Source organism: Myxine glutinosa, chromosome 1 (genome assembly GCF_964187855.1).
Source record: "Myxine glutinosa chromosome 1, kmMyxGlut1.1, whole genome shotgun sequence".
Classification (NCBI taxonomy): domain Eukaryota; kingdom Metazoa; phylum Chordata; class Myxini; order Myxiniformes; family Myxinidae; genus Myxine; species Myxine glutinosa.
In genome coordinates, this window is record NC_136261.1 from 254,413,616 (window position 1) to 254,557,794 (window position 144,179).

At 48.8% G+C, this 144,179-nt stretch overlaps 2 protein-coding genes across 2 annotated transcripts; both read left to right on the forward strand.

Moving 5' to 3' along the window:
- Window positions 1–25,585: 25,585 nt before the first annotated feature.
- On the forward strand, window positions 25,586–48,809 carry LOC144889888 (protein NYNRIN-like). The gene is made up of 7 exons (XM_078771091.1): window positions 25,586–25,617; window positions 25,886–25,889; window positions 26,029–26,055; window positions 32,365–32,582; window positions 33,422–33,541; window positions 43,885–48,301; window positions 48,447–48,809. Exons 1-6 carry the CDS (start codon window positions 25,586–25,588, stop codon window positions 46,571–46,573), a joined length of 3,090 nt encoding a protein of 1,029 aa, XP_078627217.1. The 3' UTR covers window positions 46,574–48,301; window positions 48,447–48,809.
- Window positions 48,810–58,700: 9,891 nt separating this feature from the next.
- Window positions 58,701–82,763, forward strand: LOC144889889 (protein NYNRIN-like). Its single transcript, XM_078771092.1, has 7 exons — window positions 58,701–58,732; window positions 59,001–59,004; window positions 59,144–59,170; window positions 65,478–65,695; window positions 66,535–66,654; window positions 78,112–82,528; window positions 82,674–82,763. Exons 1-6 carry the CDS (start codon window positions 58,701–58,703, stop codon window positions 80,798–80,800), a joined length of 3,090 nt encoding a protein of 1,029 aa, XP_078627218.1. The 3' UTR covers window positions 80,801–82,528; window positions 82,674–82,763.
- Window positions 82,764–144,179: the final 61,416 nt, after the last annotated feature.

Sequence of the window (144,179 nt, forward strand, 5' to 3'; positions counted from 1 at the left end):
ACTTGCATCTCCTGCCCAGATGCCACCCTCATCTGCTCCATTTCCTCCCTGTGAGCATCCAGTTTGGTTTCTACCCCCATTCTGACCCCCTCTATCTGCTGCCCCATTTGTTTAACTTCCCTTTCCGCTTGGTCCCTCATGTCCCTCAATTTGCCTTCCATCCTGTTTTCTAACCCCTCTAACCCCTTTTAAATCCCTTCTATTTGATTCTCTTGAGCGGCCATTCTGTTTTCTACCCCCATTAACCCATTTTTCACCTCTTTTATTCCGTTGTCTAACCCCTCACCGGTACCCCTCGCTTCGTCCCTCATTGCCCCCATTTGGCCCTCCAATCGCTCACCCTGAGCATCCATCCGGTTCCCCATTACCCCCATTTGGTTTCCCATTACCCCCATTTGGCCCTCCAATCGCTCACTCAATCGCTCAATTTGGCTCCCCATACTCATCTGTACAGCTGCCTGTAGCTGCGCAATGAGGGCCTGCATGTCAATCGGCTGCATGTTAAAGCCCGTTGATACAGCGGGCTCGGCTACCGCGCGCTCTTGCGAGGCGCCATTTTGTGCGCCCGCAACGTCGGGCGCAACGACGCTATTTTGTGCGTCTGCTACCCTCACTGCTTCGCTCTCCTCTTGTCCCTCATTTTGGTCCTGGATCGACCCTGCCTCACTCTCCTCTACCGGACCCCAGCCGACTTGGTCTGCCATAGCGCGACTTTCAAAATTCGGGTTTTTATATTTTGTAAAACACAATCAAATTTCGCCGTTATAATTTCGAGCGCGTAAAACGCGCTCCGGATCGAATCTCACTCCTCGACACCAATTGTTACCCTAATGGTACAATTGGTGTTCCAAAATTTGGGCTAAATGAATTTAGTCCCAGGTCCGAATCCGACACTCCTGACACCAATTGTTACGGACACGACTTAGATGTTATGATGGGCCGAGCGGAATGGCCGCCGTGTTCGCACAAGTTACCCGATTATACTCGAACGTTGGCCGAGTCGCGCTACGCTAGATCAATTGAGGAAAGGACACAGCGGCTGGGTTAAAATGACACGACACCAGGGGTACGGTTCTCAAGACCTCCGGAGGAGGTTATAATATTGCGGAAGGTTAGATTACAAGGATGAGAGAGACAGCATAGAAAGATAGGCACTTAGACACACTTATCTTATTCCCGACAGACCACAGATAAACGGGACAAAACTGACTCACACGGGGATTGATGGCAAGGAGGGGCAGGTATTCGATGGCTCAAGGTGCACCTTGGCTCAGGGGCAAATCGACCCGGTCCGGTCCAAAGATGCGGGGAGGTCGCTCAGCGCTCGGAGGTCGCGACTTGTCTTTCCAAGCTGGGGGCGCATCTGACGTCACGTCCGGTCAGTCGCTGCGTATATCCGGCGGGGAGTGACACGCCCTCGGCTCGTTAGCTCCGCCCCAGATGGAATCGGCCCGCCGCTTCTTATTGGCTGCGGGGGGTTACCGGGCTCCGCCCTTGACGAGGAGCTGACAGCCAGCCCCTTCGTGGTAACCCCGTAACCTGGAGCACATGGGCCATGGCGGCTAACCGAGCCGGAGTGAGGACGCCCACTCCCCGCACCGCGGCCGCGCCGCCCCCGCTGTGGTTGTAGTTGTTGTTGTTCCTTGAGATGATGGGAGGATGCGGAGATGAGGTTGGGGGGAGGTATTGGGAGGTCCGAAACTCACTACTGGTGCCATACAATCACATTCTGGTGCAACGAAGAGTCAGAATTAATGGAAACGAGTCCTTAACTGACATAGACTAAGAATAACTAGCAAGATGTCCGAAAGTTGTCTACGTGGGATGCGGTGGACCTGGGCACGACATTTAATGGGGGAAGAAGGGGAAGGTCGGTTCTACAGAGTGTTGTTTACAGACAATGGGACTAGGGAATGGGGGATTGGGGATAGTTGGGGAGTATTGGGGAAATAGGGGAATATTTACAAGCGGATATGGAGGCCAAATCCCATATCTGCAACAATATATATATATATATATATATATATATATATATATATATATATATGTTGGAACCCATCTGTGGATCGGTCCCATTGGCCGATGGGTCTGACCCATCTGTGGATGCACGAGAAATGACAATGCAGACCCATCGGCCGATGGGTCTCCGCCATCTGCGGATGTGTTGTTCACCTTGAAGGAATGTGTTGACAGAATGGTGCTCTTCAATCAGGTACACAGTCATTGGAATTACATGTGGTAGGAATTTAACAGAGATGATTTTTAAATGTTTAACAGATTAAACCACATGTCAGGGACTGCTTTATAAACATTTATGACATCAATTGCTTATTTTTAGGTTCAAATAAACATACTCATCCACCATTGATGCATAGGAAACACAGATGGGTTCACCTTCAAGGTGAACAACACATCCGCAGATGGCGCAGACCCATCGGCCGATGGGTCTGCATTGTCATTTCTCGTGCATCCACAGATGGGTCAGACCCATCGGCCGATGGGACCGATCCACAGATGGGTTCCAACATATATACTGAAACGCAAAAGAAACTTACCACCTTTGAAACCTTTAAATATCAACAATAACACTGCGTGTAGTAAATGTGTGAACTTATTTGTGGACAATAGTGTCCTCACTGTCAGACAAAACGGTCACGGATGGTCACTTGAACCTTCAATGGTCACTTCATAGCACAGCTGTTGAACAGCCGTTTTGACTGTCAGTGATTAGCCAAGGGGTACGGGATGATTTTAATGAGCTGCACGTGATGTCTTGATATTGGCTTTAAAAAGGCCAGTGCAAAATGGGCATTTCGATCAACATGCCACGATTGTCAAGGGATAAACGGCAGCGTGCCCTGGGCATGCTGCAAGGCGGACTGAGCTACCGTGAGGTGGCACGTCGCCTTGGCTGTTCACACCAGACGATATCGGCCCTGGTGGACAGAGACACCCTCCACAACTCTGCAGATGACAGACCTCGATCAGGGAGGCCAAGAGTCACCACTGCAAGGCAGGACAGGCAGATGGTCCGAAGTCACCTGCGGGATCGATTCCGTCCAGCATCCCGCACTGCGGCAGAAACTCCGGGGCATGCAAACCATGGATCTCCAATGATACTGCACGAAGACGACTGCATGACTATGGTCTGACTGCCAGAAGACCATACAGAGGCCCCGTGATGATGGCTGCCCATCGCTGCAACCGACAGAGATGGTGCCAGCAGCATCAGCCGTGGACCTTGGCGCAGTGGAACGAGGTCGCTTTCAGCGATGAGTCAAGGTTCTGTGTGGACAGTCCTGATGGGCGTGAGCGTGTCTGGAGAAGAACTGGCGAGCGATATGCCGATTGTTGCGTGCTTCAAGCCAACAGGTGGGGTGGCCCAAGTGTGATGGTGTGGGCTGCCATATCAGGCCGGTACAGGACGCCACTGGTGGTTGTGGATGGGAATCTCAACACCCAGCGGTATGTGGATAACATCCTGCGACCTCATCTGCTGCCATTCCTGCTAGACCACCCAGAACTGAGAACCCTTCAGCATGACAACGCTCGTCCCCATGCTGCTCGCTTTACCACTGCATTTCTCCAAGGCGAGAACATCAACACCATGCAGTGGCCTGCGTTCTCCCCTGACCTGAATCCCATAGAGCACCTGTGGGATGAGCTTGGGAGACGCGTAGTTGGCAGGGTCAGGACATGGGCAGAGCTGCTTCAGACATTGAGGACTGAGTGGGACAGAATCCAGCAGCAATCCATCCAAAGACTGGTAGGCAGTATACGCCGACGATGCACTGCCTGTATCCAAAACAATGGTGGCCACACACGCTATTGAAAGGGGACTGACATTGCACCCTGTGCTGTTCTGTACTGTAGAACAAACTGATGAGATGGTGTATCTTGGTCAAAAACTTGACATGTCATCAATAAAATGCCAATGTTTCAATTATCAATTGTTGGTTTGTTTTATTTTGAACTGTTACAATTTTATTACATTTCAAACAAGTGATGTTTCTTTTGCGTTTTCGGTCTTTTTGAAGTTGGTCAAAATGGTCAAATTTTTTGGTCAAAATGCCCATTTTGCACTGGCCTTTTTAAAGCCAATATCAAGACATCACGTGCAGCTCATTAAAATCATCCCGTACCCCTTGGCTAATCACTGACAGTCAAAACGGCTGTTCAACAGCTGTGCTATGAAGTGACCATTGAAGGTTCAAGTGACCATCCATGACCGTTTTGTCTGACAGTGAGGACACTATTGTCCACAAATAAGTTCACACATTTACTACACGCAGTGTTATTGTTGATATTTAAAGGTTTCAAAGGTGGTAAGTTTCTTTTGCGTTTCAGTATATATATATATATATATATATATATATATATATATATATATATATATATATATATATATATATATATATATATATATATAAGCAAAGGTTTGCGGTTGGGAGTATATCCAAATGACTCCATGGTAAGATCTCCAACCTTTAATTGAACAAACAATGACTCAACGTTACGATTAACAACATGTGAAGCCACACGCCTCCGTTAATCTTCCTCAAGAGTGATAAAATCATCTCAACATCCCCTTACATGCACAGTGGGCGTGGTATATGCAAAGTGGGGTGGGCAATGCTGGACAGCCAATGAAACCGTATCACACCGCTCTCGTGAACAGAGACGTTACCGACCAAATTCAAAAATCAACCGCATATTAACAGTTCAAAATAATCCTGTAAGCAATGCTGGATTATAACGCAAGTGTTGAGAAAATCCGGAACAATCATTACATTTAATCAAAAGTTAAACTTGCAAACAATTAAATTGTAAATTAAATTAAAACTGTAAATATATTAAAGCCAAAAATTTTTAAGACAAAATAAAATTGTCACATTATCAAGATCATCACATGTGGCCCTATGCGGTAAAGGTGAATGCGGGAAGGAGGTTGGTTTTAGGGGGGATAAAATGGGGGGGGGAACCAGAGGGGGTTGGAAGTGGATGGGGGGGGGTGTGGGAGAGGGGTGGTTTGGAGGGATTGGAGGTGGGAGGGGGCAATTGTCCGAATAAAAACCTTGTGTGATATATTATGTGGACTCGTTGTTCAAAGTACGGAATGCCTGCTTCGTTTACACAAGAGTGGGTCAAAAGCTACCGGTAAGTCAACGACCTCTTGTGTGATCGAGGTAACAGTTTCTTCTGTGTGCCAAGCCTCCAAAACACGTCTTCTGTTTCTGTTGGGTGTGGAGCCCAAAATATCAACCCTGTCCCATAAAGGTGTGTGGCCTTCCTTAAGGCCATGTTTGGCAATAGCAGATCTGCTAGGATAATTACATTCAAATGCTTTTTGGTGTTCAGTAATACGTTGACTTAAGGTCTTCCCGGTTTCACCCACATACTCAGCTCCACAACCACAGGGCACCACGTATACCACCCCTGACCTATCCTTCCTCGGAAGCATGTCCTTGACCCTCATAAGGGCTTGGCGAAGGGTGAAAACCGGTGTGAAACTCACCCTCACTCCTGCCGATTTCAAAATTCTGCCGACCCTCTGTGAAACCCCCGGTACAAAAGGGAGAACACACCAACCCTTTGGTTGTTCTCGCGGTCTCAACCTGTTGTGTGGGGAAGCCCTTATCGTTTTCCTGTTGGGTAGCAAGCTGTCAGGATAGCCATTTGCCCTTAACACATTTTGAAGATGGTCCACCTCACTCATCTTGTCTTCAAAGGTAGATGGTAAATCACGTGCTCTTTTTGAGAGGGTGTGCACCACCGATCTTTTGTGTTCCATTGGATGGCAAGACTTGAAATCAAGGTAGCGATCAGTGTGTGTAGGTTTTCTGTACACCGTTACCTTTAAGGCTCCTTTGGGATCCCTTGCTACGAGTGTATCCAGGAAGGGAAGGGCTCCATTTTTCTCCTCTTCAATGGTGAAATTAATGGAGGAAAAAGTTTTATTTATGGTCTCATGGATGATGCCCACCTCATCAGAATGACAGATGACAAATGTGTCATCCACGTACCGGAACCAAACACGTGGTTGTGTTAGCCATTAGGGTTTAAACCCCATGACTCAATTCTGCATAACATCTGAAATTATATATCGTGCTTCTGAAAACTGATTTGAACTCAGCTGCAGGCAGAGGCGGGGGGACAAAATGTGGTTTCGAGACTCGAGGTACAGGGTGGATCCTTAGCCCAGTAAACAAGTCCTTGAATGTATGTGCCAGACAGTAGATAAAATGCTCGCGACCCACGTACAGGGAAAACATGTTGCCAAACGCCTTCTTCACAAAGGGAATAATTAATTATATATCTTTGTAGTTTCTAGTATGTCTCCTAAATCAAGGATGTAACCAACCTTGGAAAGAAATATAGACATTACACATCCTTTGATAGTTGTGTATTCAGCATGTGTATCCAATCATTCATCTACCATTTAGCCTAGTGTATGAGAATATTTTCTTCGGCCTGCACTCGGGTCTGATATGTTTAGATAAAGAGCCAAAAAGGCTCAGCCTATCCTATGCTTACATCTTTTTGTCTAAGTTTGGCCTTCTTCAGGAAGGGACGAGGGAAGGTGGGTCTTTATGGCCCAGGTTTTGCTATGTCTTTAGCGCAGATTCTTGTCTGATATTTTGCTATAAATGAAATGCCTTTTTACTTATATTTGAGCGAGTGTCTTGAGGAATTGCCCGCTGCGTGTTAGGCGGTGCATTCTCGAGCCTTGCTCCACACTGTGTGTTTGTAATCGATTTTATTAAACATTGTTGCTCTGATTCTTCTTCTTCTTCCTTCCCTTGAGGTCTTCGACCGACAATTTTGGTGTCAGGAGTGGGATCATCCAAGTGTGCAGACGAGGTGGACCCTCACGTTCCAGGTCGGGAAGGAGGCCTGCCGGCATCAAATTTGGGTAAGCATTTTTGCACATCGAAATTGAAGTCTCCTGCCTTGCTTTGGACGTGTGGACCTCTGTCGGCTGTACTACCTGGCTTGTATTCCGAACCATATTTAGTTTAAACCAGAGCAGCAGTGGGTAACGAATCGATTATACAGGGCGCCCGAGATAAGGAGGGATATCCCTCAGGTAAGCTTCCTGCGTGGGAAGCAGGTAGACCCATATGTGGGAGATAGATAATAGGTGTTAAGTTACTCCGGCGTGAGAACTGCGTTTAAGGCTAGAGATCGGGGGGCGACCCGATCTTAGGACTACCAGGAGGGATTAACCCAAGAAGGTAGGAAGAATGGGTAATAAGGTAGGAAAGGAGGGAGAGCCGTTGAAGAACACTCCAGCGTTTTACATGAAAAGAGATTATGGGTATGCTGCTTTGCAACCGAGCAAGGCATGGACTATATTGACCGAGGGTTTGAATACGCCTTGGCCAGAGGAAGGGTCATTTGCAATAGACAGGTTAGATGTGCTATATGGGGCTTTAGATGCCCTAGAGAAGAAGAAGAAGAGACTCCCACCTGATTCATGGAAGGTCTATAGTTGGTGGAAGGTGGAGGCCTTGAAGAGACAGGCAGCCTCCAGACAAGCGAGTTTGCGAGGAGAGTTGGGCAAATACCAGAATGAGCGCAAACAGGGTCCAAAAAAGCAGGGTAAACAGATGAAGGCGCTCGCAGCGCAGACAAGTCAGAGGCTAATGGTAGCCCGGATTAATTCCGATGAGAAGGAACAGGATGAGGAAGATGAAATCCCTGTTTCCTACCCCCCCCCCCCCATGGTCCAGTCCCAGGATCTAAGGCACGTACCCGACACCAGGGCGCTATAGGGGAAACAAATGGGAGACCCCCTAAAGTTCATAAGACCCCACAACCATCAGCCCCTCAAGTCGAGGACGATAGAGATAGCGGCACAGACACCCCGGGGTTTCCACCCCCGATAGGTCCAGGTCAGAAAGTTTACCCTTCACTAGTGGAGTATCGGGCACCAGTGCAACGTGCGATAGAAACAAAGGGAGTGTTCCCCATGCGATGCGTGGGAATAGACGCAAACGGCGTGGCAGTAAGGGAACGTGTGCCTTGGAAAGAATCTGATTTAACGGCCATGCAAAAGAGGGTTCAGGAAATGTTGATCGACCAACCTTTGGATATAGTAATATTGCTCCGTCACTGGATTACAGAGGATGCCCCAGATTGGAGAGATATTTGTCATTTGGGAGCATCTATATTGCCACCAAAGGTATGGGTAAAGGCTAAAACCCTTTCATTATGGCCAATAGATGACCCCATGGCTCGGGTGCCACCCATGACCGGAAACGATTGGGACATTTTGAAAAATCATCTCCTGACCAACATTGGCAATGCGCTCGCGCCACCTGGAGGGCCAGATTGGGGAAAAATTGGGAACATAAAACAGAAAGCAGGAGAGACTATCGGCGATTACCGAGAGAGGATAGAAAAAGCGATAGCTCGATGGGGCGGGTTAGGATTAATCCAAGTCGAGGACCTACCCGCTCCCCTGGTGAACAATTACCTAGTAGAAGGGCTTCGGCCCGCATTAAAAAAACAAGTGCATGCCGTCCTTTTCGGTTGGAAAGGAATGGGGACCAATGAATTATGTACAAAACTCGAACAATGTCCGGGCTCCTCTTCGGAGGAAAAAAAGGAAATTAAAGAAGAAATGTTGCAGATGTTAGTAAGGGAAAAATTGGCCCAGCAACAAACAACAAGAACAATGGGGAGCAAGAAGAAACAAAAGGGGGCAAAAATAATGGGAAGTGACAGTGAGAGTGAGTCAAGTGATGACGAGACACTCGGTCCGGCACTGCAGGCAGCTGTGATGCAAGTACCCCGGGGACCACAACAAGGGCCTAGTGGGCCAGGGAATCAGACGTGGAGACAACCCCAACAACCCCAGTGGGCTGCTCCACCATGTTCTGTGCTAGGTCCCCCGCCGGCCTATTGGCCACCACAAACACCCATGCCAGGATGGGCACCGCAATGGGGACCCTCCAATATGGGCCCCACCCCATGGGTTACCCCCAATTCGGGCATGCCATACGGGCCTTGTGCCCCAGTCCAACAAATGCCGAGGGGAGGGCAAGGGCGCCCACCTCCCTACAAAGGGGGGCGAAGGCCAAACCAACAGGGGGGTCCAGGACAGGGACCCCCAGGGAGAGGGGCATGTTTTGAATGTGGACAGATGGGCCACTGGAGACGGGATTGTCCAAATTATCCAAGGGGACCACGAGGACCCCAGGGACAGCAAGGGCCGTCATATGGAAACGCCTATTGACGGGACGAATGCGGGCCGCCAAAGGAATGTCCATTGATAACAATGACCCCAGATGAGGAACCGACCTTGACGTTAGATGTAAATGGACAACCACTAAAATTCTTAGTGGATACCGGTGCGACTCGCAGTTGTATCAATAAGGGACAACTACCTACTTTGAAACCGACACACAAAAGCGTCCAAATCCAGGGCGTTTCAGGAAAATTAGAAGCTCTCCCCGTATCAAAGGAGACCCGAGTAATGCTCGGACCGCTAGAAGCTAAGCATGCATTTCTCATGACCACTACTGCCCCAACTAATTTACTAGGACGGGATTTGCTGTGTCGATTAGGTTGTAACATTGCGTGCACCAAAGAAGGTGTATACGTCGACGTCGGAGAATCGAACCGCGATTTGTTAATGATGGCATTGCAGCGCGCCAGCCCCACCGTGTATTGGTGGCGGTTGGAGGAAGGGGCTTTAGCAACATGGACTCATGTGATCGACACGATTGGCGCGCAAACGCAAGAAATTCGTGATTGGCTAGAAGAACACCACATAGCCACAAAATTGAAATATAATCCGCCGCATTGCACCGCATGTTATGACGCGACTGGAAGCGATGATTATTATTTAGACATGGTTGCGGCAGCTTTAGGGGAAACCTCTGATCTTCAATTATCACACATATGGATTGGCCGAGAGGGCATTGGGATTACGGTAACCTTGTCGCCACGCCAGAGATCAAAGGCTAAGTACCCCGAGGGGATGGTAGCGCATGTTACCCTTAGCACCGCCAGAGGATGGCCACCCGAGAGCATTGGATGGATGATGGACCGACTGCGGAAAACGCCAGTAAGGCGTCGATACAATGTTGAACACCGAACGGTCCATGTGTTGGACAACAATGAAGGGTTCATAATTAATTTGGCACCTCAAGACAGACGAGTTCGATTTGAGATGGTGGAACTGCCACCCAAAGCGGCACATATGGTCAGGGCGGTCCCCACGACTCCAGGGGACTCCGATGGATTGCTCGATACCGTCACCCCATCACTATGGGCGCAACACGAGAATGAAGTAGGGCGCATTAGGAATGCACCTCCGTTGGTGATTCCAATTAAAGAAGGGTTACCTTTACCACACATTCGGCAGTACCCACTTCGGCACGAGGCCGACGCAGGCATTTTTCCGGTGATAGAATCGCTCGTGCAGCAAGGAATAATAATCGAAACCAACAGCCCATGTAACTCCCCCATTTTCCCAGTGCCAAAACCAATGACAGGAAAGTGGCGATTTGTGCAGGATTTGCGAGAGATTAATAAAATAATTCAGGGTATTCATCCAGTTGTACCAAATGCAGAAGTTTTGATGACTTCCATTCCGCCAGATGCTACACATTTTACAGTCATAGACTTGTGTTCCGCCTTCTTTTCAGTGCCAATAGCTCCAGAGTCCCAGTATCTCTTCGCTTTCACCTTCCGGGGGAGACAATTCACCTGGACAGTGCTTCCGTAGGGTTTCGCAAATAGCCCCACCTTGTTTTCAAGAGCGCTGCACCGCGATCTCGCAGATGTCCAATTGGAAGGCGGCTCGGTGCTGTTGCAGTACATCGACGACTTATTAATCTGCTCTCCATCCCAGGCAGCCTGCGAGACGGATTCACTAGCGCTGTTAAATGCGCTAGTCGAGAAAGGCCACAAAGTAGGCCGGGAAAAATTGCAATTTGTGCGGGAGATAGTTACATACTTGGGACACGCGATTTCGCATGGGAGACGCGAGCTCAACGCGAGCCGGGTCACGGCCATCATGGAAACCCCGTTGCCTCGTACACAAAGGGAGGTGTTGCGATTTTTGGGAATGGCAGGGTATTGTCGTACATGGATAATTGACTATGCGTTACTAGCAAAACCTCTATATGAGGCGACGAAAAACGACCAGCCACGGATGGTGAACTGGACGGACAATCGAATACGCTGCTACGAAGGACTCAAACGAGCCCTGGTAACGGCCCCAACCTTGGGCCTTCCCGACTATAAAAAGGCCTTCACACTTTTCACCCATGCAGTAGGGGGATTCGCGCAATCCGTGCTAACTCAGACTCATGGAGATAGGGAACGTCCGGTAGCCTATTTCAGCAAAAAGCTTGATGCGGTAGAACAAGGCTTTCCGCTGTGCTTACAAGCCGTGGCGGCTGCCCGATACGCAGTTGAGCGGACGGCCGACATAGTAATGGGACATGCTGTCCTTTTACAGGTACCGCATTGCGTCCATACACTACTACAACAGCGAAACACAGCATTTCACAGCCACTCGACTGATGCAATACGAAACGGCATTAATTATGGCACCCAACATGACGGTGATGCGGTGTACCGTTCTTAACCCAGCGACACTTTTGCCAACAAAGGAGGAGGGAATCCCGCACGTTTGTACGGACGTGGTCCAATTAATATCCACGGTAAGGCCCGACTTACAGGACACACCGCTACAGGAAGCCGATCACACCTATTACGTCGATGGTTCAGCCAAACGGGCTTGGGACGGATCCCTGTTATCTGGGTACGCAGTATGCTCGGATACGGAGATGGTCGAAAGCGGCCGCCTCCCGCCCACCTGGTCAGCACAACAAGCTGAACTGTACGCACTCACGAGAGCGTGCGAAGTAAGCGAGGAAAAGGCAGTGACAATTTATACTGACTCGGCATACGCACACGGAGTGGTCCACGACAAAGGGGCCATATGGAAAATGAGAGGGTTCCTCACTTCAGCGGGAGCACTCATTAAAAATGGGGACTTAGTGCGAAATCTGCTTCATAGTATTATGCTTCCACGTGAAATAGCTGTAGTTAAATGCCGAGGTCACCAGCGTACAGACGACGCTGTGGCCCGTGGAAACGCCCGAGCCGACGAAGCAGCAGCACAAGCGGCAAACCAACAGATTGGGTATAATATGCCAGTAGTTACGCGTAAACAGGGCGCTAAAGCGACCGCCCAGACAGACGTTCCGACATCCGCACCTACAGAGTTCGATGTAATACAATTACAAGCCGCGGCCTCAAACGTAGAACATCAAGATTGGATTAAATTGGGAGCTCAGCGCCCCGCAGAAGGACAAATGTGGACGATTAATGACAAACCCGTGGCACCGCGAGCTTTATTGCCATGGTTGGCACGCATGGCGCATCAAAATGGCCATGTGTGCCATAGGGGGGTGATGAGGCAGGTCACTTCCACCTGGGCAGCACCAGGCCTTTCGGCTGCGGTTACCATGGTCTGTCGCTCGTGCGCTATATGTCAACGGCATAATAGGGGGGCACCCCCCAGACGCCGCCACAACGCGGGTCACCCGGCTCCCGTCGGGCCGTTCTGTCATATCCAGTTCGATTTTTTCAATTTACCGCCTTGTATGTCCTTTAAGCATGTATTGGTAGTGGTGGACATGTTCACCAAGTGGGTGGAGGCCTACCCATGCGTCAGGGCTGACGCTATAACGGTGGCCAAGTGCCTTTTGCGGCACTTTATATGTCGATTCGGTGTCCCGCAGAAAGTGTCATCCGATCAGGGCGGGCACTTCACAGGTGACGTCATTAAAGCCGTGTTAAAGGCCTTGGGAGTGATACAGTCGTTCCACTGTGTTTACTACCCGCAATCGGCGGGACTTGTAGAACGAACGAATGGCACACTGAAAGGTAAGTTGGCAAAGATTTGCGACGAGACAGGCCTCAAGTGGCCGGAGGCCCTTCCGCTAGCGTTAATGAGCGTGCGCTCCACTCCAGGGCGCACCACTGGTCTCTCTCCGCACGAGATATTAATGGGTCGGCCCATGAGTTTGCCGGTATCGGCGCCAGTGGATATGGCAGCCCTTGAATTACCTATCATGGATGACATGCTTTTAAAGTTTTGCATAGGTCTCTCCCATGTGGCGCGCAGCATACATGAACGCGTTCGGGAGGCCCTGCCGGAGCCAGCAAGCAAGCCTATCCACACCTTCGAGGCAGGAGATTACGTGCTGGTGAAGCATTTCACCCGTAAGACTGCGCTCGAACCAAGGTGGACGGGGCCATACCAAGTTCTTCTGATCACACCAACAGCGGTGTTTTGTGAGGGCAAGTCGTCCTGGGTACATGCCACACATTGTAAGTTGGCCATACCCACAAACACAGACACCTCAAACGCACCACCACAGATCGAGGATGCTGCACCACCGCCTGTTAGGGGTGGCAATCACACTTAGTTTAATATACCGCTTTGCCAGCACTGGGGACATGAGGGCATGGGCGAACACGGAGACATATGCATATGGCGACCAAACCATTAAGGTCTACCGGCAGAGAGTTATCTGGGGCCAGAGGCTAAAACAGGTGTCTGCAACAGGTGCATGGGATGCTAAGAGAGGTATTAGAGGACATTGGATTGACTTTAAATTGAAATGAAAATTGAAAGGGTGGATTAGGAAAATGAATTTGTTCAAATAATCGTGGCATCTGTGGGATGCAACAATTTTGTGCCAGAATAGTGTATGGGAGCCGTCATCTGGGAAGCGTCGTTAAATGGCAGTAGGTTTAGACAGATATTGAAAGGGTTCGTGCAATGTCATTTTGGGGCTTATGGCTCGCCATTGTCTGTCTGCCAGTTATGGTGGGCAGAGGGAAGAGGGAGTGATACTGCTCTGGCCTCTTGCTCGGCAGAATTGAGTATTGCTGGTTTTACCCCTGTTCAAAATTGAGCTCTCGAGAGCTGATTAACATTAGGATGCATCTCTCAAGGGACCCCTGGGTGGTCTCGAGAGCTGAGGTGTGAAATATGATGACGTTGTCTTATGGACACTTTGTGAGTGGCTAGACACGTGCCTGAAAGGGGAAATTGTATTCATAACTCATGTGGGTTGTGTCTGAAGAAAAGGTTTAAAAGGAAGTGTGAAGAAGGTCATGGAAAGTGCAAAGATGATTGGAGTGGAAAGTCGAATCAGATGGATTATTTGTCAATGACAGGTGACTGCAGGAATTGATGAGAAAGTGGAGGAAAAGGTTATAAAAGTTAATGGAAAAGACAGGAAATAAAGGAAAGTGGTTAGTTATGGACTGTTGTTTCGTGATAAGAAGGTGATACAAGGGGTTGGCTTGCACTGGGGGGGAAATGGTTGGTAAATCATGTATTATTAGATGTAGGGAAGATGATTAAAAGGAAGGTATTTTCGGAAATTGGTGAAAGTAAATATGGCATTCGAATTTCCAGACACGACACAGGAAATGCGGCTATGAATAAGCCAACCATCTGAGAGATAAGGTAACTAAATGCCAATTGGTGGGACGGGGGGCTAGGAATTTGATCATGGTGTGTGTAAGAAAGTATTTTTCAGGATGGACAATGAAGAAACCGCCGTCGGAAGACCATGATCTTGACCATAGAGGCCGTCGACCTGAATGGGTCCTTCAACAAGGCAGATGTGACCGGCGCTTCAGAATTTTGTATTGATTTTTGTGATGACTGTGATACTTGTGTTGAAAAATCCCTTGTGGGAACTGGCTGATGCCTGTATTGATTTTTGTGATGACTGTGATACTTGTGTGGTAAACCCCTTGCGTGTACTGGCTAACGCCTCTTATGTATTATGAATGATTGGCGAATAGATAGTCTCGCATTAGTAATGGAACGAATTGGAAACGAAACCCGAATCGCAGAACTACAATTGGAAAACGAATTAGTGCATATGCGAACGATGGTGATGCAGAATCAAGTGGCTTTGGATATGTTGTTGGCAGAAAAGGAAGGAGTATGTGGGGTAATCGATGAACCTATTGATGCTTGGGATTCTGATAATGATTATTTTAGTTGGGACGATTATACCTGTGATTTAGAAAGTGTAGGTTCTTTTAAAGGTTATTGCTATTATGCCAGCAGTAAGGAGCGGATGGCAAACATGTATCCGGGAGAACCACCCTCACCACCACTTACACCACCCGTAACAACCACTTTGGGATCGTCTCAGCTTAGAACACCCAACACTTTGAATACTGACGTTGACACAAACTATGTGGAGATGGAGATTTGTGATTATGAGGAGATGGATATTGGTGATGACGAATGTGCATCCTTTCCTTCCACAGAGCAATCACATGTACAAGGCTTGATGGCATTGGACGTCGATTGTTTGCCCTAATTCGCGAGGACCACGCCTGCATAAGGAGGGCCCTAAATCTGGCTGGCAACCGGATCGCACCTACGCCGCTGCGAGGGTGGATTCGGAATCCGGCCGGGCGGCAGCAATCTCTTAACCAGGCGCCGTCGTCGCGAATTATGGCTAACAATTTATGCGTTGAATGTTAGACGGCCAGTTAGGGCCGATATCTTTCTTGAGCATGCGTGACGCTGTGTCGCGCCTGGCATGTGACTAATTGGGATGCTAACCACTAGGTATACGGTGTCTTTCCAAGGAGTTGTCTTGTAAAGACAAAGGAAGGAACTGTTAGCCATTAGGGTTTAAACCCCATGACTCAATTCTGCATAACATCTGAAATTATATATCGTGCTTCTGAAAACTGATTTGAACTCAGCTGCAGGCAGAGGCGGGGGGACAAAATGTGGTTTCGAGACTCGAGGTACAGGGTGGATCCTTAGCCCAGTAAACAAGTCCTTGAATGTATGTGCCAGACAGTAGATAAAATGCTCGCGACCCACGTACAGGGAAAACATGTTGCCAAACGCCTTCTTCACAAAGGGAATAATTAATTATATATCTTTGTAGTTTCTAGTATGTCTCCTAAATCAAGGATGTAACCAACCTTGGAAAGAAATATAGACATTACACATCCTTTGATAGTTGTGTATTCAGCATGTGTATCCAATCATTCATCTACCATTTAGCCTAGTGTATGAGAATATTTTCTTCGGCCTGCACTCGGGTCTGATATGTTTAGATAAAGAGCCAAAAAGGCTCAGCCTATCCTATGCTTACATCTTTTTGTCTAAGTTTGGCCTTCTTCAGGAAGGGACGAGGGAAGGTGGGTCTTTATGGCCCAGGTTTTGCTATGTCTTTAGCGCAGATTCTTGTCTGATATTTTGCTATAAATGAAATGCCTTTTTACTTATATTTGAGCGAGTGTCTTGAGGAATTGCCCGCTGCGTGTTAGGCGGTGCATTCTCGAGCCTTGCTCCACACTGTGTGTTTGTAATCGATTTTATTAAACATTGTTGCTCTGATTCTTCTTCTTCTTCCTTCCCTTGAGGTCTTCGACCGACAGTTGCACTAACAGGGCTGGAATGGTGCGGTGCGTTCCTCCAAATCCTCCATCACCATGTTGGCAATCACAGCCGATACCGGGGAACCCATGGCTGTGCCATAAACCTGCTTGTAATATACCTCATTAAATACAAAGTAGGTGGAAGAGAGGCAGGTAGAAAGCATGTCACAGACGTCCATCGGGCTTAAAGCTCCCGCAGTCTCTTTCCATCGATCATCCTCCATCAAACGCCGGTCTGCCACCTCAATCGCCAGGGCTATGGGCACGTTGGTAAATAAAGACACAACATCAAACGAAACCATGGTCTCGTGTGCCTCGATGGTGAGCTGCTTCACTCTTTCAGCAAATGCTGTGCTATTGTGTACAGTTCGCTCTGTCGTCCCCACCAAATGCTTCAAAATGTTTGCCAAAAACTTGGATAGCGCATATGATGGACCATTAATACAGGAAACGATTAACCGGAGCGGAAATCCCTCTTTGTGCACTTTCGGTAGCCCGTAGGCCCTGGGAGCCACGCCCTTACTGCTGTACAGACGTTTGTATGCCGCAGCTGATAATCTCCCAGTCGCTTTTAATCTGGCAAGCATTGAGTTTAACCTTCGTTCCTCCTTCTTCGTTGGATCTGCGTTTAACCGTTCATAAGTACTTTGGTCCGCCAACATATCCTGCATTTTGTTCGTGTATACAAGACGATCCATGAGCACCGTTGCCCGTCCTTTGTCCGCAGGCAACAGGACGGAGGTTTCTTCGTTTGCGCATTTCAAACTGCCACCATCGCCTCGCTAAACGGTATGACCAGGTGCAACGGTTGGCTCGTACTATTGCGCCAAGACTACCTGTCGAGTTATGGGACCGAATACAACGGAGAGCTCACACTTTCGCGGAGCACACTCGGACATCGATGGGGAAACGACATCAACGAAAGTTCACAGCATTGGTTGATGAAACCACACATCGCATGACTCCCGTCGTTGACGTGAACATTCTTCGGAACCGGTGGGTGGTTAACCGGTCGAGTACGCAGCTCTCGGAGGCACAAACCAGCTTATTGCAGAAGGGCCTTAATTTTGCCATCACTCCCCGATTTGTTCCGAAAGACAATACATCTGGACAAATTTACCACAGCTTTTACAACATTACTGTCCTGCAGCAAACGACATGAATAATATGCCCATAAGCACATAGTGGAAATCGACTTGCTGACCATCAAGAGCCTGTATATCGCACTTATTATGACAATGTGCAGCAGTGTATCCATATGGTCGGCGTGCCGTCGCACCTGCTCCGTGCCAACATTAAGTGGGTCTGCGACATAATGTGGTTTACATATTGCTCGTTTCCAATTTTGTTGTTGTTGCTGCATAAAGATGTTTGTTTTGCCAGTCATGAATAAGAAAAATATCACACCGGCATCAACGCTTCCATCAAATTAAAGTTAGGCTATTTTTTTTTTTTTCACGATGGATGTTTTAGAAGGATTTTAAAGATTTTTCTGGCCAAAGAAGGTAAGAAATTAGTACATGTGGAGGAGGCCAAGAGAAAGATATTGTGGCAAGGGCAAAAAACAAAGATGGTGATGGGTAAGACATATTAGAAAGCAAGAGGGACATTTGACTAAAGAAGCCATGTTTTGGACACCAATGGGGGAAAGGAGGAGGAAGAGACCAAGAAAAACTTCGAGGGGGATTACTGAAAATGAACTTTGTTTAGAAAGGGGAATTGCCCTTAAGCTTAAAGGGACACGATCATTAACTTTTTTTGAAGATATATGCTTTAGAGGATGCTATTAGCACAAAACAACTTGTGAGTGCACGTGGGTCCCGGCGGTCCCACTGGCCTAGCGCTACCATGTTTAGACAGCGACCTCCGTCCCCGGGCACCACGTCTGACTCTCTTATTCAGGGAGCATGGCGACGTGGGCACGGTAGGACACCCGCGGAGCCCCGGCGGACCGGGGACGCGCGAGCCTACGCGTTAGCGTGCTATGGCGGAATCAACGGCTTCGGCCACGGCCGAGCCGATACTCGGCCCGGTCGCCCGGAAATGAACTGGTCCGACGCCCGCGCTAGAGAGGTCGCGGGCGACTGAGATGTATTAACAAATTAGTTAATTAATTTGAGACGTCCGATTTCTAGTGTTTGGAAATTTGGAAGAGCTTGACCCTAGCCTTTCCCTTGCGAGGGCAAGGAGGAACTTAACACTTGACACTTAAGCTTAGTTTGAAGTACACCCTGCCAGCGCTCCCGGTGGGACGGCAGGGCAACCAGAAGGGACGAGGTTCTCCTGACCACGTGGCCCTCGATCTGGGAAGCGAGAGGCGTTCCATTAGTGGACGCGCCCCTCACGCCCGACTTTTGGGCGGCCCCGGCAGGCCGTTTGTTTTGACGTTCCGTGACAGGCCCCGCACCCCCACCTCCGGGCCGACCGGGTGACCGGAATGAATCCCGGTGTCCCGATCCGAACCTTCAGAGCGGGCCGGCTGGGGAGTGCCAAGCACCCCGTACCTGCACTTTCCGTCCCTGCGGTCCCAAATACCGGAACCACCCGAATACCACTTTATTTGACAAAATGAGGTGCGGCCTACAGCCTTAGAAAACCAACCCTAAATAAGTCAATACCTCCAACGATACAGGCGCGCATTCGTGCCGCGTGACGTGGTGACGTCATCGCGCTTTCACCTTAAAAGACTTATTTGATATAAGTTAATATCTTGATATAATCCTTAGAAAACCAACCCTATAGAAGTCAAATGGTCCAATAAAGGGTGATGGGAGGGTGATGGGAGGGTGATGGCAGGGTGATGGCAGGGTGATGGGGGAGGGTGATGGGGCCTCCCTATAGAAGTCAGTACCTCCAACGACACACCCAGGCCCCGCTGGCACCTTTCACCGTGCCCGAACGACGTTTCGACCACGTCAACGTGGATCTGGTGGGCCCCCTCCCCCCGTCACGGGGGTTCACACACCTGCTCACCATGGTGGACAGGACCACCAGGTGGCCGGAGGCCGTTCCCCTCGTCTCCATCACCACCGCCGACATGGCGCAGGCTTTCATCGCCACCTGGGTCGCCCGCTTCGGCGCACCGGCGGACATCTCGTCAGACCGCGGACCACAGTTCACCTCCGAGCTGTGGGGCGCAGTCGCCCGCAACCTGGGGGTCAAGCTCCACCGTACTACCACCCCCAAGCAAACGGGTTGTGCGAGCGATTCCTCCGCTCCATGAAGGCCGCGCTCATGGCCGGCCTTCAAGACAGCGGTTGGGCCGACCGGCTGCCGTGGGTCCTTTTGGGCCTCCGCACGGCCCTCAAGGAGGACCTCCAGGCATCCACCGCCGAGCTTGTCTACGGCCAGGCGCTACGCGTCCCGGGCGAATTCGTGCCCGACGCTACCAGTCCCTGGTCCGCAGCTCACCAGCGCTCGGACCTCCAGGAGGCCGCCCGACGGTTTGCCCCCGTGCCAACATCCCACCATGGTGACCCCCAGTCCTACATCCCCCCAGCACTTCGCACAGCGGAGTATGTTTTTGTGTGTCACGACGCACATCGGGGGCCACTCCGGCCGCCGTACGACGGGCCCTTCCGGGTCCTGCGACGGGACGACAAGTCGTTCGTCATCGACATCGGCGGCAGGTCGGACCGGATTGCGGTGGACCGCCTCAAGCCGACGCACGTGGACGTCGACCAACCACCACGGGTGGCCCTTCCGCCGCGGCGAGGCCGCCCCCCGTCCACGGTGCCCCCCACTCGACCACCCACCACCACACTGGACCCCCCCCCCCACGACCAGCCAGGGGTCGCTTCGGCCGGGTCATCAGGACCCCCCTCAAATTGACCCTGCCGGTGCAAGTCGATTCTGGGGGGACGTGTGTAGCAGCTACCGCTGGGTTTTCACAATCGCCTTGCACCTATCAAGGACGCGGAGCGATCACCATGCCGGGCTCGTCCAGGACGCCCGGGCAGGCCCGCGCTCAACTTGCCAGGCCTCGGTCGGGACGCCCGAGCATGCCCGGGCAGGCTCGCCCTCAACTTGCCAGGCCGCAGCCAGGACGCTCGGCCACGCCCCCTCTCGCATTTCCTGGGCAAACGCTCCGGGATAATGTGTGTATATATATTGCTGCCCGATAAACGGGCTTTTCAGAGTACCTGAGTGTTTTGTTTGAATAAAGCAACTCGGACGAATTCCAGCTTTTTGTCGCGTCCATTCTTCCGATCGACGTGGGAGCCCGAGCTCCTTCAATAGCCTATTTTACTCCAGGAGATCCCAGGATTACCCACCCAAAATATTGTTGCGATCGGTTCAGCCATTTATGCGGTACCTGCGAACGGACGGACAGATGGACGGACAGACAGACGGACGTCACTTCGTCCGTCTCATGCAGGAGCACGGGCTCCTTCAATATTAATATTATGCTGTGCGAGTCGTGTTTGTGCAAAAGTCAAACGCTGTATATGTCTTGCCTCCGGTCCTAATAGTAATACTATTGCATATGGTCCAATGAAGCACGAAAATAAAAATGGTACTTTTGTAAAGTCGTTCCCCAAGAAATTATTGCTAAGCTGCCTAACTAGATCAATCACATGGGGGTTAAATGCATGTTACAAGTGAGCTCCAATCGGTGGAGGCGTCGTGGTACACCGGGCTAAGGCGGGCCACGATGACGTATCAACGATGAGACTCGAGAGCTGCAAACTGCAAAGGTTCGAATCCTCGAGCCTGGGCCCCCGCAAGTGTTGCGCTGCGGAAAATGAGCCTTCAAGCTAAAGACGTCTGGACAGACGCCCCGGTCCACCCGGGCCTCCACCCTTTTGAATCTAAACCAATTAATCAATAACTAATCACTGAAAAGCTAATTAATGCATTTGAAATCGTCCACCGTTCGTTGTCGTGACGTCACATTCAACCGATCGTAAATCTAAATGTTGTCTTTTTTTTGAAGGATATTTATATAAAACTTTTCGGTTTATAATTATATATATATAAAATCGATGGACATGACGCGGGGTAACATCATGAAAGAATAAAAGAAAATATAACTTCCCTTTCCAGGAACTTGACGCCAAGAAGAAGAAGAAGAGGCAGACGAAGACGCCGACGTCGAGTACGAGGAAGAAGAAGAATATAAAGCAACACCCTCCGGCTCCTCGGGCACACTGTAACTGTAAGTGGGTCGAAGCTCACAGTCACATAAATGTACAATTGCACAATAGAGTATCTGCTTTCTTACCACGATTCGTATAGTATACACTGAATTGCAAAAAAGATGTCGAACATGTCGTCACGTTTGTGGGCAAACGAAAGTCGGTCATTTCGGGAAATGTGTTGCATCGCCTCGTCAATGTCATACTCATAGTCAGGCAGATAGGTGTAACAATTGTGGGTTTATACGTACAAGCATGAAATTTGGCACAGTCATAGATAATAGTCTAATGAATAATTCCAGATATGGATCCACCGCGAAAACGTCCTATGGTAGCCGTGGCGGCCATTTCAAAATGGCCGCTTTTAGTCGAGTGGCTAGATACGGGTCTCGTGCACCCCCCAAAATATACTTCTCATTGGTGTCTATAGATAGGAAAAAATGTGTAGAAAATGATTTGCTATGTTAAATAGTTGAAAAAATGTCCCACGTATCATTTTAATGCAAATTAGTGCAAATTAGCAAATTAAATAAAGTGCAAATTAAATAAAGTTTTTATTTATTTATTGCAACTTGTTATCGTATCTTATCTTTTTTTTCAGTTGGTGTTTCGAACAGCGAAATGTCTAAGAGTTATCAGCTAGTGGATCCACTGCAACCTGGACAATCAAAGGCGCAGGTACAGACGGATTGGAACAAGTGCGTTTTGTGCCAAAAAATCACACGAGAAAGTTTGCAATGCCCAGCAGAATCAAAACGGCACGATGTTGGAGTTGGTTATTCTACCATTGCCTTCAACATCAGACGTTTCAATGAACTTCACGAATTACCGATGCCACTAGAATTAGGACGCCTTGATGACGGGAATGGCAGGCTGATACACGAATGATGATACATCTCGCGGATGCAGTCCGTGATGGATTTCAGAAAATTCGTCTGCGTACGGTGGATACAGATATAGTGGTATTGGCTGTGGCAGCAACAACCAAACTCAAATTCCAGGAGCTTTGGGTGGCCTTTGGGACAGGCCAGCACTTCAGGTATATTCCAGCACATGAAATTGCAGCATTCCTCGGACCAGATAAGTCACAGGCCCTCCCGATGTTCCATGCATACACAGGGTGTGACACAGTCTCGTCATTTAATACACGGGGCAAGAATACAGCCTGGGATAACTGGAAAGTATTTGACGAATTGACGCCAGCGTTAGTTCATCTCTCCACGGGGACAGCAGACATCTCTGATGACGTTGTGGCAGTGCTCGAGCGGTTCACCATTCTTCTCTACGATCGCACCAGCAATCTCGTCAACATAGACGAAGCTCGACAGGCACTCTTCACGAAGAAAGGACGAGCCATGCAAGCTATTCCCCCTACCAGAGGAGCCCTGGTACAACAAATCAAGAGGGCTGTGTACACGGGTGGCCACTGCTGGGGAAACATGCTCACGGTTGTTATGGATCTGCCCTCACCTGGGGATTGGGGATGGATCGATCCCCACAACTGGAAACCCCTGTTGTCCATGCTTCCTGAAGCCAGCATTTCATCAAGGGAGCTGATTTGTTGTAAATGCAAAAAGGGTTGCAAGGGACGATGCAAGTGCAAACAAGCTAGTTTGAAATGTACCGCTTTGTGCCAGTGTGGTGGAGAAAATTGTGACGTATAAACAAGATCAAACTGGAACTATCTAGTAATATAAGTTACCGTTACAGTGCTTGGTGGGTTAATTGACATTGCTGGCAACACAAATGCAAATTGTGGTCATTTGGAGAATGCAATTATGGCATATATGTGTATCGAGAGTCATTTCATTAGAACATAAAGAAGCATTTGTGTCGTCCGGTAAAAAATAATCGCGGTAAAAACGGCCATTTTGTAAAATGGCCGCCATGGCTACCATCGGACGTTTTCGCGGTGGGTCCATATCTGGAATTATTCATTAGATTATTATCTATGACTGTGCCAAATTTCATGCTTGTACGTCTAAACCCACAATTCTTATGATGGATACACCTATCTGCCTGACTATATCAATGACAATGACAATATTGACAATGTCAATGTCAGTTCGGCTGTGATTTGCCAAATACCAAATAGGACCTTTCTTTTGTTTATTTTTCCTTTTTCTTAAAGTCTACAGAACACCGACGCCCTTTTGCTGTTAATGTTATGAGGCCACGTGATGTTCATTGTTGGTGGTGTGCAGGTGTGGTGTTGCAAAAAAAAAAGGCAAATACCTGCACATCAAGGTAGAGGTAAGGCCTTGATGTGTACTGTCCCAGGCTTCAGGACTTGCTTATGTAAATTAGGACATGGAATTTGGTATAGGAGGCGGGTGAGAGTGATTGCATGGCCGGTGGGGTGGGGGTGGTGGGGGGGGGAGGGAGGGAGGGATCGAATGTGTGCCACAGAGTCTAGTGTGTGGCATTTGTTTATGTGCCGAGGTTTTGTGTTTTCATGTGGTCGTGAGGTTGGAAATTGAGAATGAGTGATTAATGTGTTTAGAAAAGTGGTTTTAAAATGTGAATGGGGATTTCACATAATGGCAGGCCATGGCAGCAACGTTTGGAAACATTTTTGTGACATCTTCTCTGGAAATATGTGGTTGAGAATTCAATGGCAGTGGGGAGGAAATGTTTTTGTGGATTTTGTGGGTGGGGAGGGCGTGCGTGTCCGCAGGTATGGATCAAGCTCTGGAGGAGCGATGACCGCGGTCCCCTCTGCGGTAATTACCCCTGGCAGCCAGTGGTGTCTGGAAATTGGAGCTCGTCGGTGGTGGGGGTCTGTTTGGGCGCCCTGGGGTATGGGACTTCCGGCGACCAGTGAGGCTGTATGGAAGCCTGAAGCGACAGAGCCTGGTGTGTGGAGACCCCCTCCGGCGGGACGACAGCATAAGGAGCTGTTTGGCTGTCACGAGGCCAAGAGGTGTACGGGGGGGGGGGGGGGAGGTGGGGGGGGGAAGTCGTAAGTCGGGCGACTTGTTTGTAGGACTGCCGGCACCACAGCCTGAAGCGCCCCCACCATCTTGCTTGTATGGTACCTCCCCGCTACCTAGTAAAAACGCACACACATGTGTATGACATCTATGCCATGATCCTGCAGTGGGGTGAAATACGTTCTTCCTATCCTGCAGGGGGGTGGGGGGGCTGGGGGGGCTGGGGGAGGGGAAGGGGAGCCTGTGTTATGTTTGTGGGGGTAGTGATATGTAGAGTCAGGTAGCTTTGTGTAGATATCATGCTCCGATTGTTGTGTAGAAGAACCATTTAGATGTACAATAAGTAGAGGACCTGTGTAAACAGTGTTCGGATTAAGTTGTTATATTTGTCCCTGCCACGAGGAGGCGGGGCATGTTAACGAGCCTCAGGCATAAGGGTAGATTATCCCTGTTCGTCTTACCCTATGTGATTTATCCGTTGTCCCTTTTGGCACCACACCATAGACACTAGTTAGAATCCCACATTTAAATGCCCATTAATTAAACCAAATAAACAATAAAACCCAACCGGAAGTCAGGCATGGCAAGCACACACAGTTAAGCAGGCCGAAGACACGCCCCTGAGACTCGTGATTGGCCGGGGCGGAGCAAGAAGCGACTCGCTATTGGGTGGGAGTTGACCAATGGGAAGGATTGAGTAAGGAAGGACTCACGATTGGCCAAGGGCGGGGCAAGAAGCTTCCCGCGGATTGGTGGAAGGAAGGCCGAGAAGTAAGGAGTGCGCCGATTGGTGAAGACCACCGCTGATGTCAGAGGCAGACTGCATGCTGATAGGTGGATAACTGGACATGGTCGTGTTGGACTGCGCTGAGTGGAAGAGAAGCACCGGTGACGTCCCTAGACGGCCGATAAAAGCACTCAAGCACTGACATTTTCTCTCTTCTTCTTGCCCTCCGCCCTTGCTCGCTTGCCCTCATCTATTGCCTTTGCTTTCGCCTTCCTCTCTCTTGTTCCTTTGTCCTTCCTTGCGCTCTCGTGCTTGGACCGACCATGTCGAGTACGCCACCGGGAAACCAGGAGAGGTAATGGGAACTGCAGTTCTCTGAGCGTACGACGTGTGGACGGGCGCGGCTTGCTGCAGCATGACGAGGCCTGATGTGAGCGCTGCGGCGCGAACGGGCGCAACAAGGCCTAGTTCCCGCCAACGCGCGCGTTTCGCGCGGTCACCCCGGCCGGACCCATTCACAGACCCTGTTGAGACACTGACGAAGCCCTCGAGCTATTCAGAGCTAAGTGCACACAAACACATGGTTATTTTTTTATGTATCTTCCCTTCGTCTGTGTTATCAGTCTGGTATGGGAGCGCTCCATGTGGGAACAATATTTTTTTATCATCGCGCTCTTCTTGTCCTGACCTCCATTGTAATAAATCTTCTCATTATTTTCTCTGTATATTTCTAAATCTGTGTTTGTGTGAGTTATTTTCTTTGCAGGCTTTGGAACTGCCGGCGATCGTGAAGGTAAACTCTTCAGCCTACTCCCCTCCTCTTTCTTTCTCCGTGCATATACATAAAATCTGCTATTTGAACTGAACGCCTTTGGAGTTAAAGCTGGCTTTCGCTGTGTGTGATTTCCCCGGGATTAACCGAGGGGAGTCACTCGACAATGTATATATATATTTAATTTTAATTTAGATTCAAAATAAAAGTTCATTTTTACTTCTGCTCCATGAACCAGCTTTGCTGATCGGTGCAAGACTTATACCATATTACATAGGGGAAAGAGTTAGACATTAATCATGTGCAGACTGAAGGAATCACGAGACTTAAAACTAAAGAATAGATTATATCATGAAATAATCACTGGCGGTTCCTGATCAAAAATGAATGATAAAATAATTATGTAAAAAATCAAGCAACCCCATTCCACACGTCATATCCCATCTATAATCTTTTTCCCTCTTCCTTTCCTCCCTGTGCGGAGAGTTTGCGATTGTCTCTGTGAACCAGTCTTTTTTCCTTAAACAGAAAATACTGTTATGTCGGGGGGAGAAAAGGAATATCTAGAGCCAGGTAGATCTGTATGGGTAACATGCTTCGACTGTCGCGATAGGGAATCTACCCCGTAATAAGTTATATGTTAGTCCGGTTTGTCGGGATAAGCTGTATTGGTGTCCCAGCTACGAGGGAGCAGGGCGTGCTAAATTGTGCAGGGATTATGGATGACCATTGGATGAGATTCCTTTGTTCGTCGTCGTCCCCTGTCACCAAACCTTTGTCCCTTATGGCAATGCATACTCATATAAACACTTAGATAGGCCCTTAGTGCAACAGTAATTAAATTCCCTTCCCTTACAAAGACTGTGGAAGACAAGCAGGCAAGGGCCACGTACAACACCGGCGTGGGCGTCAGACATCGAGCAAGGCTGGGAGGCCACGCACAGGAGGACTGTTGATTGGCCAGGGGGAGGGGCGAGCAACACCACAGTGCGGGAGGCACTCGGCCAATGACAGGGCACCAGCGAAAGAGAACATTGGAGAAGATTTGAGAGGTCGGGAAGCTACGAAGCTCCGGTTGGTGGCGCACCAAGGCTGACGTCACATGCGAGGCTACAAAAGAACAGGCAAAGTTATAAAAGGACGCGCTGGCTGACATTGGCTCACTTGGCGCTGCACGGTCTCTCTTTGCTCTTTGTCTTTTTGTCTCTCTTCGCGCTGGACCTCGTGTTGGAGATCGGCCCCTTCGGGTTGGAGATTGGCTTTGTGTGGGGATCGCTGGCCCTGCGTTGGACGCGTGGTGCTTTTGATTCCGCGTGGTGCTTTTGGTTCCTGGTGGTGCATTGATACTGGAGCGAGGGACCTCGTGGCGTGCCGCAGAGCGAGTCGCATCGAGGCCTGGCGTAGCGCATGAGCGAGGCGGACTGAGGGGGCCGCGTTGGACGACGGACGCACCACTACTGACAGATAGGGCCGCACCCCACATTTCACAAATACATAACGAACGTTTTATTTTCCTTAATTCATTTTCCCTTGTCTCGTATCCGAAATCAGTGTGTGGGGACGTCCCGATTTGGACATTTATTACCGGCGCGTATTTTCCTGTCCCGCTATCTTTGTAAATAAATCCTTGTATTATTTTCTGTATATACCTGAATGCAGTTTTCCGTGTGGTTTATTTAATTTGCAGCGGCATTGGAGACGCCCCGAGAACAGGTAAGACTGCAGGGGTCTTGCGCCGCCCCTCCACCCTGCGCAATTTTGTATAGCTTTCTGTCTTTGAGTCCGCCATTGAGTTTTCGCCTCGAGAGCTAAGGCCTTCGCAATCGGCTTCCGTGACCGCCTGATTTTCATCAGAGGCGGCCGCATGACAATACTAATGATATTAATTTGAGATCCCTTCCCACAGGTGAAATGGGGTAATTAACCAAATACCAATTATGTCCGTGGGTGCATGTATATATATATATATATATAATTATATATATTATAATCTGGTCTCCAATTCCACTGCTTCGCCGATGACATCCAGCTTTTCATCTCCACCAAGTTCGTCTCCACCGACACCCACTCTATCCTGACAAACTGCATCACTGAAATAAAATCCTGGCTTCAAATCAACTTCCTCAAGCTTAACTGTGATAAATCTGAAATAATCATCATTGGCCCAAAAACGCTCACAAAATCCACCCATAACTTTGCCCTCAACATCGACGGTATCCCAGTATCCACCTCCCCTCACATCCGGAATCTTGGCGTCATCTTTGACCAAACCCTTTCCTTCGACAAATACACTAAACAGATCACAAAGTCAGCCTTCTTTCACCTGAAAAACATTGCCCGTCTCCGCTCATCCCTCTCCTCCACGGCTGCAGAAACCCTCATCCACGCCTTCATCACCTCCCGTCTGGACTACTGCAATAGCCTCCTCTATGGTTCACCCTCAAAAATCACCAATAAACTCCAATACATTCAGAACTCCGCTGCCCGTCTACTCACCCATTCCCGGACCCGTGACCACATCACCCCCGTCCTTTACAAGCTTCACTGGCTCCCCATCCCCCAGAGAATCCAGTACAAAATCCTCCTCTTGACATACAAAGCCCTCCATAACCTGGCCCCATCCTACCTGGCTGACCTCCTCTCCAGACACACTCCCACCCGCAACCTCCGCTCTGCTGGTACAAACCTCCTGACCCCCTCCATCCGGACCAAATTCAGATCCTGGGGGGACAGGGCCTTCTCCATCGCTGCGCCCACCCTCTGGAACTCACTACCTCACACCATCAGAGACTCCTCCTCACTCACCACATTCAAAACATCACTAAAGACCCACCTGTTCAACACTGCATTCAACATTCAACCCACAGCATTTAACCCCTGACTATCTCTTCTCCTTCTCCCTCCTTTTGCTTTAAATATTTCCCTATTGATTCTTGTCTTTTTTGAAATTGTTGTTTTCATGTATTGTTATGCATTATGTTTGCCACTCTGTCAAAGCGCCTTTGGGCTTCTGGAAAAGCGCTATACAAAATAAATGAATTATTATTATTGTTATTATATTCAAAGTCGAGCCTCATGGAAGGACAAATAATGGGTGTGGGGAGGAATGAGGGGTTGCATGGAATTTGACACGATATAGAAGCAAGCTCTCAGAAAGGAAAAACTGGAACTTTGTAAGGAGTTTGGCTTCGGCTATTGATTATATTTTGGGATGAAATGATGTATTTGATGTACAATAGACCCACTCCCTATAGTGGGGTGGCTAAAGTCCAAATTTAAGTGATATCGTGACACACTGGCCCAAAGGACCAAATTTGGCACAGTTCTACTTTAGGACCATACAAAACTTTTGAGAGGGGGCTGCCCGATTTTCGAGCCCCAGGTCAAGGTCAGGTCAAGGTCAAATGTCAAATTATGTGTCTGTCATGTTTTTGCAATATCCAGCTTATAGATAACCTAAAAAACTTGGTCTTAGTCACATAACCAACATATTTAGTCAATGAATCCATTACTATTATGGGAAGTTCCACCAGGTGACGGCCATATAGGCTCAAAGCCACAACTCGAGAGAAACGAGGGAAAGGATTACGTAGAAAGGTATCCCGCAATACGAAGTTACCAAGTAACTTCGCTGGCTTTCTACAGGGTCCTACCAACAAGGAGGAGCTTTTCGCACTGCTGACGGAGGACGTAGTCAAACGCGACTATCCGCTTACCAAACAGGTTTACATTACATCTGGTCCACGAGTCCAATCGAATCAGGCTAACATCACAATGGGAGAGAGTGATCACGAAGAAACAGACAGTAGAATATGTCTTCATGTAAACGATGCCCTAAGGGAAGGGGCGACTACTATTCTCATCAGAACCGTAGACACAGACGTGATTGTGATTCTGGTGGGAGTGTTTCATGATCTTGTGCAGCACCATCCAGGTATGCAACTATGGGTTGGCTTTGGTACTGGTCAACACTTCCGCTATTACCATGTCAACTCAATCTGCCAGGAACTTGGGGAAGACAAAGCTCGTGCTCTGACGTTTTTCCATGCATTCTCTGGCTCTGATGTAACATCCCAATTCAGTGGTAAAGGCAAAAAGTCAGCTTGGAAGGCATGGAAAGCTTACCCGACAGCCACAGAAGGATTCACCATTACGTCCCTGACTGCGTTTGTTCCACATGTGATTACATCTCCAGCATTCAATGTGATCGAGCGGTTTACCTGTATCATGTACGACAACACAACCCCACATGTCAATGTGAATGACCTTCGACAGGAGCTATTCCCAAGGAGAGTGAAGATGATGGAGAAGCTTCCTCCAACTCAGAACGCACTGCTCCAGCATGTAAATCGATGCCTGTACCAAGCCAGCATTTGGAGAGAGAGTCTGAAGCCCATCCTAGCTGCACCAAATCCAGATGGCTTTGGGTGGACCAAAGCAGATACCGGGTGGCGTCCAACCTGGACAACCCTGTCAGCTGCTGCTCTTAGTTGTAGAGAACTACTCAAGTGCGGATGTAAGGCGACACCCACTTGTTCAAAGAATTGCATGTGCAGGAACGCAGGACTGCCATGCACAGGACTGTGTCTCTGTCGCGGAAATTGTGAAGCATAAGTCATGCAGGCCGCGACCTCCTCTGTACTGGCCAATCCAGTATCCTCCCTCAGCGTATCGATGTACGTCAAAAACACCGATGCAAAAATGACCAACACATAATTTGACCTTTGACCTTCACCTGACCTTGAAATACAATATGGCAGCACCTGAGGATATTTTCCATAATACAAATGGATTCCTTGTCCTTAAAAATGATTATTTAGACACTGAGATAATGTTTCTATGACAGCTATGAGCTGGATATGGCAAAAACATGACAAACACATAATTTGACCTTTTACCTTGACCTGACCTTGACCTGGGCCTCGAAAATCGGGCAGCCCCCTCTCAAAAGTTTTGTATGGTCCTAAAGTATAACTGTGCCAAATTTAGTGCTTTGGGCCAGCGTGTCACGATCATTTCCATAAGCCACTCCACTACTATGGGAGCGACAGGCAAGGTCATGTTATTATCCTCTCTGGGGTATATAGATTACAGTAGATCTATAGGCTCTGGTCCATTGGTCTGTGGTGGACGTGATAAGCATAGAATTCCTCAAGGATGTCGGGATTCCTCCAAATTTTTCAGTTTTGTGTTAAACAGCAGCAGCGACGGTTTAAAAAGGTTATCATACATGTGTGTGGTTTATAATATTTTTTACTTCTGCTAGGCTTTACCTACGATAGGCCAAGATAATCTCTTTATACACGTTAACATAACAGTTAAGGCCAAAGAAGAAAAACTCCTTATGGAGAGGGGATATTATGAGTCCCCTACCAGTTTCACCAGAAGGGGTTATAGGTTTGCTCTCCATCTGTCTGTCTGTCCATCCCAGCTGTGGTTTTGCAGACCTGCCACCCTTCCATATTGAACTGAAACATATTGAACATATTCAACTTTAACATATTCAACTGAAACTTGGTGCATGGCTTTATTTTGACAAGTTACAGAACAAGTTTGGTTTTGGCACGTTTCCCCAATTTTCCACAGTTATGTACTTTATGGACATAGAGAACATCACATATTATACATGGGTCAGTTTTCGTTTTCAGCTGCCCTGACTCCACCCCACTGCTTTACACCCATTGGCTGGACAGCTGGTCTGACTCCACCCCAATTAAAATCATGTGCCACCATTCCATGAAGCAGCACAGATTGGCAGGCCTTAGGCTTTAGGCCTGGGTGACAGTCCATGGCCCAGTGTAATTGGAATGATTCCAGGTATTTAACCACGATGTATTTATATATTCTCATAAGCTGTATGCATGTTTGTGCTTCAGGTATGCGTATGTCCATCAGGTTATTTTTTATTATTGCCAGCACAGAAAGCGGCATTATACACTGGCCAAATTAAGGCATGATTACTCGGTAGGGGACATGTATTGCAAAGCATTTCTCCCTTTTGTTAGTATTAATATTGGTTTGCAACAACATTAATATTGTGTTCTTATAATGAGTTCTTATCATTATACACACAGAAATTACCTTTGTTATGAGAAGCGGCCTTGGAAAAATGCCAAAATTTGGCAACTTAACACGGATTTCGCCGAAGGTGGGAAATCCTCTTTGAGAGGAGGGAGGGGAAATGAAGTCACTACAACCTCCATCGTGCGACCTTTAGTTCTCCTGTCAAGTTTGGTTGCGATTGGATAAGTAACGATCGAATGTATCGCAGTCTTAGACACCAAATTGAGTATTTTGGTATGATTCGTTGGCAATGTTCCACATCCACAGGCAGAACATCCCCATCCAGGGCACCCTTATCATGGAACATTCCGCACAGCATTCCTACCAGACAACCCTGAGGGAGGCCATGTCCTGGGGTTGCTTCAGAGGGCTTTTAAACAGCGGCTCGTTTTCACCATTGGTACTTCCCGTACAACCGGCATGGACGACGTCGTCACTTGGAATGACATTCATCACAAAACCAGCATTCACGGTGGACCAATGCTGTAAGATTCCAAATCAGCATCTTTGGAATGCATTGTCGAGTTTTATTTTTTTAACGATGCCTAAATATATGACCTGTATTAGATAGATTATAGCTGGTAGTGAGGCACGGTAGCTCCAGAGATTATACACACAGAAATAAATTTGGAGATATGCATGCCAGTCCTTGTGGGGGAACAAAGTGAGAATTGAATATTTCCTGCAGAGCGACAGGGTGATGTTGTAGAATGATGTTACTTTAAGACTTGTACGCTTGAAGTTTCTTAATGAAGGCAGCGCATGGTGGAGAGTGTGGGCCACCAAGTTTGATTGGTTCTTACGATTATCAGACACTGAAGAAAGTTTAGTGTCACAGGATGATATCTCACTCCCGGAAAACAGCTCTTGACATTTTTCTTTGAAGGATGTGATAATAATCTGGGTGAGTTTACTTTCTATTGCTGGGCCTTTCTTTGGATTACATAAAATAGTTTGCATCTCGCCACAAGACTACCTGTACTCTTACAGCTGGTATAGATGTTGATTGTGGACACCCTCCCAACAAAGTACCAAAACTTACTGTTTCACTTGTTCAGAAATGATAAAAGGTGACATCTTATTACTGATGTCAGTGAAATAGATTGCAGATGTCATACTGGTATTTCAGACACCACTACCTGCACTTTTGAAGATGATTGCTAGCAATTCTACGATCTCTAGTGTAGAAGGGTGGGGAAGGAGGTAGGCATTCTTATGTACAGTACACCTTTGTGGTGTGATTAAACCGATTGACAGAATTGCTTGTATTGCATATAATTCATTCTGTATTTAACTTACAATGTGAATTGGCTCTGTTTTGCAGTTACGGATATCCAGATCCAGATTACCTGAAGCGTGTGCAAGAGGAATTGAGAGCAAAGGGAATTTTTAAAGCTGCTGATGTTGCATTGCGATTGCAGGAAGATAAGTGGTTTGAAGGGCGGTAAATAACTACAAAGGATAAATTAGCACAACATTCCAAAAATACTTTCTTGATTCTAAAAAAAGATGCTTTCTTTATTATTATTTTTTACCCAAAATTAATTTAGTCACTTGTATTTTATTTATGGAGGGAAATAAATAAATAACAACAATCATGTGTAGCACTTGTTACCTTCACCATCTGATGTACGGACATTATGTTTTCACCCCTGTCTGTCTCTTTGTGTGCAGGATATCTCAAAAAGTTGTAGATGGATTCGGATGAAATATGGTGGGCCGGTTAGATTTTGGTGAAGATCCGAATGTGGATCCAGATACATAAATTTTAAAAGTGATTCAGCTTTAGGGCTAAAAACGATATTATATATATATATATATATATATATATATATATATATATATATATCTATATATCTATATATATATCTATATATATATATATATATATATATATATATATATATATATATATTGTTACGGACACGACTTAGATGTTATGATGGGCCGAGCGGAATGGCCGCCGTGTTCGCACAAGTTACCCGATTATACTCGAACGTTGGCCGAGTCGCGCTACGCTAGATCAATTGAGGAAAGGACACAGCGGCTGGGTTAAAATGACACGACACCAGGGGTACGGTTCTCAAGACCTCCGGAGGAGGTTATAATATTGCGGAAGGTTAGATTACAAGGATGAGAGAGACAGCATAGAAAGATAGGCACTTAGACACACTTATCTTATTCCCGACAGACCACAGATAAACGGGACAAAACTGACTCACACGGGGATTGATGGCAAGGAGGGGCAGGTATTCGATGGCTCAAGGTGCACCTTGGCTCAGGGGCAAATCGACCCGGTCCGGTCCAAAGATGCGGGGAGGTCGCTCAGCGCTCGGAGGTCGCGACTTGTCTTTCCAAGCTGGGGGCGCATCTGACGTCACGTCCGGTCAGTCGCTGCGTATATCCGGCGGGGAGTGACACGCCCTCGGCTCGTTAGCTGCCCCCCAGATGGAATCGGCCCGCCGCTTCTTATTGGCTGCGGGGGGTTACCGGGCTCCGCCCTTGACGAGGAGCTGACAGCCAGCCCCTTCGTGGTAACCCCGTAACCTGGAGCACATGGGCCATGGCGGCTAACCGAGCCGGAGTGAGGACGCCCACTCCCCGCACCGCGGCCGCGCCGCCCCCGCTGTGGTTGTAGTTGTTGTTGTTCCTTGAGATGATGGGAGGATGCGGAGATGAGGTTGGGGGGAGGTATTGGGAGGTCCGAAACTCACTACTGGTGCCATACAATCACATTCTGGTGCAACGAAGAGTCAGAATTAATGGAAACGAGTCCTTAACTGACATAGACTAAGAATAACTAGCAAGATGTCCGAAAGTTGTCTACGTGGGATGCGGTGGACCTGGGCACGACATTTAATGGGGGAAGAAGGGGAAGGTCGGTTCTACAGAGTGTTGTTTACAGACAATGGGACTAGGGAATGGGGGATTGGGGATAGTTGGGGAGTATTGGGGAAATAGGGGAATATTTACAAGCTGATATGGAGGCCAAATCCCATATCTGCAACAATATATATATATATATATATATATATGTTGGAACCCATCTGTGGATCGGTCCCATTGGCCGATGGGTCTGACCCATCTGTGGATGCACGAGAAATGACAATGCAGACCCATCGGCCGATGGGTCTCCGCCATCTGCGGATGTGTTGTTCACCTTGAAGGAATGTGTTGACAGAATGGTGCTCTTCAATCAGGTACACAGTCATTGGAATTACATGTGGTAGGAATTTAACAGAGATGATTTTTAAATGTTTAACAGATTAAACCACATGTCAGGGACTGCTTTATAAACATTTATGACATCAATTGCTTATTTTTAGGTTCAAATAAACATACTCATCCACCATTGACGCATAGGAAACACAGATGGGTTCACCTTCAAGGTGAACAACACATCCGCAGATGGCGCAGACCCATCGGCCGATGGGTCTGCATTGTCATTTCTCGTGCATCCACAGATGGGTCAGACCCATCGGCCGATGGGACCGATCCACAGATGGGTTCCAACATATATACTGAAACGCAAAAGAAACTTACCACCTTTGAAACCTTTAAATATCAACAATAACACTGCGTGTAGTAAATGTGTGAACTTATTTGTGGACAATAGTGTCCTCACTGTCAGACAAAACGGTCACGGATGGTCACTTGAACCTTCAATGGTCACTTCATAGCACAGCTGTTGAACAGCCGTTTTGACTGTCAGTGATTAGCCAAGGGGTACGGGATGATTTTAATGAGCTGCACGTGATGTCTTGATATTGGCTTTAAAAAGGCCAGTGCAAAATGGGCATTTCGATCAACATGCCACGATTGTCAAGGGATAAACGGCAGCGTGCCCTGGGCATGCTGCAAGGCGGACTGAGCTACCGTGAGGTGGCACGTCGCCTTGGCTGTTCACACCAGACGATATCGGCCCTGGTGGACAGAGACACCCTCCACAACTCTGCAGATGACAGACCTCGATCAGGGAGGCCAAGAGTCACCACTGCAAGGCAGGACAGGCAGATGGTCCGAAGTCACCTGCGGGATCGATTCCGTCCAGCATCCCGCACTGCGGCAGAAACTCCGGGGCATGCAAACCATGGATCTCCAATGATACTGCACGAAGACGACTGCATGACTATGGTCTGACTGCCAGAAGACCATACAGAGGCCCCGTGATGATGGCTGCCCATCGCCGCAACCGACAGAGATGGTGCCAGCAGCATCAGCCGTGGACCTTGGCGCAGTGGAACGAGGTCGCTTTCAGCGATGAGTCAAGGTTCTGTGTGGACAGTCCTGATGGGCGTGAGCGTGTCTGGAGAAGAACTGGCGAGCGATATGCCGATTGTTGCGTGCTTCAAGCCAACAGGTGGGGTGGCCCAAGTGTGATGGTGTGGGCTGCCATATCAGGCCGGTACAGGACGCCACTGGTGGTTGTGGATGGGAATCTCAACACCCAGCGGTATGTGGATAACATCCTGCGACCTCATCTGCTGCCATTCCTGCTAGACCACCCAGAACTGAGAACCCTTCAGCATGACAACGCTCGTCCCCATGCTGCTCGCTTTACCACTGCATTTCTCCAAGGCGAGAACATCAACACCATGCAGTGGCCTGCGTTCTCCCCTGACCTGAATCCCATAGAGCACCTGTGGGATGAGCTTGGGAGATGCGTAGTTGGCAGGGTCAGGACATGGGCAGAGCTGCTTCAGACATTGAGGACTGAGTGGGACAGAATCCAGCAGCAATCCATCCAAAGACTGGTAGGCAGTATATGCCGACGATGCACTGCCTGTATCCAAAACAATGGTGGCCACACACGCTATTGAAAGGGGACTGACATTGCACCCTGTGCTGTTCTGTACTGTAGAACAAACTGATGAGATGGTGTATCTTGGTCAAAAACTTGACATGTCATCAATAAAATGCCAATGTTTCAATTATCAATTGTTGGTTTGTTTTATTTTGAACTGTTACAATTTTATTACATTTCAAACAAGTGATGTTTCTTTTGCGTTTTCGGTCTTTTTGAAGTTGGTCAAAATGGTCAAATTTTTTGGTCAAAATGCCCATTTTGCACTGGCCTTTTTAAAGCCAATATCAAGACATCACGTGCAGCTCATTAAAATCATCCCGTACCCCTTGGCTAATCACTGACAGTCAAAACGGCTGTTCAACAGCTGTGCTATGAAGTGACCATTGAAGGTTCAAGTGACCATCCATGACCGTTTTGTCTGACAGTGAGGACACTATTGTCCACAAATAAGTTCACACATTTACTACACGCAGTGTTATTGTTGATATTTAAAGGTTTCAAAGGTGGTAAGTTTCTTTTGCGTTTCAGTATATATATATATATATATATATATATATATATATATATATATATATATATATATATATATATATATATATATATATATATATATATATATATATATAAGCAAAGGTTTGCGGTTGGGAGTATATCCAAATGACTCCATGGTAAGATCTCCAACCTTTAATTGAACAAACAATGACTCAACGTTACGATTAACAACATGTGAAGCCACACGCCTCCGTTAATCTTCCTCAAGAGTGATAAAATCATCTCAACATCCCCTTACATGCACAGTGGGCGTGGTATATGCAAAGTGGGGTGGGCAATGCTGGACAGCCAATGAAACCGTATCACACCGCTCTCGTGAACAGAGACGTTACCGACCAAATTCAAAAATCAACCGCATATTAACAGTTCAAAATAATCCTGTAAGCAATGCTGGATTATAACGCAAGTGTTGAGAAAATCCGGAACAATCATTACATTTAATCAAAAGTTAAACTTGCAAACAATTAAATTGTAAATTAAATTAAAACTGTAAATATATTAAAGCCAAAAATTTTTAAGACAAAATAAAATTGTCACATTATCAAGATCATCACATGTGGCCCTATGCGGTAAAGGTGAATGCGGGAAGGAGGTTGGTTTTAGGGGGGATAAAATGGGGGGGGGAACCAGAGGGGGTTGGAAGTGGATGGGGGGGGGGTGTGGGAGAGGGGTGGTTTGGAGGGATTGGAGGTGGGAGGGGGCAATTGTCCGAATAAAAACCTTGTGTGATATATTATGTGGACTCGTTGTTCAAAGTACGGAATGCCTGCTTCGTTTACACAAGAGTGGGTCAAAAGCTACCGGTAAGTCAACGACCTCTTGTGTGATCGAGGTAACAGTTTCTTCTGTGTGCCAAGCCTCCAAAACACGTCTTCTGTTTCTGTTGGGTGTGGAGCCCAAAATATCAACCCTGTCCCATAAAGGTGTGTGGCCTTCCTTAAGGCCATGTTTGGCAATAGCAGATCTGCTAGGATAATTACATTCAAATGCTTTTTGGTGTTCAGTAATACGTTGACCTAAGGTCCTCCCGGTTTCACCCACATACTCAGCTCCACAACCACAGGGCACCACGTATACCACCCCTGACCTATCCTTCCTCGGAAGCATGTCCTTGACCCTCATAAGGGCTTGGCGAAGGGTGAAAACCGGTGTGAAACTCACCCTCACTCCTGCCGATTTCAAAATTCTGCCGACCCTCTGTGAAACCCCCGGTACAAAAGGGAGAACACACCAACCCTTTGGTTGTTCTCGCGGTCTCAACCTGTTGTGTGGGGAAGCCCTTATCGTTTTCCTGTTGGGTAGCAAGCTGTCAGGATAGCCATTTGCCCTTAACACATTTTGAAGATGGTCCACCTCACTCATCTTGTCTTCAAAGGTAGATGGTAAATCACGTGCTCTTTTTGAGAGGGTGTGCACCACCGATCTTTTGTGTTCCATTGGATGGCAAGACTTGAAATCAAGGTAGCGATCAGTGTGTGTAGGTTTTCTGTACACCGTTACCTTTAAGGCTCCTTTGGGATCCCTTGCTACGAGTGTATCCAGGAAGGGAAGGGCTCCATTTTTCTCCTCTTCAATGGTGAAATTAATGGAGGAAAAAGTTTTATTTATGGTCTCATGGATGATGCCCACCTCATCAGAATGACAGATGACAAATGTGTCATCCACGTACCGGAACCAAACACGTGGTTGTGTTAGCCATTAGGGTTTAAACCCCATGACTCAATTCTGCATAACATCTGAAATTATATATCGTGCTTCTGAAAACTGATTTGAACTCAGCTGCAGGCAGAGGCGGGGGGACAAAATGTGGTTTCGAGACTCGAGGTACAGGGTGGATCCTTAGCCCAGTAAACAAGTCCTTGAATGTATGTGCCAGACAGTAGATAAAATGCTCGCGACCCACGTACAGGGAAAACATGTTGCCAAACGCCTTCTTCACAAAGGGAATAATTAATTATATATCTTTGTAGTTTCTAGTATGTCTCCTAAATCAAGGATGTAACCAACCTTGGAAAGAAATATAGACATTACACATCCTTTGATAGTTGTGTATTCAGCATGTGTATCCAATCATTCATCTACCATTTAGCCTAGTGTATGAGAATATTTTCTTCGGCCTGCACTCGGGTCTGATATGTTTAGATAAAGAGCCAAAAAGGCTCAGCCTATCCTATGCTTACATCTTTTTGTCTAAGTTTGGCCTTCTTCAGGAAGGGACGAGGGAAGGTGGGTCTTTATGGCCCAGGTTTTGCTATGTCTTTAGCGCAGATTCTTGTCTGATATTTTGCTATAAATGAAATGCCTTTTTACTTATATTTGAGCGAGTGTCTTGAGGAATTGCCCGCTGCGTGTTAGGCGGTGCATTCTCGAGCCTTGCTCCACACTGTGTGTTTGTAATCGATTTTATTAAACATTGTTGCTCTGATTCTTCTTCTTCTTCCTTCCCTTGAGGTCTTCGACCGACAATTTTGGTGTCAGGAGTGGGATCATCCAAGTGTGCAGACGAGGTGGACCCTCACGTTCCAGGTCGGGAAGGAGGCCTGCCGGCATCAAATTTGGGTAAGCATTTTTGCACATCGAAATTGAAGTCTCCTGCCTTGCTTTGGACGTGTGGACCTCTGTCGGCTGTACTACCTGGCTTGTATTCCGAACCATATTTAGTTTAAACCAGAGCAGCAGTGGGTAACGAATCGATTATACAGGGTGCCCGAGATAAGGAGGGATATCCCTCAGGTAAGCTTCCTGCGTGGGAAGCAGGTAGACCCATATGTGGGAGATAGATAATAGGTGTTAAGTTACTCCGGCGTGAGAACTGCGTTTAAGGCTAGAGATCGGGGGGCGACCCGATCTTAGGACTACCAGGAGGGATTAACCCAAGAAGGTAGGAAGAATGGGTAATAAGGTAGGAAAGGAGGGAGAGCCGTTGAAGAACACTCCAGCGTTTTACATGAAAAGAGATTATGGGTATGCTGCTTTGCAACCGAGCAAGGCATGGACTATATTGACCGAGGGTTTGAATACGCCTTGGCCAGAGGAAGGGTCATTTGCAATAGACAGGTTAGATGTGCTATATGGGGCTTTAGATGCCCTAGAGAAGAAGAAGAAGAGACTCCCACCTGATTCATGGAAGGTCTATAGTTGGTGGAAGGTGGAGGCCTTGAAGAGACAGGCAGCCTCCAGACAAGCGAGTTTGCGAGGAGAGTTGGGCAAATACCAGAATGAGCGCAAACAGGGTCCAAAAAAGCAGGGTAAACAGATGAAGGCGCTCGCAGCGCAGACAAGTCAGAGGCTAATGGTAGCCCGGATTAATTCCGATGAGAAGGAACAGGATGAGGAAGATGAAATCCCTGTTTCCTACCCCCCCCCCCCCCCCCCCCCCCCCATGGTCCAGTCCCAGGATCTAAGGCACGTACCCGACACCAGGGCGCTATAGGGGAAACAAATGGGAGACCCCCTAAAGTTCATAAGACCCCACAACCATCAGCCCCTCAAGTCGAGGACGATAGAGATAGCGGCACAGACACCCCGGGGTTTCCACCCCCGATAGGTCCAGGTCAGAAAGTTTACCCTTCACTAGTGGAGTATCGGGCACCAGTGCAACGTGCGATAGAAACAAAGGGAGTGTTCCCCATGCGATGCGTGGGAATAGACGCAAACGGCGTGGCAGTAAGGGAACGTGTGCCTTGGAAAGAATCTGATTTAACGGCCATGCAAAAGAGGGTTCAGGAAATGTTGATCGACCAACCTTTGGATATAGTAATATTGCTCCGTCACTGGATTACAGAGGATGCCCCAGATTGGAGAGATATTTGTCATTTGGGAGCATCTATATTGCCACCAAAGGTATGGGTAAAGGCTAAAACCCTTTCATTATGGCCAATAGATGACCCCATGGCTCGGGTGCCACCCATGACCGGAAACGATTGGGACATTTTGAAAAATCATCTCCTGACCAACATTGGCAATGCGCTCGCGCCACCTGGAGGGCCAGATTGGGGAAAAATTGGGAACATAAAACAGAAAGCAGGAGAGACTATCGGCGATTACCGAGAGAGGATAGAAAAAGCGATAGCTCGATGGGGCGGGTTAGGATTAATCCAAGTCGAGGACCTACCCGCTCCCCTGGTGAACAATTACCTAGTAGAAGGGCTTCGGCCCGCATTAAAAAAACAAGTGCATGCCGTCCTTTTCGGTTGGAAAGGAATGGGGACCAATGAATTATGTACAAAACTCGAACAATGTCCGGGCTCCTCTTCGGAGGAAAAAAAGGAAATTAAAGAAGAAATGTTGCAGATGTTAGTAAGGGAAAAATTGGCCCAGCAACAAACAACAAGAACAATGGGGAGCAAGAAGAAACAAAAGGGGGCAAAAATAATGGGAAGTGACAGTGAGAGTGAGTCAAGTGATGACGAGACACTCGGTCCGGCACTGCAGGCAGCTGTGATGCAAGTACCCCGGGGACCACAACAAGGGCCTAGTGGGCCAGGGAATCAGACGTGGAGACAACCCCAACAACCCCAGTGGGCTGCTCCACCATGTTCTGTGCTAGGTCCCCCGCCGGCCTATTGGCCACCACAAACACCCATGCCAGGATGGGCACCGCAATGGGGACCCTCCAATATGGGCCCCACCCCATGGGTTACCCCCAATTCGGGCATGCCATACGGGCCTTGTGCCCCAGTCCAACAAATGCCGAGGGGAGGGCAAGGGCGCCCACCTCCCTACAAAGGGGGGCGAAGGCCAAACCAACAGGGGGGTCCAGGACAGGGACCCCCAGGGAGAGGGGCATGTTTTGAATGTGGACAGATGGGCCACTGGAGACGGGATTGTCCAAATTATCCAAGGGGACCATGAGGACCCCAGGGACAGCAAGGGCCGTCATATGGAAACGCCTATTGACGGGACGAATGCGGGCCGCCAAAGGAATGTCCATTGATAACAATGACCCCAGATGAGGAACCGACCTTGACGTTAGATGTAAATGGACAACCACTAAAATTCTTAGTGGATACCGGTGCGACTCGCAGTTGTATCAATAAGGGACAACTACCTACTTTGAAACCGACACACAAAAGCGTCCAAATCCAGGGCGTTTCAGGAAAATTAGAAGCTCTCCCCGTATCAAAGGAGACCCGAGTAATGCTCGGACCGCTAGAAGCTAAGCATGCATTTCTCATGACCACTACTGCCCCAACTAATTTACTAGGACGGGATTTGCTGTGTCGATTAGGTTGTAACATTGCGTGCACCAAAGAAGGTGTATACGTCGACGTCGGAGAATCGAACCGCGATTTGTTAATGATGGCATTGCAGCGCGCCAGCCCCACCGTGTATTGGTGGCGGTTGGAGGAAGGGGCTTTAGCAACATGGACTCATGTGATCGACACGATTGGCGCGCAAACGCAAGAAATTCGTGATTGGCTAGAAGAACACCACATAGCCACAAAATTGAAATATAATCCGCCGCATTGCACCGCATGTTATGACGCGACTGGAAGCGATGATTATTATTTAGACATGGTTGCGGCAGCTTTAGGGGAAACCTCTGATCTTCAATTATCACACATATGGATTGGCCGAGAGGGCATTGGGATTACGGTAACCTTGTCGCCACGCCAGAGATCAAAGGCTAAGTACCCCGAGGGGATGGTAGCGCATGTTACCCTTAGCACCGCCAGAGGATGGCCACCCGAGAGCATTGGATGGATGATGGACCGACTGCGGAAAACGCCAGTAAGGCGTCGATACAATGTTGAACACCGAACGGTCCATGTGTTGGACAACAATGAAGGGTTCATAATTAATTTGGCACCTCAAGACAGACGAGTTCGATTTGAGATGGTGGAACTGCCACCCAAAGCGGCACATATGGTCAGGGCGGTCCCCACGACTCCAGGGGACTCCGATGGATTGCTCGATACCGTCACCCCATCACTATGGGCGCAACACGAGAATGAAGTAGGGCGCATTAGGAATGCACCTCCGTTGGTGATTCCAATTAAAGAAGGGTTACCTTTACCACACATTCGGCAGTACCCACTTCGGCACGAGGCCGACGCAGGCATTTTTCCGGTGATAGAATCGCTCGTGCAGCAAGGAATAATAATCGAAACCAACAGCCCATGTAACTCCCCCATTTTCCCAGTGCCAAAACCAATGACAGGAAAGTGGCGATTTGTGCAGGATTTGCGAGAGATTAATAAAATAATTCAGGGTATTCATCCAGTTGTACCAAATGCAGAAGTTTTGATGACTTCCATTCCGCCAGATGCTACACATTTTACAGTCATAGACTTGTGTTCCGCCTTCTTTTCAGTGCCAATAGCTCCAGAGTCCCAGTATCTCTTCGCTTTCACCTTCCGGGGGAGACAATTCACCTGGACAGTGCTTCCGTAGGGTTTCGCAAATAGCCCCACCTTGTTTTCAAGAGCGCTGCACCGCGATCTCGCAGATGTCCAATTGGAAGGCGGCTCGGTGCTGTTGCAGTACATCGACGACTTATTAATCTGCTCTCCATCCCAGGCAGCCTGCGAGACGGATTCACTAGCGCTGTTAAATGCGCTAGCCGAGAAAGGCCACAAAGTAGGCCGGGAAAAATTGCAATTTGTGCGGGAGATAGTTACATACTTGGGACACGCGATTTCGCATGGGAGACGCGAGCTCAACGCGAGCCGGGTCACGGCCATCATGGAAACCCCGTTGCCTCGTACACAAAGGGAGGTGTTGCGATTTTTGGGAATGGCAGGGTATTGTCGTACATGGATAATTGACTATGCGTTACTAGCAAAACCTCTATATGAGGCGACGAAAAACGACCAGCCACGGATGGTGAACTGGACGGACAATCGAATACGCTGCTACGAAGGACTCAAACGAGCCCTGGTAACGGCCCCAACCTTGGGCCTTCCCGACTATAAAAAGGCCTTCACACTTTTCACCCATGCAGTAGGGGGATTCGCGCAATCCGTGCTAACTCAGACTCATGGAGATAGGGAACGTCCGGTAGCCTATTTCAGCAAAAAGCTTGATGCGGTAGAACAAGGCTTTCCGCTGTGCTTACAAGCCGTGGCGGCTGCCCGATACGCAGTTGAGCGGACGGCCGACATAGTAATGGGACATGCTGTCCTTTTACAGGTACCGCATTGCGTCCATACACTACTACAACAGCGAAACACACAGCATTTCACAGCCACTCGACTGATGCAATACGAAACGGCATTAATTATGGCACCCAACATGACGGTGATGCGGTGTACCGTTCTTAACCCAGCGACACTTTTGCCAACAAAGGAGGAGGGAATCCCGCACGTTTGTACGGACGTGGTCCAATTAATATCCACGGTAAGGCCCGACTTACAGGACACACCGCTACAGGAAGCCGATCACACCTATTACGTCGATGGTTCAGCCAAACGGGCTTGGGACGGATCCCTGTTATCTGGGTACGCAGTATGCTCGGATACGGAGACGGTCGAAAGCGGCCGCCTCCCGCCCACCTGGTCAGCACAACAAGCTGAACTGTACGCACTCACGAGAGCGTGCGAAGTAAGCGAGGAAAAGGCAGTGACAATTTATACTGACTCGGCATACGCACACGGAGTGGTCCACGACAAAGGGGCCATATGGAAAATGAGAGGGTTCCTCACTTCAGCGGGAGCACTCATTAAAAATGGGGACTTAGTGCGAAATCTGCTTCATAGTATTATGCTTCCACGTGAAATAGCTGTAGTTAAATGCCGAGGTCACCAGCGTACAGACGACGCTGTGGCCCGTGGAAACGCCCGAGCCGACGAAGCAGCAGCACAAGCGGCAAACCAACAGATTGGGTATAATATGCCAGTAGTTACGCGTAAACAGGGCGCTAAAGCGACCGCCCAGACAGACGTTCCGACATCCGCACCTACAGAGTTCGATGTAATACAATTACAAGCCGCGGCCTCAAACGTAGAACATCAAGATTGGATTAAATTGGGAGCTCAGCGCCCCGCAGAAGGACAAATGTGGACGATTAATGACAAACCCGTGGCACCGCGAGCTTTATTGCCATGGTTGGCACGCATGGCGCATCAAAATGGCCATGTGTGCCATAGGGGGGTGATGAGGCAGGTCACTTCCACCTGGGCAGCACCAGGCCTTTCGGCTGCGGTTACCATGGTCTGTCGCTCGTGCGCTATATGTCAACGGCATAATAGGGGGGCACCCCCCAGACGCCGCCACAACGCGGGTCACCCAGCTCCCGTCGGGCCGTTCTGTCATATCCAGTTCGATTTTTTCAATTTACCGCCTTGTATGTCCTTTAAGCATGTATTGGTAGTGGTGGACATGTTCACCAAGTGGGTGGAGGCCTACCCATGCGTCAGGGCTGACGCTATAACGGTGGCCAAGTGCCTTTTGCGGCACTTTATATGTCGATTCGGTGTCCCGCAGAAAGTGTCATCCGATCAGGGCGGGCACTTCACAGGTGACGTCATTAAAGCCGTGTTAAAGGCATTGGGAGTGATACAGTCGTTCCACTGTGTTTACTACCCGCAATCGGCGGGACTTGTAGAACGAACGAATGGCACACTGAAAGGTAAGTTGGCAAAGATTTGCGACGAGACAGGCCTCAAGTGGCCGGAGGCCCTTCCGCTAGCGTTAATGAGCGTGCGCTCCACTCCAGGGCGCACCACTGGTCTCTCTCCGCACGAGATATTAATGGGTCGGCCCATGAGTTTGCCGGTATCGGCGCCAGTGGATATGGCAGCCCTTGAATTACCTATCATGGATGACATGCTTTTAAAGTTTTGCATAGGTCTCTCCCATGTGGCGCGCAGCATACATGAACGCGTTCGGGAGGCCCTGCCGGAGCCAGCAAGCAAGCCTATCCACACCTTCGAGGCAGGCGATTACGTGCTGGTGAAGCATTTCACCCGTAAGACTGCGCTCGAACCAAGGTGGACGGGGCCATACCAAGTTCTTCTGATCACACCAACAGCGGTGTTTTGTGAGGGCAAGTCGTCCTGGGTACATGCCACACATTGTAAGTTGGCCATACCCACAAACACAGACACCTCAAACGCACCACCACAGATCGAGGATGCTGCACCACCGCCTGTTAGGGGTGGCAATCACACTTAGTTTAATATACCGCTTTGCCAGCACTGGGGACATGAGGGCATGGGCGAACACGGAGACATATGCATATGGCGACCAAACCATTAAGGTCTACCGGCAGAGAGTTATCTGGGGCCAGAGGCTAAAACAGGTGTCTGCAACAGGTGCATGGGATGCTAAGAGAGGTATTAGAGGACATTGGATTGACTTTAAATTGAAATGAAAATTGAAAGGGTGGATTAGGAAAATGAATTTGTTCAAATAATCGTGGCATCTGTGGGATGCAACAATTTTGTGCCAGAATAGTGTATGGGAGCCGTCATCTGGGAAGCGTCGTTAAATGGCAGTAGGTTTAGACAGATATTGAAAGGGTTCGTGCAATGTCATTTTGGGGCTTATGGCTCGCCATTGTCTGTCTGCCAGTTATGGTGGGCAGAGGGAAGAGGGAGTGATACTGCTCTGGCCTCTTGCTCGGCAGAATTGAGTATTGCTGGTTTTACCCCTGTTCAAAATTGAGCTCTCGAGAGCTGATTAACATTAGGATGCATCTCTCAAGGGACCCCTGGGTGGTCTCGAGAGCTGAGGTGTGAAATATGATGACGTTGTCTTATGGACACTTTGTGAGTGGCTAGACACGTGCCTGAAAGGGGAAATTGTATTCATAACTCATGTGGGTTGTGTCTGAAGAAAAGGTTTAAAAGGAAGTGTGAAGAAGGTCATGGAAAGTGCAAAGATGATTGGAGTGGAAAGTCGAATCAGATGGATTATTTGTCAATGACAGGTGACTGCAGGAATTGATGAGAAAGTGGAGGAAAAGGTTATAAAAGTTAATGGAAAAGACAGGAAATAAAGGAAAGTGGTTAGTTATGGACTGTTGTTTCGTGATAAGAAGGTGATACAAGGGGTTGGCTTGCACTGGGGGGGAAATGGTTGGTAAATCATGTATTATTAGATGTAGGGAAGATGATTAAAAGGAAGGTATTTTCGGAAATTGGTGAAAGTAAATATGGCATTCGAATTTCCAGACACGACACAGGAAATGCGGCTATGAATAAGCCAACCATCTGAGAGATAAGGTAACTAAATGCCAATTGGTGGGACGGGGGGCTAGGAATTTGATCATGGTGTGTGTAAGAAAGTATTTTTCAGGATGGACAATGAAGAAACCGCCGTCGGAAGACCATGATCTTGACCATAGAGGCCGTCGACCTGAATGGGTCCTTCAACAAGGCAGATGTGACCGGCGCTTCAGAATTTTGTATTGATTTTTGTGATGACTGTGATACTTGTGTTGAAAAATCCCTTGTGGGAACTGGCTGATGCCTGTATTGATTTTTGTGATGACTGTGATACTTGTGTGGTAAACCCCTTGCGTGTACTGGCTAACGCCTCTTATGTATTATGAATGATTGGCGAATAGATAGTCTCGCATTAGTAATGGAACGAATTGGAAACGAAACCCGAATCGCAGAACTACAATTGGAAAACGAATTAGTGCATATGCGAACGATGGTGATGCAGAATCAAGTGGCTTTGGATATGTTGTTGGCAGAAAAGGAAGGAGTATGTGGGGTAATCGATGAACCTATTGATGCTTGGGATTCTGATAATGATTATTTTAGTTGGGACGATTATACCTGTGATTTAGAAAGTGTAGGTTCTTTTAAAGGTTATTGCTATTATGCCAGCAGTAAGGAGCGGATGGCAAACATGTATCCGGGAGAACCACCCTCACCACCACTTACACCACCCGTAACAACCACTTTGGGATCGTCTCAGCTTAGAACACCCAACACTTTGAATACTGACGTTGACACAAACTATGTGGAGATGGAGATTTGTGATTATGAGGAGATGGATATTGGTGATGACGAATGTGCATCCTTTCCTTCCACAGAGCAATCACATGTACAAGGCTTGATGGCATTGGACGTCGATTGTTTGCCCTAATTCGCGAGGACCACGCCTGCATAAGGAGGGCCCTAAATCTGGCTGGCAACCGGATCGCACCTACGCCGCTGCGAGGGTGGATTCGGAATCCGGCCGGGCGGCAGCAATCTCTTAACCAGGCGCCGTCGTCGCGAATTATGGCTAACAATTTATGCGTTGAATGTTAGACGGCCAGTTAGGGCCGATATCTTTCTTGAGCATGCGTGACGCTGTGTCGCGCCTGGCATGTGACTAATTGGGATGCTAACCACTAGGTATACGGTGTCTTTCCAAGGAGTTGTCTTGTAAAGACAAAGGAAGGAACTGTTAGCCATTAGGGTTTAAAACCCATGACTCAATTCTGCATAACATCTGAAATTATATATCGTGCTTCTGAAAACTGATTTGAACTCAGCTGCAGGCAGAGGCGGGGGGACAAAATGTGGTTTCGAGACTCGAGGTACAGGGTGGATTCTTAGCCCAGTAAACAAGTCCTTGAATGTATGTGCCAGACAGTAGATAAAATGCTCGCGACCCACGTACAGGGAAAACATGTTGCCAAACGCCTTCTTCACAAAGGGAATAATTAATTATATATCTTTGTAGTTTCTAGTATGTCTCCTAAATCAAGGATGTAACCAACCTTGGAAAGAAATATAGACATTACACATCCTTTGATAGTTGTGTATTCAGCATGTGTATCCAATCATTCATCTACCATTTAGCCTAGTGTATGAGAATATTTTCTTCGGCCTGCACTCGGGTCTGATATGTTTAGATAAAGAGCCAAAAAGGCTCAGCCTATCCTATGCTTACATCTTTTTGTCTAAGTTTGGCCTTCTTCAGGAAGGGACGAGGGAAGGTGGGTCTTTATGGCCCAGGTTTTGCTATGTCTTTAGCGCAGATTCTTGTCTGATATTTTGCTATAAATGAAATGCCTTTTTACTTATATTTGAGCGAGTGTCTTGAGGAATTGCCCGCTGCGTGTTAGGCGGTGCATTCTCGAGCCTTGCTCCACACTGTGTGTTTGTAATCGATTTTATTAAACATTGTTGCTCTGATTCTTCTTCTTCTTCCTTCCCTTGAGGTCTTCGACCGACAGTTGCACTAACAGGGCTGGAATGGTGCGGTGCGTTCCTCCAAATCCTCCATCACCATGTTGGCAATCACAGCCGATACCGGGGAACCCATGGCTGTGCCATAAACCTGCTTGTAATATACCTCATTAAATACAAAGTAGGTGGAAGAGAGGCAGGTAGAAAGCATGTCACAGACGTCCATCGGGCTTAAAGCTCCCGCAGTCTCTTTCCATCGATCATCCTCCATCAAACGCCGGTCTGCCACCTCAATCGCCAGGGCTATGGGCACGTTGGTAAATAAAGATACAACATCAAACGAAACCATGGTCTCGTGTGCCTCGATGGTGAGCTGCTTCACTCTTTCAGCAAATGCTGTGCTATTGTGTACAGTTCGCTCTGTCGTCCCCACCAAATGCTTCAAAATGTTTGCCAAAAACTTGGATAGCGCATATGATGGACCATTAATACAGGAAACGATTAACCGGAGCGGAAATCCCTCTTTGTGCACTTTCGGTAGCCCGTAGGCCCTGGGAGCCACGCCCTTACTGCTGTACAGACGTTTGTATGCCGCAGCTGATAATCTCCCAGTCGCTTTTAATCTGGCAAGCATTGAGTTTAACCTTCGTTCCTCCTTCTTCGTTGGATCTGCGGTTAACCGTTCATAAGTACTTTGGTCCGCCAACATATCCTGCATTTTGTTTGTGTATACAAGACGATCCATGAGCACCGTTGCCCGTCCTTTGTCCGCAGGCAACAGGACGGAGGTTTCTTCGTTTGCGCATTTCAAACTGCCACCATCGCCTCGCTAAACGGTATGACCAGGTGCAACGGTTGGCTCGTACTATTGCGCCAAGACTACCTGTCGAGTTATGGGACCGAATACAACGGAGAGCTCACACTTTCGCGGAGCACACTCGGACATCGATGGGGAAACGACATCAACGAAAGTTCACAGCATTGGTTGATGAAACCACACATCGCATGACTCCCGTCGTTGACGTGAACATTCTTCGGAACCGGTGGGTGGTTAACCGGTCGAGTACGCAGCTCTCGGAGGCACAAACCAGCTTATTGCAGAAGGGCCTTAATTTTGCCATCACTCCCCGATTTGTTCCGAAAGACAATACATCTGGACAAATTTACCACAGCTTTTACAACATTGCTGTCCTGCAGCAAACGACATGAATAATATGCCCATAAGCACATAGTGGAAATCGACTTGCTGACCATCAAGAGCCTGTATATCGCACTTATTATGACAATGTGCAGCAGTGTATCCATATGGTCGGCGTGCCGTCGCACCTGCTCCGTGCCAACATTAAGTGGGTCTGCGACATAATGTGGTTTACATATTGCTCGTTTCCAATTTTGTTGTTGTTGCTGCATAAAGATGTTTGTTTTGCCAGTCATGAATAAGAAAAATATCACACCGGCATCAACGCTTCCATCAAATTAAAGTTAGGCTATTTTTTTTTTTTTCACGATGGATGTTTTAGAAGGATTTTAAAGATTTTTCTGGCCAAAGAAGGTAAGAAATTAGTACATGTGGAGGAGGCCAAGAGAAAGATATTGTGGCAAGGGCAAAAAACAAAGATGGTGATGGGTAAGACATATTAGAAAGCAAGAGGGACATTTGACTAAAGAAGCCATGTTTTGGACACCAATGGGGGAAAGGAGGAGGAAGAGACCAAGAAAAACTTCGAGGGGGATTACTGAAAATGAACTTTGTTTAGAAAGGGGAATTGCCCTTAAGCTTAAAGGGACACGATCATTAACTTTTTTTGAAGATATATGCTTTAGAGGATGCTATTAGCACAAAACAACTTGTGAGTGCACGTGGGTCCCGGCGGTCCCACTGGCCTAGCGCTACCATGTTTAGACAGCGACCTCCGTCCCCGGGCACCACGTCTGACTCTCTTATTCAGGGAGCATGGCGACGTGGGCACGGTAGGACACCCGCGGAGCCCCGGCGGACCGGGGACGCGCGAGCCTACGCGTTAGCGTGCTATGGCGGAATCAACGGCTTCGGCCACGGCCGAGCCGATACTCGGCCCGGTCGCCCGGAAATGAACTGGTCCGACGCCCGCGCTAGAGAGGTCGCGGGCGACTGAGATGTATTAACAAATTAGTTAATTAATTTGAGACGTCCGATTTCTAGTGTTTGGAAATTTGGAAGAGCTTGACCCTAGCCTTTCCCTTGCGAGGGCAAGGAGGAACTTAACACTTGACACTTAAGCTTAGTTTGAAGTACACCCTGCCAGCGCTCCCGGTGGGACGGCAGGGCAACCAGAAGGGACGAGGTTCTCCTGACCACGTGGCCCTCGATCTGGGAAGCGAGAGGCGTTCCATTAGTGGACGCGCCCCTCACGCCCGACTTTCGGGCGGCCCCGGCAGGCCGTTTGTTTTGACGTTCCGTGACAGGCCCCGCACCCCCACCTCCGGGCCGACCGGGTGACCGGAATGAATCCCGGTGTCCCGATCCGAACCTTCAGAGCGGGCCGGCTGGGGAGTGCCAAGCACCCCGTACCTGCACTTTCCGTCCCTGCGGTCCCAAATACCGGAACCACCCGAATACCACTTTATTTGACAAAATGAGGTGCGGCCTACAGCCTTAGAAAACCAACCCTAAATAAGTCAATACCTCCAACGATACAGGCGCGCATTCGTGCCGCGTGACGTGGTGACGTCATCGCGCTTTCACCTTAAAAGACTTATTTGATATAAGTTAATATCTTGATATAATCTTTAGAAAACCAACCCTATAGAAGTCAAATGGTCCAATAAAGGGTGATGGGAGGGTGATGGGAGGGTGATGGCAGGGTGATGGCAGGGTGATGGGGGAGGGTGATGGGGCCTCCCTATAGAAGTCAGTACCTCCAACGACACACCCAGGCCCCGCTGGCACCTTTCACCGTGCCCGAACGACGTTTCGACCACGTCAACGTGGATCTGGTGGGCCCCCTCCCCCCGTCACGGGGGTTCACACACCTGCTCACCATGGTGGACAGGACCACCAGGTGGCCGGAGGCCGTTCCCCTCGTCTCCATCACCACCGCCGACATGGCGCAGGCTTTCATCGCCACCTGGGTCGCCCGCTTCGGCGCACCGGCGGACATCTCGTCAGACCGCGGACCACAGTTCACCTCCGAGCTGTGGGGCGCAGTCGCCCGCAACCTGGGGGTCAAGCTCCACCGTACTACCACCCCCAAGCAAACGGGTTGTGCGAGCGATTCCTCCGCTCCATGAAGGCCGCGCTCATGGACGGCCTTCAAGACAGCGGTTGGGCCGACCGGCTGCCGTGGGTCCTTTTGGGCCTCCGCACGGCCCTCAAGGAGGACCTCCAGGCATCCACCGCCGAGCTTGTCTACGGCCAGGCGCTACGCGTCCCGGGCGAATTCGTGCCCGACGCTACCAGTCCCTGGTCCGCAGCTCACCAGCGCTCGGACCTCCAGGAGGCCGCCCGACGGTTTGCCCCCGTGCCAACATCCCACCATGGTGACCCCCAGTCCTACATCCCCCCAGCACTTCGCACAGCGGAGTATGTTTTTGTGTGTCACGACGCACATCGGGGGCCACTCCGGCCGCCGTACGACGGGCCCTTCTGGGTCCTGCGACGGGACGACAAGTCGTTCGTCATCGACATCGGCGGCAGGTCGGACCGGATTGCGGTGGACCGCCTCAAGCCGACGCACGTGGACGTCGACCAACCACCACGGGTGGCCCTTCCGCCGCGGCGAGGCCGCCCCCCGTCCACGGTGCCCCCCACTCGACCACCCACCACCACACTGGACCCCCCCCCCCACGACCCGCCAGGGGTCGCTTCGGCCGGGTCATCAGGACCCCCCTCAAATTGACCCTGCCGGTGCAAGTCGATTCTGGGGGGACGTGTGTAGCAGCTACCGCTGGGTTTTCACAATCGCCTTGCACCTATCAAGGACGCGGAGCGATCACCATGCCGGGCTCGTCCAGGACGCCCGGGCAGGCCCGCGCTCAACTTGCCAGGCCTCGGTCGGGACGCCCGAGCATGCCCGGGCAGGCTCGCGCTCAACTTGCCAGGCCGCAGCCAGGACGCTCGGCCACGCCCCCTCTCGCATTTCCTGGGCAAACGCTCCGGGATAATGTGTGTATATATATTGCTGCCCGATAAACGGGCTTTTCAGAGTACCTGAGTGTTTTGTTTGAATAAAGCAACTCGGACGAATTCCAGCTTTTTGTCGCGTCCATTCTTCCGATCGACGTGGGAGCCCGAGCTCCTTCAATAGCCTATTTTACTCCAGGAGATCCCAGGATTACCCACCCAAAATATTGTTGCGATCGGTTCAGCCATTTATGCGGTACCTTCGAACGGACGGACAGATGGACGGACAGACAGACGGACGTCACTTCGTCCGTCTCATGCAGGAGCACGGGCTCCTTCAATATTAATATTATGCTGTGCGAGTCGTGTTTGTGCAAAAGTCAAACGCTGTATATGTCTTGCCTCCGGTCCTAATAGTAATACTATTGCATATGGTCCAATGAAGCACGAAAATAAAAATGGTACTTTTGTAAAGTCGTTCCCCAAGAAATTATTGCTAAGCTGCCTAACTAGATCAATCACATGGGGGTTAAATGCATGTTACAAGTGAGCTCCAATCGGTGGAGGCGTCGTGGTACACCGGGCTAAGGCGGGCCACGATGACGTATCAACGATGAGACTCGAGAGCTGCAAACTGCAAAGGTTCGAATCCTCGAGCCTGGGCCCCCGCAAGTGTTGCGCTGCGGAAAATGAGCCTTCAAGCTAAAGACGTCTGGACAGACGCCCCGGTCCACCCGGGCCTCCACCCTTTTGAATCTAAACCAATTAATCAATAACTAATCACTGAAAAGCTAATTAATGCATTTGAAATCGTCCACCGTTCGTTGTCGTGACGTCACATTCAACCGATCGTAAATCTAAATGTTGTCTTTTTTTTGAAGGATATTTATATAAAACTTTTCGGTTTATAATTATATATATATAAAATCGATGGACATGACGCGGGGTAACATCATGAAAGAATAAAAGAAAATATAACTTCCCTTTCCAGGAACTTGACGCCAAGAAGAAGAAGAAGAGGCAGACGAAGACGCCGACGTCGAGTACGAGGAAGAAGAAGAATATAAAGCAACACCCTCCGGCTCCTCGGGCACACTGTAACTGTAAGTGGGTCGAAGCTCACAGTCACATAAATGTACAATTGCACAATAGAGTATCTGCTTTCTTACCACGATTCGTATAGTATACACTGAATTGCAAAAAAGATGTCGAACATGTCGTCACGTTTGTGGGCAAACGAAAGTCGGTCATTTCGGGAAATGTGTTGCATCGCCTCGTCAATGTCATACTCATAGTCAGGCAGATAGGTGTAACAATTGTGGGTTTATACGTACAAGCATGAAATTTGGCACAGTCATAGATAATAGTCTAATGAATAATTCCAGATATGGATCCACCGCGAAAACGTCCTATGGTAGCCGTGGCGGCCATTTTACAAAATGGCCGCTTTTAGTCTAGTGGCTAGATACGGGTCTCGTGCACCCCCCAAAATATACTTCTCATTGGTGTCTATAGAAAGGAAAAAATGTGTAGAAAATGATTTGCTATGTTAAATAGTTGAAAAAATGTCCCACGTATCATTTTAATGCAAATTAGTGCAAATTAGCAAATTAAATAAAGTGCAAATTAAATAAAGTTTTTATTTATTTATTGCAACTTGTTATCGTATCTTATCTTTTTTTTCAGTTGGTGTTTCGAACAGCGAAATGTCTAAGAGTTATCAGCTAGTGGATCCACTGCAACCTGGACAATCAAAGGCGCAGGTACAGACGGATTGGAACAAGTGCGTTTTGTGCCAAAAAATCACACGAGAAAGTTTGCAATGCCCAGCAGAATCAAAACGGCACGATGTTGGAGTTGGTTATTCTACCATTGCCTTCAACATCAGACGTTTCAATGAACTTCACGAATTACCGATGCCACTAGAATTAGGACGCCTTGATGACGGGAATGGCAGGCTGATACACGAATGATGATACATCTCGCGGATGCAGTCCGTGATGGATTTCAGAAAATTCTTCTGCGTACGGTGGATACAGATATAGTGGTATTGGCTGTGGCAGCAACAACCAAACTCAAATTCCAGGAGCTTTGGGTGGCCTTTGGGACAGGCCAGCACTTCAGGTATATTCCAGCACATGAAATTGCAGCATTCCTCGGACCAGATAAGTCACAGGCCCTCCCGATGTTCCATGCATACACAGGGTGTGACACAGTCTCGTCATTTAATACACGGGGCAAGAATACAGCCTGGGATAACTGGAAAGTATTTGACGAATTGACGCCAGCGTTAGTTCATCTCTCCACGGGGACAGCAGACATCTCTGATGACGTTGTGGCAGTGCTCGAGCGGTTCACCATTCTTCTCTACGATCGCACCAGCAATCTCGTCAACATAGACGAAGCTCGACAGGCACTCTTCACGAAGAAAGGACGAGCCATGCAAGCTATTCCCCCTACCAGAGGAGCCCTGGTACAACAAATCAAGAGGGCTGTGTACACGGGTGGCCACTGCTGGGGAAACATGCTCACGGTTGTTATGGATCTGCCCTCACCTGGGGATTGGGGATGGATCGATCCCCACAACTGGAAACCCCTGTGGTCCATGCTTCCTGAAGCCAGCATTTCATCAAGGGAGCTGATTTGTTGTAAATGCAAAAAGGGTTGCAAGGGACGATGCAAGTGCAAACAAGCTAGTTTGAAATGTACCGCTTTGTGCCAGTGTGGTGGAGAAAATTGTGACGTATAAACAAGATCAAACTGGAACTATCTAGTAATATAAGTTACCGTTACAGTGCTTGGTGGGTTAATTGACATTGCTGGCAACACAAATGCAAATTGTGGTCATTTGGAGAATACAATTATGGCATATATGTGTATCTAGAGTCATTTCATTAGAACATAAAGAAGCATTTGTGTCGTCCGGTAAAAAATAATCGCGGTAAAAACGGCCATTTTGTAAAATGGCCGCCATGGCTACCATAGGACGTTTTCGCGGTGGGTCCATATCTGGAATTATTCATTAGATTATTATCTATGACTGTGCCAAATTTCATGCTTGTACGTCTAAACCCACAATTCTTATGATGGATACACCTATCTGCCTGACTATCAATGACAATGACAATATTGACAATGTCAATGTCAGTTCGGCTGTGATTTGCCAAATACCAAATAGGACCTTTCTTTTGTTTATTTTTCCTTTTTCTTAAAGTCTACAGAACACCGACGCCCTTTTGCTGTTAATGTTATGAGGCCACGTGATGTTCATTGTTGGTGGTGTGCAGGTGTGGTGTTGCAAAAAAAAGGCAAATACCTGCACATCAAGGTAGGGGTAAGGCCTTGATGTGTACTGTCCCAGGCTTCAGGACTTGCTTATGTAAATTAGGACATGGAATTTGGTATAGGAGGCGGGTGAGAGTGATTGCATGGCCGGTGGAGTGGGGGTGGTGGGTGGGGGAGGGAGGGAGGGATCGAATGTGTGCCACAGAGTCTAGTGTGTGGCATTTGTTTATGTGCCGAGGTTTTGTGTTTTCATGTGGTCGTGAGGTTGGAAATTGAGAATGAGTGATTAATGTGTTTAGAAAAGTGGTTTTAAAATGTGAACGGGGATTTCACATAATGGCAGGCCATGGCAGCAACGTTTGGAAACATTTTTGTGACATCTTCTCTGGAAATATGTGGTTGAGAATTCAATGGCAGTGGAGAGGAAATGTTTTTGTGGATTTTGTGGGTGGGGAGGGCGTGCGTGTCCGCAGGTATGGATCAAGCTCTGGAGGAGCGATGACCGCGGTCCCCTCTGCGGTAATTACCCCTGGCAGCCAGTGGTGTCTGGAAATTGGAGCTCGTCGGTGGTGGGGGTCTGTTTGGGTGCCCTGGGGTATGGGACTTCCGGCGACCAGTGAGGCTGTATGGAAGCCTGAAGCGACAGAGCCTGGTGTGTGGAGACCCCCTCCGGCGGGACGACAGCATAAGGAGCTGTTTGGCTGTCACGAGGCCAAGAGGTGTACGGCGGGGGGGGGGAGGTGGGGGGGGGGGGAAGTCGTAAGTCGGGCGACTTGTTTGTAGGACTGCCGGCACCACAGCCTGAAGCGCCCCCACCATCTTGCTTGTATGGTACCTCCCCGCTACCTAGTAAAAACGCACACACATGTGTATGACATCTATGCCATGATCCTGCAGTGGGGTGAAATACGTTCTTCCTATCCTGCAGGGGGGTGGGGGGGCTGGGGGGGCTGGGGGAGGGGAAGGGGAGCCTGTGTTATGTTTGTGGGGGTAGTGATATGTAGAGTCAGGTAGCTTTGTGTAGATATCATGCTCCGATTGTTGTGTAGAAGAACCATTTAGATGTACAATAAGTAGAGGACCTGTGTAAACAGTGTTCGGATTAAGTTGTTATATTTGTCCCTGCCACGAGGAGGCGGGGCATGTTAACGAGCCTCAGGCATAAGGGTAGATTATCCCTGTTCGTCTTACCCTATGTGATTTATCCGTTGTCCCTTTTGGCACCACACCATAGACACTAGTTAGAATCCCACATTTAAATGCCCATTAATTAAACCAAATAAACAATAAAACCCAACCGGAAGTCAGGCATGGCAAGCACACACAGTTAAGCAGGCCGAAGACACGCCCCTGAGACTCGTGATTGGCCGGGGCGGAGCAAGAAGCGACTCGCTATTGGGTGGGAGTTGACCAATGGGAAGGATTGAGTAAGGAAGGACTCACGATTGGCCAAGGGCGGGGCAAGAAGCTTCCCGCGGATTGGTGGAAGGAAGGCCGAGAAGTAAGGAGTGCGCCGATTGGTGAAGACCACCGCTGATGTCAGAGGCAGACTGCATGCTGATAGGTGGATAACTGGACATGGTCGTGTTGGACTGCGCTGAGTGGAAGAGAAGCACCGGTGACGTCCCTAGACGGCCGATAAAAGCACTCAAGCACTGACATTTTCTCTCTTCTTCTTGCCCTCCGCCCTTGCTCGCTTGCCCTCATCTATTGCCTTTGCTTTCGCCTTCCTCTCTCTTGTTCCTTTGTCCTTCCTTGCGCTCTCGTGCTTGGACCGACCATGTCGAGTACGCCACCGGGAAACCAGGAGAGGTAATGGGAACTGCAGTTCTCTGAGCGTACGACGTGTGGACGGGCGCGGCTTGCTGCAGCATGACGAGGCCTGATGTGAGCGCTGCGGCGCGAACGGGCGCAACAAGGCCTAGTTCCCGCCAACGCGCGCGTTTCGCGCGGTCACCCCGGCCGGACCCATTCACAGACCCTGTTGAGACACTGACGAAGCCCTCGAGCTATTCAGAGCTAAGTGCACACAAACACATGGTTATTTTTTTATGTATCTTCCCTTCGTCTGTGTTATCAGTCTGGTATGGGAGCGCTCCATGTGGGAACAATATTTTTTTATCATCGCGCTCTTCTTGTCCTGACCTCCATTGTAATAAATCTTCTCATTATTTTCTCTGTATATTTCTAAATCTGTGTTTGTGTGAGTTATTTTCTTTGCAGGCTTTGGAACTGCCGGCGATCGTGAAGGTAAACTCTTCAGCCTACTCCCCTCCTCTTTCTTTCTCCGTGCATATACATAAAATCTGCTATTTGAACTGAACGCCTTTGGAGTTAAAGCTGGCTTTCGCTGTGTGTGATTTCCCCGGGATTAACCGAGGGGAGTCACTCGACAATGTATATATATATTTAATTTTAATTTAGATTCAAAATAAAAGTTCATTTTTACTTCTGCTCCATGAACCAGCTTTGCTGATCGGTGCAAGACTTATACCATATTACATAGGGGAAAGAGTTAGACATTAATCATGTGCAGACTGAAGGAATCACGAGACTTAAAACTAAAGAATAGATTATATCATGAAATAATCACTGGCGGTTCCTGATCAAAAATGAATGATAAAATAATTATGTAAAAAATCAAGCAACCCCATTCCACACGTCATATCCCATCTATAATCTTTTTCCCTCTTCCTTTCCTCCCTGTGCGGAGAGTTTGCGATTGTCTCTGTGAACCAGTCTTTTTTCCTTAAACAGAAAATACTGTTATGTCGGGGGGAGAAAAGGAATATCTAGAGCCAGGTAGATCTGTATGGGTAACATGCTTCGACTGTCGCGATAGGGAATCTACCCCGTAATAAGTTATATGTTAGTCCGGTTTGTCGGGATAAGCTGTATTGGTGTCCCAGCTACGAGGGAGCAGGGCGTGCTAAATTGTGCAGGGATTATGGATGACCATTGGATGAGATTCCTTTGTTCGTCGTCGTCCCCTGTCACCAAACCTTTGTCCCTTATGGCAATGCATACTCATATAAACACTTAGATAGGCCCTTAGTGCAACAGTAATTAAATTCCCTTCCCTTACAAAGACTGTGGAAGACAAGCAGGCAAGGGCCACGTACAACACCGGCGTGGGCATCAGACATCGAGCAAGGCTGGGAGGCCACGCACAGGAGGACTGTTGATTGGCCAGGGGGAGGGGCGAGCAACACCACAGTGCGGGAGGCACTCGGCCAATGACAGGGCACCAGCGAAAGAGAACATTGGAGAAGATTTGAGAGGTCGGGAAGCTACGAAGCTCCGGTTGGTGGCGCACCAAGGCTGACGTCACATGCGAGGCTACAAAAGAACAGGCAAAGTTATAAAAGGACGCGCTGGCTGACATTGGCTCACTTGGCGCTGCACGGTCTCTCTTTGCTCTTTGTCTTTTTGTCTCTCTTCGCGCTGGACCTCGTGTTGGAGATCGGCCCCTTCGGGTTGGAGATTGGCTTTGTGTGGGGATCGCTGGCCCTGCGTTGGACGCGTGGTGCTTTTGATTCCGCGTGGTGCTTTTGGTTCCTGGTGGTGCATTGATACTGGAGCGAGGGACCTCGTGGCGTGCCGCAGAGCGAGTCGCATCGAGGCCTGGCGTAGCGCATGAGCGAGGCGGACTGAGGGGGCCGCGTTGGACGACGGACGCACCACTACTGACAGATAGGGCCGCACCCCACATTTCACAAATACATAACGAACGTTTTATTTTCCTTAATTCATTTTCCCTTGTCTCGTATCCGAAATCAGTGTGTGGGGACGTCCCGATTTGGACATTTATTACCGGCGCGTATTTTCCTGTCCCGCTATCTTTGTAAACAAATCCTTGTATTATTTTCTGTATATACCTGAATGCAGTTTTCCGTGTGGTTTATTTAATTTGCAGCGGCATTGGAGACGCCCCGAGAACAGGTAAGACTGCAGGGGTCTTGCGCCGCCCCTCCACCCTGCGCAATTTTGTATAGCTTTCTGTCTTTGAGTCCGCCATTGAGTTTTCGCCTCGAGAGCTAAGGCCTTCGCAATCGGCTTCCGTGACCGCCTGATTTTCATCAGAGGCGGCCGCATGACAATACTAATGATATTAATTTGAGATCCCTACCCACAGGTGAAATGGGGTAATTAACCAAATACCAATTATGTCCGTGGGTGCATGTATATATATATATATATAATTATATATATTATAATCTGGTCTCCAATTCCACTGCTTCGCCGATGACATCCAGCTTTTCATCTCCACCAAGTTCGTCTCCACCGACACCCACTCTATCCTGACAAACTGCATCACTGAAATAAAATCCTGGCTTCAAATCAACTTCCTCAAGCTTAACTGTGATAAATCTGAAATAATCATCATTGGCCCAAAAACGCTCACAAAATCCACCCATAACTTTGCCCTCAACATCGACGGTATCCCAGTATCCACCTCCCCTCACATCCGGAATCTTGGCGTCATCTTTGACCAAACCCTTTCCTTCGACAAATACACTAAACAGATCACAAAGTCAGCCTTCTTTCACCTGAAAAACATTGCCCGTCTCCGCTCATCCCTCTCCTCCACGGCTGCAGAAACCCTCATCCACGCCTTCATCACCTCCCGTCTGGACTACTGCAATAGCCTCCTCTATGGTTCACCCTCAAAAATCACCAATAAACTCCAATACATTCAGAACTCCGCTGCCCGTCTACTCACCCATTCCCGGACCCGTGACCACATCACCCCCGTCCTTTACAAGCTTCACTGGCTCCCCATCCCCCAGAGAATCCAGTACAAAATCCTCCTCTTGACATACAAAGCCCTCCATAACCTGGCCCCATCCTACCTGGCTGACCTCCTCTCCAGACACACTCCCACCCGCAACCTCCGCTCTGCTGGTACAAACCTCCTGACCCCCTCCATCCGGACCAAATTCAGATCCTGGGGGGACAGGGCCTTCTCCATCGCTGCGCCCACCCTCTGGAACTCACTACCTCACACCATCAGAGACTCCTCCTCACTCACCACATTCAAAACATCACTAAAGACCCACCTGTTCAACACTGCATTCAACATTCAACCCACAGCATTTAACCCCTGACTATCTCTTCTCCTTCTCCCTCCTTTTGCTTTAAATATTTCCCTATTGATTCTTGTCTTTTTTGAAATTGTTGTTTTCATGTATTGTTATGCATTATGTTTGCCACTCTGTCAAAGCGCCTTTGGGCTTCTGGAAAAGCGCTATACAAAATAAATGAATTATTATTATTGTTATTATATTCAAAGTCGAGCCTCATGGAAGGACAAATAATGGGTGTGGGGAGGAATGAGGGGTTGCATGGAATTTGACACGATATAGAAGCAAGCTCTCAGAAAGGAAAAACTGGAACTTTGTAAGGAGTTTGGCTTCGGCTATTGATTATATTTTGGGATGAAATGATGTATTTGATGTACAATAGACCCACTCCCTATAGTGGGGTGGCTAAAGTCCAAATTTAAGTGATATCGTGACACACTGGCCCAAAGGACCAAATTTGGCACAGTTCTACTTTAGGACCATACAAAACTTTTGAGAGGGGGCTGCCCGATTTTCGAGCCCCAGGTCAAGGTCAGGTCAAGGTCAAATGTCAAATTATGTGTCTGTCATGTTTTTGCAATATCCAGCTTATAGATAACCTAAAAAACTTGGTCTTAGTCACATAACCAACATATTTAGTCAATGAATCCATTACTATTATGGGAAGTTCCACCAGGTGACGGCCATATAGGCTCAAAGCCACAACTCGAGAGAAACGAGGGAAAGGATTACGTAGAAAGGTATCCCGCAATACGAAGTTACCAAGTAACTTCGCTGGCTTTCTACAGGGTCCTACCAACAAGGAGGAGCTTTTCGCACTGCTGACGGAGGACGTAGTCAAACGCGACTATCCGCTTACCAAACAGGTTTACATTACATCTGGTCCACGAGTCCAATCGAATCAGGCTAACATCACAATGGGAGAGAGTGATCACGAAGAAACAGACAGTAGAATATGTCTTCATGTAAACGATGCCCTAAGGGAAGGGGCGACTACTGTTCTCATCAGAACCGTAGACACAGACGTGATTGTGATTCTGGTGGGAGTGTTTCATGATCTTGTGCAGCACCATCCAGGTATGCAACTATGGGTTGGCTTTGGTACTGGTCAACACTTCCGCTATTACCATGTCAACTCAATCTGCCAGGAACTTGGGGAAGACAAAGCTCGTGCTCTGACGTTTTTCCATGCATTCTCTGGCTCTGATGTAACATCCCAATTCAGTGGTAAAGGCAAAAAGTCAGCTTGGAAGGCATGGAAAGCTTACCCGACAGCCACAGAAGGATTCACCATTACGTCCCTGACTGCGTTTGTTCCACATGTGATTACATCTCCAGCATTCAATGTGATCGAGCGGTTTACCTGTATCATGTACGACAACACAACCCCACATGTCAATGTGAATGACCTTCGACAGGAGCTATTCCCAAGGAGAGTGAAGATGATGGAGAAGCTTCCTCCAACTCAGAACGCACTGCTCCAGCATGTAAATCGATGCCTGTACCAAGCCAGCATTTGGAGAGAGAGTCTGAAGCCCATCCTAGCTGCACCAAATCCAGATGGCTTTGGGTGGACCAAAGCAGATACCGGGTGGCGTCCAACCTGGACAACCCTGTCAGCTGCTGCTCTTAGTTGTAGAGAACTACTCAAGTGCGGATGTAAGGCGACACCCACTTGTTCAAAGAATTGCATGTGCAGGAACGCAGGACTGCCATGCACAGGACTGTGTCTCTGTCGCGGAAATTGTGAAGCATAAGTCATGCAGGCCGCGACCTCCTCTGTACTGGCCAATCCAGTATCCTCCCTCAGCGTATCGATGTACGTCAAAAACACCGATGCAAAAATGACCAACACATAATTTGACCTTTGACCTTCACCTGACCTTGAAATACAATATGGCAGCACCTGAGGATATTTTCCATAATACAAATGGATTCCTTGTCCTTAAAAATGATTATTTAGACACTGAGATAATGTTTCTATGACAGCTATGAGCTGGATATGGCAAAAACATGACAAACACATAATTTGACCTTTGACCTTGACCTGACCTTGACCTGGGCCTTGAAAATCGGGCAGCCCCCTCTCAAAAGTTTTGTATGGTCCTAAAGTATAACTGTGCCAAATTTAGTGCTTTGGGCCAGCGTGTCACGATCATTTCCATAAGCCACTCCACTACTATGGGAGCGACAGGCAAGGTCATGTTATTATCCTCTCTGGGGTATATAGATTACAGTAGATCTATAGGCTCTGGTCCATTGGTCTGTGGTGGACGTGATAAGCATAGAATTCCTCAAGGATGTCGGGATTCCTCCAAATTTTTCAGTTTTGTGTTAAACAGCAGCAGCGACGGTTTAAAAAGGTTATCATACATGTGTGTGGTTTATAATATTTTTTACTTCTGCTAGGCTTTACCTACGATAGGCCAAGATAATCTCTTTATACACGTTAACATAACAGTTAAGGCCAAAGAAGAAAAACTCCTTATGGAGAGGGGATATTATGAGTCCCCTACCAGTTTCACCAGAAGGGGTTATAGGTTTGCTCTCCATCTGTCTGTCTGTCCATCCCAGCTGTGGTTTTGCAGACCTGCCACCCTTCCATATTGAACTGAAACATATTGAACATATTCAACTTTAACATATTCAACTGAAACTTGGTGCATGGCTTTATTTTGACAAGTTACAGAACAAGTTTGGTTTTGGCACGTTTCCCCAATTTTCCACAGTTATGTACTTTATGGACATAGAGAACATCACATATTATACATGGGTCAGTTTTCGTTTTCAGCTGCCCTGACTCCACCCCACTGCTTTACACCCATTGGCTGGACAGCTGGTCTGACTCCACCCCAATTAAAATCATGTGCCACCATTCCATGAAGCAGCACAGATTGGCAGGCCTTAGGCTTTAGGCCTGGGTGACAGTCCATGGCCCAGTGTAATTGGAATGATTCCAGGTATTTAACCACGATGTATTTATATATTCTCATAAGCTGTATGCATGTTTGTGCTTCAGGTATGCGTATGTCCATCAGGTTATTTTTTATTATTGCCAGCACAGAAAGCGGCATTATACACTGGCCAAATTAAGGCATGATTACTCGGTAGGGGACATGTATTGCAAAGCATTTCTCCCTTTTGTTAGTATTAATATTGGTTTGCAACAACATTAATATTGTGTTCTTATAATGAGTTCTTATCATTATACACACAGAAATTACCTTTGTTATGAGAAGCGGCCTTGGAAAAATGCCAAAATTTGGCAACTTAACACGGATTTCGCCGAAGGTGGGAAATCCTCTTTGAGAGGAGGGAGGGGAAATGAAGTCACTACAACCTCCATCGTGCGACCTTTAGTTCTCCTGTCAAGTTTGGTTGCGATTGGATAAGTAACGATCGAATGTATCGCAGTCTTAGACACCAAATTGAGTATTTTGGTATGATTCGTTGGCAATGTTCCACATCCACAGGCAGAACATCCCCATCCAGGGCACCCTTATCATGGAACATTCCGCACAGCATTCCTACCAGACAACCCTGAGGGAGGCCATGTCCTGGGGTTGCTTCAGAGGGCTTTTAAACAGCGGCTCGTTTTCACCATTGGTACTTCCCGTACAACCGGCATGGACGACGTCGTCACTTGGAATGACATTCATCACAAAACCAGCATTCACGGTGGACCAATGCTGTAAGATTCCAAATCAGCATCTTTGGAATGCATTGTCGAGTTTTATTTTTTTAACGATGCCTAAATATATGACCTGTATTAGATAGATTATAGCTGGTAGTGAGGCACGGTAGCTCCAGAGATTATACACACAGAAATAAATTTGGAGATATGCATGCCAGTCCTTGTGGGGGAACAAAGTGAGAATTGAATATTTCCTGCAGAGCGACAGGGTGATGTTGTAGAATGATGTTACTTTAAGACTTGTACGCTTGAAGTTTCTTAATGAAGGCAGCGCATGGTGGAGAGTGTGGGCCACCAAGTTTGATTGGTTCTTACGATTATCAGACACTGAAGAAAGTTTAGTGTCACAGGATGATATCTCACTCCCGGAAAACAGCTCTTGACATTTTTCTTTGAAGGATGTGATAATAATCTGGGTGAGTTTACTTTCTATTGCTGGGCCTTTCTTTGGATTACATAAAATAGTTTGCATCTCGCCACAAGACTACCTGTACTCTTACAGCTGGTATAGATGTTGATTGTGGACACCCTCCCAACAAAGTACCAAAACTTACTGTTTCACTTGTTCAGAAATGATAAAAGGTGACATCTTATTACTGATGTCAGTGAAATAGATTGCAGATGTCATACTGGTATTTCAGACACCACTACCTGCACTTTTGAAGATGATTGCTAGCAATTCTACGATCTCTAGTGTAGAAGGGTGGGGAAGGAGGTAGGCATTCTTATGTACAGTACACCTTTGTGGTGTGATTAAACCGATTGACAGAATTGCTTGTATTGCATATAATTCATTCTGTATTTAACTTACAATGTGAATTGGCTCTGTTTTGCAGTTACGGATATCCAGATCCAGATTACCTGAAGCGTGTGCAAGAGGAATTGAGAGCAAAGGGAATTTTTAAAGCTGCTGATGTTGCATTGCGATTGCAGGAAGATAAGTGGTTTGAAGGGCGGTAAATAACTACAAAGGATAAATTAGCACAACATTCCAAAAATACTTTCTTGATTCTAAAAAAAGATGCTTTCTTTATTATTATTTTTTACCCAAAATTAATTTAGTCACTTGTATTTTATTTATGGAGGGAAATAAATAAATAAATAAATAACAACAATCATGTGTAGCACTTGTTACCTTCACCATCTGATGTACGGACATTATGTTTTCACCCCTGTCTGTCTCTTTGTGTGCAGGATATCTCAAAAAGTTGTAGATGGATTCGGATGAAATATGGTGGGCCGGTTGGGTGGGTGATGAGGACAAAATGATTAGATTTTGGTGAAGATCCGAATGTGGATCCAGATACATAAATTTTAAAAGTGATTCAGCTTTAGGGCTAAAAACGATATTATATATATATATATATATATATATATATATATATATATATATATATATATATCTATATATCTATATATATATATATATATATATATATATATATATATATATATATATTGTTACGGACACGACTTAGATGTTATGATGGGCCGAGCGGAATGGCCGCCGTGTTCGCACAAGTTACCCGATTATACTCGAACGTTGGCCGAGTCGCGCTACGCTAGATCAATTGAGGAAAGGACACAGCGGCTGGGTTAAAATGACACGACACCAGGGGTACGGTTCTCAAGACCTCCGGAGGAGGTTATAATATTGCGGAAGGTTAGATTACAAGGATGAGAGAGACAGCATAGAAAGATAGGCACTTAGACACACTTATCTTATTCCCGACAGACCACAGATAAACGGGACAAAACTGACTCACACGGGGATTGATGGCAAGGAGGGGCAGGTATTCGATGGCTCAAGGTGCACCTTGGCTCAGGGGCAAATCGACCCGGTCCGGTCCAAAGATGCGGGGAGGTCGCTCAGCGCTCGGAGGTCGCGACTTGTCTTTCCAAGCTGGGGGCGCATCTGACGTCACGTCCGGTCAGTCGCTGCGTATATCCGGCGGGGAGTGACACGCCCTCGGCTCGTTAGCTGCCCCCCAGATGGAATCGGCCCGCCGCTTCTTATTGGCTGCGGGGGGTTACCGGGCTCCGCCCTTGACGAGGAGCTGACAGCCAGCCCCTTCGTGGTAACCCCGTAACCTGGAGCACATGGGCCATGGCGGCTAACCGAGCCGGAGTGAGGACGCCCACTCCCCGCACCGCGGCCGCGCCGCCCCCGCTGTGGTTGTAGTTGTTGTTGTTCCTTGAGATGATGGGAGGATGCGGAGATGAGGTTGGGGGGAGGTATTGGGAGGTCCGAAACTCACTACTGGTGCCATACAATCACATTCTGGTGCAACGAAGAGTCAGAATTAATGGAAACGAGTCCTTAACTGACATAGACTAAGAATAACTAGCAAGATGTCCGAAAGTTGTCTACGTGGGATGCGGTGGACCTGGGCACGACATTTAATGGGGGAAGAAGGGGAAGGTCGGTTCTACAGAGTGTTGTTTACAGACAATGGGACTAGGGAATGGGGGATTGGGGATAGTTGGGGAGTATTGGGGAAATAGGGGAATATTTACAAGCGGATATGGAGGCCAAATCCCATATCTGCAACAATATATTGTTACAGACACGACTTTGATGTTAAAGTGGGCCGAGCGGAATGGCCGTCGTGTCTGCACAAATTACCCGACTATACTCGACGTTGACGAAGTCGCGTTACGCTGGCTCAATAAGAAAAAGAAGACACCCGGCTGGATTACAATAACACAATACGACACCAAGGTTTCGATTCTCAAGACCTCCGGAGGAGATTATATTCGTACGGAAAGGTCAGATTACAGGGGCTAGAAGTATAATCACAGAAAGACAGGCACTTAGACACACTCTTACATTAACCCCGGACAGACGACAGGTAAACGGGACAAGGCTGACTCACACGGGGGTTGATGGCAAGGAAAGGCAGATAGCGATGGCTCAAGGTGCACTCTTGGCTCAAAGCAGGGTACAGTACGGTCCGGTCCGGTCCAAAGATGCGGGGAGGTATCGTCGCGCTGGGGGTGGCGGTGGCTTCCTCTGCTCTCCGTAGTTCAGGCGCATCTCTTTCAGCGCTCGCAGGTCCGTCTTTCTCTTCAGCTGGGGGCGCATCTCTCTCAGCGCTCGCAGGTGGCTTTTCTTCTCCAAGCTGGGTGCGCATCTGACTCAGCGCTCGCAGGTGGCTTTCCTTCTCCAAGCTGGGTGCGCATCTCTCGTCACATCCGGCGCGTGGCCGCGTATATCCGGCGGGGAGTGACACGCCCTCGGCTCGTTAGCTCCGCCTCGTGGAATCGGCACGTTGCTTCTCATTGGGTGCGTGCGGGGGGTTTACCAGGCTCCGCCCTTGACGAGGAGCTGACAAGGAGCCCCTTCGTGGTAACCCCGTGGAGCGCATGGTCTGGAGCTAATCGAGCCGGTGTGAGGACGCATCCTCCCCCGCTCCGCCGCCATCTCCTCTGTTGTTGTTGTAATTGTTGGGGAAGAAGATGGAAGGAGGTATGGGAAAGGTCCTAAACTCACTACTGATGCCATATAATCACATTCTGGTGCAACGAAGAGTCATAATTAATGGAGACGAGGCCTTAACTGACATAGAATAAGAATAACTAGGAAGATGTCCGAAAGTTGTCTACGTGTGGTGCGGTGGACCTGGGCACGACATTTAATGGGGGAATAAGGGGAAGGTCGGCTCTACTGATTGTTATTTACATGCAATGGGACTAGGGAATGGGGGATTGGGGAAAGTTGGGGAGTATTGGAGAAAATAGGGGAATATTTACAAGCGGATATGGAGGCCAAATTCCATATTCGCAACAATATATATATATATATATATATGTTGGAACCCATCTGTGGATCGGTCCCATCGGCCGATGGGTCTCCGCCATCTGCGGATGTGTTGTTCACCTTGAAGGAATGTGTTGACAGAATGGTGCTCTTCAATCAGGTACACAGTCATTGGAATTACATGTGGTAGGAATTTAACAGAGATGATTTTTAAATGTTTAACAGATTAAACCACATGTCAGGGACTGCTTTATAAACATTTATGACATCAATTGCTTATTTTTAGGTTCAAATAAACATACTCATCCACCATTGATGCATAGGAAACACAGATGGGTTCACCTTCAAGGTGAACAACACATCCGCAGATGGCGCAGACCCATCGGCCGATGGGACCGATCCACAGATGGGTTCCAACATATATACTGAAACGCAAAAGAAACTTACCACCTTTGAAACCTTTAAATATCAACAATAACACTGCGTGTAGTAAATGTGTGAACTTATTTGTGGACAATAGTGTCCTCACTGTCAGACAAAACGGTCACGGATGGTCACTTGAACCTTCAATGGTCACTTCATAGCACAGCTGTTGAACAGCCGTTTTGACTGTCAGTGATTAGCCAAGGGGTACGGGATGATTTTAATGAGCTGCACGTGATGTCTTGATATTGGCTTTAAAAAGGCCAGTGCAAAATGGGCATTTCGATCAACATGCCACGATTGTCAAGGGATAAACGGCAGCGTGCCCTGGGCATGCTGCAAGGCGGACTGAGCTACCGTGAGGTGGCACGTCGCCTTGGCTGTTCACACCAGACGATATCGGCCCTGGTGGACAGAGACACCCTCCACAACTCTGCAGATGACAGACCTCGATCAGGGAGGCCAAGAGTCACCACTGCAAGGCAGGACAGGCAGATGGTCCGAAGTCACCTGCGGGATCGATTCCGTCCAGCATCCCGCACTGCGGCAGAAACTCCGGGGCATGCAAACCATGGATCTCCAATGATACTGCACGAAGACGACTGCATGACTATGGTCTGACTGCCAGAAGACCATACAGAGGCCCCGTGATGATGGCTGCCCATCGCCGCAACCGACAGAGATGGTGCCAGCAGCATCAGCCGTGGACCTTGGCGCAGTGGAACGAGGTCGCTTTCAGCGATGAGTCAAGGTTCTGTGTGGACAGTCCTGATGGGCGTGAGCGTGTCTGGAGAAGAACTGGCGAGCGATATGCCGATTGTTGCGTGCTTCAAGCCAACAGGTGGGGTGGCCCAAGTGTGATGGTGTGGGCTGCCATATCAGGCCGGTACAGGACGCCACTGGTGGTTGTGGATGGGAATCTCAACACCCAGCGGTATGTGGATAACATCCTGCGACCTCATCTGCTGCCATTCCTGCTAGACCACCCAGAACTGAGAACCCTTCAGCATGACAACGCTCGTCCCCATGCTGCTCGCTTTACCACTGCATTTCTCCAAGGCGAGAACATCAACACCATGCAGTGGCCTGCGTTCTCCCCTGACCTGAATCCCATAGAGCACCTGTGGGATGAGCTTGGGAGACGCGTAGTTGGCAGGGTCAGGACATGGGCAGAGCTGCTTCAGACATTGAGGACTGAGTGGGACAGAATCCAGCAGCAATCCATCCAAAGACTGGTAGGCAGTATACGCCGACGATGCACTGCCTGTATCCAAAACAATGGTGGCCACACACGCTATTGAAAGGGGACTGACATTGCACCCTGTGCTGTTCTGTACTGTAGAACAAACTGATGAGATGGTGTATCTTGGTCAAAAACTTGACATGTCATCAATAAAATGCCAATGTTTCAATTATCAATTGTTGGTTTGTTTTATTTTGAACTGTTACAATTTTATTACATTTCAAACAAGTGATGTTTCTTTTGCGTTTTCGGTCTTTTTGAAGTTGGTCAAAATGGTCAAATTTTTTGGTCAAAATGCCCATTTTGCACTGGCCTTTTTAAAGCCAATATCAAGACATCACGTGCAGCTCATTAAAATCATCCCGTACCCCTTGGCTAATCACTGACAGTCAAAACGGCTGTTCAACAGCTGTGCTATGAAGTGACCATTGAAGGTTCAAGTGACCATCCATGACCGTTTTGTCTGACAGTGAGGACACTATTGTCCACAAATAAGTTCACACATTTACTACACGCAGTGTTATTGTTGATATTTAAAGGTTTCAAAGGTGGTAAGTTTCTTTTGCGTTTCAGTATATATATATATATATATATATATATATATATATATATATATATATATATATATATATATATATGCAAAGGTTTGCGGTTGGGAGTATATCCAAATGACTCCATGGTAAGATCTCCAACCTTTAATTGAACAAACAATGACTCAACGTTACGATTAACAACATGTGAAGCCACACGCCTCCGTTAATCTTCCTCAAGAGTGATAAAATCATCTCAACATCCCCTTACATGCACAGTGGGCGTGGTATATGCAAAGTGGGGTGGGCAATGCTGGACAGCCAATGAAACCGTATCACACCGCTCTCGTGAACAGAGACGTTACCGACCAAATTCAAAAATCAACCGCATATTAACAGTTCAAAATAATCCTGTAAGCAATGCTGGATTATAACGCAAGTGTTGAGAAAATCCGGAACAATCATTACATTTAATCAAAAGTTAAACTTGCAAACAATTAAATTGTAAATTAAATTAAAACTGTAAATATATTAAAGCCAAAAATTTTTAAGACAAAATAAAATTGTCACATTATCAAGATCATCACATGTGGCCCTATGCGGTAAAGGTGAATGCGGGAAGGAGGTTGGTTTTAGGGGGGATAAAATGGGGGGGGGAACCAGAGGGGGTTGGAAGTGGATGGGGGGGGGTGTGGGAGAGGGGTGGTTTGGAGGGATTGGAGGTGGGAGGGGGCAATTGTCCGAATAAAAACCTTGTGTGATATATTATGTGGACTCGTTGTTCAAAGTACGGAATGCCTGCTTCGTTTACACAAGAGTGGGTCAAAAGCTACCGGTAAGTCAACGGCCTCTTGTGTGATCGAGGTAACAGTTTCTTCTGTGTGCCAAGCCTCCAAAACACGTCTTCTGTTTCTGTTGGGTGTGGAGCCCAAAATATCAACCCTGTCCCATAAAGGTGTGTGGCCTTCCTTAAGGCCATGTTTGGCAATAGCAGATCTGCTAGGATAATTACATTCAAATGCTTTTTGGTGTTCAGTAATACGTTGACCTAAGGTCCTCCCGGTTTCACCCACATACTCAGCTCCACAACCACAGGGCACCACGTATACCACCCCTGACCTATCCTTCCTCGGAAGCTTGTCCTTGACCCTCATAAGGGCTTGGCGAAGGGTGAAAACCGGTGTGAAACTCACCCTCACTCCTGCCGATTTCAAAATTCTGCCGACCCTCTGTGAAACCCCCGGTACAAAAGGGAGAACACACCAACCCTTTGGTTGTTCTCGCGGTCTCAACCTGTTGTGTGGGGAAGCCCTTATCGTTTTCCTGTTGGGTAGCAAGCTGTCAGGATAGCCATTTGCCCTTAACACATTTTGAAGATGGTCCACCTCACTCATCTTGTCTTCAAAGGTAGATGGTAAATCACGTGCTCTTTTTGAGAGGGTGTGCACCACCGATCTTTTGTGTTCCATTGGATGGCAAGACTTGAAATCAAGGTAGCGATCAGTGTGTGTAGGTTTTCTGTACACCGTTACCTTTAAGGCTCCTTTGGGATCCCTTGCTACGAGTGTATCCAGGAAGGGAAGGGCTCCATTTTTCTCCTCTTCAATGGTGAAATTAATGGAGGAAAAAGTTTTATTTATGGTCTCATGGATGATGCCCACCTCATCAGAATGACAGATGACAAATGTGTCATTCACGTACCGGAACCAAACACGTGGTTGTGTTAGCCATTAGGGTTTAAACCCCATGACTCAATTCTGCATAACATCTGAAATTATATATCGTGCTTCTGAAAACTGATTTGAACTCAGCTGCAGGCAGAGGCGGGGGGACAAAATGTGGTTTCGAGACTCGAGGTACAGGGTGGATCCTTAGCCCAGTAAACAAGTCCTTGAATGTATGTGCCAGACAGTAGATAAAATGCTCGCGACCCACGTACAGGGAAAACATGTTGCCAAACGCCTTCTTCACAAAGGGAATAATTAATTATATATCTTTGTAGTTTCTAGTATGTCTCCTAAATCAAGGATGTAACCAACCTTGGAAAGAAATATAGACATTACACATCCTTTGATAGTTGTGTATTCAGCATGTGTATCCAATCATTCATCTACCATTTAGCCTAGTGTATGAGAATATTTTCTTCGGCCTGCACTCGGGTCTGATATGTTTAGATAAAGAGCCAAAAAGGCTCAGCCTATCCTATGCTTACATCTTTTTGTCTAAGTTTGGCCTTCTTCAGGAAGGGACGAGGGAAGGTGGGTCTTTATGGCCCAGGTTTTGCTATGTCTTTAGCGCAGATTCTTGTCTGATATTTTGCTATAAATGAAATGCCTTTTTACTTATATTTGAGCGAGTGTCTTGAGGAATTGCCCGCTGCGTGTTAGGCGGTGCATTCTCGAGCCTTGCTCCACACTGTGTGTTTGTAATCGATTTTATTAAACATTGTTGCTCTGATTCTTCTTCTTCTTCCTTCCCTTGAGGTCTTCGACCGACAATTTTGGTGTCAGGAGTGGGATCATCCAAGTGTGCAGACGAGGTGGACCCTCACGTTCCAGGTCGGGAAGGAGGCCTGCCGGCATCAAATTTGGGTAAGCATTTTTGCACATCGAAATTGAAGCCTCCTGCCTTGCTTTGGACGTGTGGACCTCTGTCGGCTGTACTACCTGGCTTGTATTCCGAACCATATTTAGTTTAAACCAGAGCAGCAGTGGGTAACGAATCGATTATACAGGGCGCCCGAGATAAGGAGGGATATCCCTCAGGTAAGCTTCCTGCGTGGGAAGCAGGTAGACCCATATGTGGGAGATAGATAATAGGTGTTAAGTTACTCCGGCGTGAGAACTGCGTTTAAGGCTAGAGATCGGGGGGCGACCCGATCTTAGGACTACCAGGAGGGATTAACCCAAGAAGGTAGGAAGAATGGGTAATAAGGTAGGAAAGGAGGGAGAGCCGTTGAAGAACACTCCAGCGTTTTACATGAAAAGAGATTATGGGTATGCTGCTTTGCAACCGAGCAAGGCATGGACTATATTGACCGAGGGTTTGAATACGCCTTGGCCAGAGGAAGGGTCATTTGCAATAGACAGGTTAGATGTGCTATATGGGGCTTTAGATGCCCTAGAGAAGAAGAAGAAGAGACTCCCACCTGATTCATGGAAGGTCTATAGTTGGTGGAAGGTGGAGGCCTTGAAGAGACAGGCAGCCTCCAGACAAGCGAGTTTGCGAGGAGAGTTGGGCAAATACCAGAATGAGCGCAAACAGGGTCCAAAAAAGCAGGGTAAACAGATGAAGGCGCTCGCAGCGCAGACAAGTCAGAGGCTAATGGTAGCCCGGATTAATTCCGATGAGAAGGAACAGGATGAGGAAGATGAAATCCCTGTTTCCTACCCCCCCCCCCCCCCCCCCCCCATGGTCCAGTCCCAGGATCTAAGGCACGTACCCGACACCAGGGCGCTATAGGGGAAACAAATGGGAGACCCCCTAAAGTTCATAAGACCCCACAACCATCAGCCCCTCAAGTCGAGGACGATAGAGATAGCGGCACAGACACCCCGGGGTTTCCACCCCCGATAGGTCCAGGTCAGAAAGTTTACCCTTCACTAGTGGAGTATCGGGCACCAGTGCAACGTGCGATAGAAACAAAGGGAGTGTTCCCCATGCGATGCGTGGGAATAGACGCAAACGGCGTGGCAGTAAGGGAACGTGTGCCTTGGAAAGAATCTGATTTAACGGCCATGCAAAAGAGGGTTCAGGAAATGTTGATCGACCAACCTTTGGATATAGTAATATTGCTCCGTCACTGGATTACAGAGGATGCCCCAGATTGGAGAGATATTTGTCATTTGGGAGCATCTATATTGCCACCAAAGGTATGGGTAAAGGCTAAAACCCTTTCATTATGGCCAATAGATGACCCCATGGCTCGGGTGCCACCCATGACCGGAAACGATTGGGACATTTTGAAAAATCATCTCCTGACCAACATTGGCAATGCGCTCGCGCCACCTGGAGGGCCAGATTGGGGAAAAATTGGGAACATAAAACAGAAAGCAGGAGAGACTATCGGCGATTACCGAGAGAGGATAGAAAAAGCGATAGCTCGATGGGGCGGGTTAGGATTAATCCAAGTCGAGGACCTACCCGCTCCCCTGGTGAACAATTACCTAGTAGAAGGGCTTCGGCCCGCATTAAAAAAACAAGTGCATGCCGTCCTTTTCGGTTGGAAAGGAATGGGGACCAATGAATTATGTACAAAACTCGAACAATGTCCGGGCTCCTCTTCGGAGGAAAAAAAGGAAATTAAAGAAGAAATGTTGCAGATGTTAGTAAGGGAAAAATTGGCCCAGCAACAAACAACAAGAACAATGGGGAGCAAGAAGAAACAAAAGGGGGCAAAAATAATGGGAAGTGACAGTGAGAGTGAGTCAAGTGATGACGAGACACTCGGTCCGGCACTGCAGGCAGCTGTGATGCAAGTACCCCGGGGACCACAACAAGGGCCTAGTGGGCCAGGGAATCAGACGTGGAGACAACCCCAACAACCCCAGTGGGCTGCTCCACCATGTTCTGTGCTAGGTCCCCCGCCGGCCTATTGGCCACCACAAACACCCATGCCAGGATGGGCACCGCAATGGGGACCCTCCAATATGGGCCCCACCCCATGGGTTACCCCCAATTCGGGCATGCCATACGGGCCTTGTGCCCCAGTCCAACAAATGCCGAGGGGAGGGCAAGGGCGCCCACCTCCCTACAAAGGGGGGCGAAGGCCAAACCAACAGGGGGGTCCAGGACAGGGACCCCCAGGGAGAGGGGCATGTTTTGAATGTGGACAGATGGGCCACTGGAGACGGGATTGTCCAAATTATCCAAGGGGACCACGAGGACCCCAGGGACAGCAAGGGCCGTCATATGGAAACGCCTATTGACGGGACGAATGCGGGCCGCCAAAGGAATGTCCATTGATAACAATGACCCCAGATGAGGAACCGACCTTGACGTTAGATGTAAATGGACAACCACTAAAATTCTTAGTGGATACCGGTGCGACTCGCAGTTGTATCAATAAGGGACAACTACCTACTTTGAAACCGACACACAAAAGCGTCCAAATCCAGGGCGTTTCAGGAAAATTAGAAGCTCTCCCCGTATCAAAGGAGACCCGAGTAATGCTCGGACCGCTAGAAGCTAAGCATGCATTTCTCATGACCACTACTGCCCCAACTAATTTACTAGGACGGGATTTGCTGTGTCGATTAGGTTGTAACATTGCGTGCACCAAAGAAGGTGTATACGTCGACGTCGGAGAATCGAACCGCGATTTGTTAATGATGGCATTGCAGCGCGCCAGCCCCACCGTGTATTGGTGGCGGTTGGAGGAAGGGGCTTTAGCAACATGGACTCATGTGATCGACACGATTGGCGCGCAAACGCAAGAAATTCGTGATTGGCTAGAAGAACACCACATAGCCACAAAATTGAAATATAATCCGCCGCATTGCACCGCATGTTATGACGCGACTGGAAGCGATGATTATTATTTAGACATGGTTGCGGCAGCTTTAGGGGAAACCTCTGATCTTCAATTATCACACATATGGATTGGCCGAGAGGGCATTGGGATTACGGTAACCTTGTCGCCACGCCAGAGATCAAAGGCTAAGTACCCCGAGGGGATGGTAGCGCATGTTACCCTTAGCACCGCCAGAGGATGGCCACCCGAGAGCATTGGATGGATGATGGACCGACTGCGGAAAACGCCAGTAAGGCGTCGATACAATGTTGAACACCGAACGGTCCATGTGTTGGACAACAATGAAGGGTTCATAATTAATTTGGCACCTCAAGACAGACGAGTTCGATTTGAGATGGTGGAACTGCCACCCAAAGCGGCACATATGGTCAGGGCGGTCCCCACGACTCCAGGGGACTCCGATGGATTGCTCGATACCGTCACCCCATCACTATGGGCGCAACACGAGAATGAAGTAGGGCGCATTAGGAATGCACCTCCGTTGGTGATTCCAATTAAAGAAGGGTTACCTTTACCACACATTCGGCAGTACCCACTTCGGCACGAGGCCGACGCAGGCATTTTTCCGGTGATAGAATCGCTCGTGCAGCAAGGAATAATAATCGAAACCAACAGCCCATGTAACTCCCCCATTTTCCCAGTGCCAAAACCAATGACAGGAAAGTGGCGATTTGTGCAGGATTTGCGAGAGATTAATAAAATAATTCAGGGTATTCATCCGGTTGTACCAAATGCAGAAGTTTTGATGACTTCCATTCCGCCAGATGCTACACATTTTACAGTCATAGACTTGTGTTCCGCCTTCTTTTCAGTGCCAATAGCTCCAGAGTCCCAGTATCTCTTCGCTTTCACCTTCCGGGGGAGACAATTCACCTGGACAGTGCTTCCGTAGGGTTTCGCAAATAGCCCCACCTTGTTTTCAAGAGCGCTGCACCGCGATCTCGCAGATGTCCAATTGGAAGGCGGCTCGGTGCTGTTGCAGTACATCGACGACTTATTAATCTGCTCTCCATCCCAGGCAGCCTGCGAGACGGATTCACTAGCGCTGTTAAATGCGCTAGCCGAGAAAGGCCACAAAGTAGGCCGGGAAAAATTGCAATTTGTGCGGGAGATAGTTACATACTTGGGACACGCGATTTCGCATGGGAGACGCGAGCTCAACGCGAGCCGGGTCACGGCCATCATGGAAACCCCGTTGCCTCGTACACAAAGGGAGGTGTTGCGATTTTTGGGAATGGCAGGGTATTGTCGTACATGGATAATTGACTATGCGTTACTAGCAAAACCTCTATATGAGGCGACGAAAAACGACCAGCCACGGATGGTGAACTGGACGGACAATCGAATACGCTGCTACGAAGGACTCAAACGAGCCCTGGTAACGGCCCCAACCTTGGGCCTTCCCGACTATAAAAAGGCCTTCACACTTTTCACCCATGCAGTAGGGGGATTCGCGCAATCCGTGCTAACTCAGACTCATGGAGATAGGGAACGTCCGGTAGCCTATTTCAGCAAAAAGCTTGATGCGGTAGAACAAGGCTTTCCGCTGTGCTTACAAGCCGTGGCGGCTGCCCGATACGCAGTTGAGCGGACGGCCGACATAGTAATGGGACATGCTGTCCTTTTACAGGTACCGCATTGCGTCCATACACTACTACAACAGCGAAACACACAGCATTTCACAGCCACTCGACTGATGCAATACGAAACGGCATTAATTATGGCACCCAACGTGACGGTGATGCGGTGTACCGTTCTTAACCCAGCGACACTTTTGCCAACAAAGGAGGAGGGAATCCCGCACGTTTGTACGGACGTGGTCCAATTAATATCCACGGTAAGGCCCGACTTACAGGACACACCGCTACAGGAAGCCGATCACACCTATTACGTCGATGGTTCAGCCAAACGGGCTTGGGACGGATCCCTGTTATCTGGGTACGCAGTATGCTCGGATACGGAGACGGTCGAAAGCGGCCGCCTCCCGCCCACCTGGTCAGCACAACAAGCTGAACTGTACGCACTCACGAGAGCGTGCGAAGTAAGCGAGGAAAAGGCAGTGACAATTTATACTGACTCGGCATACGCACACGGAGTGGTCCACGACAAAGGGGCCATATGGAAAATGAGAGGGTTCCTCACTTCAGCGGGAGCACTCATTAAAAATGGGGACTTAGTGCGAAATCTGCTTCATAGTATTATGCTTCCACGTGAAATAGCTGTAGTTAAATGCCGAGGTCACCAGCGTACAGACGACGCTGTGGCCCGTGGAAACGCCCGAGCCGACGAAGCAGCAGCACAAGCGGCAAACCAACAGATTGGGTATAATATGCCAGTAGTTACGCGTAAACAGGGCGCTAAAGCGACCGCCCAGACAGACGTTCCGACATCCGCACCTACAGAGTTCGATGTAATACAATTACAAGCCGCGGCCTCAAACGTAGAACATCAAGATTGGATTAAATTGGGAGCTCAGCGCCCCGCAGAAGGACAAATGTGGACGATTAATGACAAACCCGTGGCACCGCGAGCTTTATTGCCATGGTTGGCACGCATGGCGCATCAAAATGGCCATGTGTGCCATAGGGGGGTGATGAGGCAGGTCACTTCCACCTGGGCAGCACCAGGCCTTTCGGCTGCGGTTACCATGGTCTGTCGCTCGTGCGCTATATGTCAACGGCATAATAGGGGGGCACCCCCCAGACGCCGCCACAACGCGGGTCACCCGGCTCCCGTCGGGCCGTTCTGTCATATCCAGTTCGATTTTTTCAATTTACCGCCTTGTATGTCCTTTAAGCATGTATTGGTAGTGGTGGACATGTTCACCAAGTGGGTGGAGGCCTACCCATGCGTCAGGGCTGACGCTATAACGGTGGCCAAGTGCCTTTTGCGGCACTTTATATGTCGATTCGGTGTCCCGCAGAAAGTGTCATCCGATCAGGGCGGGCACTTCACAGGTGACGTCATTAAAGCCGTGTTAAAGGCCTTGGGAGTGATACAGTCGTTCCACTGTGTTTACTACCCGCAATCGGCGGGACTTGTAGAACGAACGAATGGCACACTGAAAGGTAAGTTGGCAAAGATTTGCGACGAGACAGGCCTCAAGTGGCCGGAGGCCCTTCCGCTAGCGTTAATGAGCGTGCGCTCCACTCCAGGGCGCACCACTGGTCTCTCTCCGCACGAGATATTAATGGGTCGGCCCATGAGTTTGCCGGTATCGGCGCCAGTGGATATGGCAGCCCTTGAATTACCTATCATGGATGACATGCTTTTAAAGTTTTGCATAGGTCTCTCCCATGTGGCGCGCAGCATACATGAACGCGTTCGGGAGGCCCTGCCGGAGCCAGCAAGCAAGCCTATCCACACCTTCGAGGCAGGAGATTACGTGCTGGTGAAGCATTTCACCCGTAAGACTGCGCTCGAACCAAGGTGGACGGGGCCATACCAAGTTCTTCTGATCACACCAACAGCGGTGTTTTGTGAGGGCAAGTCGTCCTGGGTACATGCCACACATTGTAAGTTGGCCATACCCACAAACACAGACACCTCAAACGCACCACCACAGATCGAGGATGCTGCACCACCGCCTGTTAGGGGTGGCAATCACACTTAGTTTAATATACCGCTTTGCCAGCACTGGGGACATGAGGGCATGGGCGAACACGGAGACATATGCATATGGCGACCAAACCATTAAGGTCTACCGGCAGAGAGTTATCTGGGGCCAGAGGCTAAAACAGGTGTCTGCAACAGGTGCATGGGATGCTAAGAGAGGTATTAGAGGACATTGGATTGACTTTAAATTGAAATGAAAATTGAAAGGGTGGATTAGGAAAATGAATTTGTTCAAATAATCGTGGCATCTGTGGGATGCAACAATTTTGTGCCAGAATAGTGTATGGGAGCCGTCATCTGGGAAGCGTCGTTAAATGGCAGTAGGTTTAGACAGATATTGAAAGGGTTCGTGCAATGTCATTTTGGGGCTTATGGCTCGCCATTGTCTGTCTGCCAGTTATGGTGGGCAGAGGGAAGAGGGAGTGATACTGCTCTGGCCTCTTGCTCGGCAGAATTGAGTATTGCTGGTTTTACCCCTGTTCAAAATTGAGCTCTCGAGAGCTGATTAACATTAGGATGCATCTCTCAAGGGACCCCTGGGTGGTCTCGAGAGCTGAGGTGTGAAATATGATGACGTTGTCTTATGGACACTTTGTGAGTGGCTAGACACGTGCCTGAAAGGGGAAATTGTATTCATAACTCATGTGGGTTGTGTCTGAAGAAAAGGTTTAAAAGGAAGTGTGAAGAAGGTCATGGAAAGTGCAAAGATGATTGGAGTGGAAAGTCGAATCAGATGGATTATTTGTCAATGACAGGTGACTGCAGGAATTGATGAGAAAGTGGAGGAAAAGGTTATAAAAGTTAATGGAAAAGACAGGAAATAAAGGAAAGTGGTTAGTTATGGACTGTTGTTTCGTGATAAGAAGGTGATACAAGGGGTTGGCTTGCACTGGGGGGGAAATGGTTGGTAAATCATGTATTATTAGATGTAGGGAAGATGATTAAAAGGAAGGTATTTTCGGAAATTGGTGAAAGTAAATATGGCATTCGAATTTCCAGACACGACACAGGAAATGCGGCTATGAATAAGCCAACCATCTGAGAGATAAGGTAACTAAATGCCAATTGGTGGGACGGGGGGCTAGGAATTTGATCATGGTGTGTGTAAGAAAGTATTTTTCAGGATGGACAATGAAGAAACCGCCGTCGGAAGACCATGATCTTGACCATAGAGGCCGTCGACCTGAATGGGTCCTTCAACAAGGCAGATGTGACCGGCGCTTCAGAATTTTGTATTGATTTTTGTGATGACTGTGATACTTGTGTTGAAAAATCCCTTGTGGGAACTGGCTGATGCCTGTATTGATTTTTGTGATGACTGTGATACTTGTGTGGTAAACCCCTTGCGTGTACTGGCTAACGCCTCTTATGTATTATGAATGATTGGCGAATAGATAGTCTCGCATTAGTAATGGAACGAATTGGAAACGAAACCCGAATCGCAGAACTACAATTGGAAAACGAATTAGTGCATATGCGAACGATGGTGATGCAGAATCAAGTGGCTTTGGATATGTTGTTGGCAGAAAAGGAAGGAGTATGTGGGGTAATCGATGAACCTATTGATGCTTGGGATTCTGATAATGATTATTTTAGTTGGGACGATTATACCTGTGATTTAGAAAGTGTAGGTTCTTTTAAAGGTTATTGCTATTATGCCAGCAGTAAGGAGCGGATGGCAAACATGTATCCGGGAGAACCACCCTCACCACCACTTACACCACCCGTAACAACCACTTTGGGATCGTCTCAGCTTAGAACACCCAACACTTTGAATACTGACGTTGACACAAACTATGTGGAGATGGAGATTTGTGATTATGAGGAGATGGATATTGGTGATGACGAATGTGCATCCTTTCCTTCCACAGAGCAATCACATGTACAAGGCTTGATGGCATTGGACGTCGATTGTTTGCCCTAATTCGCGAGGACCACGCCTGCATAAGGAGGGCCCTAAATCTGGCTGGCAACCGGATCGCACCTACGCCGCTGCGAGGGTGGATTCGGAATCTGGCCGGGCGGCAGCAATCTCTTAACCAGGCGCCGTCGTCGCGAATTATGGCTAACAATTTATGCGTTGAATGTTAGACGGCCAGTTAGGGCCGATATCTTTCTTGAGCATGCGTGACGCTGTGTCGCGCCTGGCATGTGACTAATTGGGATGCTAACCACTAGGTATACGGTGTCTTTCCAAGGAGTTGTCTTGTAAAGACAAAGGAAGGAACTGTTAGCCATTAGGGTTTAAACCCCATGACTCAATTCTGCATAACATCTGAAATTATATATCGTGCTTCTGAAAACTGATTTGAACTCAGCTGCAGGCAGAGGCGGGGGGACAAAATGTGGTTTCGAGACTCGAGGTACAGGGTGGATCCTTAGCCCAGTAAACAAGTCCTTGAATGTATGTGCCAGACAGTAGATAAAATGCTCGCGACCCACGTACAGGGAAAACATGTTGCCAAACGCCTTCTTCACAAAGGGAATAATTAATTATATATCTTTGTAGTTTCTAGTATGTCTCCTAAATCAAGGATGTAACCAACCTTGGAAAGAAATATAGACATTACACATCCTTTGATAGTTGTGTATTCAGCATGTGTATCCAATCATTCATCTACCATTTAGCCTAGTGTATGAGAATATTTTCTTCGGCCTGCACTCGGGTCTGATATGTTTAGATAAAGAGCCAAAAAGGCTCAGCCTATCCTATGCTTACATCTTTTTGTCTAAGTTTGGCCTTCTTCAGGAAGGGACGAGGGAAGGTGGGTCTTTATGGCCCAGGTTTTGCTATGTCTTTAGCGCAGATTCTTGTCTGATATTTTGCTATAAATGAAATGCCTTTTTACTTATATTTGAGCGAGTGTCTTGAGGAATTGCCCGCTGCGTGTTAGGCGGTGCATTCTCGAGCCTTGCTCCACACTGTGTGTTTGTAATCGATTTTATTAAACATTGTTGCTCTGATTCTTCTTCTTCTTCCTTCCCTTGAGGTCTTCGACCGACAGTTGCACTAACAGGGCTGGAATGGTGCGGTGCGTTCCTCCAAATCCTCCATCACCATGTTGGCAATCACAGCCGATACCGGGGAACCCATGGCTGTGCCATAAACCTGCTTGTAATATACCTCATTAAATACAAAGTAGGTGGAAGAGAGGCAGGTAGAAAGCATGTCACAGACGTCCATCGGGCTTAAAGCTCCCGCAGTCTCTTTCCATCGATCATCCTCCATCAAACGCCGGTCTGCCACCTCAATCGCCAGGGCTATGGGCACGTTGGTAAATAAAGACACAACATCAAACGAAACCATGGTCTCGTGTGCCTCGATGGTGAGCTGCTTCACTCTTTCAGCAAATGCTGTGCTATTGTGTACAGTTCGCTCTGTCGTCCCCACCAAATGCTTCAAAATGTTTGCCAAAAACTTGGATAGCGCATATGATGGACCATTAATACAGGAAACGATTAACCGGAGCGGAAATCCCTCTTTGTGCACTTTCGGTAGCCCGTAGGCCCTGGGAGCCACGCCCTTACTGCTGTACAGACGTTTGTATGCCGCAGCTGATAATCTCCCAGTCGCTTTTAATCTGGCAAGCATTGAGTTTAACCTTCGTTCCTCCTTCTTCGTTGGATCTGCGGTTAACCGTTCATAAGTACTTTGGTCCGCCAACATATCCTGCATTTTGTTCGTGTATACAAGACGATCCATGAGCACCGTTGCCCGTCCTTTGTCCGCAGGCAACAGGACGGAGGTTTCTTCGTTTGCGCATTTCAAACTGCCACCATCGCCTCGCTAAACGGTATGACCAGGTGCAACGGTTGGCTCGTACTATTGCGCCAAGACTACCTGTCGAGTTATGGGACCGAATACAACGGAGAGCTCACACTTTCGCGGAGCACACTCGGACATCGATGGGGAAACGACATCAACGAAAGTTCACAGCATTGGTTGATGAAACCACACATCGCATGACTCCCGTCGTTGACGTGAACATTCTTCGGAACCGGTGGGTGGTTAACCGGTCGAGTACGCAGCTCTCGGAGGCACAAACCAGCTTATTGCAGAAGGGCCTTAATTTTGCCATCACTCCCCGATTTGTTCCGAAAGACAATACATCTGGACAAATTTACCACAGCTTTTACAACATTACTGTCCTGCAGCAAACGACATGAATAATATGCCCATAAGCACATAGTGGAAATCGACTTGCTGACCATCAAGAGCCTGTATATCGCACTTATTATGACAATGTGCAGCAGTGTATCCATATGGTCGGCGTGCCGTCGCACCTGCTCCGTGCCAACATTAAGTGGGTCTGCGACATAATGTGGTTTACATATTGCTCGTTTCCAATTTTGTTGTTGTTGCTGCATAAAGATGTTTGTTTTGCCAGTCATGAATAAGAAAAATATCACACCGGCATCAACGCTTCCATCAAATTAAAGTTAGGCTATTTTTTTTTTTTTCACGATGGATGTTTTAGAAGGATTTTAAAGATTTTTCTGGCCAAAGAAGGTAAGAAATTAGTACATGTGGAGGAGGCCAAGAGAAAGATATTGTGGCAAGGGCAAAAAACAAAGATGGTGATGGGTAAGACATATTAGAAAGCAAGAGGGACATTTGACTAAAGAAGCCATGTTTTGGACACCAATGGGGGAAAGGAGGAGGAAGAGACCAAGAAAAACTTCGAGGGGGATTACTGAAAATGAACTTTGTTTAGAAAGGGGAATTGCCCTTAAGCTTAAAGGGACACGATCATTAACTTTTTTTGAAGATATATGCTTTAGAGGATGCTATTAGCACAAAACAACTTGTGAGTGCACGTGGGTCCCGGCGGTCCCACTGGCCTAGCGCTACCATGTTTAGACAGCGACCTCCGTCCCCGGGCACCACGTCTGACTCTCTTATTCAGGGAGCATGGCGACGTGGGCACGGTAGGACACCCGCGGAGCCCCGGCGGACCGGGGACGCGCGAGCCTACGCGTTAGCGTGCTATGGCGGAATCAACGGCTTCGGCCACGGCCGAGCCGATACTCGGCCCGGTCGCCCGGAAATGAACTGGTCCGACGCCCGCGCTAGAGAGGTCGCGGGCGACTGAGATGTATTAACAAATTAGTTAATTAATTTGAGACGTCCGATTTCTAGTGTTTGGAAATTTGGAAGAGCTTGACCCTAGCCTTTCCCTTGCGAGGGCAAGGAGGAACTTAACACTTGACACTTAAGCTTAGTTTGAAGTACACCCTGCCAGCGCTCCCGGTGGGACGGCAGGGCAACCAGAAGGGACGAGGTTCTCCTGACCACGTGGCCCTCGATCTGGGAAGCGAGAGGCGTTCCATTAGTGGACGCGCCCCTCATGCCCGACTTTTGGGCGGCCCCGGCAGGCCGTTTGTTTTGACGTTCCGTGACAGGCCCCGCACCCCCACCTCCGGGCCGACCGGGTGACCGGAATGAATCCCGGTGTCCCGATCCGAACCTTCAGAGCGGGCCGGCTGGGGAGTGCCAAGCACCCCGTACCTGCACTTTCCGTCCCTGCGGTCCCAAATACCGGAACCACCCGAATACCACTTTATTTGACAAAATTAGGTGCGGCCTACAGCCTTAGAAAACCAACCCTAAATAAGTCAATACCTCCAACGATACAGGCGCGCATTCGTGCCGCGTGACGTGGTGACGTCATCGCGCTTTCACCTTAAAAGACTTATTTGATATAAGTTAATATCTTGATATAATCCTTAGAAAACCAACCCTATAGAAGTCAAATGGTCCAATAAAGGGTGATGGGAGGGTGATGGGAGGGTGATGGCAGGGTGATGGCAGGGTGATGGGGGAGGGTGATGGGGCCTCCCTATAGAAGTCAGTACCTCCAACGACACACCCAGGCCCCGCTGGCACCTTTCACTGTGCCCGAACGACGTTTCGACCACGTCAACGTGGATCTGGTGGGCCCCCTCCCCCCGTCACGGGGGTTCACACACCTGCTCACCATGGTGGACAGGACCACCAGGTGGCCGGAGGCCGTTCCCCTCGTCTCCATCACCACCGCCGACATGGCGCAGGCTTTCATCGCCACCTGGGTCGCCCGCTTCGGCGCACCGGCGGACATCTCGTCAGACCGCGGACCACAGTTCACCTCCGAGCTGTGGGGCGCAGTCGCCCGCAACCTGGGGGTCAAGCTCCACCGTACTACCACCCCCAAGCAAACGGGTTGTGCGAGCGATTCCTCCGCTCCATGAAGGCCGCGCTCATGGCCGGCCTTCAAGACAGCGGTTGGGCCGACCGGCTGCCGTGGGTCCTTTTGGGCCTCCGCACGGCCCTCAAGGAGGACCTCCAGGCATCCACCGCCGAGCTTGTCTACGGCCAGGCGCTACGCGTCCCGGGCGAATTCGTGCCCGACGCTACCAGTCCCTGGTCCGCAGCTCACCAGCGCTCGGACCTCCAGGAGGCCGCCCGACGGTTTGCCCCCGTGCCAACATCCCACCATGGTGACCCCCAGTCCTACATCCCCCCAGCACTTCGCACAGCGGAGTATGTTTTTGTGTGTCACGACGCACATCGGGGGCCACTCCGGCCGCCGTACGACGGGCCCTTCTGGGTCCTGCGACGGGACGACAAGTCGTTCGTCATCGACATCGGCGGCAGGTCGGACCGGATTGCGGTGGACCGCCTCAAGCCGACGCACGTGGACGTCGACCAACCACCACGGGTGGCCCTTCCGCCGCGGCGAGGCCGCCCCCCGTCCACGGTGCCCCCCACTCGACCACCCACCACCACACTGGACCCCCCCCCCACGACCCGCCAGGGGTCGCTTCGGCCGGGTCATCAGGACCCCCCTCAAATTGACCCTGCCGGTGCAAGTCGATTCTGGGGGGACGTGTGTAGCAGCTACCGCTGGGTTTTCACAATCGCCTTGCACCTATCAAGGACGCGGAGCGATCACCATGCCGGGCTCGTCCAGGACGCCCGGGCAGGCCCGCGCTCAACTTGCCAGGCCTCGGTCGGGACGCCCGAGCATGCCCGGGCAGGCTCGCCCTCAACTTGCCAGGCCGCAGCCAGGACGCTCGGCCACGCCCCCTCTCGCATTTCCTGGGCAAACGCTCCGGGATAATGTGTGTATATATATTGCTGCCCGATAAACGGGCTTTTCAGAGTACCTGAGTGTTTTGTTTGAATAAAGCAACTCGGACGAATTCCAGCTTTTTGTCGCGTCCATTCTTCCGATCGACGTGGGAGCCCGAGCTCCTTCAATAGCCTATTTTACTCCAGGAGATCCCAGGATTACCCACCCAAAATATTGTTGCGATCGGTTCAGCCATTTATGCGGTACCTTCGAACGGACGGACAGATGGACGGACAGACAGACGGACGTCACTTCGTCCGTCTCATGCAGGAGCACGGGCTCCTTCAATATTAATATTATGCTGTGCGAGTCGTGTTTGTGCAAAAGTCAAACGCTGTATATGTCTTGCCTCCGGTCCTAATAGTAATACTATTGCATATGGTCCAATGAAGCACGAAAATAAAAATGGTACTTTTGTAAAGTCGTTCCCCAAGAAATTATTGCTAAGCTGCCTAACTAGATCAATCACATGGGGGTTAAATGCATGTTACAAGTGAGCTCCAATCGGTGGAGGCGTCCTGGTACACTGGGCTAAGGCGGGCCACGATGATGTATCAACGATGAGACTCGAGAGCTGCAAACTGCAAAGGTTCGAATCCTCGAGCCTGGGCCCCCGCAAGTGTTGCGCTGCGGAAAATGAGCCTTCAAGCTAAAGACGTCTGGACAGACGCCCCGGTCCACCCGGGCCTCCACCCTTTTGAATCTAAACCAATTAATCAATAACTAATCACTGAAAAGCTAATTAATGCATTTGAAATCGTCCACCGTTCGTTGTCGTGACGTCACATTCAACCGATTGTAAATCTAAATGTTGTCTTTTTTTTGAAGGATATTTATATAAAACTTTTCGGTTTATAATTATATATATATAAAATCGATGGACATGACGCGGGGTAACATCATGAAAGAATAAAAGAAAATATAACTTCCCTTTCCAGGAACTTGACGCCAAGAAGAAGAAGAAGAGGCAGACGAAGACGCCGACGTCGAGTACGAGGAAGAAGAAGAATATAAAGCAACACCCTCCGGCTCCTCGGGCACACTGTAACTGTAAGTGGGTCGAAGCTCACAGTCACATAAATGTACAATTGCACAATAGAGTATCTGCTTTCTTACCACGATTCGTATAGTATACACTGAATTGCAAAAAAGATGTCGAACATGTCGTCACGTTTGTGGGCAAACGAAAGTCGGTCATTTCGGGAAATGTGTTGCATCGCCTCGTCAATGTCATACTCATAGTCAGGCAGATAGGTGTAACAATTGTGGGTTTATACGTACAAGCATGAAATTTGGCACAGTCATAGATAATAGTCTAATGAATAATTCCAGATATGGATCCACCGCGAAAACGTCCTATGGTAGCCGTGGCGGCCATTTTACAAAATGGCCGCTTTTAGTCTAGTGGCTAGATACGGGTCTCGTGCACCCCCCAAAATATACTTCTCATTGGTGTCTATAGAAAGGAAAAAATGTGTAGAAAATGATTTGCTATGTTAAATAGTTGAAAAAATGTCCCACGTATCATTTTAATGCAAATTAGTGCAAATTAGCAAATTAAATAAAGTGCAAATTAAATAAAGTTTTTATTTATTTATTGCAACTTGTTATCGTATCTTATCTTTTTTTTCAGTTGGTGTTTCGAACAGCGAAATGTCTAAGAGTTATCAGCTAGTGGATCCACTGCAACCTGGACAATCAAAGGCGCAGGTACAGACGGATTGGAACAAGTGCGTTTTGTGCCAAAAAATCACACGAGAAAGTTTGCAATGCCCAGCAGAATCAAAACGGCACGATGTTGGAGTTGGTTATTCTACCATTGCCTTCAACATCAGACGTTTCAATGCACTTCACGAATTACCGATGCCACTAGAATTAGGACGCCTTGATGACGGGAATGGCAGGCTGATACACGAATGATGATACATCTCGCGGATGCAGTCCGTGATGGATTTCAGAAAATTCTTCTGCGTACGGTGGATACAGATATAGTGGTATTGGCTGTGGCAGCAACAACCAAACTCAAATTCCAGGAGCTTTGGGTGGCCTTTGGGACAGGCCAGCACTTCAGGTATATTCCAGCACATGAAATTGCAGCATTCCTCGGACCAGATAAGTCACAGGCCCTCCCGATGTTCCATGCATACACAGGGTGTGACACAGTCTCGTCATTTAATACACGGGGCAAGAATACAGCCTGGGATAACTGGAAAGTATTTGACGAATTGACGCCAGCGTTAGTTCATCTCTCCACGGGGACAGCAGACATCTCTGATGACGTTGTGGCAGTGCTCGAGCGGTTCACCATTCTTCTCTACGATCGCACCAGCAATCTCGTCAACATAGACGAAGCTCGACAGGCACTCTTCACGAAGAAAGGACGAGCCATGCAAGCTATTCCCCCTACCAGAGGAGCCCTGGTACAACAAATCAAGAGGGCTGTGTACACGGGTGGCCACTGCTGGGGAAACATGCTCACGGTTGTTATGGATCTGCCCTCACCTGGGGATTGGGGATGGATCGATCCCCACAACTGGAAACCCCTGTGGTCCATGCTTCCTGAAGCCAGCATTTCATCAAGGGAGCTGATTTGTTGTAAATGCAAAAAGGGTTGCAAGGGACGATGCAAGTGCAAACAAGCTAGTTTGAAATGTACCGCTTTGTGCCAGTGTGGTGGAGAAAATTGTGACGTATAAACAAGATCAAACTGGAACTATCTAGTAATATAAGTTACCGTTACAGTGCTTGGTGGGTTAATTGACATTGCTGGCAACACAAATGCAAATTGTGGTCATTTGGAGAATACAATTATGGCATATATGTGTATCTAGAGTCATTTCATTAGAACATAAAGAAGCATTTGTGTCGTCCGGTAAAAAATAATCGCGGTAAAAACGGCCATTTTGTAAAATGGCCGCCATGGCTACCATAGGACGTTTTCGCGGTGGGTCCATATCTGGAATTATTCATTAGATTATTATCTATGACTGTGCCAAATTTCATGCTTGTACGTCTAAACCCACAATTCTTATGATGGATACACCTATCTGCCTGACTATCAATGACAATGACAATATTGACAATGTCAATGTCAGTTCGGCTGTGATTTGCCAAATACCAAATAGGACCTTTCTTTTGTTTATTTTTCCTTTTTCTTAAAGTCTACAGAACACCGACGCCCTTTTGCTGTTAATGTTATGAGGCCACGTGATGTTCATTGTTGGTGGTGTGCAGGTGTGGTGTTGCAAAAAAAAGGCAAATACCTGCACATCAAGGTAGGGGTAAGGCCTTGATGTGTACTGTCCCAGGCTTCAGGACTTGCTTATGTAAATTAGGACATGGAATTTGGTATAGGAGGCGGGTGAGAGTGATTGCATGGCCGGTGGAGTGGGGGTGGTGGGTGGGGGAGGGAGGGAGGGATCGAATGTGTGCCACAGAGTCTAGTGTGTGGCATTTGTTTATGTGCCGAGGTTTTGTGTTTTCATGTGGTCGTGAGGTTGGAAATTGAGAATGAGTGATTAATGTGTTTAGAAAAGTGGTTTTAAAATGTGAACGGGGATTTCACATAATGGCAGGCCATGGCAGCAACGTTTGGAAACATTTTTGTGACATCTTCTCTGGAAATATGTGGTTGAGAATTCAATGGCAGTGGAGAGGAAATGTTTTTGTGGATTTTGTGGGTGGGGAGGGCGTGCGTGTCCGCAGGTATGGATCAAGCTCTGGAGGAGCGATGACCGCGGTCCCCTCTGCGGTAATTACCCCTGGCAGCCAGTGGTGTCTGGAAATTGGAGCTCGTCGGTGGTGGGGGTCTGTTTGGGTGCCCTGGGGTATGGGACTTCCGGCGACCAGTGAGGCTGTATGGAAGCCTGAAGCGACAGAGCCTGGTGTGTGGAGACCCCCTCCGGCGGGACGACAGCATAAGGAGCTGTTTGGCTGTCACGAGGCCAAGAGGTGTACGGGGGGGGGGGAGGTGGGGGGGGGGGGGAAGTCGTAAGTCGGGCGACTTGTTTGTAGGACTGCCGGCACCACAGCCTGAAGCGCCCCCACCATCTTGCTTGTATGGTACCTCCCCGCTACCTAGTAAAAACGCACACACATGTGTATGACATCTATGCCATGATCCTGCAGTGGGGTGAAATACGTTCTTCCTATCCTGCAGGGGGGTTGGGGGGCTGGGGGGGCTGGGGGAGGGGAAGGGGAGCCTGTGTTATGTTTGTGGGGGTAGTGATATGTAGAGTCAGGTAGCTTTGTGTAGATATCATGCTCCGATTGTTGTGTAGAAGAACCATTTAGATGTACAATAAGTAGAGGACCTGTGTAAACAGTGTTCGGATTAAGTTGTTATATTTGTCCCTGCCACGAGGAGGCGGGGCATGTTAACGAGCCTCAGGCATAAGGGTAGATTATCCCTGTTCGTCTTACCCTATGTGATTTATCCGTTGTCCCTTTTGGCACCACACCATAGACACTAGTTAGAATCCCACATTTAAATGCCCATTAATTAAACCAAATAAACAATAAAACCCAACCGGAAGTCAGGCATGGCAAGCACACACAGTTAAGCAGGCCGAAGACACGCCCCTGAGACTCGTGATTGGCCGGGGCGGAGCAAGAAGCGACTCGCTATTGGGTGGGAGTTGACCAATGGGAAGGATTGAGTAAGGAAGGACTCACGATTGGCCAAGGGCGGGGCAAGAAGCTTCCCGCGGATTGGTGGAAGGAAGGCCGAGAAGTAAGGAGTGCGCCGATTGGTGAAGACCACCGCTGATGTCAGAGGCAGACTGCATGCTGATAGGTGGATAACTGGACATGGTCGTGTTGGACTGCGCTGAGTGGAAGAGAAGCACCGGTGACGTCCCTAGACGGCCGATAAAAGCACTCAAGCACTGACATTTTCTCTCTTCTTCTTGCCCTCCGCCCTTGCTCGCTTGCCCTCATCTATTGCCTTTGCTTTCGCCTTCCTCTCTCTTGTTCCTTTGTCCTTCCTTGCGCTCTCGTGCTTGGACCGACCATGTCGAGTACGCCACCGGGAAACCAGGAGAGGTAATGGGAACTGCAGTTCTCTGAGCGTACGACGTGTGGACGGGCGCGGCTTGCTGCAGCATGACGAGGCCTGATGTGAGCGCTGCGGCGCGAACGGGCGCAACAAGGCCTAGTTCCCGCCAACGCGCGCGTTTCGCGCGGTCACCCCGGCCGGACCCATTCACAGACCCTGTTGAGACACTGACGAAGCCCTCGAGCTATTCAGAGCTAAGTGCACACAAACACATGGTTATTTTTTTATGTATCTTCCCTTCGTCTGTGTTATCAGTCTGGTATGGGAGCGCTCCATGTGGGAACAATATTTTTTTATCATCGCGCTCTTCTTGTCCTGACCTCCATTGTAATAAATCTTCTCATTATTTTCTCTGTATATTTCTAAATCTGTGTTTGTGTGAGTTATTTTCTTTGCAGGCTTTGGAACTGCCGGCGATCGTGAAGGTAAACTCTTCAGCCTACTCCCCTCCTCTTTCTTTCTCCGTGCATATACATAAAATCTGCTATTTGAACTGAACGCCTTTGGAGTTAAAGCTGGCTTTCGCTGTGTGTGATTTCCCTGGGATTAACCGAGGGGAGTCACTCGACAATGTATATATATATTTAATTTTAATTTAGATTCAAAATAAAAGTTCATTTTTACTTCTGCTCCATGAACCAGCTTTGCTGATCGGTGCAAGACTTATACCATATTACATAGGGGAAAGAGTTAGACATTAATCATGTGCAGACTGAAGGAATCACGAGACTTAAAACTAAAGAATAGATTATATCATGAAATAATCACTGGCGGTTCCTGATCAAAAATGAATGATAAAATAATTATGTAAAAAATCAAGCAACCCCATTCCACACGTCATATCCCATCTATAATCTTTTTCCCTCTTCCTTTCCTCCCTGTGCGGAGAGTTTGCGATTGTCTCTGTGAACCAGTCTTTTTTCCTTAAACAGAAAATACTGTTATGTCGGGGGGAGAAAAGGAATATCTAGAGCCAGGTAGATCTGTATGGGTAACATGCTTCGACTGTCGCGATAGGGAATCTACCCCGTAATAAGTTATATGTTAGTCCGGTTTGTCGGGATAAGCTGTATTGGTGTCCCAGCTACGAGGGAGCAGGGCGTGCTAAATTGTGCAGGGATTATGGATGACCATTGGATGAGATTCCTTTGTTCGTCGTCGTCCCCTGTCACCAAACCTTTGTCCCTTATGGCAATGCATACTCATATAAACACTTAGATAGGCCCTTAGTGCAACAGTAATTAAATTCCCTTCCCTTACAAAGACTGTGGAAGACAAGCAGGCAAGGGCCACGTACAACACCGGCGTGGGCGTCAGACATCGAGCAAGGCTGGGAGGCCACGCACAGGAGGACTGTTGATTGGCCAGGGGGAGGGGCGAGCAACACCACAGTGCGGGAGGCACTCGGCCAATGACAGGGCACCAGCGAAAGAGAACATTGGAGAAGATTTGAGAGGTCGGGAAGCTACGAAGCTCCGGTTGGTGGCGCACCAAGGCTGACGTCACATGCGAGGCTACAAAAGAACAGGCAAAGTTATAAAAGGACGCGCTGGCTGACATTGGCTCACTTGGCGCTGCACGGTCTCTCTTTGCTCTTTGTCTTTTTGTCTCTCTTCGCGCTGGACCTCGTGTTGGAGATCGGCCCCTTCGGGTTGGAGATTGGCTTTGTGTGGGGATCGCTGGCCCTGCGTTGGACGCGTGGTGCTTTTGATTCCGCGTGGTGCTTTTGGTTCCTGGTGGTGCATTGATACTGGAGCGAGGGACCTCGTGGCGTGCCGCAGAGCGAGTCGCATCGAGGCCTGGCGTAGCGCATGAGCGAGGCGGACTGAGGGGGCCGCGTTGGACGACGGACGCACCACTACTGACAGATAGGGCCGCACCCCACATTTCACAAATACATAACGAACGTTTTATTTTCCTTAATTCATTTTCCCTTGTCTCGTATCCGAAATCAGTGTGTGGGGACGTCCCGATTTGGACATTTATTACCGGCGCGTATTTTCCTGTCCCGCTATCTTTGTAAATAAATCCTTGTATTATTTTCTGTATATACCTGAATGCAGTTTTCCGTGTGGTTTATTTAATTTGCAGCGGCATTGGAGACGCCCCGAGAACAGGTAAGACTGCAGGGGTCTTGCGCCGCCCCTCCACCCTGCGCAATTTTGTATAGCTTTCTGTCTTTGAGTCCGCCATTGAGTTTTCGCCTCGAGAGCTAAGGCCTTCGCAATCGGCTTCCGTGACCGCCTGATTTTCATCAGAGGCGGCCGCATGACAATACTAATGATATTAATTTGAGATCCCTTCCCACAGGTGAAATGGGGTAATTAACCAAATACCAATTATGTCCGTGGGTGCATGTATATATATATATATATAATTATATATATTATAATCTGGTCTCCAATTCCACTGCTTCGCCGATGACATCCAGCTTTTCATCTCCACCAAGTTCGTCTCCACCGACACCCACTCTATCCTGACGAACTGCATCACTGAAATAAAATCCTGGCTTCAAATCAACTTCCTCAAGCTTAACTGTGATAAATCTGAAATAATCATCATTGGCCCAAAAACGCTCACAAAATCCACCCATAACTTTGCCCTCAACATCGACGGTATCCCAGTATCCACCTCCCCTCACATCCGGAATCTTGGCGTCATCTTTGACCAAACCCTTTCCTTCGACAAATACACTAAACAGATCACAAAGTCAGCCTTCTTTCACCTGAAAAACATTGCCCGTCTCCGCTCATCCCTCTCCTCCACGGCTGCAGAAACCCTCATCCACGCCTTCATCACCTCCCGTCTGGACTACTGCAATAGCCTCCTCTATGGTTCACCCTCAAAAATCACCAATAAACTCCAATACATTCAGAACTCCGCTGCCCGTCTACTCACCCATTCCCGGACCCGTGACCACATCACCCCCGTCCTTTACAAGCTTCACTGGCTCCCCATCCCCCAGAGAATCCAGTACAAAATCCTCCTCTTGACATACAAAGCCCTCCATAACCTGGCCCCATCCTACCTGGCTGACCTCCTCTCCAGACACACTCCCACCCGCAACCTCCGCTCTGCTGGTACAAACCTCCTGACCCCCTCCATCCGGACCAAATTCAGATCCTGGGGGGACAGGGCCTTCTCCATCGCTGCGCCCACCCTCTGGAACTCACTACCTCACACCATCAGAGACTCCTCCTCACTCACCACATTCAAAACATCACTAAAGACCCACCTGTTCAACACTGCATTCAACATTCAACCCACAGCATTTAACCCCTGACTATCTCTTCTCCTTCTCCCTCCTTTTGCTTTAAATATTTCCCTATTGATTCTTGTCTTTTTTGAAATTGTTGTTTTCATGTATTGTTATGCATTATGTTTGCCACTCTGTCAAAGCGCCTTTGGGCTTCTGGAAAAGCGCTATACAAAATAAATGAATTATTATTATTGTTATTATATTCAAAGTCGAGCCTCATGGAAGGACAAATAATGGGTGTGGGGAGGAATGAGGGGTTGCATGGAATTTGACACGATATAGAAGCAAGCTCTCAGAAAGGAAAAACTGGAACTTTGTAAGGAGTTTGGCTTCGGCTATTGATTATATTTTGGGATGAAATGATGTATTTGATGTACAATAGACCCACTCCCTATAGTGGGGTGGCTAAAGTCCAAATTTAAGTGATATCGTGACACACTGGCCCAAAGGACCAAATTTGGCACAGTTCTACTTTAGGACCATACAAAACTTTTGAGAGGGGGCTGCCCGATTTTCGAGCCCCAGGTCAAGGTCAGGTCAAGGTCAAATGTCAAATTATGTGTCTGTCATGTTTTTGCAATATCCAGCTTATAGATAACCTAAAAAACTTGGTCTTAGTCACATAACCAACATATTTAGTCAATGAATCCATTACTATTATGGGAAGTTCCACCAGGTGACGGCCATATAGGCTCAAAGCCACAACTCGAGAGAAACGAGGGAAAGGATTACGTAGAAAGGTATCCCGCAATACGAAGTTACCAAGTAACTTCGCTGGCTTTCTACAGGGTCCTACCAACAAGGAGGAGCTTTTCGCACTGCTGACGGAGGACGTAGTCAAACGCGACTATCCGCTTACCAAACAGGTTTACATTACATCTGGTCCACGAGTCCAATCGAATCAGGCTAACATCACAATGGGAGAGAGTGATCACGAAGAAACAGACAGTAGAATATGTCTTCATGTAAACGATGCCCTAAGGGAAGGGGCGACTACTATTCTCATCAGAACCGTAGACACAGACGTGATTGTGATTCTGGTGGGAGTGTTTCATGATCTTGTGCAGCACCATCCAGGTATGCAACTATGGGTTGGCTTTGGTACTGGTCAACACTTCCGCTATTACCATGTCAACTCAATCTGCCAGGAACTTGGGGAAGACAAAGCTCGTGCTCTGACGTTTTTCCATGCATTCTCTGGCTCTGATGTAACATCCCAATTCAGTGGTAAAGGCAAAAAGTCAGCTTGGAAGGCATGGAAAGCTTACCCGACAGCCACAGAAGGATTCACCATTACGTCCCTGACTGCGTTTGTTCCACATGTGATTACATCTCCAGCATTCAATGTGATCGAGCGGTTTACCTGTATCATGTACGACAACACAACCCCACATGTCAATGTGAATGACCTTCGACAGGAGCTATTCCCAAGGAGAGTGAAGATGATGGAGAAGCTTCCTCCAACTCAGAACGCACTGCTCCAGCATGTAAATCGATGCCTGTACCAAGCCAGCATTTGGAGAGAGAGTCTGAAGCCCATCCTAGCTGCACCAAATCCAGATGGCTTTGGGTGGACCAAAGCAGATACCGGGTGGCGTCCAACCTGGACAACCCTGTCAGCTGCTGCTCTTAGTTGTAGAGAACTACTCAAGTGCGGATGTAAGGCGACACCCACTTGTTCAAAGAATTGCATGTGCAGGAACGCAGGACTGCCATGCACAGGACTGTGTCTCTGTCGCGGAAATTGTGAAGCATAAGTCATGCAGGCCGCGACCTCCTCTGTACTGGCCAATCCAGTATCCTCCCTCAGCGTATCGATGTACGTCAAAAACACCGATGCAAAAATGACCAACACATAATTTGACCTTTGACCTTCACCTGACCTTGAAATACAATATGGCAGCACCTGAGGATATTTTCCATAATACAAATGGATTCCTTGTCCTTAAAAATGATTATTTAGACACTGAGATAATGTTTCTATGACAGCTATGAGCTGGATATGGCAAAAACATGACAAACACATAATTTGACCTTTTACCTTGACCTGACCTTGACCTGGGCCTCGAAAATCGGGCAGCCCCCTCTCAAAAGTTTTGTATGGTCCTAAAGTATAACTGTGCCAAATTTAGTGCTTTGGGCCAGCGTGTCACGATCATTTCCATAAGCCACTCCACTACTATGGGAGCGACAGGCAAGGTCATGTTATTATCCTCTCTGGGGTATATAGATTACAGTAGATCTATAGGCTCTGGTCCATTGGTCTGTGGTGGACGTGATAAGCATAGAATTCCTCAAGGATGTCGGGATTCCTCCAAATTTTTCAGTTTTGTGTTAAACAGCAGCAGCGACGGTTTAAAAAGGTTATCATACATGTGTGTGGTTTATAATATTTTTTACTTCTGCTAGGCTTTACCTACGATAGGCCAAGATAATCTCTTTATACACGTTAACATAACAGTTAAGGCCAAAGAAGAAAAACTCCTTATGGAGAGGGGATATTATGAGTCCCCTACCAGTTTCACCAGAAGGGGTTATAGGTTTGCTCTCCATCTGTCTGTCTGTCCATCCCAGCTGTGGTTTTGCAGACCTGCCACCCTTCCATATTGAACTGAAACATATTGAACATATTCAACTTTAACATATTCAACTGAAACTTGGTGCATGGCTTTATTTTGACAAGTTACAGAACAAGTTTGGTTTTGGCACGTTTCCCCAATTTTCCACAGTTATGTACTTTATGGACATAGAGAACATCACATATTATACATGGGTCAGTTTTCGTTTTCAGCTGCCCTGACTCCACCCCACTGCTTTACACCCATTGGCTGGACAGCTGGTCTGACTCCACCCCAATTAAAATCATGTGCCACCATTCCATGAAGCAGCACAGATTGGCAGGCCTTAGGCTTTAGGCCTGGGTGACAGTCCATGGCCCAGTGTAATTGGAATGATTCCAGGTATTTAACCACGATGTATTTATATATTCTCATAAGCTGTATGCATGTTTGTGCTTCAGGTATGCGTATGTCCATCAGGTTATTTTTTATTATTGCCAGCACAGAAAGCGGCATTATACACTGGCCAAATTAAGGCATGATTACTCGGTAGGGGACATGTATTGCAAAGCATTTCTCCCTTTTGTTAGTATTAATATTGGTTTGCAACAACATTAATATTGTGTTCTTATAATGAGTTCTTATCATTATACACACAGAAATTACCTTTGTTATGAGAAGCGGCCTTGGAAAAATGCCAAAATTTGGCAACTTAACACGGATTTCGCCGAAGGTGGGAAATCCTCTTTGAGAGGAGGGAGGGGAAATGAAGTCACTACAACCTCCATCGTGCGACCGTTAGTTCTCCTGTCAAGTTTGGTTGCGATTGGATAAGTAACGATCGAATGTATCGCAGTCTTAGACACCAAATTGAGTATTTTGGTATGATTCGTTGGCAATGTTCCACATCCACAGGCAGAACATCCCCATCCAGGGCACCCTTATCATGGAACATTCCGCACAGCATTCCTACCAGACAACCCTGAGGGAGGCCATGTCCTGGGGTTGCTTCAGAGGGCTTTTAAACAGCGGCTCGTTTTCACCATTGGTACTTCCCGTACAACCGGCATGGACGACGTCGTCACTTGGAATGACATTCATCACAAAACCAGCATTCACGGTGGACCAATGCTGTAAGATTCCAAATCAGCATCTTTGGAATGCATTGTCGAGTTTTATTTTTTTAACGATGCCTAAATATATGACCTGTATTAGATAGATTATAGCTGGTAGTGAGGCACGGTAGCTCCAGAGATTATACACACAGAAATAAATTTGGAGATATGCATGCCAGTCCTTGTGGGGGAACAAAGTGAGAATTGAATATTTCCTGCAGAGCGACAGGGTGATGTTGTAGAATGATGTTACTTTAAGACTTGTACGCTTGAAGTTTCTTAATGAAGGCAGCGCATGGTGGAGAGTGTGGGCCACCAAGTTTGATTGGTTCTTACGATTATCAGACACTGAAGAAAGTTTAGTGTCACAGGATGATATCTCACTCCCGGAAAACAGCTCTTGACATTTTTCTTTGAAGGATGTGATAATAATCTGGGTGAGTTTACTTTCTATTGCTGGGCCTTTCTTTGGATTACATAAAATAGTTTGCATCTCGCCACAAGACTACCTGTACTCTTACAGCTGGTATAGATGTTGATTGTGGACACCCTCCCAACAAAGTTCCAAAACTTACTGTTTCACTTGTTCAGAAATGATAAAAGGTGACATCTTATTACTGATGTCAGTGAAATAGATTGCAGATGTCATACTGGTATTTCAGACACCACTACCTGCACTTTTGAAGATGATTGCTAGCAATTCTACGATCTCTAGTGTAGAAGGGTGGGGAAGGAGGTAGGCATTCTTATGTACAGTACACCTTTGTGGTGTGATTAAACCGATTGACAGAATTGCTTGTATTGCATATAATTCATTCTGTATTTAACTTACAATGTGAATTGGCTCTGTTTTGCAGTTACGGATATCCAGATCCAGATTACCTGAAGCGTGTGCAAGAGGAATTGAGAGCAAAGGGAATTTTTAAAGCTGCTGATGTTGCATTGCGATTGCAGGAAGATAAGTGGTTTGAAGGGCGGTAAATAACTACAAAGGATAAATTAGCACAACATTCCAAAAATACTTTCTTGATTCTAAAAAAAGATGCTTTCTTTATTATTATTTTTTACCCAAAATTAATTTAGTCACTTGTATTTTATTTATGGAGGGAAATAAATAAATAAATAAATAACAACAATCATGTGTAGCACTTGTTACCTTCACCATCTGATGTACGGACATTATGTTTTCACCCCTGTCTGTCTCTTTGTGTGCAGGATATCACAAAAAGTTGTAGATGGATTCGGATGAAATATGGTGGGCCGGTTGGGTGGGTGATGAGGACAAAATGATTAGATTTTGGTGAAGATCCGAATGTGGATCCAGATACATAAATTTTAAAAGTGATTCAGCTTTAGGGCTAAAAACGATATTATATATATATCGTTTTAGAGGTTTCCCGATTGAATATCTGTGGGGCGATCTGGTCAACGTCGGGTGGAATCGGGTTCTAATCGGGGAGTAACTGTTCGGACGCGGTTAAATACACCACCGCTCGGTCAATATAACATATATATATATATATATATGTATATATATGTATATATATATATATATATATATATATATATATGTATATATATATATATATATATATGTATATATATATATATATATGTGTATATATATATATATATATAAATATATATATGTATATATATATATATATATGTATATATATATATATATATATATATATATGTATATATATATATATATATATATATATATATATATATATATATATATATATAGATATATATATATGTATATATATATATATATATATATTGTTGCGAATATGGAATTTGGCCTCCATATCCGCTTGTAAATATTCCCCTATTTCCCCAATATTCCCCAACTATCCCCAATCCCCCATTCCCTAGTCCCATTGTCTGTAAACAACAATCAGTAGAGCCGACCTACCCCTTTTTCCCCCATTAAATGTCGTGCCCAGGTCCACCGCACCACACGTAGACAACTTTCGGACATCTTGCTAGTTATTCTTAGTCTATGTCAGTTAAGGACTCGTTTCCATTAATTATGACTCTTCGTTGCACCAGAATGTGATTATATGGCACCAGTAGTGAGTTTAGGACCTTTCCCATACCTCCTCCCATCTTCTTCCCCAAACAACAACAACAACAACAGAGGGGCACGGCGCTGCGCGGGGGGGAGTGTGCGTCCTGACACCGGCTCGGTTAGCCGCCATTGACAATGCGCTCCAGACCATGCGCTCCACGGGGTTACCACAAAGGGGCTGGCTGTCAGCTCCTCGTCAAGGGCGGAGCCTGGTAAACCCCCCGCACGCACCCAATGAGAAGCAACGTGCCGATTCCACGAGGCAGAGCTAACGAGCCGAGGGCGTGTCACTCCCCGCCGGATATACGCGGCCACGTAGCGGACGTGACGTCAGATGCGCCCCCAGCTTGAGCAGACAAGACGCCATCCGAGCGCTGCGACCTCCCCGCATCTCTAGACCGGACCGGGTCGACCCTGTCCTTGAGCCAAGAGTGCACCTTGAGCCATCGATACCCGCTTTCCTAGCCATCAAACCCCGTGTGAGTCAGCCTTTTGTCCCGTTTATCTGTCGTCTGTTGGGAATAATATAAGAGTGTGTCTAAGTGCTTGTCTTTCTATGCTGTACCTCTCGTCCCTGTAATCTGACCTTCCGCCTTAATATAACCTCCTCCGGAGGTCTTGAGAACTGAACCCTGGGTGTCGTGTCATTTGAAACCCAGCCGTGTGTCCTTTTCCTTTATTGCCTTTATTGACCTAGCGTAGCGCGATTAGTCAACCTTCGGGTATAATCGGGTAACTTGTGCAGACGTGGTCATACCAAAACCGCTCGGTAAATAACATCTAAGCCACGTCTGTAACAATTGGTGTCGAGGAGTGGAATTCGAACCCGGGACTAAATTTATTAGGCCCAAATTGGTAATAGAATCGATTCGGAGCGCGTTTCCCGCGCGAAATTATAACGGCGAAATTTGAATTTGTTTTACGAAAATAAAAACCCGAATTTTGAAAGTCGCGCTATGGCAGACCAAGACAGCTGGGGTCCGGTAGGGGAGAGTGAGGCAGGGTCGGTCCAGGACCAAATTGAGGGACATGAGGGACAGGAGGAGAGCGAAGCAGCGAGGGTAGCAGACGCACAAAATAGCGTCGTTGTGCCCGACATTGCGGGAGCGCAAAATGGCGCCTCGCTGATCACCGCGCCCGCGACCGTGGCAGCGCCCCCGGTGGATTGGAACTTGTTTTTCATACAAATGAAGGCCCTTATGGCCCAGAATAGCGAAGAAATGGAAAGCAGAATGATGGGGGTAATGGGGAACCGAATGGATGCTCAGAGTGAGCGATTGGAGGGCCAATTAGGGGTAATGGGAAACGAAATGGGGGTAATGAGGGACGAAGCGAGGGGTACTGGTGAGAAGGTAGACAAAAATTTTGAGGGGTTAGACAATGGGATAAAAGAGGTGAGAAATGGGTTAATGGGGGTAGAAAACAGAATGGCCGCTCAAGAGAATCAAATGGAAGGGATGCAAAAGGGGTTAGAGGGGGTAGAAAATAGAATGGCTGCCCAGGAGAATCAGATGGAGGGAGTGAAAACTGGGTTAGAGGGGGTAGAAAATAGAATGGCTGCCCAGGAGAATCAGATAGAGGGAGTGAAAACTGGGTTAGAGGGGTTAGAAAACAGAATGGAAGGCAAATTGAGGGACATGAGGGACCAAGCGGAAAGGGAAGTTAACCAAATGGGGCAGCAGATAGAGGGGGTCAGAATGGGGGTAGAAACCAAACTGGATGCTCACAGGGAGGAAATGGAGCAGATGAGGGTGGCATCTGGGCAGGAGATGCAAGTGATGGGAGAGGAGATCAGAAGAGGAGTGAGTGAGGAGGTCGGAGGAGTGCGCGAGGAGGTGAGGCACTGTAAGGAGCGCATGGAGAAAGAGGTGAGAAAGGGGACTGTAAAATTACAAGGTGGTATAGAGGAGTTGACGCTGGGAGTAGAACAACTGACAGTGGGACAAAAGGAGTTGGGGGACCAGGTAAAGAAGAACACAGCGGTAATAGAGGGTTTAAAATCGACACAGAAGGAGATGAAAAAGGACGTAGGGGTAATTAAAAAAGAGTGTCAGACGGTACATGAGGACCTGACGAGGAAAATGGACAAGGTGGTAGAGGTAATGGAGGTTAAAGAGCGGGAGGTGCGGGAGCACATAGAAAAAAATAAAGTGGAGTTAGAGGAAGAACTTAAAGGGGCGCACGAAGAGATGAAGGAGATGAAGCAAAAATTAGAAGAAGTGGAAGAAGGGGTGAGCGAAATTAAGAAGCGACGGAGAGAGGATAAGAAAGAGATAAAGGAGGAAGTAAAAGAATTGGTCCAAAGTCTGTGTTCGGATCGTGATGATGTGCTCATTAACCGGATGAGGGATTCGCAGGTGATGGAGGAGAAGCGAAGAGAAAGAGGACCCGGTGTAAGTGGTGACCAATATGGTCGTGCGTATGATGCGCCAGGTGATTTAATAAGCTTGGGGGTCGAGATAGACCCGGAAGTTCGTGAGAGGCCACGAGTGAGGTGTATGGCTGGTCCGGAGGGTATGGAACGAGAGGTGCGAGGTGTGGGTGAGCAAGGTTGTGGGAGTATGGAATGGGTAGCGGGTTGCGGAGGTGTGACCCATGCATCGACACCAACAGGGGTAGTTGTTGGAGGGACCGGGGAGGCACGAGAGCCCCTTGGGGGTAATGTACTGTGGGGGCCCGGCCGGTTCGGCCCCGCGCTGACCCCGCAAGGGGCGACGCACGGGGTCCGGCCGGCGGGCAACGACTCGCATACGAGGTGGTCCCACAAGGTCCCACTCGCGCCGTTTGACGGCAAGAGTGATCTACGCGCGTACCTGGCGCAGTTCGACTGTGTGTGTAAGGGTAACGGTTGGGGTGAGGACGAAGGTGGAGTACACCTGGTGGCCGCATTGCGCGGCGCGGCGGCGGAGGTGCTGACGGCATTACCAGCGGGTGCTCTCACCCTGCCAGCCCTCCGCGACGCCCTAATTAATCGATTTGGAATAGAACAGCAGAGCGAGCTTGTTAAAGCTCAGCTCGCGCTGCGAAAGCGCAAGCCCCAGGAAGCCATCGGGGAACTTGCCCACGACATTCGCCGCGCAGTGGGGATCGCACATGCTAGCATGGCAGCGGATTCCCGGGAAAGCCTGGCGCTGGACCATTTTATCCAGGCCCTCCCGGATATTGAGCTCAGGCAACAGCTCGCCATGTGGCGCCCGCAGACTCTGAGCCAGGCGGCTGACGCTGCGGCCCGTTGGGAAGCAGCGAGGCCCCTGGCCCGGGGGGGCGAGCGTCTCGCAATGGCGGTCCGCCAGGTGGGACCCCCGATGGAGGGCGGACCCCTTAGGGGGCCCGCCCCCGACGTGGGTCCTGACCTGGCGGGCATGGTCCGGAGGCTGGTGGACCAGCGCCTGGCAGGACCTGGACCATGGCAGGCGGCCCCGGAGGTGGCCCGCGGTGGACCACGAGCGGGTAATCCAATTCGGACCTACAGGGGGGGGAATTTGGAATTCCGGAGGCAAGCACCTTACCAGGTGAGGTGCTATACCTGCAACCGCCTGGGTCACCTGGCGCGGCACTGTCGAAACGCGCGCCGGGATGATCCCCGGCAGTTGAGGTCCTCAACTCCGCCCAGGGGGGAGCGGGTTAGCCGACCCCAGACACCCCCCCGCCAGACCCCGGGAAACTAGAAGGTGTCGGGCACGTAGGGCGGTGTTCGGCAGCAGAGGATGGAGGAGAGCCCTCATTGACGCGACAGGTCATTTATTGTGGCCAAATTGGAACCGGTAGCCTGACAATTAGATGCAAAATTGCCGGCGTGGGGGTAGACGCCGTAGTGGACACAGGAGCTAGCGCCACGATCATCAGCCCTGTGGTCCTTGATTCGAGCGCAGGTGGCTGGGATAAGATCCAGCGCCTGCAAAATTATAGTTTGCAGCTTGCTACCGGGGTAACGGCCCCGATCATAGGGCGTGGTTCTGTGACCCTCAAGTTAGGGTCGGTAAGGAGGGAGATAGATGTTTGGGTGGCGGAGGTGTGCGACCCATGTTTAATAGGGTTGGACCTGTTGACTGCTAGCGGTTGTAAAATCGACTTGTGCCGGGGGATCCTGCAGGTGGGAGTAGAAGAGCTGCCGTTAGGGGGAGTGAGCACGGCCGAGAGAGCGGAGCTGGAGGCTTCCGAGGCCGTGACCATCCCCCCAAGGGCCGAGGCGATAGTGCCGGCCCGATGGGCAGCTCGCCCAACATGGCAGGAGTCCTGCGGCCTGGTCGAACCGGTGGCAGCGCAGTCCATACCGGGTTTAATCGTGGGCCGCACCCTTGTAAAAACGGACGGACCGGTAGTGGCCGTCCGAGTAATAAATATGAGTACAGAACCACGCACTATAGTAAGGGGCACGAGGGTAGCTGGCTGCACCCCCGTTGAGGAAGTCGCGACAGTGAGGGGCGAGAACGTCCAGCCGAGCCGACCCCGGGGGGAGCCTTCAATAACAAGTAGGAATTGGCCCGATCCCATTTGCGAGATGGTAAATCGTAGCAGCGTAGAGTTGGGAGGTACCCAGAGGGAGGCCTTACACAAACTGGTTGGGTCCCATTTGGACCTCTTCTCCCTGTCCACCGAGGATATTGGACGTACGGGCCTGGTGAAACATCAGATCCACACCGGTGAGGCCCGGCCTATTCGTCAGGCCGCCCGACGGCTCCCTTGGAGCAAGAGGGCGGAAGCTGACGAGCAGGTTGAAAAAATGCTCGACGCAGGTGTGATCGAGCCCTCGGGAAGTCCTTGGATGTCACCTGTTGTGCTGGTCAAAAAGAAGGATGGGACCACGCGGTTCTGCGTGGACTATCGCCAGCTAAACAACGTGACACTCAAGGACTCATATCCCCTGCCAAGGATTGATGACACCCTCGATGCCGTTGCGGGCTCAAATTGGTTCACAACTTTGGACCTCAAGAGTGGGTATTGGCAGGTGGAGATGGATAGGGCAGGGAAGGAGAAAACGGCATTTTCCACAGGTAAGGGACTGTATCAGTTTACTGTGATGCCGTTTGGTTTGTGTAACGCCCCCGCCACCTTTGAAAGATTGATGGAGCATGTACTAGGCGGCATGCCATGGCAGTCATGCCTGGTGTACCTGGATGACGTCCTGGTACATGCCCAAACGTTCCCCCAGGCAGTAGCTAATTTGGACCAGGTGTTCGGGTGCCTCAGACAGGCAGGGTTGAAGCTGAACCCGAGTAAGTGCACTTTGTTTGCAAGAGAGGTGGCCTATCTAGGTCACGTGATTGGCCGCGAGGGGGTAAAAACGGACCCAGACAAAATTAAAGCGGTAGAGGAGTGGCCCGCACCACGTACCATCAAAGAGGTGCGGGGATTTTTGGGACTCTGCTCCTACTACCGGCGCTTTGTGGCGAAATTTGCGGAGTTGGCCCGTCCCCTCCACCGGCTTACGGAGAAGGGGACGCGATTTAATTGGACACGGGAGTGCCACGAGGCCTTCCAAAAATTGAAGGGGTGTCTAACATCCGCACCCCTTCTAGCTTACCCCACTAGTGACGGGACATTTACCCTGGACACGGATGCGAGCCAGGAAGGATTGGGCGCAGTTTTGTCTCAGACACAGGAGGGCGTGGAGAGAGTGATTGGTTATTATAGTCGGGCCTTAAGTAGGCCCGAGAGAAATTATTGCGTCACTCGCAAAGAGTTATTGGCTATGCTGGCTGCCATGAACCATTTCCACCCGTACTTGTACGGGCGGAAATTTTTGGTTAGAACTGACCATTCCTCCTTGCAATGGCTCCTTCGGTTCAAGGAACCGGAGGGCCAAATTGCAAGGTGGTTGGAAAAGTTGCAGCAGTACGATTTTGATGTGGCCCATAGGGCCGGGAAGGCCCATGGTAATGCGGACGCACTCTCTCGGCGTCCTTGTCTGGGAGAAAACTGCAAATTTTGTGCGAGACACGAGGAGAGGGAACAATTGGGCGATTCGGACCCGACCCTCGTTGTCCGGGCAACCCGGGTGAGAGGGCCAATTTTGCCACTAACTGCAGATGAGGAATTCGGAACTTTGGCATGGAGCACGGCCCAGCAGGAGGATCCTGTCCTGGGGCCAGTGTTCAATTGGGTCAAATTGGGGCAAAGACCAAAGGGGGAAGAGGTCACCCCCCTCGGGGCACAAACAAAGGCATATTGGGCTCAGTGGCAGACCCTGGAATTGAAAGGCAACATCTTGTATCGCAAGTGGGTGGAGGTTCCCTCTGATCGAACTTCCTGGCTGGTGATAGTCCCTGACAAATTCAAGAACGTCATATTGCAACAGGTGCATGGTACCCGCTCCGGCGGCCATTTGGGCAGGACAAAGACAATATCTCGGGTCCGCCGGAGGTTCTATTGGGTGAATATGGGGCGCGACATACAGGACTGGTGTCGGAGATGCGACGCCTGTTCTGCCAAAAAGGGACCAGCACGGAGGATGAGGGCCCCCCTTCAATTACATCAGGTGGGGGCCCCCCTTGAGCGGGTGGCTATGGATATTCTAGGACCGCTGCCCCGCACCCGCCAAGGTAATAAGTATATCCTCGTTGTAATGGACTATTTCACCAAGTGGCCGGAGGCCTACGCCCTCCCCAACCAAGAAGCAGGGGTGGTAGCGCAGGCCTTCGTGGAAGGATTTGTGTGCCGGCATGGGATTCCACAGGAGTTGCACACCGACCAGGGACGAAATTTTGAGAGCAAATTGCTAAAAGATGTGTGCAGTCTCCTGTCAATTCGGAAAACCAGAACAACGCCTTTAAGACCTCAATCTGACGGGATGGTGGAAAGATTCAATCGAACTCTAATCCAACAACTGGCACTGTTCACCGCCACCCGTCAGGATGACTGGGACGAACATCTCCCTTACTTGCTCATGGCCTACCGAACCAGCCAGCACGGGGCCACCGCATGCAGTCCAGCGTTGCTTATGTATGGGCGGGAGTTACGGGCTCCCGCCGACTTGCTATGCGGTCCCGTGCCAGACACAGTGGTTAACCCGCCGAGGGAGGGGTACGCACGTCACCTAGAGGAAGGCATGGAGCTAGTCCATGCCTTCGCCCGCCGCCAACTCCATCTGGCGGGGGAAAAGATGAAGCGCAGGTACGACGACCGGAGCCAGGGGAGTCAATACGCTCCGGGGATGAAGATTTGGTTCTTTAATCCCCGGAGGCAGAAGGGAAGGTGCCCAAAACTCACCTCCCCCTGGCAAGGCCCAGGAGTCGTCCTGTCGCAAATCTGTGACGTGGTCATTAAGATCAAAATGGGGCCACGAGCCCTCCCTCGGATCGTCCACGCCGACCGGATAAGACCTTACACCGGCGAGCAGGCGCCCCCGTGGATTGCCTCGGCTTTAGATGCCGAGGCGGGACCCAGTACCTCTGAATAAGGGGGGCTTATTAGTGCCAGAGGACTGGGGGGATTGAGGAGCGATGTGCCCGGTGGGTAAGAGTGGCATCCCTGCCACCCTGCCCAAGTGGGGGCAAAGGAGCTATAGTTTATGGGGTGTATGGCAGTGAAAACTAGCCCGGGTGGGTTAGGTTATATGGATAGGGCCCTAGAAGATGACATTAGGTGACGTTAAGGTTAGTTAGTGACTGATACCTGTAGTGGGGACGCAGGTAGTTTAGTATGGATTATAATGACGAGGGAGCGCAATAGTTTAAAGGGACGACTGGGAAGCGCAAGTTTCAGAAGGGAGTAGTTAGCTGAGATGATGCCGTGTGTGTGAAGATTGAACAGGTGAGAATTGAACAGGTGTGATTGCACAGGTGTGCAACTGGACAGGTGTGTGGAGCAGTGGATGAGTAGTGAGTGTTGTGGATCAGCGCAAATGCGCTTGGGGAGAGAAGGGTGCAGGTGGCACCAGGTGTGAGAGCACAGGTGTGCAAGTACAGGTGTGTGGAGAGAGTTGGAGTAAGTGGTACGGAGTGGTGTGCATGGTGCGAAGGTGTGGATGGGGGAAGAGTGGACCCCTTTCACGAGTACCCGGGGCGGGTAGTGTAAGTGTTAGGTAGAGGGTATAGGTAAATTGTGGTTGGATATTGGCATTTGTGGTGCGGTTGCAGAATGGTGTTGTGAATGGGTGCATTAGTGTTGTGGAAATGGCTGGGCGTGTAGCCTGTTAGTGTGTGTAGTTGGTTGGGCACTCCACCACTGTGAGGATGTCGGCCAGGTGAGGCCGCAGGTGGGCTCTGGGAGCCGGTAGTTGTGAGTGGGTGCCTGAGGATCCCGGGTGTGGATCGGGTAGCCCAGTGCCAGAGAGGGCACCGAGTGGGGAGAGAGCCAGAGGGCCTTCCCCAGGTAGTTAGGTTAGGGTGAGGAGCAGGTAAGCTCGGAGGCAACTGCAGTGGTGGAGGTGTGCAGGTGGGTAGACCCACTGGGAGAGGTACACGCCACAGCCCAGAAATTGTGCGAGGGCACCGGGAGATGAATCGGGGGAGTGAGACCCCAAATTGAAGAGCACCACAGTTTGGCCAATGGGAATTGGTTTTTAGAACCCATAGTGTAAGAGGGCCAATGGTTTGGCCGGAGAAAGACCCCGGGTAGTGTAAAGTTGATAAAGTCATTTAGGAAATAGTTAGGATTGATGAACCTGTCGCACCATACGCAGCCACTTACCTGTGGTGATGATGATGACTCCACACCTGTGTTTTCTTTGTTTTGTTGCAGGAAATGAAATTGCTGTGTGGATTGTGAGACGCATCACGACGTGGATGAGATATTGGGGTGATTCCATCTCTCCCTCCCTAGGAGGGACTGATGATGAATTGGTAATGGCAAATTATGATGTTGAGTTGGAGATGGCAAATTATGATGTTGAGTTGAAAATGGCAAATTTGATTGGTTAGGAGGGAGAGAAGACGAATTTGGTATATGGGAGGAACGGGGAGGACAGTAGGGATGTTTGTTGATTTGTAAAGTAGATGTTTATGGGTAGTGTTGTGTTTTGTGGATACAGTAAGGGGTAAGGGAGGGGCCATGTAGGTTACCTGGTGGGGGGGGGGGAGCGTACGATAGGAACGTACCTGTCTCACCTGGTTCCCATGTGCCCCCAGTGTGCATCACCTTGTATTGCGTGCACTTTTGCGCCCTTACCACCTTACTCACTTGTCTGCTTCTTTTGTCTCCCACCTCCGAGGATCTGGCTTTGGGGTAGAGAGAGAGGAGAGAGCGGTGCTGGCTACGCAGTTGTGGGCCTGCACTTTCGCTGCTTGCTGCTTGGATCGATACACCATATGGACCGCAATGTTTGTGGCCACCCACAATGGACCGCAGTTCTTTTGCGGCCAAGCACCACCCATGGATGGACCTATGGGTCAACGTGGCACCTATGCCATACAAGGTGAACCACTAACAGTTGGCCCCCTGACGGCCACAATAAAGAAATGGACGCGGTTGGCGCCTTTCTTTATTTTTCTAAGGAAGTAAGAACACCAAGTGCACCACACGAAGGCAAGACCAGCGGCAGAACATCGGCCGGCTGCGACACCACACAATGATTTATAGACACTTTATTGGTGCACCGGATGGTGCTCACTGTGTGATGGGGTGGTGCTTGATGCTTGGAAGGGGTGCTCTGCACATTATTAAAGGCCGTAGGCCACAGAGCACTCGTGGGTTGGTGTATCGATGCTAGCATGCGTGCTCTCTCTATGCATAACATCTGCATGTGTTCCTCCAAAAACAGGTCCTGGATCGTAGTGTAAATATCAGCGTAGTCTTGTGTAAATAATGCTCCCTACCGGCTGTATGTTTAGTTTGAGGATTCTTTCCGGATTCGGTTATCCTGTGGGTGTGTTTCTGTGAGGAGAAGGGTGCAACGTCGCAGGGGGACATATTTACTCATTTGTGAATATCTGTAAAACTGTCGCACTCAGGGTAGAGTTAATAGTAGAGGGAACTACATTGCGTGCCACACTAAAGTAGGTAAAAATTTATCGGGTCGGGACGCCCCGAGGGTAGAGAAGGGTGCAATGTTGCGAATATGGAATTTGGCCTCCATATCCGCTTGTAAATATTCCCCTATTTCCCCAATATTCCCCAACTATCCCCAATCCCCCATTCCCTAGTCCCATTGTCTGTAAACAACAATCAGTAGAGCCGACCTTCCCCTTTTTCCCCCCATTAAATGTCGTGCCCAGGTCCACCGCACCACACGTAGACAACTTTCGGACATCTTGCTAGTTATTCTTAGTCTATGTCAGTTAAGGACTCGTTTCCATTAATTATGACTCTTCGTTGCACCAGAATGTGATTATATGGCACCAGTAGTGAGTTTAGGACCTTTCCCATACCTCCTCCCATCTTCTTCCCCAAACAACAACAACAACAACAGAGGGGCACGGCGCTGCACGGGGGGGAGTGTGCGTCCTGACACCGGCTCGGTTAGCCGCCATTGACAATGCGCTCCAGACCATGCGCTCCACGGGGTTACCACAAAGGGGCTGGCTGTCAGCTCCTCGTCAAGGGCGGAGCCTGGTAAACCCCCCGCACGCACCCAATGAGAAGCAACGTGCCGATTCCACGAGGCGGAGCTAACGAGCCGAGGGCGTGTCACTCCCCGCCGGATATACGCGGCCACGTAGCGGACGTGACGTCAGATGCGCCCCCAGCTTGAGCAGACAAGACGCCATCCGAGCGCTGCGACCTCCCCGCATCTCTAGACCGGACCGGGTCGACCCTGTCCTTGAGCCAAGAGTGCACCTTGAGCCATCGATACCCGCTTTCCTAGCCATCAAACCCCGTGTGAGTCAGCCTTTTGTCCCGTTTATCTGTCGTCTGTTGGGAATAATATAAGAGTGTGTCTAAGTGCTTGTCTTTCTATGCTGTACCTCTCGTCCCTGTAATCTGACCTTCCGCCTTAATATAACCTCCTCCGGAGGTCTTGAGAACTGAACCCTGGGTGTCGTGTCATTTGAAACCCAGCCGTGTGTCCTTTTCCTTTATTGCCTTTATTGACCTAGCGTAGCGCGATTAGTCAACCTTCGGGTATAATCGGGTAACTTGTGCAGACGTGGTCATACCAAAACCGCTCGGTAAATAACATCTAAGCCACGTCTGTAACAATATATATATATTGTTACAGACGTGGTTTTTAGATGTTATATTGACCGAGCGGTGGTGTATTTAACCGCGTCCGAACAGTTACTCCCCGATTAGAACCCGATTCCACCCGACGTTGACCAGATCGCCCCACAGATATTCAATCGGGAAACCTCTAAAACGACCGAAAGAGAATGAAGAAGAAGAAGAATACGGAGGAAGAACAGATTTATTATACACACACAAGCAATGGATGGAAGAAGCAGTAACACAGCGAATCATTAACTTACACTATTCATTTTTACTTAGCCCCAAGACAAACGAGTAGGACAGGACGTTCACACTTACACAGGGGATATTGCAGGCAGGTAAGGCTTGAGATGGATTGCTTGAGAGGGAGGCAAGGTCGGGAGGCCGCAGTTTGCAATTCCTCGTGGTTTTGGCGGGAAACCCTCCGTCGTGTCTCCACTGCGGTAGACGTTACGCGCTGGTTCGGCACACCTGCTCCTCTTCTTGGGGTGGGGCCGTCTCCCTCCTTTCAGCGCGTCTCTCCAAAGCTGGTTTCCTTGCCGAGCACCTCTCCTCTTTGGCTTGGAGCGTTTCGCATCTCACCTCTTTGCTCATCTCCCAAGGCCTCTCCAAGTCATCTCGCAGCTCATCTGGTAAAGCAGTCCCTTACAGTCGCTTTTATCACCTCGGGCGAAATCAAGCCGCCGGCTCCCAGGGCACGCCTACCGGGTCGCTCACCGCGGTGTTGATTGGCTGTTAGAGCTGGTTCACTCCTTCCCTCTTATGACGAGGTGGAGACACGCCTTTCTTCCCCAACCCTACCTCGTGGCCAATGGTGGTTTGAAGAAAACCGCCCAAAATGCGGAAGGCAATTGGAAGGGAGGTTTTGGGGAAATTGCAAGGGCCTACGCTTATTTAGTTTGATACAATGCAAAGTCAATCTAGTGGGAAAACACATATTTAGCCTACATGGAATAAGGAAATACACTATTTAAAAGATATATCGTGACCTGCGTGTAAGTTTCATGGAATTAACTAGGAGGCCGGCTACGACCATTATTTACATTACCAGGGTGTTACCGTACCTTTTGTAACGTTCACATTGTAACGTTTTCACATTCGTTACACTTCCTCCAAAATTGTTACACTTCTCAAAAACCGTTACACTTCTCAAATTCGTTACACACTTCTCAAATTCGTTACACTGCACCCCCCTTTCTTCAGGTCCGTACTCGGGCCTATTAAACTTTAACTTAGTGTGACACGTAGGTGTAATTCCCTCTACAATTAACCTGACCCTGAGTGTGACAATTTTAAAACACAAATAAGTATGTCCCCCTATTGCATTGCATCCTGTCTAACAGACTCAAGCCCACAGCTAACCGAATTATGGAATTATTCTCAAACTATACATTTACGGTGGGGAGCATTATTTACAATGACGTGATTTCTTATTTACAACGCAACCCAGGACCTGTGTTTTTTTTTTTTTTTTTTTTTTTAGGGAACAAGAGAAAGAAATTCCTGTTGGGAGGGAGGAGACAGCACGCATTGCATCGATGCACCAGTACCAGTACCACCAAAGCACCCAAAAGCACCAAACACCACAAAGCACCACAAAGCACCCAAAAGCACCATCCGGTGCGCAGTCACCATGGTTCATAATAAACACAACAAAACAACTGGTGGTGGTCTTCTCTTTCTCTGCTGGGCCGATGTTCTTCCCGACGTCTTCTGGCTTCATGCGGCCTAGTTGGAAATAATAAAAAGCACAACTTGTGTCCATTTTTATTTAGGGCCTCAGGGGCCAACTAAGGGTGGTCCACCTGTTTGGCATAGGTGCCACCTTACCGAGGTCCGCAAGCAAGATTCCCTGGCCACTATGGCCGGTCTCCAACAGAGGTGCCCTGCCCCAGAACCTGGGGTCCATCAAGTGGTACTTGGCCGCAGAACAGCGGTCCATACAGTGGTACATCAACGCAATGCATGCTGGTTCTGGGAATCTCGGGCGCACAATGGCCACCTCACGCACGCTCCCATCAGCACCCAATGGCGCACAGGTCATGTGGGAGACAAAAGAAAGACAATTGAGCGAGGGGTAAGGTCACAAGGGTACACGTCAATAAGGCAATGCAAGGTGAAATGCGTACGGAGGGCGAAGTGAGAAAGCTCGTCCCTACCGTACGTCACCCCCCTGTCACCTACCCTACCCTTACCCCATATGTACAAAAATCTACCCATTTACAAATTCGTCACTACTGTCACGTCTTCCCCATATTTCCCCTATACCAAATTCGTCTCCACAATCCCTTTACTTCAAAATTTGCCATCACCAATTCATCATCAATCCTCATAAGGAGGGAGAGATGGAATTACGCACAATGTCACACCCACGTCATGATGCGTCTCACAATCCAAACATTTGCATCATAAAAAATAATCAAAGCATGGCATGGTGTGGAGTACCTGTCACCTCAGGTGAGTGGATGCAGATGGTGCGAGGAGATCCTTCATCCTAACTATTTTCTAAATGACTTTAACACACTTTACACTACCCCGGGGTCTTTCCCTGCCAATCCATTGGCCAACTTACACTATGGGTTCTAAAAACCAATTCCCATTGGCCAAACTGTGGTGCTTTTCAATTTGGGGTCTCACTCCCCCGATTCATCTCCCGGTGCCCTCGCACGATTTCTGGGCCGCGACGTCTAGCTCTCCCAACAGGTCTACTCACCTGCACACCTCCACCACTGTAGTTGCCACCCGAGCTTACCTAGCTCCTCACCCTAACCTAACTAACTGGGGACAGCCCCTCTCCTGGCTCTGTCACCCCATGGTGCCCTCTGGCACTGGGCTACCCGGGTCCGTCCTCCGGATCCTCGGGCCCCATCCACAACAACTACTACCGGCTCCCAGAGCCCACCTGCGGCCTCACCTGGCCCACATCCTCACAGTGGTGGAGTGCCCAAACCAACTACACACACTAACAGGCTACACGCCCAGCCATTTCCACAACACTAATGCACCCATCCACATACCATTCTGCCACCCGCACCACAGATGCCAATATCCAACCACAATTTACCTGTACCCTCTACCTAACACTTACACTACCCGCCCCGGGTATCCGTGATGGGGGTCCACTCTTCCCCCATTCACACCTTCGCACCATCCACTCCACCCCACCATTTCCACCATTCTCACTCCACGACCATCCATTCCACTACTCCAGATATTCCACACTACCATTTATTCCACACAGCCACATACACCTGTTGTTGCACACCTGTGCCCTCACACCTGGTGCCACCTGCACCCTCCTTTCTTCCTGGACCATTTGGTCAACACAACACGCAATCACCACTACTCCCTCATACACTGCTCCACACACCTGTTCAGTTGCACACCTGTGCAATCACACCTGTTCCATTCTCACCTGTTCAATCCTCACACACACGGCATCATCTCAGCTAACTACTCCCCTCTGAAACTTGCGCTTCCCAGTCGTCCCTTTAAACTATTGCGCTCCCACGTCATTATAATCCACACTAATCTACCTGCGTCCCCACTACAGGTATCAGTCACTAACTAAACTTAACGTTACCTAATGTCATCTTCGCTAGATCCCTACAATTATCCAAGCCCTCCCTGGCTCGGTTGTCATAGCCACCCCATAAACTATTGCGCATTTGCCCCCACTCTGTGAGGGATGGTGGATTTGCCATCCCACCACATCGGGGGTCTCTCACTATCAATTTGGCACACCTAAACCCAACCAATCAAAAATTCTGCCAATCATCGTACCAATCATCAAATTTCGCCTTTTTCTAATTTCGGGGCCGAAACACTATCATCACCCGTCTACTTATTACATCCTCTCGGTGCGCCAATTCACGTCTACAGCCCGGCTTCGTACAGCCGAGCAATGAACGCGGATTCTTTTGTGCCGGCGGCTGGATGCGTCCCGCATTCGGGGCAGGGGCGGGGGCTTACCCGGGCCGAGATCCCACGCACCACCTCGGCGTGGAGCCATCCAATGTCCCGATCTCGACCTGCCGGCACGTCTCAACAAAACGTGGTCGCCATAACGACCCTTCCTATCCAGCTGCCCGCTCCGCCTAGTGGAGCCCGGACGCGGCCGTTCCAAGCGAGGCACAGCGTGGATCGCGTACGGCGGTTCTTTCGAAACCGCCGTGGTTCGGATCCCCGCTGATCCTCGCGGCACGCGAAGCTGCCCGACGCGCACCGAGGGCCTGATTCGGCTATAAGTCGTTCTAACCTCTAGCCTGGTTACCGTCGACGCTTCACCTGGACGCTTACATGCATACGCTACCCCTTTCTTGCTCATACATGCAGCTGTTCCCATTCTCCTCGTACCTTTCCTTACACACTTCGGTACACTCATTCCGCTCGCCGACTTGGTCACACACCCGACCACCGAACACTTTGGCACACATTCGTTGGTCGCACACCTCACCCACACGCCTCTTCGCGCCCCCTCCTCGGTCACTTCCTCCGTGACAATCACAGGTGTGCTCTCATTCGCACACCCAACCACGTGCCTCACCACCAACTCAAATGTGCCTTCCCACACACGCTCTACCATTCCAGGTGTACATCCTCGCTCACCTGTCATAACCAACTCACGCTCCGTTTCACTCTCACTACTCTCACCTCCATTCTTGACCGCGCACTCACTCCTCGGCGTGCACTTTTTCCTCACACACCCCATGGTCGGACATTCTCGCACACCTCTTTTTTCGCACACCAGACCTGTCGCACACTTCACCAACGGCCTTTCACGAACACCCGGATCCAAAGCAACCCACAAGCCGACTGAAGCTTTCCTCACATCATATACATTGCCACTCACCTCCGTACTTCGTCGTCGCACCTCCTCTGCCACCTGCAAACTCTTTATTTGGTTAGTGAGCATCACATCATGAGTTGAGCACCGACCTTGCACATATTCCATCACCTCCTCCTGGATTTCTCTTTTAGTTTCTGTCCGTCTCTTCTTAATTTCACTCACCTCCTCTTCCACCTCCTCTAATTTTTCCTTTACCTCCTTCATCTCCCGGTGCGCCCCCTCTATCTCTTCCTCTAACGCCACCTTAACCGTTTCGATGTGCGTCCTCACCTCTCGGTCCTTCGTCTCCATCACTTCTGTCACCTCCTCCAACTTCTTCGTCAACCCCTCATGTACCATCTGACATTCCTTTTGTGTTGCTATTAATTCGTTTTTAATGTCCTTTTGTGTCGCTTTCAAACCCCCGATGATTGCAGTGTTCTTTTCCACTTGGTCCGCTAGTTCTCTTTGTCCGACTGTCAGCTGTTCTACTCCCTTCGTCAGATCTTCTATTCCCCCTTGTAACTTAGCCGTATTATTTCTCACCTCTTTCTCCATACACTTCTCCCCTCGCTTTACCTCCTCGCGTAGCCCCGAAACCTCCTCACTTACCCCTCGTCGTATTTCCTCCATCTCTTTTGTAGATGCCACCCTCATCTGTCCCAATTCATCCCTCTGAGCATCCAGTTTGGTTTCTACCCCGATTTTCACCTCCTCTATCTGCTCTCCCATTTGTTTGATTTCCCTGGCAGATTGTTCCCCTATTTCCCGCAATTTGTCCTCCATCCTATTTTCTAACCCCATTAACCCATTTTTCACCCCCTCTAACTGATTCTCCTGGGCAGCCATTCTGTTTTCCACCCCCGTTAACCCATTCTTTACCTCTTTTATCCCGTTGTCTAACCCCTCAAAATTATTGTCTAACTTCCCAAATTTCTTGTCTAACTCCTCAAAATTATTGTCGAACTTCCCAAATTTCTTGTCTAACTCCTCACCGGTACCCCTCGCTTCGTCCCTCATTACCCCCATTTGGTTTCTCATTACCCCCATTTGGTTTCCCATTACCCCCATTTGGCCCTCCAATCGCTCACCCTGAGCATCCATCCGGTTCCCCATTACCCCCATTTGCCCCATAAGCGCCCCCATCATTCTGCTTTCCATTTGTTTCATACTGTCGTTTTTTTTCTGCATTTCCACCATGAATTGGGCCATGAAGGCTTGTATTTGGGCCGCGCTCATTGGTTCCGCGACCGCCTCAACCACGTGCGCGAGAGCGCCATTTTGTGCGTCTGATACCCCCTCAACCGCCTCCTCATTGCTCTCCTCCTCCCTTTCTTTCCCTAAGTCCTGGGTTACCCCTAACCCGTCTATTTCCCCCACCGACATCCGATCGCCTTGATTGTCCATGGCGCGATCTCAAAATTCGGGTTTTATATTTTCGTAAAACAAAATCAAATTTCGCCGTTATAATTTCGAGCGCGTGAAACGCGCTCCGGATCGAATTCTACTTCCCAACACCAATTGTTACCCTAATGGTACAATTGGTGTTCCAAAATTTGGGCCTAACAAATTTAGTCCCAGGTCCGAATCCCACTCCTGACACCAAATGTTACAGACGCGGTTTTTAGATGTTATATTGACCGAGCGGTGGTGTATTTAACCGCGTCCGAACAGTTACTCCCCGATTAGAACCCGATTCCACCCGACGTTGACCAGATCGCCCCACAGATATTCAATCGGGAAACCTCTAAAACGACCGAAAGAGAATGAAAAAGAAGAAGAAGAAGAATACGGAGGAAGAACAGATTTATTATACACACACAAGCAATGGATGGAAGAAGCAGTAACACAGCGAATCATTAACTTACACTATTCATTTTTACTTAGCCCCAAGACAAACGAGTAGGACAGGACGTTCACACTTACACAGGGGATATTGCAGGCAGGTAAGGCTTGAGATGGATTGCTTGAGAGGGAGGCAAGGTCGGGAGGCCGCAGTTCGCAATTCCTCGCGGTTTTGGCGGGAAACCCTCCGTCGTGTCTCCACTGCGGTAGACGTTACGCGCTGGTTCGGCACACCTGCTCCTCTTCTTGGGGTGGGGCCGTCTCCCTCCTTTCAGCGCGTCTCTCCAAAGCTGGTTTCCTTGCCGAGCACCTCTCCTCTTTGGCTTGGAGCGTTTCGCATCTCACCTCTTTGCTCATCTCCCAAGGCCTCTCCAAGTCATCTCGCAGCTCATCTGGTAAAGCAGTCCCTTACAGTCGCTTTTATCACCTCGGGCGAAATCAAGCCGCCGGCTCCCAGGGCACGCCTACCGGGTCGCTCACCGCGGTGTTGATTGGCTGTTAGAGCTGGTTCACTCCTTCCCTCTTATGACGAGGTGGAGACACGCCTTTCTTCCCCAACCCTACCTCGTGGCCAATGGTGGTTTGAAGAAAACCGCCCAAAATGCGGAAGGCAATTGGAAGGGAGGTTTTGGGGAAATTGCAAGGGCCTACGCTTATTTAGTTTGATACAATGCAAAGTCAATCTAGTGGGAAAACACATATTTAGCCTACATGGAATAAGGAAATACACTATTTAAAAGATATATCGTGACCTGCGTGTAAGTTTCATGGAATTAACTAGGAGGCCGGCTACGACCATTATTTACATTACCAGGGTGTTACCGTACCTTTTGTAACGTTCACATTGTAACGTTTTCACATTCGTTACACTTCCATGATGCCCACCTCATCAGAATGACAGATGACAAATGTGTCATCCACGTACCGGAACCAAACACGTGGTTGCACTAACGGGGCTGGAATGGTGCGTTCCTCCAAATCCTCCATCACCATGTTGGCAATCACAGCCGATACCGGGGAACCCATGGCTGTGCCATAAACCTGCTTGTAATATACCTCATTAAATACAAAGTAGGTGGAAGAGAGGCAGGTAGAAAGCATGTCACAGACGTCCATCGGGCTTAAAGCTCCCGCAGTCTCTTTCCATCGATCATCCTCCATCAAACGCCGGTCTGCCACCTCAATCGCCAGGGCTATGGGCACGTTGGTAAATAAAGACACAACATCAAACGAAACCATGGTCTCGTGTGCCTCGATGGTGAGCTGCTTCACTCTTTCAGCAAATGCTGTGCTATTGTGTACGGTTCGCTCTGTCGTCCCCACCAAATGCTTCAAAATGTTTGCCAAAAACTTGGATAGCGCATATGATGGACCATTAATACAGGAAACGATTAACCGGAGCGGAAATCCCTTTGTGCACTTTCGGTAGCCCGTAGGCCCTGGGAGCCACGCCCTTACTGCTGTACAGACGTTTGTATGCCGCAGCTGATAATCTCCCAGTCGCTTTTAATCTGGCAAGCATTGAGTTTAACCTTCGTTCCTCCTTCTTCGTTGGATCTGCGGTTAACCGTTCATAAGTACTTTGGTCCGCCAACATATCCTGCATTTTGTTCGTGTATACAAGACGATCCATGAGCACCGTTGCCCGTCCTTTGTCCGCAGGCAACAGGACGGAGGTTTCTTCGTTTGCGCATTTCAAACTGCCACCATCGCCTCGCTAAACGGTATGACCAGGTGCAACGGTTGGCTCGTACTATTGCGCCAAGACTACCTGTCGAGTTATGGGACCGAATACAACGGAGAGCTCACACTTTCGCGGAGCACACTCGGACATCGATGGGGAAACGGCATCAACGAAAGTTCACAGCATTGGTTGATGAAACCACACATCGCATGACTCCCGTCGTTGACGTGAACATTCTTCGGAAACGGTGGGTGGTTAACCGGTCGAGTACGCAGCTCTCGGAGGCACAAACCAGCTTATTGCAGAAGGGCCTTAATTTTGCCATCACTCCCCGATTTGTTCCGAAAGACAATACATCTGGACAAATTTACCACAGCTTTTACAACATTACTATCCTGCAGCAAACGACATGAATAATATGCCCATAAGCACATAGTGGAAATCGACTTGCTGACCATCAAGAGCCTGTATATCGCACTTATTATGACAATGTGCAGGAGTGTATCCATATGGTCGGCGTGCCGTCGCACCTGCTCCGTGCCAACATTAAGTGGGTCTGCGACATAATGTGGTTTACATATTGCTCGTTTCCAATTTTGTTGTTGTTGCTGCATAAAGATGTTTGTTTTGCCAGTCATGAATAAGAAAAATATCACACCGGCATCAACGCTTCCATCAAATTAAAGTTAGGCTATTTTTTTTTTTTCACGATGGATGTTTTAGAAGGATTTTAAAGATTTTTCTGGCCAAAGAAGGTAAGAAATTAGTACATGTGGAGGAGGCCAAGAGAAAGATATTGTGGCAAGGGCAAAAAACAAAGATGGTGATGGGTAAGACATATTAGAAAGCAAGAGGGACATTTGACTAAAGAAGCCATGTTTTGGAGACCAATGGGGGAAAGGAGGAGGAAGAGACCAAGAAAAACTTCGAGGGGGATTACTGAAAATGAACTTTGTTTAGAAAGGGGAATTGCCCTTAAGCTTAAAGGGACACGATCATGAACTTTTTTTGAAGATATATGCTTTAGAGGATGCTATTAGCACAAAACAACTTGTGAGTGCACGTGGGTCCCGGCGGTCCCACTGGCCTAGCGCTACCATGTTTAGACAGCGACCTCCGTCCCCGGGCACCACGTCTGACTCTCTTATTCAGGGAGCATGGCGACGTGGGCACGGTAGGACACCCGCGGAGCCCCGGCGGACCGGGGACGCGCGAGCCTACGCGTTAGCGTGCTATGGCGGAATCAACGGCTTCGGCCACGGCCGAGCCGATACTCGGCCCGGTCGCCCGGAAATGAACTGGTTCGACGCCCGCGCTAGAGAGGTCGCGGGCGACTGAGATGTATTAACAAATTCGTGAATTAATTTGAGACGTCCGATTTCTAGTGTTTGGAAATTTGGAAGAGCTTGACCCTAGCCTTTCCCTTGCGAGGGCAAGGAGGAACTTAACACTTGACACTTAAGCTTAGTTTGAAGTACACCCTGCCAGCGCTCCCGGTGGGACGGCAGGGCAACCAAAAGGGACGAGGTTCTCCTGACCACGTGGCCCTCGATCTGGGAAGCGAGAGGCGTTCCATTAGTGGACGCGCCCCTCACGCCCGACTTTTGGGCGGCCCCGGCAGGCCGTTTGTTTTGACGTTCCGTGACAGGCCCCGCACCCCCACCTCCGGGCCGACCGGGTGACCGGAATGAATCCCGGTGTCCCGATCCGAACCTTCAGAGCGGGCCGGCTGGGGAGTGCCAAGCACCCCGTACCTGCACTTTCCGTCCCTGCGGTCCCAAATACCGGAACCACCCGAATACCACTTTATTTGACAAAATGAGGTGCGGCCTACAGCCTTAGAAAACCAACCCTAAATAAGTCAATACCTCCAACGATACAGGCGCGCATTCGTGCCGCGTGACGTGGTGACGTCATCGCGCTTTCACCTTAAAAGACTTATTTGATATAAGTTAATATCTTGATATAATCCTTAGAAAACCAACCCTATAGAAGTCAAATGGTCCAATAAAGGGTGATGGGAGGGTGATGGGAGGGTGATGGCAGGGTGATGGCAGGGTGATGGGGGAGGGTGATGGGGCCTCCCTATAGAAGTCAGTACCTCCAACGACACACCCAGGCCCCGCTGGCACCTTTCACCGTGCCCGAACGACGTTTCGACCACGTCAACGTGGATCTGGTGGGCCCCCTCCCCCCGTCACGGGGGTTCACACACCTGCTCACCATGGTGGACAGGACCACCAGGTGGCCGGAGGCCGTTCCCCTCGTCTCCATCACCACCGCCGACATGGCGCAGGCTTTCATCGCCACCTGGGTCGCCCGCTTCGGCGCACCGGCGGACATCTCGTCAGACCGCGGACCACAGTTCACCTCCGAGCTGTGGGGCGCAGTCGCCCGCAACCTGGGGGTCAAGCTCCACCGTACTACCACCCCCAAGCAAACGGGTTGTGCGAGCGATTCCTCCGCTCCATGAAGGCCGCGCTCATGGCCGGCCTTCAAGACAGCGGTTGGGCCGACCGGCTGCCGTGGGTCCTTTTGGGCCTCCGCACGGCCCTCAAGGAGGACCTCCAGGCATCCACCGCCGAGCTTGTCTACGGCCAGGCGCTACGCGTCCCGGGCGAATTCGTGCCCGACGCTACCAGTCCCTGGTCCGCAGCTCACCAGCGCTCGGACCTCCAGGAGGCCGCCCGACGGTTTGCCCCCGTGCCAACATCCCACCACGGTGACCCCCAGTCCTACATCCCCCCAGCACTTCGCACAGCGGAGTATGTTTTTGTGTGTCACGACGCACATCGGGGGCCACTCCGGCCGCCATACGACGGGCCCTTCCGGGTCCTGCGACGGGACGACAAGTCGTTCGTCATCGACATCGGCGGCAGGTCGGACCGGATTGCGGTGGACCGCCTCAAGCCGACGCACGTGGACGTCGACCAACCACCACGGGTGGCCCTTCCGCCGCGGCGAGGCCGCCCCCCGTCCACGGTGCCCCCCACTCGACCACCCACCACCACACTGGACCCCCCCCCCACGACCCGCCAGGGGTTGCTTCGGCCGGGTCATCAGGACCCCCCTCAAATTGACCCTGCCGGTGCAAGTCGATTCTGGGGGGACGTGTGTAGCAGCTACCGCTGGGTTTTCACAATCGCCTTGCACCTATCAAGGACGCGGAGCGATCACCATGCCGGGCTCGTCCAGGACGCCCGGGCAGGCCCGCGCTCAACTTGCCAGGCCTCGGTCGGGACGCCCGAGCATGCCCGGGCAGGCTCGCCCTCAACTTGCCAGGCCGCAGCCAGGACGCTCGGCCACGCCCCCTCTCGCATTTCCTGGGCAAACGCTCCGGGATAATGTGTGTATATATATTGCTGCCTGATAAACGGGCTTTTCAGAGTACCTGAGTGTTTTGTTTGAATAAAGCAACTCGGACGAATTCCAGCTTTTTGTCGCGTCCATTCTTCCGATCGACGTGGGAGCCCGAGCTCCTTCAATAGCCTATTTTACTCCAGGAGATCCCAGGATTACCCACCCAAAATATTGTTGCGATCGGTTCAGCCATTTATGCGGTACCTTCGAACGGACGGACAGATGGACGGACAGACAGACGGACGTCACTTCGTCCGTCTCATGCAGGAGCACGGGCTCCTTCAATATTAATATTATGCTGTGCGAGTCGTGTTTGTGCAAAAGTCAAACGCTGTATATGTCTTGCCTCCGGTCCTAATAGTAATACTATTGCATATGGTCCAATGAAGCACGAAAATAAAAATGGTACTTTTGTAAAGTCGTTCCCCAAGAAATTATTGCTAAGCTGCCTAACTAGATCAATCACATGGGGGTTAAATGCATGTTACAAGTGAGCTCCAATCGGTGGAGGCGTCGTGGTACACCGGGCTAAGGCGGGCCACGATGACGTATCAACGATGAGACTCGAGAGCTGCAAACTGCAAAGGTTCGAATCCTCGAGCCTGGGCCCCCGCAAGTGTTGCGCTGCGGAAAATGAGCCTTCAAGCTAAAGACGTCTGGACAGACGCCCCGGTCCACCCGGGCCTCCACCCTTTTGAATCTAAACCAATTAATCAATAACTAATCACTGAAAAGCTAATTAATGCATTTGAAATCGTCCACCGTTCGTTGTCGTGACGTCACATTCAACCGATCGTAAATCTAAATGTTGTCTTTTTTTTGAAGGATATTTATATAAAACTTTTCGGTTTATAATTATATATATATAAAATCGATGGACATGACGCGGGGTAACATCATGAAAGAATAAAAGAAAATATAACTTCCCTTTCCAGGAACTTGACGCCAAGAAGAAGAAGAAGAGGCAGACGAAGACGCCGACGTCGAGTACGAGGAAGAAGAAGAATATAAAGCAACACCCTCCGGCTCCTCGGGCACACTGTAACTGTAAGTGGGTCGAAGCTCACAGTCACATAAATGTACAATTGCACAATAGAGTATCTGCTTTCTTACCACGATTCGTATAGTATACACTGAATTGCAAAAAAGATGTCGAACATGTCGTCACGTTTGTGGGCAAACGAAAGTCGGTCATTTCGGGAAATGTGTTGCATCGCCTCGTCAATGTCATACTCATAGTCAGGCAGATAGGTGTAACAATTGTGGGTTTATACGTACAAGCATGAAATTTGGCACAGTCATAGATAATAGTCTAATGAATAATTCCAGATATGGATCCACCGCGAAAACGTCCTATGGTAGCCGTGGCGGCCATTTTACAAAATGGCCGCTTTTAGTCTAGTGGCTAGATACGGGTCTCGTGCACCCCCCAAAATATACTTCTCATTGGTGTCTATAGATAGGAAAAAATGTGTAGAAAATGATTTGCTATGTTAAATAGTTGAAAAAATGTCCCACGTATCATTTTAATGCAAATTAGTGCAAATTAGCAAATTAAATAAAGTGCAAATTAAATAAAGTTTTTATTTATTTATTGCAACTTGTTATCGTATCTTATCTTTTTTTTCAGTTGGTGTTTCGAACAGCGAAATGTCTAAGAGTTATCAGCTAGTGGATCCACTGCAACCTGGACAATCAAAGGCGCAGGTACAGACGGATTGGAACAAGTGCGTTTTGTGCCAAAAAATCACACGAGAAAGTTTGCAATGCCCAGCAGAATCAAAACGGCACGATGTTGGAGTTGGTTATTCTACCATTGCCTTCAACATCAGACGTTTCAATGCACTTCACGAATTACCGATGCCACTAGAATTAGGACGCCTTGATGACGGGAATGGCAGGCTGATACACGAATGATGATACATCTCGCGGATGCAGTCCGTGATGGATTTCAGAAAATTCTTCTGCGTACGGTGGATACAGATATAGTGGTATTGGCTGTGGCAGCAACAACCAAACTCAAATTCCAGGAGCTTTGGGTGGCCTTTGGGACAGGCCAGCACTTCAGGTATATTCCAGCACATGAAATTGCAGCATTCCTCGGACCAGATAAGTCACAGGCCCTCCCGATGTTCCATGCATACACAGGGTGTGACACAGTCTCGTCATTTAATACACGGGGCAAGAATACAGCCTGGGATAACTGGAAAGTATTTGACGAATTGACGCCAGCGTTAGTTCATCTCTCCACGGGGACAGCAGACATCTCTGATGACGTTGTGGCAGTGCTCGAGCGGTTCACCATTCTTCTCTACGATCGCACCAGCAATCTCGTCAACATAGACGAAGCTCGACAGGCACTCTTCACGAAGAAAGGACGAGCCATGCAAGCTATTCCCCCTACCAGAGGAGCCCTGGTACAACAAATCAAGAGGGCTGTGTACACGGGTGGCCACTGCTGGGGAAACATGCTCACGGTTGTTATGGATCTGCCCTCACCTGGGGATTGGGGATGGATCGATCCCCACAACTGGAAACCCCTGTGGTCCATGCTTCCTGAAGCCAGCATTTCATCAAGGGAGCTGATTTGTTGTAAATGCAAAAAGGGTTGCAAGGGACGATGCAAGTGCAAACAAGCTAGTTTGAAATGTACCGCTTTGTGCCAGTGTGGTGGAGAAAATTGTGACGTATAAACAAGATCAAACTGGAACTATCTAGTAATATAAGTTACCGTTACAGTGCTTGGTGGGTTAATTGACATTGCTGGCAACACAAATGCAAATTGTGGTCATTTGGAGAATACAATTATGGCATATATGTGTATCTAGAGTCATTTCATTAGAACATAAAGAAGCATTTGTGTCGTCCGGTAAAAAATAATCGCGGTAAAAACGGCCATTTTGTAAAATGGCCGCCATGGCTACCATAGGACGTTTTCGCGGTGGGTCCATATCTGGAATTATTCATTAGATTATTATCTATGACTGTGCCAAATTTCATGCTTGTACGTCTAAACCCACAATTCTTATGATGGATACACCTATCTGCCTGACTATCAATGACAATGACAATATTGACAATGTCAATGTCAGTTCGGCTGTGATTTGCCAAATACCAAATAGGACCTTTCTTTTGTTTATTTTTCCTTTTTCTTAAAGTCTACAGAACACCGACGCCCTTTTGCTGTTAATGTTATGAGGCCACGTGATGTTCATTGTTGGTGGTGTGCAGGTGTGGTGTTGCAAAAAAAAGGCAAATACCTGCACATCAAGGTAGGGGTAAGGCCTTGATGTGTACTGTCCCAGGCTTCAGGACTTGCTTATGTAAATTAGGACATGGAATTTGGTATAGGAGGCGGGTGAGAGTGATTGCATGGCCGGTGGAGTGGGGGTGGTGGGTGGGGGAGGGAGGGAGGGATCGAATGTGTGCCACAGAGTCTAGTGTGTGGCATTTGTTTATGTGCCGAGGTTTTGTGTTTTCATGTGGTCGTGAGGTTGGAAATTGAGAATGAGTGATTAATGTGTTTAGAAAAGTGGTTTTAAAATGTGAACGGGGATTTCACATAATGGCAGGCCATGGCAGCAACGTTTGGAAACATTTTTGTGACATCTTCTCTGGAAATATGTGGTTGAGAATTCAATGGCAGTGGAGAGGAAATGTTTTTGTGGATTTTGTGGGTGGGGAGGGCGTGCGTGTCCGCAGGTATGGATCAAGCTCTGGAGGAGCGATGACCGCGGTCCCCTCTGCGGTAATTACCCCTGGCAGCCAGTGGTGTCTGGAAATTGGAGCTCGTCGGTGGTGGGGGTCTGTTTGGGTGCCCTGGGGTATGGGACTTCCGGTGACCAGTGAGGCTGTATGGAAGCCTGAAGCGACAGAGCCTGGTGTGTGGAGACCCCCTCCGGCGGGACGACAGCATAAGGAGCTGTTTGGCTGTCACGAGGCCAAGAGGTGTACGGGGGGGGGGGGGGGGAGGTGGGGGGGGGGGGAAGTCGTAAGTCGGGCGACTTGTTTGTAGGACTGCCGGCACCACAGCCTGAAGCGCCCCCACCATCTTGCTTGTATGGTACCTCCCCGCTACCTAGTAAAAACGCACACACATGTGTATGACATCTATGCCATGATCCTGCAGTGGGGTGAAATACGTTCTTCCTATCCTGCAGGGGGGTGGGGGGGCTGGGGGGGCTGGGGGAGGGGAAGGGGAGCCTGTGTTATGTTTGTGGGGGTAGTGATATGTAGAGTCAGGTAGCTTTGTGTAGATATCATGCTCCGATTGTTGTGTAGAAGAACCATTTAGATGTACAATAAGTAGAGGACCTGTGTAAACAGTGTTCGGATTAAGTTGTTATATTTGTCCCTGCCACGAGGAGGCGGGGCATGTTAACGAGCCTCAGGCATAAGGGTAGATTATCCCTGTTCGTCTTACCCTATGTGATTTATCCGTTGTCCCTTTTGGCACCACACCATAGACACTAGTTAGAATCCCACATTTAAATGCCCATTAATTAAACCAAATAAACAATAAAACCCAACCGGAAGTCAGGCATGGCAAGCACACACAGTTAAGCAGGCCGAAGACACGCCCCTGAGACTCGTGATTGGCCGGGGCGGAGCAAGAAGCGACTCGCTATTGGGTGGGAGTTGACCAATGGGAAGGATTGAGTAAGGAAGGACTCACGATTGGCCAAGGGCGGGGCAAGAAGCTTCCCGCGGATTGGTGGAAGGAAGGCCGAGAAGTAAGGAGTGCGCCGATTGGTGAAGACCACCGCTGATGTCAGAGGCAGACTGCATGCTGATAGGTGGATAACTGGACATGGTCGTGTTGGACTGCGCTGAGTGGAAGAGAAGCACCGGTGACGTCCCTAGACGGCCGATAAAAGCACTCAAGCACTGACATTTTCTCTCTTCTTCTTGCCCTCCGCCCTTGCTCGCTTGCCCTCATCTATTGCCTTTGCTTTCGCCTTCCTCTCTCTTGTTCCTTTGTCCTTCCTTGCGCTCTCGTGCTTGGACCGACCATGTCGAGTACGCCACCGGGAAACCAGGAGAGGTAATGGGAACTGCAGTTCTCTGAGCGTACGACGTGTGGACGGGCGCGGCTTGCTGCAGCATGACGAGGCCTGATGTGAGCGCTGCGGCGCGAACGGGCGCAACAAGGCCTAGTTCCCGCCAACGCGCGCGTTTCGCGCGGTCACCCCGGCCGGACCCATTCACAGACCCTGTTGAGACACTGACGAAGCCCTCGAGCTATTCAGAGCTAAGTGCACACAAACACATGGTTATTTTTTTATGTATCTTCCCTTCGTCTGTGTTATCAGTCTGGTATGGGAGCGCTCCATGTGGGAACAATATTTTTTTATCATCGCGCTCTTCTTGTCCTGACCTCCATTGTAATAAATCTTCTCATTATTTTCTCTGTATATTTCTAAATCTGTGTTTGTGTGAGTTATTTTCTTTGCAGGCTTTGGAACTGCCGGCGATCGTGAAGGTAAACTCTTCAGCCTACTCCCCTCCTCTTTCTTTCTCCGTGCATATACATAAAATCTGCTATTTGAACTGAACGCCTTTGGAGTTAAAGCTGGCTTTCGCTGTGTGTGATTTCCCCGGGATTAACCGAGGGGAGTCACTCGACAATGTATATATATATTTAATTTTAATTTAGATTCAAAATAAAAGTTCATTTTTACTTCTGCTCCATGAACCAGCTTTGCTGATCGGTGCAAGACTTATACCATATTACATAGGGGAAAGAGTTAGACATTAATCATGTGCAGACTGAAGGAATCACGAGACTTAAAACTAAAGAATAGATTATATCATGAAATAATCACTGGCGGTTCCTGATCAAAAATGAATGATAAAATAATTATGTAAAAAATCAAGCAACCCCATTCCACACGTCATATCCCATCTATAATCTTTTTCCCTCTTCCTTTCCTCCCTGTGCGGAGAGTTTGCGATTGTCTCTGTGAACCAGTCTTTTTTCCTTAAACAGAAAATACTGTTATGTCGGGGGGAGAAAAGGAATATCTAGAGCCAGGTAGATCTGTATGGGTAACATGCTTCGACTGTCGCGATAGGGAATCTACCCCGTAATAAGTTATGTGTTAGTCCGGTTTGTTGGGATAAGCTGTATTGGTGTCCCAGCTACGAGGGAGCAGGGCGTGCTAAATTGTGCAGGGATTATGGATGACCATTGGATGAGATTCCTTTGTTCGTCGTCGTCCCCTGTCACCAAACCTTTGTCCCTTATGGCAATGCATACTCATATAAACACTTAGATAGGCCCTTAGTGCAACAGTAATTAAATTCCCTTCCCTTACAAAGACTGTGGAAGACAAGCAGGCAAGGGCCACGTACAACACCGGCGTGGGCGTCAGACATCGAGCAAGGCTGGGAGGCCACGCACAGGAGGACTGTTGATTGGCCAGGGGGAGGGGCGAGCAACACCACAGTGCGGGAGGCACTCGGCCAATGACAGGGCACCAGCGAAAGAGAACATTGGAGAAGATTTGAGAGGTCGGGAAGCTACGAAGCTCCGGTTGGTGGCGCACCAAGGCTGACGTCACATGCGAGGCTACAAAAGAACAGGCAAAGTTATAAAAGGACGCGCTGGCTGACATTGGCTCACTTGGCGCTGCACGGTCTCTCTTTGCTCTTTGTCTTTTTGTCTCTCTTCGCGCTGGACCTCGTGTTGGAGATCGGCCCCTTCGGGTTGGAGATTGGCTTTGTGTGGGGATCGCTGGCCCTGCGTTGGACGCGTGGTGCTTTTGATTCCGCGTGGTGCTTTTGGTTCCTGGTGGTGCATTGATACTGGAGCGAGGGACCTCGTGGCGTGCCGCAGAGCGAGTCGCATCGAGGCCTGGCGTAGCGCATGAGCGAGGCGGACTGAGGGGGCCGCGTTGGACGACGGACGCACCACTACTGACAGATAGGGCCGCACCCCACATTTCACAAATACATAACGAACGTTTTATTTTCCTTAATTCATTTTCCCTTGTCTCGTATCCGAAATCAGTGTGTGGGGACGTCCCGATTTGGACATTTATTACCGGCGCGTATTTTCCTGTCCCGCTATCTTTGTAAATAAATCCTTGTATTATTTTCTGTATATACCTGAATGCAGTTTTCCGTGTGGTTTATTTAATTTGCAGCGGCATTGGAGACGCCCCGAGAACAGGTAAGACTGCAGGGGTCTTGCGCCGCCCCTCCACCCTGCGCAATTTTGTATAGCTTTCTGTCTTTGAGTCCGCCATTGAGTTTTCGCCTCGAGAGCTAAGGCCTTCGCAATCGGCTTCCGTGACCGCCTGATTTTCATCAGAGGCGGCCGCATGACAATACTAATGATATTAATTTGAGATCCCTTCCCACAGGTGAAATGGGGTAATTAACCAAATACCAATTATGTCCGTGGGTGCATGTATATATATATATATATAATTATATATATTATAATCTGGTCTCCAATTCCACTGCTTCGCCGATGACATCCAGCTTTTCATCTCCACCAAGTTCGTCTCCACCGACACCCACTCTATCCTGACAAACTGCATCACTGAAATAAAATCCTGGCTTCAAATCAACTTCCTCAAGCTTAACTGTGATAAATCTGAAATAATCATCATTGGCCCAAAAACGCTCACAAAATCCACCCATAACTTTGCCCTCAACATCGACGGTATCCCAGTATCCACCTCCCCTCACATCCGGAATCTTGGCGTCATCTTTGACCAAACCCTTTCCTTCGACAAATACACTAAACAGATCACAAAGTCAGCCTTCTTTCACCTGAAAAACATTGCCCGTCTCCGCTCATCCCTCTCCTCCACGGCTGCAGAAACCCTCATCCACGCCTTCATCACCTCCCGTCTGGACTACTGCAATAGCCTCCTCTATGGTTCACCCTCAAAAATCACCAATAAACTCCAATACATTCAGAACTCCGCTGCCCGTCTACTCACCCATTCCCGGACCCGTGACCACATCACCCCCGTCCTTTACAAGCTTCACTGGCTCCCCATCCCCCAGAGAATCCAGTACAAAATCCTCCTCTTGACATACAAAGCCCTCCATAACCTGGCCCCATCCTACCTGGCTGACCTCCTCTCCAGACACACTCCCACCCGCAACCTCCGCTCTGCTGGTACAAACCTCCTGACCCCCTCCATCCGGACCAAATTCAGATCCTGGGGGGACAGGGCCTTCTCCATCGCTGCGCCCACCCTCTGGAACTCACTACCTCACACCATCAGAGACTCCTCCTCACTCACCACATTCAAAACATCACTAAAGACCCACCTGTTCAACACTGCATTCAACATTCAACCCACAGCATTTAACCCCTGACTATCTCTTCTCCTTCTCCCTCCTTTTGCTTTAAATATTTCCCTATTGATTCTTGTCTTTTTTGAAATTGTTGTTTTCATGTATTGTTATGCATTATGTTTGCCACTCTGTCAAAGCGCCTTTGGGCTTCTGGAAAAGCGCTATACAAAATAAATGAATTATTATTATTGTTATTATATTCAAAGTCGAGCCTCATGGAAGGACAAATAATGGGTGTGGGGAGGAATGAGGGGTTGCATGGAATTTGACACGATATAGAAGCAAGCTCTCAGAAAGGAAAAACTGGAACTTTGTAAGGAGTTTGGCTTCGGCTATTGATTATATTTTGGGATGAAATGATGTATTTGATGTACAATAGACCCACTCCCTATAGTGGGGTGGCTAAAGTCCAAATTTAAGTGATATCGTGACACACTGGCCCAAAGGACCAAATTTGGCACAGTTCTACTTTAGGACCATACAAAACTTTTGAGAGGGGGCTGCCCGATTTTCGAGCCCCAGGTCAAGGTCAGGTCAAGGTCAAATGTCAAATTATGTGTCTGTCATGTTTTTGCAATATCCAGCTTATAGATAACCTAAAAAACTTGGTCTTAGTCACATAACCAACATATTTAGTCAATGAATCCATTACTATTATGGGAAGTTCCACCAGGTGACGGCCATATAGGCTCAAAGCCACAACTCGAGAGAAACGAGGGAAAGGATTACGTAGAAAGGTATCCCGCAATACGAAGTTACCAAGTAACTTCGCTGGCTTTCTACAGGGTCCTACCAACAAGGAGGAGCTTTTCGCACTGCTGACGGAGGACGTAGTCAAACGCGACTATCCGCTTACCAAACAGGTTTACATTACATCTGGTCCACGAGTCCAATCGAATCAGGCTAACATCACAATGGGAGAGAGTGATCACGAAGAAACAGACAGTAGAATATGTCTTCATGTAAACGATGCCCTAAGGGAAGGGGCGACTACTGTTCTCATCAGAACCGTAGACACAGACGTGATTGTGATTCTGGTGGGAGTGTTTCATGATCTTGTGCAGCACCATCCAGGTATGCAACTATGGGTTGGCTTTGGTACTGGTCAACACTTCCGCTATTACCATGTCAACTCAATCTGCCAGGAACTTGGGGAAGACAAAGCTCGTGCTCTGACGTTTTTCCATGCATTCTCTGGCTCTGATGTAACATCCCAATTCAGTGGTAAAGGCAAAAAGTCAGCTTGGAAGGCATGGAAAGCTTACCCGACAGCCACAGAAGGATTCACCATTACGTCCCTGACTGCGTTTGTTCCACATGTGATTACATCTCCAGCATTCAATGTGATCGAGCGGTTTACCTGTATCATGTACGACAACACAACCCCACATGTCAATGTGAATGACCTTCGACAGGAGCTATTCCCAAGGAGAGTGAAGATGATGGAGAAGCTTCCTCCAACTCAGAACGCACTGCTCCAGCATGTAAATCGATGCCTGTACCAAGCCAGCATTTGGAGAGAGAGTCTGAAGCCCATCCTAGCTGCACCAAATCCAGATGGCTTTGGGTGGACCAAAGCAGATACCGGGTGGCGTCCAACCTGGACAACCCTGTCAGCTGCTGCTCTTAGTTGTAGAGAACTACTCAAGTGCGGATGTAAGGCGACACCCACTTGTTCAAAGAATTGCATGTGCAGGAACGCAGGACTGCCATGCACAGGACTGTGTCTCTGTCGCGGAAATTGTGAAGCATAAGTCATGCAGGCCGCGACCTCCTCTGTACTGGCCAATCCAGTATCCTCCCTCAGCGTATCGATGTACGTCAAAAACACCGATGCAAAAATGACCAACACATAATTTGACCTTTGACCTTCACCTGACCTTGAAATACAATATGGCAGCACCTGAGGATATTTTCCATAATACAAATGGATTCCTTGTCCTTAAAAATGATTATTTAGACACTGAGATAATGTTTCTATGACAGCTATGAGCTGGATATGGCAAAAACATGACAAACACATAATTTGACCTTTGACCTTGACCTGACCTTGACCTGGGCCTCGAAAATCGGGCAGCCCCCTCTCAAAAGTTTTGTATGGTCCTAAAGTATAACTGTGCCAAATTTAGTGCTTTGGGCCAGCGTGTCACGATCATTTCCATAAGCCACTCCACTACTATGGGAGCGACAGGCAAGGTCATGTTATTATCCTCTCTGGGGTATATAGATTACAGTAGATCTATAGGCTCTGGTCCATTGGTCTGTGGTGGACGTGATAAGCATAGAATTCCTCAAGGATGTCGGGATTCCTCCAAATTTTTCAGTTTTGTGTTAAACAGCAGCAGCGACGGTTTAAAAAGGTTATCATACATGTGTGTGGTTTATAATATTTTTTACTTCTGCTAGGCTTTACCTACGATAGGCCAAGATAATCTCTTTATACACGTTAACATAACAGTTAAGGCCAAAGAAGAAAAACTCCTTATGGAGAGGGGATATTATGAGTCCCCTACCAGTTTCACCAGAAGGGGTTATAGGTTTGCTCTCCATCTGTCTGTCTGTCCATCCCAGCTGTGGTTTTGCAGACCTGCCACCCTTCCATATTGAACTGAAACATATTGAACATATTCAACTTTAACATATTCAACTGAAACTTGGTGCATGGCTTTATTTTGACAAGTTACAGAACAAGTTTGGTTTTGGCACGTTTCCCCAATTTTCCACAGTTATGTACTTTATGGACATAGAGAACATCACATATTATACATGGGTCAGTTTTCGTTTTCAGCTGCCCTGACTCCACCCCACTGCTTTACACCCATTGGCTGGACAGCTGGTCTGACTCCACCCCAATTAAAATCATGTGCCACCATTCCATGAAGCAGCACAGATTGGCAGGCCTTAGGCTTTAGGCCTGGGTGACAGTCCATGGCCCAGTGTAATTGGAATGATTCCAGGTATTTAACCACGATGTATTTATATATTCTCATAAGCTGTATGCATGTTTGTGCTTCAGGTATGCGTATGTCCATCAGGTTATTTTTTATTATTGCCAGCACAGAAAGCGGCATTATACACTGGCCAAATTAAGGCATGATTACTCGGTAGGGGACATGTATTGCAAAGCATTTCTCCCTTTTGTTAGTATTAATATTGGTTTGCAAAACATTAATATTGTGTTCTTATAATGAGTTCTTATCATTATACACACAGAAATTACCTTTGTTATGAGAAGCGGCCTTGGAAAAATGCCAAAATTTGGCAACTTAACACGGATTTCGCCGAAGGTGGGAAATCCTCTTTGAGAGGAGGGAGGGGAAATGAAGTCACTACAACCTCCATCGTGCGACCGTTAGTTCTCCTGTCAAGTTTGGTTGCGATTGGATAAGTAACGATCGAATGTATCGCAGTCTTAGACACCAAATTGAGTATTTTGGTATGATTCGTTGGCAATGTTCCACATCCACAGGCAGAACATCCCCATCCAGGGCACCCTTATCATGGAACATTCCGCACAGCATTCCTACCAGACAACCCTGAGGGAGGCCATGTCCTGGGGTTGCTTCAGAGGGCTTTTAAACAGCGGCTCGTTTTCACCATTGGTACTTCCCGTACAACCGGCATGGACGACGTCGTCACTTGGAATGACATTCATCACAAAACCAGCATTCACGGTGGACCAATGCTGTAAGATTCCAAATCAGCATCTTTGCAATGCATTGTCGAGTTTTATTTTTTTAACGATGCCTAAATATATGACCTGTATTAGATAGATTATAGCTGGTAGTGAGGCACGGTAGCTCCAGAGATTATACACACAGAAATAAATTTGGAGATATGCATGCCAGTCCTTGTGGGGGAACAAAGTGAGAATTGAATATTTCCTGCAGAGCGACAGGGTGATGTTGTAGAATGATGTTACTTTAAGACTTGTACGCTTGAAGTTTCTTAATGAAGGCAGCGCATGGTGGAGAGTGTGGGCCACCAAGTTTGATTGGTTCTTACGATTATCAGACACTGAAGAAAGTTTAGTGTCACAGGATGATATCTCACTCCCGGAAAACAGCTCTTGACATTTTTCTTTGAAGGATGTGATAATAATCTGGGTGAGTTTACTTTCTATTGCTGGGCCTTTCTTTGGATTACATAAAATAGTTTGCATCTCGCCACAAGACTACCTGTACTCTTACAGCTGGTATAGATGTTGATTGTGGACACCCTCCCAACAAAGTACCAAAACTTACTGTTTCACTTGTTCAGAAATGATAAAAGGTGACATCTTATTACTGATGTCAGTGAAATAGATTGCAGATGTCATACTGGTATTTCAGACACCACTACCTGCACTTTTGAAGATGATTGCTAGCAATTCTACGATCTCTAGTGTAGAAGGGTGGGGAAGGAGGTAGGCATTCTTATGTACAGTACACCTTTGTGGTGTGATTAAACCGATTGACAGAATTGCTTGTATTGCATATAATTCATTCTGTATTTAACTTACAATGTGAATTGGCTCTGTTTTGCAGTTACGGATATCCAGATCCAGATTACCTGAAGCGTGTGCAAGAGGAATTGAGAGCAAAGGGAATTTTTAAAGCTGCTGATGTTGCATTGCGATTGCAGGAAGATAAGTGGTTTGAAGGGCGGTAAATAACTACAAAGGATAAATTAGCACAACATTCCAAAAATACTTTCTTGATTCTAAAAAAAGATGCTTTCTTTATTATTATTTTTTACCCAAAATTAATTTAGTCACTTGTATTTTATTTATGGAGGGAAATAAATAAATAAATAAATAACAACAATCATGTGTAGCACTTGTTACCTTCACCATCTGATGTACGGACATTATGTTTTCACCCCTGTCTGTCTCTTTGTGTGCAGGATATCACAAAAAGTTGTAGATGGATTCGGATGAAATATGGTGGGCCGGTTGGGTGGGTGATGAGGACAAAATGATTAGATTTTGGTGAAGATCCGAATGTGGATCCAGATACATAAATTTTAAAAGTGATTCAGCTTTAGGGCTAAAAACGATATTTTATATATATATATATATATATATATATATATATATATATATATATATATATATATATATATATATATATATATATATATATATATATATATATATATATTGTTGCGAATATGGAATTTGGCCTCCATATCCGCTTGTAAATATTCCCCTATTTTCTCCAATACTCCCCAACTTTCCCCAATCCCCCATTCCCTAGTCCCATTGCATGTAAATAACAATCAGTAGAGCCGACCTTCCCCTTATTCCCCCATTAAATGTCGTGCCCAGGTCCACCGCACCACACGTAGACAACTTTCGGACATCTTCCTAGTTATTCTTATTCTATGTCAGTTAAGGCCTCGTCTCCATTAATTATGACTCTTCGTTGCACCAGAATGTGATTATATGGCATCAGTAGTGAGTTTAGGACCTTTCCCATACCTCCTCCCATCTTCTTCCCCAAACAACAACAATAACAACAACTACAACAACAATTACAACTACAACTACGACTACAACAACAGAGGGGCGGGGAGTGTGCGTCCTCACACCGGCTCGGTTACCCGCCATGACCATGCGCTCCACGGCGTTACCCCGAAGGGGCTGGCTGTCAGCTCCTCGTCAGGGGCGGAGCCAGTAACCCCCCCACGCACCCAATGAGAAGCAACGTGCCGATTCCATCTGGGGCGGAGCTAACGAGCCGAGGGCGTGTCACTCCCCGCCGGATATACGCGGCCCCGCGCCGGATGTGACGTCAGATGCGCCTCAGCTTGGAGAGAGAAGCCACCGCCACCCCCAGCGCGACGAGACCTCCCCGCATCTTTGGACCGGACCGGACCGTACTGTACCCTGCCCCGAGCCCAGGAGGACCTGGAGCCATCGATACCCGCTTTCCTGTCATCGACCCCCGTGTGAGTCAGCCGTTGTCCCGTTTGTCTGTCGTCTGTCCGGGGTTAATATAAGAGTGTGTCTAAGTGCCTGTCTTTCTGTGATTATACCTCTAGCCCCTGTAATCTGACCTTTCCGTACGAATATAATCTCCTCCGGAGGTCTTGAGAATTGAAACATTGGTGTCGTATTGTGTTATTGTAATCCAGCCGGGTGTCTTCTTTTTCTTATTGAGCCAGCATCGCGCGACTAGTCAACGTTCGGGCACAATCGGGTAACTTGTGCAGACGTGGTCATACCATAAAACCGCTCGGTAAATAACATCCAAGCCACGTCTGTAACAATTGTTGTCAGGAGTTGGATTCGAACCTGGGACAAATTTATTTAGCCCAAATTTTGGAACACCAATTGTACTATTAGAGTAACAATTGGTGTCTGGGAGTGAGATTCGAGGCCCGACCAAATTTTGAAAAAAAAAAAACGAATAGAGGAAAAAAAAAAATTTGGTCAAAATTTGGAGCGGCCGAAATTTGTTTTGTTTTACAAAACCCGAATTTTGAAAGTCGCGCTATGGCGGATCAAGACGGCTGGGGTCCGGTAGGGGAGAGTGAAGCAGGGTCGGTCCAGGACCAAATTGAGACACGTGAGGAGAGCGAAACAGCGGGGGTAGCAAACGCACAAAATGGCGCCTCGCTGGTCACCGCGCCCGCGACCGTAGCAGCGCCGCCGATGGATTGGGGCCTATTTATGGAACAAATAAAGGCGCTCATGGTCCAGACAAGTGAAGACCTGAGGAATGACTTGGGAAACCAAATGGGGGTAATGGGGAACCGGATGGATGCTCAGAGTGAGCAAATGAGGGCTCGGAGTGAGCGATTGGAGGGCCAACTGGGGGTAATGAGGGACGAAGCGAGGGGTACCGGAGAGGGGTTAGACAACGGGATAAAAGAGGTGAAACATGGGTTAACGGGGGTAGAAAATAGAATGGCTGCCCAGGAGAATCAGATAGAGGGAGTGAAAAATGGGTTAGAGGGGTTAGAAAACAGTATGGAAGGCAAATTGAGGGACATGAGGGACCAAGCGGAAAGGGAAGTTAAACAAATGGAGCAGCAGATAGAGGGGGTCAGAATGGGGGTAGAAACCAAACTGGATGCTCACAGGGAGGAAATGGAGCAGATGAGGGTGGCATCTGGGCAGGAGATGCAAGTGAAGGGAGAGGAGATTAGAAGAGGTGTGAGTGAGGAGGTCGGAGGAGTGCGCGAGGAGGTGAGGCACTGTGAGGAGCACATGGAGAAGGAGGTGAGAAAGGGGACTGTAAAGTTACAAGGGGGCATAGAGGACCTGACGCAGGAGGTGGAGCAGCTGACGGTGGGACAGACGGAGTTAGTGGAGCAGGTTCAAAGGAACACTGCGGTATTAGGAGGTTTAAAGGCGACACAGAAAGAACTAAAAGATGACTTGGTAGCGACGAAGAGGGAATGTCAGATGGTACGTGAGGGACTGACAACGAGGTTGGACGAGGTGATAGAGGTAATGGAGACGAAGGACCGGCAGGTGAGGACGCACATGGAAACGGTCAAGGTAGCCTTGGAGGACGAGCTTGAGGAGACGTACCGGGGAATAAAAGAGGTGAAGCACAAATTAGAAGAAGTGGAAGAAGGGATGAGCGAAATTAAGAAGCGACGGAGAGGGGATAAGAAAGAGATAAAAGAGGAGATAAAAGAATTGGTCCAAAGTCTGTGTTTGGATCGTGATGATGTGCTCATTAACCGGATGAGGGATTCGCAGGTGATGGAGGAGAAGCGAAGAGGAAGAAGACCTGGTGTAAGTGGTGACCAATATGGTCGTGCGTATGATGCGCCAGGTGATTTAATAAGCTTGGGGGTCGAGATAGACCCGGATGTTCGTGAGAGGCCGTGGGTGAAGTGTGCGACAGGTCTGGTGTGCGAAAGAGGAGGTGTGCGAGAAAGTCCGACTCTGGGGTGTGTGAGGAAAAAGCGCGTGCCAAGGAGTGAGGGTGCTGGCGAGAGTGAGTCGGTCGTAGCACATGTGCGAGGAAGCACGTGGAAGCGCGGTGTGGTGAGTGTTACAGAGGGTGTGACGGGAGAGTGTGCGCAAGAGTATGCGCGAGAAAGGTGTGTGACGGACAGGTGCATGAGGAAAGAGTGCGCTGTCAGAAGTAAGGAAGAGTGTCCACCTGTGGTGAGTGTTACAGAGGGTGTAACGGGAGAGTGTGCGCGAGAAAGGTGTGTAACGGACAGGTGCATGAGGAAAGAGTGTGCTGTCAAGAGTAAGGGTGAGTGCGTTGTCAGGAATGGAGGTGAAAGTAGTGAGAGTGACATGGAGCGTGAGTTAGTTGTGACAGGTGAGCGAGGATGTACACCTGGGATGGAAGGATGCACACCTGGAATGGTAGAGCGTGAGTGGGAATGCACGCTGGAGTTGGTGGTGAGGCACGTGGTTGGGTGTGCGAATGAGGGCACACCTGTGATTGTCACAGAGGAGGTGACCGAGGAGGGGGCGCGAAGCGGTGTATTGGTGAGGTGTGCGACCAACGAATGTGTGCCAAAGTGTTCGGTGGTCAGGTGTGTGACCAAGGCTGTGAGTGGAATGGGTGTACCTGGGTGTGTAAGGAAAGGTAGCATGGGCACGGCTGGATGTGTGAGCAAGGAACGGGCTGCGGGGTGTAAGCGTCCAGGTGAAGCATCGACGTTAGACGGGGTAGAGTTTAGAACGACTTATAGCCGAGTCGGGCCCTCGGTGCGTGCTGGGCCTCGCTTTGAACGGCCGCGTCCGTGCTCCACTAGGCGGAGCGGGCAGCCCGATAGAAAGGGTCGTCATGGCGACCACTTTTTGGTGAGGCATTCCGGCAGGCCGAGATCGAGCCATGGGATGGCTCCGTGCCGAGATGGTGCGTGGGATCTCGGCCCGGGTAAACCTCCTTCCCTGCACCGAATGCGGGATGTATCCAGCCGCTGGCACAAAACAACCAGCATTCATTGTTTGGCTTTACGAAGCCGGGTTTTGGACAGGAATTGGCGCACCGAGAGGCAGTAGTGAGTAGACTGGGTGATGAGGTTAGTGTATTGGACCCAAAATTAGAGAAAAACAAAATTTGATGATTGGCAAGGGATTGGCAGTAGTGATTGGCAGATGATGGGTAGTGATTGGCAAATTTTTAATTTGTTGCAATTTGATGTGCAAAATTGGTAGTGAGAGACCCCCGATGGGGTGGGATGGCAAATCTGCCACCCTTTCCCATATGGGGGCAAAGGAGCACTAGATTATGGGGTGTATGGCAGTGAAAACTAGCCCGGGTGGGTTAGGATATTGTGTGTAGGGATCTAGAGAAGATGACCTTAGGTGACGTTAAGTTTAGTTAGTGACTGATACCTGTAGTAGGGACGCAGGTAGATTAGTGTGGATGATAATGACGAGGGAGCGCAATAGTTTAAAGGGACGACTGGGAAGCGCAAGTTTCAGAAGGGAGTAGTTAGCTGAGATGATGCTGTGTGTGTGAGGATTGAACAGGTGTGATTGCACAGGTGTGCAACTGGACAGGTGTGTGGAGCAGTGTATGAGTAGTGAGTGTTGTGGATCAGCGCGAATGCGCTTGGGGAGAGAAGGGTGCCGGTGGCACCAAGTGTGAGAGCACAGGTGTGCAAGTACAGGTGTGTGGAGAGAGTTGGAGTAAGTGGTACGGAGTGGTGTGCATGGTGCGAAGGTGTGGATGGGGGAAGAGTGGACCCCTTTCACGAGCACCCGGGGCGGGTAGTGTAAGTGTTAGGTAGAGGGTGCAGGTAAATTGTGGTTGGATATTGGCATTTGTGGTACGGTTGCAGAATGGTGTTGTGAATGGGTGCATTAGTGTTGTGGAAATGGCTGGGCGTGTAGCCTGTTAGTGTGTGTAGTTGGTTGGGCACTCCACCACTGTGAGGATGTCGGCCAGGTGAGGCCGCAGGTGGGCTCTGGGAGCCGGTAGTTGTGAGTGGGTGCCTGAGGATCCCGGGTGTGGATCGGGCAGCCCAGTGCCAGAGAGGGCACGGAGTGGGGAGAGAGCCAGAGGGCCTTCCCCTGGTAGTTAGGTTAGGGTAAGGAGCAGGTAAGCTCGGAGGCAACTGCAGTGGTGGAGGTGTGCAGGTGGGTAGACCCACTGGGAGAGGTACACGCCACAGCCCAGAAATTGTGCGAGGGCACCGGGAGATGAATCGGGGGAGTGAGACCCCAAATTGAAGCGCACCACAGTTTGGCCAATGGGAATTGGTTTTTAGAACCCATAGTGTAAGGGGGCCAATGGTTTGGCCGGAGAAAGACCCCAAGTAGTGTAAAGTTGTTAAAGTCATTTAGGAAATAGTTAGGATTGAAGAACCTGTCGCACCATACGCAGCCACTTACCTGTGGTGATGATGATGACTCCACACCTGTGTTTTCTTTGTTTGTGTTGCAGAAATGAGAATTGCTGTTGGATTTGTGAGACGCATCACGACGTGGATGAGACATTGGGGTGATTCCATCTCTCCCTCCCTAGGAGGGACTGATGATGAATTGGTGATGGCAAATTTTGATGTTGAGTTGGAGATGGCAAATTTTGATGAGAGTTGAAAATGGCAAATTTGATTGGTTAGGAGGGAGAGAAGACGAATTTGGTATATGGGAGGAACGGGGAAGACAGTAGGGATGTTTGTTGATTTGTAAAGTAGATGTTTATGGGTAGTGTTGTGTTGTGTGGATACAGTAAGGGGTAAGGGAGGGGCCATGTAGGTTACCTGGTGGGGGGGGGGGGCGTACGATAGGAACGTACCTGTCTCACCTGGTTCCCATGTGCCCCCAGTGTGCATCACCTTACATTGCGTGCACTTTTGCGCCCTTACCACCTTACTCACTTGTTTCTTCTTTTGTCTCCCACCTCCGAGGATCTGGCTTTGGGGTAGAGAGAGAGGAGAGAGAGGTGCTGGCTGCGCAGTTGTGGGCCTGCACTTTCGCTGTTTGCTGCCGGGATCGATACACCATATGGACCGCAATGTTTGTGGCCACCCACAATGGACCGCAGTTCGTTTGCGGCCAAGCACCACCCGGGGATGGACCTATGGATCAACGTGGCACCTATGCCATACAGGTGAACCACTAATAGTTAACACCACCAAGTGCACCACAAGAAGAGCAAGAGA

Coding starts and splice junctions, on each gene's coding strand:
- LOC144889888 (XM_078771091.1), top strand. CDS start 25,586: ATGTCGAGTACGCCACCGGGAAACCAGGAGAG. Junction 26,056..32,364: donor AACTGCCGGCGATCGTGAAG/GTAAACTCTTCA, acceptor CCACATCCACAG/GCAGAACATCCCCATCCAGG. Junction 33,542..43,884: donor GATAAGTGGTTTGAAGGGCG/GTAAATAACTAC, acceptor CTTGTTTTCAAG/AGCGCTGCACCGCGATCTCG.
- LOC144889889 (XM_078771092.1), top strand. CDS start 58,701: ATGTCGAGTACGCCACCGGGAAACCAGGAGAG. Junction 59,171..65,477: donor AACTGCCGGCGATCGTGAAG/GTAAACTCTTCA, acceptor CCACATCCACAG/GCAGAACATCCCCATCCAGG. Junction 65,696..66,534: donor ATTCACGGTGGACCAATGCT/GTAAGATTCCAA, acceptor TCTGTTTTGCAG/TTACGGATATCCAGATCCAG.